Here is a 144,179-nt window from a genome sequence, read left to right as displayed (position 1 = left end):
GGAGGAACACCGAGCTGCCCTGGCCGCCGAGTTTAAAAATACTTTCAGTCAGCTCGACTCCAAACTCGACCAAACGCGGCTCGCGGTCGAGGACCATGGCCAACGTGTTTCGTCCCTTGAACTCGCCACAGAAGACCTCAGCCAGCGAGTTACGGACCTTGAAGGCATCTGCTCGACTTTACGGGATGATAATGCTCGGCTAAAAGCTAAGGTCTTAGATTTGGAAAGCCGAAGCAGAAGGCAGAACATCCGTATCCTGGGTTTACCGGAGTCGACCGAGAGCGGGTCTCCTGCGGCTTTCTTCTCCAAGCTGCTGTGTGAGGTGTTCGGGAACGATACGCTGCCGTCACCGCCAGAAATAGACAGAGCGCACCGTTCTCTCGCCGCCAAGCCGGCCCCGGGACAGAGACCGCGTCCGGTCATCATCCGCCTTCACCGGTACCAGACGAAGGATCTCCTCGTGAGGGAAGCGCGCCGGAGAGGAAAGCTGGAATATCGCGGCCACCCAATCCGGGTCTTGGAGGATTACAGCCCCGAAGTTGCCAGCCAACGAGCGGAATACAGCGGAGTTATGTCGGAGCTTTATCACCTGGGTCTGAAGCCGGCTCTGCTCTTCCCCGCCCGGCTCCGGCTCACGCTGTCCGGGGGGGCCAGGAAGTGGATTGGCTCCGTGAATGAGGCGCGCAAATTCATCACGAGTCGCAGCAAATCCTCAAACCCGCCGTAACGGGACTGTTGGAGGCTTTCACGGCTCCGCCCTGCAGCCCGGTGTGGTTCACTGGCGCTCACTGACTCTGACTTTTTTTTTTCTCTCTCTTTTTTTTTTACGTGAGTCCTGAGGGGAGGGTGAGTACCCCGCGACAAACATTTTTGTTTTTCAGTCTTTTTTTTTTTTGCCTGAAATCTTTTAGTTTTCATTTAAAACCTTATTTTACTCTGTTGTTAGTTTGACTGCCCCTTTGCAAATGTTATTAATTTGCAGTTCTTTTTGGCTATTTGAGGGAAGGGGGAAAAAAGGGAAAAATAAGTGATGGAGAGGGAGAGAAAAAAGCGAAAAAATAAAAGCTTTTCCAATTTACCTATAAGTTTTGTAATAATTGTAAGCTGTTAACCTTACTTTTACGCTGTTTAAGTCGGAAGTTTTATATTTTACATTTTTGTACAGATATTTCTGGGCTCTTATCGGGACTTCCAAGTCAAGATTTGAGAGGGTATTTCTTTTTTTTTTATTTATATCTACACGTTTTGAGGTGCTAATTTCATATATTCATGATGCGGGAGCAAAAGCTATTAGTGGGTAGGACAGGAAGATGCGTTATTGCACTTTGTTTGTTTTGAAGAGCTTGCTGCTTTTTTTTTCTTTTTCTATAGCAGCTGTCTTATTTGGGGTGGGTGGGTCGGGGGGATATGTCACTGCCAGAAACTTTGCATTAATTCTTTTCAACTCCTTACTTAATGTGGGTCACATTCAGCCTCCTTTCCGTTTTCTTTTTTTTTGCCTAGGTCATTGTGCTCACCTCCTAATTTTTCTTCTTAAATATTATGAATAGATTCTTGAAGCTGGTGAGCTGGAATGTTAAGGGTCTGAATCACCCTGTTAAAAGGAAAAGGGTCTTCTCACATCTAAAACATCTTAAAACAGAAATAGCCTTTCTACAAGAAACTCATATTCGCAGTTCTGATAATAGCCGCCTGTTCCCGAGGTGGTCAGGGCAGGGATTTCATTCCTCCTTTCAAGCTAAGGCCCGAGGAGTTTCAGTTCTGATCAGTCAGGATGTTTCATTTGAGCAGCACAACGTGATTTCTGACAAGTTTGGTCGCTACGTGATCGTTTCTGGGAAATTATTCAATACATTGGTCGTACTTGTGAACGTTTATGCCCCTAATTCAGATGATGCAGTCTTTTTTGAACGACTGTTTTCACTGCTCCCTGACCTTAATACATATTCTCTCATACTTGGTGGTGATTTTAATTGCTGGCTTGACCCAGTCCTAGACCGATCCTCTACCAACCCCGGCACAGCAAGTAAGTCAGCCCGTCTTATTCAGGCGTTCCTTTCTGACTACGGTGTTTGTGATGTGTGGCGTTCTTTACATCCATGTGACAGAGAATACTCCTTTTTCTCACAAGTGCACCACACATACTCGAGGATTGATTATTTTTTTATTGATAATCAACTGATTCCCCTGGTTCATTCCTGTGCTTATCAGAGCATTGTCATTTCCGACCACGCTCCTGTGGTCCTAACCATGTCCCTTCCTGACTTACCTCAAAGAGACAGACAGTGGCGATTCAATTCAACTTTGCTGTCGGACAGAAATTTTGTTAAATTAATGGAAACGGAAATAGCCTTTTTCCTATCCACGAATATGACTCCAGGAATGTCTAGTCTAACTGTCTGGGATTCCCTCAAGGCTTATCTCCGGGGACAGATTATATCCTACACTGCTAGGGTGAGGCAAAAATCTTATAGGGAGCGATCAGACCTTGCCCGCCAAATCAAAGAGGTCGATGAAGAATATTCTCGGACTAAATCCCCAGATCTTTACAAAAAGCGTCTAGAACTTAAAACTAAATTTGACCTGCTCACCACTCACCCAATTGAACAGTCACTTCTGAAAAGTAAAACCAGGTTTTTTGGTTTATGGAGACAAATCTGACAAATTATTAGCCAACCAACTTAAAGGCTCTAAGGCTAAACAAAATATTTCTAAGATTCGTTTACCAAATGGCCATGTAACTACAGATCACTTACTCATAAATGAAGCATTTAGGGACTTTTATACCCAGCTATACACCTCGGAATCTCAGACTGATCGAGATGAGATTGCAGACTTTTTAAATAGTCTTAGTATTCCCAGTCTTTCACCAGATCTAAGGAAGACATTAGAAGAACCGATATCCCTGATGGAGATAACTCGAGCCATTTCTTCACTGCAGTCGGGTAAATGTCCTGGCCCTGATGGCTTCCCGGCGGAATTTCTAAAGAAATTTTCTACTCTGCTTTCCCCACTGCTATCTACAGTTCTTTCAGAATCCTTCAGCCACGGTTCCCTCCCTCCTTCTTTTTCAGAGGCCTGTATCACCCTCATAGCTAAAAAAGGGAAGGATCCTACTGAATGCGCCTCCTACAGGCCCATCTCCCTCTTAAACACAGATGCTAAAATCCTAGCTAAAGTCCTAGCCCATAGGCTGGAGAATGCCCTCCCCACAATTATATCTGAAGACCAAACTGGCTTCATTAAAGGTAGGCAGTCTTACTTCAACACAAGGCGACTGTTCAATATTATCTACTCTGCCTCTGAGGCTATCCCTGAATGCGTTGTCTCTCTGGATGCGGAGAAAGCCTTCGACCGCGTCGAATGAGATTATCTCTTTGCTGTGCTGGACAGGTTTGGTTTTGGTCTAAACTTTGCTCTGTGGATTAAACTTCTCTATTTGTACCCGACAGCCTCAATTCGTACTAACTCTCAACGGTCAAAACCATTTAATCTGCATCGTGGTACCCGTCAGGGGTGCCCCCTTAGTCCCATGCTTTTTGACATGGCTATCGAACCGCTTGCCACAGCGCTCCGATCTTGTGAGGATGTGTCCGGTATCTGGAGAGGTGGCAGGGAACATAAGGTCTCGCTTTATGCCGATGACCTCTTGCTTTTCATCTCTCACCCTCTGGCCTCATTACCCCCTGCGCTGTCACTTCTCAGTCAGTTTGGGAAACTCTCAGGCTATAAACTGAATCTCAGCAAAAGTGAGCTTTTCCCTACCAATCTCGAATCGCATGCTTTAGACCTTTCCAATTTTCCCTTTAAAATCGTAAATGACAAATTCTCCTATTTAGGCATATCTGTGACAAGGAAACACAAAGACTTGCTCCGAGAATCTTATCTCATTGTTAAATGACACCAAACAAATCCTTACACAATGGTCACCCCTGTCAATGTCTCTTGTGGGTCGCATCAATTCAGTTAAAATGACCATCTTACCTAAATTTTTGTACCTTTTCCAGACCTTACCACTCTTTATTCCTGGCTCTTTTTTTCAGTCCCTTGACTCAGTTATATCTTCATACTTATGGCGGGGTAAACGGCCACGTTTGAACAAGACTCACCTTCAAAAAATAAAGTCTGCAGGTGGTCTGGCCCTCCCAAACTTTCGTTATTATTATTGGGCTGCTAACCTGCGCTGCCTTGCACTCTGGTCCTTCTACTGCGACGGCGCTGACCGCCCTGACTGGGTGGCGATGGAGTTACATCCAACTGATGACCTGTCAATTCCTGTCCTACTCGGCTCCTCACTTCCACTTCCTTCACTTAAATCAATCAAAAACCCAGTGGTTAAACATTCTCTTAGAATTTGGGCCCAATTTAGGAAGTTTTTTGGTTTTCAAAGCTTCTCTCTTCTTAGCTCCATTGCATCAAATCACTTTTTCAAACCATCCCTTGAGGACCCCACCTTCCAGGAATGGCACAGGAGGGGTATGATTCGTTTTAGAGATATGTTCATAGACGGCACCGTGGCATCTTTTGAGCAGTTAAGTAGTAAATTCAGCCTTCCAAAATCTAATTTCTTTAGGTATCTTCAGGCTAGACATTTTGTTCTTTCCCAGACACCCAGCCCTGGTGCATCGATAGGCTTGACCACAGTTGACAAAGTTCTTGCCACAGACCCATTCAAAAAGGGGCTCATTTCGTCTTTCTATGGCATGTTGCTGGATCTTAGGAGTGCCCCTACAGATAAACTCAAAGCAGCATGGGAGCAGGACTTAGGGCTTCCCTTATCAGAGGACACCTGGGAGTCCATACTCAAACTGGTTAATACAACCTCCCTGTGCGCACGTCACTGCTTAATTCAGTTTAAAGTGGTACACAGGGCTCATATTTCCAAGGCAAAGTTATCCTCCATGTACCCAGATATTAGTCCATACTGTGTAAGATGTAAAGTAGCAGAAGCCTCTCTCATCCACATGTACTGGTCCTGCCCATGTCTAAACAAATACTGGATGGAAGTCTTTCATACTCTCTCTCTGGTGCTTAAAATCAGATTAGAACCAAACCCACTGACTGCCCTGTTTGGGGTCATGGAGGGAGGAAGGAAGTTAACCACTGCACAGGGGCACACTTTGTCTTTTGCCTCCCTTTTGGCTCGTCGGGCAATTCTGTTCAGGTGGAAGGATCCCTTCCCTCCTACTCGTGCACAATGGCTGGAAGACATCATGTCCTGCTTAAAACTGGAGAAAATTAGATACTCGCTTCAGCAATCAAATAAGTTCCAGAAAGTGTGGGGACCTTTTCTAGAAGCATTCCAGACCCTGTGAACTATACTTCATATTTCTTTTGTATTCCTAGTGCAGGCTTTTGATGTTAGAATGACCTCATATTGTGATTAGTAATCTGGCAGTGACAGGGGAGGGATTAGTTTGGTCTGTAGTTTGTTTTTGTTACTATTTTATATTTTTTCATACTGTTTAATTGTTTTTTATATTTTGTACACTGGTGTATGCTATGATTAACATGCCCATGCCTACTCAAAATATTTGTAATTGACATTCAGCATTTCACCTTTTTTACTTTGTGAAAATTTTAATAAAAAGATCTTGAATTAAAAAAAAAAAAAAATCACAGTAGCAGTAGTGGCAGAAATCACAAGTCGAATTATTACGAAACGAGCGATAGGAAGGAACATGTTTAGAGTTGTAAATACCGTTAAAATATGCTATATATGTTAATAAAGTTAAAGTTAAAGTTAAATAAAGACTGGTTGTGCTTAAGGAACGAAGGTGTAGAGGAAGATACATAAATTAAAACTAATAAATAAACAATAAAAATAAATAAAATAATTAATCAAAAATTAATGGTAATAATAATAATAAAATATATTAAAAAAAAAAAAAAAAAAAAAAGAAATAGATTGAACTAAACCATTTGCAGAGTTTGAACGTAAAGAAAACGTATAGCAAAAAATAAATAGCAATAATCAAAGTAAATAGCAAGGAGTGCACGCGTAACCTCATATTCTGCTGCTGATTGGGTAAGTGCTGCTGATTGGGTAACGTATTGCGTCACGCATCGCGTCACTTCCTGGTGTTTGCGGTCTGTACTGCTGCTGCGTGCAGGCTCAGATCTCTCCCGACTTTTTATCTAAAACTTAGACTGTTTTCTGGTAAAATAGCACTATATCTGGTACATTACTGTCTTTATTTCAACACTCGCTCTTTTTTTTCTTCCGTAACTTTCACTGTCACCAATCATCGATAAGTAGAAAAGTGTAGAGATTAAACAGTAAAATATATAAGGAAAAAAAAAATAGGAATACGTACATAAATGAATAATACAAAACAAAAATAATGAATAAGCTCATAAGGAGAGAGAGAGAGAGAGGGGCGAGAGAGAGAGAGAGAGAGAGAGAGAGAGAGAGAGAGAGAGAGAGAGAGAGAGAGAGAGAGAGAGAGAGAGAGAGAAAAAAACACAACAATAATTATCTTATGCTTGATGATACATGGTTTGACTGATGAGGTACTTTTTGAGAGCCTTTTTAAATGATGTTAAGTTAATAATTTTTTTCAGATAGTCAGGTAGTTGATTCCAGAGACGTGGACCTTGATAACGAATTGAAAATTGCCCAAGAGCAGTTCTAAAGAAGGCAGTGTGGAGGTTGGAAGAGCTTCGTGTCTGGTAGCTATGGACTTGGTTATTGGACATAAATATGTGAGAGAAACTACAAGGTAAAATATTCATTCTATGCTGAAACACAAATAAACAAATCTGATACACATTGATATCATAGACATTCATGAAATTAAGTTCTTGAAACAGTGGACCTGAACTTGCATGTGGCTCAGAGTATGTAACCATTCTAACAAATCGTTTCTGTAAAGTAACAAGGTGTTTGAGGTTTGTTTTGTAAGTGCTTGCCCATACAAGATTGCAATAAGTGAGAAAAGGATATATTAAAGTATAATAAAGTGATATAAGGATTTTTCTGGGTAAAACATGTCTTATCCTGCTGATGACACCAATGTTCTTAGCAACTTTGTTACAGATGAATGATACATGTTTTTTCCAATTTAATTTTTCATCAATATAAATATAAATACCCAGAAACTTGGCATATTGCACTCTAATAAGAGAATGATTGAATATGTAGACATCTTTATCATAAGGAATCTTTTTCTTATTTTTTGGTACGACTAACATGTATGAAGTTTTTTTAATATTTAGAGATCATTTATTTTTTTGGAACCAAAGATTAACTTTTGTAAGTTCAACATTTGTTTGAGTAATTAGGTCTTCATAACTTCGATTCGACATAAACATATTCGTATCATCAGCAAAATTGACAAAAAACATGCTTTTTGAAACCAGATATAAATCATTTACATAAATAATAAAAAGCAAAGGACCAAGAATGGATCCTTGCGGCAAACCACATGTTAACTTCCTGTAGCTAGAATCAAAACCATTCCAAGAAACAAACTGTTTACGGTTGTTCAGATAGTCACAGAACCATTGAAGCTCTATTTCCCCAATACCATACATCTGCAATTTTTTAACCAGAAGACTATGATCAACGGTATCGAAGGCTTTGGACAGGTCTAGAGTTGTGCAGACCTTGGTGACAGCTAATTAGGACCTTTAATTAGAATCAGGTGTGTTGGTGCAGGAAAACATCTAAAACATGCAGGACAGGGAACACGAGGACCAGGATTGAGAAACACTCTAGTCTGCTTTTAAATCGAAAGTTACGCCTGTAACTACGGTTCTATGAGTCCCGGATGACCGCCAGGCGGTGCTGTAAGCACTGGATATCTCCCCTCGCGCATGCGCATGTCGAGTACAATACCAACAATGTCACGTCACCCGTGACCCCTGCATGACCCCCGGAAGGGTATATCTTCCGGCGTCAGCATGGGATCGATTCCTAGAATCTTCTCGCGAGAGCACGAGGATTCGGAGTGACCGGCAGGCCTGGCGGTCATCCGGGACTCATAGAACCGTAGTTACAGGCGTAACTTTCGTTCTATTTCGTCCCTACTGACCGCCAGGCGGTGCTGTAAGCACTGGATGACGAATACCAACAATGTCACATAGAATCCCGGTCACATACCTCACTGATCAGGGGCAGAAGGACCCGGGAGTAGAACCACGCCCAATGGTTGGGGAGTGGCGACATTGATCCGGTAAAACCTGGAGAACGTGTCCGGCGACGTCCACGAAGCTGCTGCGCAGATGTCCTCCAGAGGCACCCCCTTCAGGGCAGCCCAAGAAGCTGCGACGCTTCTGGTCGAGTGGCACCTCACCCCCACTGGTAAGGGGCGGCCACTGGCCCTGTAGGCGTGCTCGATGGTGTCCACCACCCAGTGGGACAGGCGCTGTCTAGAAATAGCGCGCCCCCTGTTAGGGCCACCATGACAGATAAAAAGCTGCTCCGACCGTCGCACAGGCGGGGTGGCAGCAACATAAGCAGTAAGGGCCCGTACGGGGCACAAAGGGCTTGGCCCACCCTCCGCAGGCTCGGGGTCGAACCGGGCAAGCTGGATAGGCCGATTAGCATGATCGCGTGGCAGGACCTTGGGCAGGAACGCCACGTTCGGCCACAACGTAACCCCTGAGCCATCCGGGTTCCACCTCAGGCAGTACCCGCTGACTGACAGGGCATGTAACTCACTGACTCGCTTTGCTGACGTCATAGCGAGGAGAAAAGCCGTCTTCATAGAGAGACACTTCAGGTCCACCTGGGCCAAGGGCTCAAAAGGTGGAGAAGAGAGGGCACCTAGTACCATAGACAGGTCCCACACCGGGGCCCTTGGGGTCCTCGGGGGGCGCAGCCTCAGAGCCCCCCTAAGAAAGAGAGAAACCAGCCGGTGGCACCCCACGGTGGCATTCTCGACCAGGGCATGTCGTGATGAAATGGCCGCCACGTACACCCGTAAGGTGGACTGAGCACGGCCATCATCGAGGAGGGACTGAAGGAACTCCAGGATCGTGGCCACAGGGCAAAGCATAGGGTCCTCTGCCCTGTCCGCACACCAGGCAGAGAATCTCCTCCACTTGCACTCATACTGGAGGCGGGTGGAGGGCGCACGAGCGTTCAAGATGGTAGCCCTGACGGGCTCAGTACAGCTTGACACTAACGGGTCGGGCCCTGCAGTGGCCAGACCCAGAGTTGAAGGCGACGGGGGTCGGGATGCCAAATCCGACCCCCCAGCTGGGACAGAAGGTCCCTCCGGTCGGGTAGGCGCCATGGCGTGCCGCAGCAGAGCCTCCGGAGTAGTGGGAACCACGGTCTCCCCGGCCAGAAGGGGGCCACCAAGAGGAGCCTGTGACCTCTCTGGAGGACCCTCTGCAACGTCGGCAGGATTAAAGGTAGTGGGGGGAACGCGTACAGGAGCCCGTCGGGCCACTCGTGCCCTAGGGCATCCTGACCCAGAGGACTGGTCTCCTCTGTCCAGGAGAACCAGAGGGGGCAGTGAGCCGAGACGCCCGAGGCGAAGAGGTCCACCACCGCTCTGCCGAAGAGGACCCAAATCATCCCCACTACCTCCGGATGAAGCCGCCACTCTCCTGGGGGAGGCTTGTGTCGGGACAGGAAGTCTGCCACCTGATTCCTGACCCCTGGCAGGTATATCGCCCGCAGGCTGAGGAGGCGAGGAGCGGCCCACGTCAGAAGGCCCCGGGACACCTGCAGCAGCTGTGCAGACCCGGTGCCCCCCTGGTGGTTGATCTGGGAGACAGTGGACACACTGTCCGACCGGACCAGTACGTGCCTCCCCCATAGGTGAGGTAAAAAGTGCTCGAGTGCTCGGTGTACAGCACGGAGCTCCAGCACATTGATGTGGCGTGTGCGGTCCCGCGCAGACCACTGCCCTTGGGCAGGCCTGCTGCGCCAAACAGCACCCCACCCCGAGAGGGAGGCATCTGCGGTGACAGTCTCCCGGAAGGAGGGGATAGTGCCCAAGGGCACACCCCCCAGCAGGAATGCCCCGTCTTTCCAGGGTGCCAGGGCATGGACACACACCCGCGACACCCTGACCAGCCTGTGCCTGTGCCTTTCGGCATCCAGGCGAAGGCTGTTCAGCCACATCTGCAGGGGGCGTAGCGTCAGCAGGCCCAAAGGCACAACAGCCGAGGCGGCTGTCAATATGCCCAAAAGCTGCAGGAACTGGAGGTAAGGCAGCCGTCTGCCCCTCCTGAATCGGGGGAGGAGCCGCAGGATGTCGCTCACACGCCACGGTGAGAGACAGGCCCTCATGGTCACCGAGTCGAGTACCAATCCTAAGTAGGCGACTCGCTGGGAGGGAGCCAGACAGCTCTTCCCTCTGTTCACTGTGAGCCCTAGTTTGGCCACATGCGACAAAAGGAGGGCCGTGTCTGCCACCACTTGTTCTCGGGACGGCGCGCATATCAGCCAGTCGTCCAGGTACGGCAGAACCTTCATACCCTGTGCCTGCAGGGGAGCGAGGGCTGCCGCCACGCACCTGGTGAAAACTCTTGGGGACAGGGAGAGCCCGAACGGGAGCACCCTGAACTGGTAATGGCGGTCCTGATAGGCGAACCTCAGGAACCGCTGGTGCTGTGCCGCAATCGGCACGTGAAAGTAAGCGTCCTGTAGATCTACCGTCGTAAACCACTCCCCCTGACCGACCGCACGCAGAACATCTGCTGTGGTCAGCATCCGGAAGGGCAGGGCCTTCATGTACCCGTTGAGGCCTCTCAGGTCCAAGATGGGACGAAGGCCGCCGTCTTTCTTGCTGACGAGAAAGTAGGTTGAGTAGAACCCCCGGGGCTGCAGCAGGGGGTCTACCGGCACAATGGCGCCCTTGGCCAGCAGGACGGACAACTCCTGAGTCAGAGCCAGAATGTTCGCCGGGTCTCTGATGACGGTCATCATGACCCGGCCGGAGGTAGGGGGCCGGTGTCGGAACTGCAGTACGTACCCGTGGGTTAAGGTGGAAATTACCCAGGGGTCCGACGAGCAGGCAGCCCAGTGACTGAGCTGCTGCCGGGAAAAGCAGCCGACGACCGGCCCCGTGGCCCTAGCGCCGTCTCCCCCGGCCTCTGGACGTGCCGGGGGGGCGATGGTCGAGGCCAACACCCCAACGCTGCTGGGGCGGTCCGCGCACAGGGGGGTGAAACCCCCCGGCAGGCTGTCCAACGGGCCGTTGGGAGCTGCGCTGGCTCCTGCGGGCAGGAGGCTGGGGGCGACGTCCAGGGGCGGACGAAGGGCCCCTCGGTGTACTGGAAGCGGGCGCCCTCCTGTGAAGGTGCACCAGTCGCTGCCTGGTCTCATCGGCCAGGGCGGTGCGGTCCAGAGCTTCCAGGGCAGTTGCCCCAAACAGCTCCCCCGGTTCTGCCGGTGCCTGACGAAGAACCCTACGAGCAGTTTCCGTCAGGGGTGACTGCGCCAGCCAGACATGACGGCGCGTGTGCACCAGGGTGGACATCAGCCGCCCCAGTTCCCTCGTCTGGGAGGCAAAAGCCTGTAGGGACACATCACACAAGTCCCGTGTGGAATCATCCACCCGTGCATCCTGCAGGGAGGTGGAGAGAGCCAGTAGCAGATGAGAAAGGGTGTTCCCCAGCCGGCCGATGCGCGCCGCTGTTTCATAAGCCTTACAAACATGCCCATCAGTAACCCTACACTGGGTAGAGGGGCACTTGGGATCTGGCTTCAGAGCCTCATCAGGAGCCACTATCAGTGCTGCAATGGAGGGCTCGATGGGGGGCATGTGGTGGAGACCAGCCACTGCAGCGTCCTCCATCGCCGTCAGAGCACGGTCATCAGCTGTTAGCCTGGAGAGGGCTGTGACATCTCTCCAGCATGAGTGCAGCTCCCTCAAAAAATCCGACGAAGGCGGAATGGTGAATTCCACCGGAGAAGGATTGCACCTGTGGAAGGCGCTAGAGGCCACCTCCGCACGCGGTGCATCCAGCTGCAAGTGTGCCAGGGCAGTGCGGATAATGCTCTGCACGGAGGAACAAACCGTCCCCTCCCGAGAGCTCTGGGCAGATGAGTGCGAGGAGAACCCCGAGCGCTGTGAGGCCGGGTCCCCTGAAGACACGTTGAAGTGGCTCGCCGAGGCTGCAATGGAGATGGCGTCCTCTGGCAGCGGCGGTGGCGACCCCAGAGCAAACTCTGGCATGGCAGGTTCCACCTGGCCAGTACCAGGTTGCAGATTGAGGAGGAGCGCCTTCATCTGCTCCATGTCGGCAGCCAAGCGATCTACCTTCGAGGAGAGCTGGCTCGTCATCCGCCGTCGTTTGGGGGCCCCCACCACTCTCTTTGCCGATCGCTTCAGAGACGACTGCAGCTGGGATGAGGGGAGGCTGGCCGACGGCCCCGGCTGCTCAGGGCCCAGGCATGACACGCAGAGGTCCTGGTCAACCGCAGGATCCAGGGCGGCCATGCACCCTGAGCATGAACGCTCCATCACAGCGACCGGTGGGAGAGGGAGCGGACACGCTGCCGTCGCCACGGATGTGCTGGCAGGAGAGAGGAGCAGACACGCTGCGTCACCACATAGGTGTCAGTGGGAGAGGGGAGCGAAAACGCTGCCGTCACCACAGCGAGCACGCTGCCGTCACCACCAATATGCAGGCGGGAGAGGGGAGGGCCACGCTACCGTCAGCACAGATGTGTCAGTGGGAGAGGGGAGCGGAAACGCTGCTGTCACCACAGCGAGCACGCTGCCGTCACCACCGATATGCAGGTGGGAGAGGGGAGGGCCACGCTGCCGTCAATACGGGTGTGTCAGTGGGAGAGGGGAGCGGAAACGCTGCCGTCACCACAGCGAGCACGCTGCCGTCACCACCGATATGCAGGTGGGAGAGGGGAGGGCCACGCTGCCGTCACCACGGCTATGAGAAAAGGCAAAAAAGGCGTCTTTACTCAAAAGGAAGAGAACAATCCTCTCCTCTTTCTTTTCCTTTTTTTTTTTTTTTTTTAAGAAAAAATAATTGCAAGGAAAAAAATAATGTTGTCACATTAATAAAGTGGGAGAGGGAGCAAAACGCTGCCGTCACCACAAATGTGCCGGTGGGAGAGGGCGTGGCCTTCACCACGGCTGTAAGAAGGACAAAAAAAGGTGTTTTTTTTTTTTTTTTCAAAGAAAAAAATAATCCCTTTCTGTCTTCTTTTTTTTTTTTTTTTTCAGCAGAAAAAATAACTGCACAGAATGTTCAGGTGTCGGGCGCAGCCAACAGCTTACCTTCTGTCAGCTGGGCCAGGGGGGCGGGGCGGGGAGACGCCGCCGCCGCCGCAACGAACACCAATAAATACCAATAAATACCGCGCGGCCACAGCCTCTTGGAGGACGACAAAGATCGTTACTCCTACCTTACGGCACGAAGCTGCACGGGGGCCGGCGGTTTTAGGGAGGAAAGGAAGAAGCTTTCAACCAGCCTTCTATTTCCGTCCTGTACTTCAGCGCGACGCGAGAAGAATAAGGAATCGATCCCATGCTGACGCCGGAAGATATACCCTTCCGGGGGTCATGCAGGGGTCACGGGTGACGTGACATTGTTGGTATTGTACTCGACATGCGCATGCGCGAGGGGAGATATCCAGTGCTTACAGCACCGCCTGGCGGTCAGTAGGGACAAAATAGAACTCATCTTTCACTGACGTTTTGGTGCGAGATGCATTCTGGGATACACTGTAGCACACTGCTGTGTGAACGGTCTGCTGGAGCAGCGTACTGAATCCTTCATTCAGTAGGCAGTATTCAGTGCATACTTTGCAGTATGTAGCATATAGTGCGGTAGTGTCTGAATTCGAAAACGGCCTTAGTTCACTTTTATTTACGTAGCAAGCACGCTAAGATAACTAACAAAAACCTAACATACTACTAAAAACCCACAATTTTTAATCGTTGTCCTTACACTAAATTTAATTAAAAAGGTTATATATTAAAGTTACTTACATTTATATTCCTCCTTCTCCCTCTCCACGGTGCAGTTAGTCCTTTCTGCCTTCACATCACATCACTGTCCGGTTGCAGCTGTTTTCTCAATAAAGCTTTGAGAAAACAGCGCTGCCCGGCCGAGGCCACATTGCATTCTGGGATATAGTAAACGAGGTACACTGGTTTGAAGCATGCTGAGGATTTTTTTCCAAATCAGTACAACATCCGGGTATTTTTCGCACACTGCAGATTTCCTTCTGTTCACATACAGCATACTACTGTGGTGGCAAAAATTGTTGTTCAAAAAGAATGTCAGGACACCTCAGCTGTCTTTCGAAGATTTAATGAAAAGAGGACAAACATTCAATTGAACGGAGCCACACAGTCCAACCGGTCACATGAACCGACAGTCCTGAGTGTGCTGAAGAAGATTAGGGACAGGTTATTTTATAGTTTGGAGCTGGAAAAGACAAAACATCACCCATCACCCAGGCAACCGTGCCATGCTCTGTGTCAAAGGAACATGACCTTGGCATAGGAATGAAAACAGGCAACAGACAGTGTTATACCAAAATTTTCCATTACATTCCACCCCTTTTAGCATTGTATGCTAAACCATAATAAAATAGGAAATTTTGCACTGACCTACCCCGCGACCAATATGCTCTGTCGCGCACCAGCCAAACGCTAGCACACCCATTCTCCAACGCGGGAGTCACAGAAACCCCGACAGAGGATCTTAGGTCACGGGTACAGAAGAGCCAAAACCTCTCCCTCCACTAGAAAAAGGGGGAGAGTCAAAAGACTCAATCTGTCTAGCTACCCTATCATAGATAAGGAAGGAAAAAACCCCCGTAGGGGAAAAACCCATCATGGAATATAAACTAATCTACTTCAAACAATACCAAAACAAATCACATTCAGCACAATAGTCCATGAAGGGAAAAGGAGAAGAGAAAAAAATCAAAGGCACTGTGTGACTATGCAGTTCAAGGATAAAATGAGATAACATGTAAAATAATAATAATAATAATAATAATAATAATAATAATAATAATAATAATCAAAAAATGACAAAATTCTCCACATGTCCTGGCAAAACCCTCCATGTTTTAACCCACCGTACCACGGGGCTAATGCTTGATTCCCTCACAACCTGTCAACAGGACATAACAGCTCATAATCAGTTCAAAACAGCATAAATGAAAAAAAACATCATCAACCTGAGGAAGGATTAATGCAGAATATAAATTAAAGTAGCTCTGGATCCTCCATGGAAGGAGGAACCCACTCATCATTGTGGTCCATCTCCTGGGCAAACCGTCCAGGTGCGGTGGGAAAGGCAGAAGCTACTAGTTTCTTCACCCATGGCACAATAAAACACAGAAAAACACACAAACCCAAAAGAATAGTCAGTTCAGGGGCAAAGAGGTTGAACAGTGCAGTTTCTCACCCTGAAATGGAAAACAAGGACCTCCTCTGCAAATGCAACAATTCATTCAGGTGTCCGACAACATGTGTCACATCGATCTCGTTGGTCAGCTGCCTCGTCACAGTGGTCATGGTACGGAACCATATGTTGTCCTGTAGCTGCAACGCCGTGTTGGTCATGTTGGTCGTGTTAACAGCAGCCCTTCTCACCAGCCAAAGAGGGGTAGGTGCCGCCTCAGAATCGTGGTCAGGGGGAGGTGAGATTGTCGTGCAGTTGGTCTGTGACGTGTGATCGTGCAGGCTCTCCAACAGCAGCAGAAGCAACCTCACCCCTATGGAGACGACCAGCAGGACGCTGGTCGCCACCCTTAGGCCGCATCCGAGCCGCCTAAGGGGATGGTACGGCCGTGGCCTCTCGATCAGGTGCATGGCGTGCGCGTGGATCAGGAACCCGTCGGCAGTGGCTGGCGTGGATCCACGTGGTACGTCTCTCTGCAACCTCGACTGCTGTCTCCGTCACCAGAAGCACTTGGAACGGTCTGTTCCACCTCCGAGCTTTCCAGTGTTTACGTCTGAAGTCTTTGACCACGATGTAGTCTCCACTCCGAGGTCATGGAGTTTCGTCTCTGCCGGTTTGGGGAGGGCCGCCTTAACCTGCTTGTTGATATCAGACAAAACAGACGACAAGGTTGCACAATATCTTAACATTTCGTCTTCACAAAGGCCCGTTTCTTGCTGCTGCCTCTTAAACAGGCCCAATCCCTGTTTAAAGGTCTCTTGAAACAGGATTTCAAAGGGGCTCAGGCCATTTTTGCTTCTCTGGCGCGCCACATTAGCACCACATTAGGCTGGGTGGTAGGCGCAATGTTGTCGTATATCTACGCCCATGTACTCACCGACCTGTTTCAGTGCCGCGCTCACAAACGGAGCGCCATTGTCTGAACTGATTTTTTCGCCAGAATCCCCCGGGAATCCCTGGGAATTATCAGGTTCATCAAAGCCTTGGCCACTGCGGCGGAGTCCTGTCTTGTTGTGGGAAAAGCTTCAATCCATTTAGAAAACATGCAAATGATAACCAAAAACAAACTTTTTGCCTTCACTGGGTGTAAGTTCAATGAAATCCATCTGCAAATGTTGAAACGTCTGTCTGGTGGGGGCGAGTTGTGTCTTCATATTCACTCCTATTGCGTATTTCACTCACCATCCCCCACCCCTTGACACATGAAACCGTGTGTCAATTAAGCAAAGTGAGGGAAAAGATTCTTGGGGAGACATGGCCGGCCGTCGGGCCCCATTCACACCCTGTTAATTACCCTGCAGTCCGCATCCTCCCAGGACCATATTTCAGTGTGCAAAGCCCTTAGTTACAATTCACCAATCTCAACCGAGGTCACAGCCGAGGACGGAAGTAGCAGGGAGACAGATCGTACTTTGAGAGACAAGGGTTGACAAGCTGCGTCAGCTTGAACATTTCATTGAGAGACAAAATCAGATTGTTAGTGTGATCATCACATTTACACACAGCAATTTGTGTAGGCAGGAACATTGTATCCACGTGATGCGCTATGGGTCTACCTGTGGAAAAATAAAAAAAACGTATCGGGGACAAAAGCCCCAAAAGCAAAACCTGCAATGTTAACTCACGTAGCAGGAGCCCTGGAAGCAGAACCAACAACAAAAAAGATCATAGTCAGCATTGTCAATTGCAACCTCACTCAAATTCAGGTCTTGGGGAACAAAGACAACATCATTACAACAGCATCATCACTCAAATTCAGGTCTTGGGGAACAAATGGATGTTAGCGTTGCGAGTGGTTCTCCATCATCCGCTGTTGGCAAAAGGGTAAGGGTTAAGAACTTGCTGTAGCACTTGAAGTCATGTAACCCCCCTTTCCGTCCACAGTCTGGACGAAAAGTCGTGAACAGTCAGGCAGTCCAGGTAGTGGAGGCGTCTGTAACGTCAGTTTCAGGTCAGTGAAGGCGTCGTCAGCCTCGTCAGTCCAGGTACCAGGGTCTGATGCTTGTAGGCCTTCTCCATGGGCAATTGCTGCCAATGGTGCCTCAATTTCCGCATAATGCGAGACCCACTGTCGACAATACCTGGTGGAGCCCAGAATTTACATCATTTGTTTCTTAATGATCAGTTCTGGCGTTTCTCCTTTTGAATGGCCGTAATTCTGCCAGGTGAGAGGGATCTGCCCTCCCCCGAAATGACATGACCCAGAAACGCAACCCTTGTGGCAACAAACTGCAGTTCGGACAGGCCGGCTTGATGCCCCTGTTCAGCCAAAATGGGTCAACAGGTCCAGAGAAGCTTTAACGCATTCGTCTCAGGACTCACTCGCAACCAAGATAACAACAACATACTGCAATAAGCACTTCCAAACTGCCTCTCAGAGCCAATGACAGTAGGCTCATGAACACTATATGGGTCAACGACATGGCATGCATATTTTGGTGTCCGGGTGCATTATTTCCCTTTAAAATAATGTTAATCAATTTATGACATATATCACTCTATTCTATAAAACCTATTTAGTTTGAATACCTTCCAGGTACATTCAGATAATATATGTTACTTTACATTTTGGCATCTCAAACCCCCAAAATGTCAAATGGTACAACCAATGTAAAACCAGGAAAATGTGATTTTATCATAAAACTCTCTATTCTATTTAAAAATGATATGTATGAACTTGACAGCCAAGGTAGCCAATACAGGTGTCCAAGTAGAAGCCCGTCTAATTTAAAATTAGCTGTAAAAGTCAGGTGGCACAACTGATGTCAGGTGGTGCGACCACATAAAACATTCATTTAAACCAATAAATAATAGGTTAAAGTGAACGAATGGTTGACAACTATGATGTGAATAGATATTGTATTAAATGCATTCATTTGTATATTTGTATAATTATTATTCCGTCTTTAAATGTAAAATTGGACGCTAAAGATACTAAATACCTGGCCACTGGAATGCAATAATCTTAAAATATTGTAGATACAACAGAGTTCTTTTAAAAATACCTTCTGCGGAAGCCTTATTTGTCATTGACCCATATCCAAAAAAAAACACAGGGCACTCATTTTACGGGACGAAACCCACTCCTGACGAAACCGTCAATCAACAGTATGTGACTTCACGACAGACAAAATAAAGGAAAATGATTGATATGTAACATGCTTTTCACAATCATACACAGCTCAACGGCAAGAATCCAATTTCCATACAACAAAAACCAGGGTCGTTGCCCTATAGATGTAGGTTTAAAAACACTAAAATACCTTTGTTTGAAGCTTTCACATACATGTACGTGTACACTACATTTCAAATGTTTGGAAAATGGCCAAAAATATCTTTATTTTAAGTATTTTAAAAATGGGCTACTCAAAGGCCTTATACGTCCTTGACCCACAATCCGGTTCAAATACAGTATCACAAAAGTAACCTGCAACCATTCGAACAGTAAATCAACCCAATTCTGACAATTCCACATCATCAATTCCCCACACAGGGAAAAGAATGAGTAAAAAACTATTTTACTTGTATCAATTTAACAAAAAAAAAAAAGTCAACAGAAAGGAAAACGAGACAACATCTCTCTCCCATTCACGCAGCCTCACGTGAACGCTCCCTGCGTGAACGCGCAGTCAGACAAGCGACACGGAGCTTACACACCCACACACACCCACGCGTTTACACACGCACACACAGAGCGCAGGCGCATCAGCAGGTAATGCTGAATTTCACATACATTTCACAACCTCAACATCTCTGTTTATGTTTTTCAGGCCCATGTCAACATAGTAAAGTATCAACATAGTATCTTCACGAAGCCACGCCATCAACATCCAAGTTTATCTGGCAATTTAAATCCCTAGCTAAAAAAGGGGGGGTCCCTGACCTTCAACTCAACCCCTCAGCGGGACTCAAACCCACTTTAATGCATTTACAGGAATCCCAATTCAATAAACAGTTCCAGTCATGAACACTAGACAAAAACATTGGACAGGAGAACCATTAGCCAAAACAGGCAAACAAAAATTCCCATTCCACTAGATCCATCGAGAGGAGTGTCTCTTACATCAGTTACCCCTCCTCCTTGCTGGTCACCGGGTCTCCCAGACTCCTGCTGGTCACCAGGTCTCTTGACCCCCGGTCGAGCCGACCCCACACGAGTGAACGTATAACATATTACCATCAAAACAAACGTGTAACAGTTTACCATCAAAACAACAGTGTAACATTTTACCATCAAAACAAACGTGTAACATTTTACCATCAAAACAACAGTGTAACATTTTACCATCAAAACAACAGTGTAACATTTTACCATCAAAACAACAGTGTAACATTTTACCATCAAACAACAGCAAACAAAATTTTACCATCAAAACAACAGCAAACAAAATTTTACCATCAAAACAACAGCAAACAAAATTTTACCATCAAAACAACAGCAAACAAAATTGACTGTTAGGATGGACTGGAATGCCGAGCAAAAAATAAATAAAACTAAAACGTTCTACCGGAACCTGACAGAAAATAGTGTGTGAATTCAGGTCGAATCCATTTCACTTCTAGTCCATTTATATCACCTCATCTTATTTGTACCTCATTTTTAATTAACCGGGAATGAGGCATACCAGTCTGGCATGTGATGCAAGAGTTTTCCTGCTGCAGAATAAACAAAAAGTCCCCTGCAAAAAAGTCAAACAAAAAGTCCCCTGCAACAATGTTCTAACAGCACAGCAAAGTATTATAATGAAGCCTTTAACTCACTAACAGTTCGGCATGAGTAAAATTACCGATACTTATTTAATTTTACAATTGTTTTCACGTAACTTGAAGTTCTTTATTCATTAATAACCACGTCTGAGAAGATACTAATCACGGGCAAGCAGCTACAACAGCATTGGGGTGCGTACCCACACGTCATGAATAACCTCACCTGACACAATACTCAATTCCAACGTCTATTAATAAATTACGTTGTAATCTTAAATCATAATCTAATCTTAAACAGACAAGTGCTGATTTCCCTTCCCTTCGGACATTAAACATAAAATCCAGACCTATTAAATGAAAAACAAGGTTCTTGTGTGTATGTGTATTTAGTATTCAGGTGCTCACGTGTTCTGCAGACTTCACAGCCGGCCTCTGCGTGTCCACCGGACACCTCACCGGCTCTCCTCGCCACCCCTAGACAGTCCGGCCCCCCTTTTCGCGCGGGCCCTCACTGTGTTCTGCCCCCCCGTTGCCTCTTTCAGCCTTTTGCAGCAATAGTCTCACAATTTTCCTGGCGAAACGCAGGCTTTCTGCCAGTCAAAAATGTCCTTGAGACAGCCAGTCTTCCCAGCACTTTTCCTCATCTCTCCGATGGGTGAAACGGGTGAAGATGGGGGAGGGGTGCTCCCACGGGTGGAGTTGGGGACAGTGGGGGGCAAACGGACGCAGCTGGTTGAAGTCCAGGCGCTGGTGAGCTCTGCCTGAGGTCCCGGCGCTAGTTGGGGGGGGGGTGGGGCGGGGGGCGCAGAGTCCAGACCGGGTCCAGCTTCACACACTGGGGCACAGTCTGTTTGGGTGTCTGCCTCACTCAGCAACATTCCAATCTATCTAAATTTGTTTTTCATTTTTCTTTTTAGCGAGTGATAACTGGTCTAACCTGCAAAGCCTCCAGCTGTTTAACGCTCAGGCTTCCTGTTTCTCGTGTTTTCTTTATTTTGGGAATTTAAGTTGTCTGACCCACAGCTCCGACAAAGGTTGTGGGTTCTATTCTTTTCCATAATTAACTATCATATATCTCACATTTAGTGCTGAAAAATCTGGTCCTTCGGAAAAATTACTCCCAGAAGGCTTATTGAAAAACTGGCCTCCACAACTGATTATTTGATCCTCTCAGACATGTTGCGAGTCTAAATTTTCAGAAGGAGAGAGGAAAAAAAAAAAAAAAAAAAAAACACAAAAAAAACAACACCATGGCTAACCAAGGTCTTCCGCTTATCAGGGTTTGTGACGTCACAACAGCCGGAAACACTCGCGCAGCTCTTTCACAGAGAAAGTTGGATTAAAAATATATTAGAAAAAGTCACGGTTCAGATTTGACTGGAGTCCTGCATCTTTTAAATCCTACAGAAGCAGGTAGTACTTCGGATTACCCGTTTGCTTCCAAATGCTGCATCTTTTAAATCCTACCAGGTATACTTCGGATTACCCACTTAACTCAAACCGGATTCTAGACGCAGAAGCCCACGACATAATCAACAGGAAAACATTCCAACTCCAATTATTTCTCAAAATTATTTGTTATCCTCCAGACAGTCAAGATTGTTAGCCAGACATTAACAGACAGCTCAGAGCACAAACACAAATCCTCCGACTCCTCCTAGGATTGGATGAGGCATCCCAGGCCGCCCCCAGACCCCGTCTGGCACACTCGGATTCCCCGAATCCAGAGCCCTCAAGTTCCCGACTTGAAGTAGTCTCCACTCTCAAACCACGGCTACAAAAGCACTCGTGATCCGTCACGTCTGGCGACCCACAGCTGATGTCGTACCGAAAGGCGAGTCTTTTTCTCTTAAACAAAATTCCCTCATCACCTAGAATTGAAAGGCATTCTACGACGCCCCCAGACAAATCTGGCCCCTCGATCACTAACTCCTAGGTTAGTAACAAACAAAATTCCTTCATCACCTAGAATTGAAAGGCATTCTACGACGCCCCCAGACAAATCTGGCCCCTCGATCACTAACTCCTAGGTTAGTAACAAACAAAATTCCTTCATCACCTAGAATTGAAAGGCATTCTACGACGCCCCCAGACAAATCTGGCCCCTCGATCACTAACTCCTAGGTTAGTAACAAACAAAATTCCTTCATCACCTAGAATTGAAAGGCATTCTACGACGCCCCCAGACCTAGTCTGGCCCCTCGATCACTAACTCCTAGGTCAGTAATAAAACAGCCCAAGGTCCTCAGACCCTGGCTGGACCAGCCCTCCCCGGTTCCAAATACTTGGACTACCGGCCACATCAGCTGAATAGGCAGAGAGGAGACGTTAGCGCGCAACTTATTTCGGCCGTTTTCTTTCCAAAACTCACCCAAAAGAACAGCGAGGCGTTTCTGAAGCCACCGGGTTCATTCGACCCCAGTCGGTGCGGGGACCTTCCCAACCCCCCTCCGGACGAGAGGCCCTCACTCGACCTTCACTTGATGGGGGAGTACGAGGTTGTTGCATGCTTAAAACACCTTCGATTCCGGAGGAGAGAAGGAAAAAATCCGGCACAGATGAGGTCCCTTCGTGGTCGCCAAATTGTGGTGGCAAAAATTGTTGTTCAAAAAGAATGTCAGGACACCTCAGCTGTCTTTCGAAGATTTAATGAAAAGAGGACAAACATTCAATTGAACGGAGCCACACAGTCCAACCGGTCACATGAACCGACAGTCCTGAGTGCGCTGAAGAAGATTAGGGACAGGTTATTTTATAGTTTGGAGCTGGAAAAGACAAAACATCACCCATCACCCAGGCAACCGTGCCATGCTCTGTGTCAAAGGAACATGACCTTGGCATAGGAATGAAAACAGGCAACAGACAGTGTTATACCAAAATTTTCCATTACACTACTTACTACACTTTGTAGTACAGTATGCGAATTCGGAAACGGCCTAAGGCCCAATCCCAATCTCCACCCTCGCAGACTCGTAGATTCACGTGCGCGCTCCCGCACCTTGCGTAAGGGCTTAAGGCTGTCCCATTCCTCAAGTGGTCAAGTGAGCGAGGGCTCCCGGCAGCCATTTTCAGCCCTTACTGCCCCCTTCCCGCAAGTCAGCATCCCAGCACACTCTGGGAAAGGGAATTACCCACAGTTCATTGCGTTGTGACATGAAAGGAGGTTACCAGGGAGAATGTAAACAAAACAGGGGGCGGAGGAAAAGGAACCATGTGCGACTGCGAGAAGAAAGTTCACCCGTAAATATAAATACATAGCCCACTGGTGATTTAAATTCAGAAACTGTTGTCCCGTGATGATTTTTCAACGGCCCTATTATTTCCTTTACAAACAGGGAGCGACCAACAAACATATTATTTAACTATTGTTCTTTGGTTTATATATATATATATATATATATATATATATATATATATATATATATATATATATATATATATATATATATATATATATATATATATATATATATATTTCTTTTTTCTTTTTTTGAGCATGTTCGAAATAAAGTTTTTCATTCACTCATTCATTCATTCAAACGGAGGGAAGAAAACCAAAAAAAAGGACAAATGACGTTTTGGACTTTCTTCAACACTAAAGACAGGAAAAGAGGCTGAGGGAGCTGGATGAAAAGGAGGAGGAGAGGGAAAGGAAGAGGGATGACCAGTTATCTAAGTTAATTGACATTTGTGGGAAGATGGAGGACAAAATGTTGTTTTCTTCATCATTTTTTCATTCATAATTTGAGGTTCAATTTCATTTGTTTTCATTTTATATTAGACCAGTGTTTTTCAATCCTGGTCCTCGTGGGCCCCAGTCCTGCATGTTTTAGATGCTACCCTGCTTCAGAACACCGTGATAAAAGTACCTGTGTCATCAACAGAGTTGTGCAGACCTTGGTGACAAGCTAATTAGGACCCTTAATTAGAATCAGCTGTGTTGGTGCAGGGAAACATCTAAAACATGCAGGACAGCCACGAGGACCAGGATTGAGAAGCACTGCCCTATGTTAACAGAAATGCATACATGTAAATACTAGCAAGATAGTTTTAGATCCAACACAAACAAGTCAGGCAGTAATTTGGTTATTCATTTATTTATGACCACAAGATTTAAACAATTTCAGCAAGTTGAACAAAAACGTTGCAGTAAATAGTAATGATATAACTGAAATATTTAGCTCAGGTTACCATCAATTTATACGCTCTCTTACAAAAATGAAATGACATCATGCTGAAAAATGGAAAGTAATATTAGATGGTCATAACACAGCTGGAATATTTAACTCAGTTTAAACGCGCTTACAAAAAAGAAATTACTGGGCGATTGAGCCTGGCATACTGGATGTGCTGGTCTGGGTAGATTGAAAGAAAGACACTACATTAACAAGGAAATACATATTGTACTGTGCGCATGTTTAAATTGTGTTCTTTGTTGAATTTTATGCTCCTTTATATAGGCTTCCACTTTGTTTTCAAACATCCGGATGATCATTCCCAAACTTATAATACCGGTACGTAACATTTTGATCTGACTAGGAATTTTGTAAATTGAAATTTTAAATAAAGTTTATTGAAAAAAAAAACAGACATTTTTATCTGACTTGTTTCCGGTTTCTGCTAAGTGTGTCCCATTCCTATTTATACCATTTGGAGCCCTCACACCCTCTCACACTTGATCACGTGACGCTGACGTCACTGAAAGCCTGTGAGGGCTCAGGGCTTGAGGGTTTAGGGTGGAGTTTGGGATTGGGCCAATGACATCAACTACCGGATTTAAGGGCCAGTTACAGCATAATGACAGGGTGGACACTGACTTCAGGGACATGTATTAAATACTTTATATTCATATTAAATATCTGTTGAAAACCACCAGAATTCCCAATTTATGAAAGCTCTTGTTTATAACAATAACACCATGTTAAAACATTTTTAATTTAGTTTTATTTAATGACTCCTTGTACTCATAGATGCTCCCGCAATTGTACGAGGGACATGGCAAAATCGTCTACATGCACTTTGACAAAGTGATACAAAATTAATAAAAAATAACTCAAGATATACTAATGGTGCATGCCTTAATGATTAAACACTTGTAATGTAAGCCCAAAATATAATTATTTTACATTACATCAAAAATAAATGTGGGAATCCAACTGGGACCTTCCAAGGCACTTTATAGTGATAATGACCCACCCCCTTCCTCAATACTCCAAGGAGGAGTACAGAACAGTCATCAATGACAAGAAACATATGAAATAAATCATTATTTCTTGCCTGCTTCACGCTCAAAAGGGGGTATCACGACTCATCATCATGGATAGCGAGAGCAAACACTTTAGAAACACATTTCTCAAGTCAGGAACTATAGAAATGATCCCTGAAAGTATAGTCTTGACTTCCTCAGCGCCGGCAACAGAAGGTCATTGACGGAAACATCCTTCTCAGTAAGGGTGCAATTCTGTTGACGAGTAGGCCCAAAACGGCAAGTTAATACACACTAAAAAAATGTAAAGCAAACTCTAACAATGTTCTTTCGTTCTGAACGGTACCGAAACATATAAATTAAATGTTGTTATTCTATTAGATATAACATTAGTTACAGCTACAGAGTTACACAGCTACAAAGCTACACAGCTACAGAGTTACACAGCTACAGAGGTACAGAGTTACACAACTACAGAGGTACAGAGTTACACAGTTACAGAGGTACACAGTTACAGAGGTACAGAGTTACAGAGTTACAGAGGTACAGAGTTACACAGCTACAGAGGTACAGAGTTACACAGTTACACAGCTACAGAGGTACAGAGTTACACAGCTACAGAGTTACACAGCTACAGAGCTACAGAGTTACACAGCTACAGAGTTACACAGCTACACAGCTACAGAGGTACACAGTTACAGAGGTACAGAGTTACACAGTTACAGAGGTACAGAGTTACACAGCTACAGAGGTACAGAGTTACACAGTTACACAGCTACAGAGGTACAGAGTTACACAGCTACAGAGTTACATAGCTACAGAGGTACAGAGTTACACAGTTACACAGCTACAGTGTCAGTACAGTAACAGTGGACAGGGCTTCAGAGTTATGGAGTAAAGTCTGATATATGCTTTTACATTGCAACCACGCACATAGTCTACATATACGGTGTACGTTGTTGGTGGTGATCAATGTTGTGATTCAATATATTAATTTCTTTGAACAGCAATGAGCTACCACTCTGATCATAACCCCTTCCTCGATACTCCAAGGACGAGTACAGAACAGTCATCAATGACAAGAAACGTATGAAATAAACATTGTTTCTTGCCCGCTTCACGCTCAAAAGGGGGTATCATGAGTCATCATCATGGATAGCGAGACCATACACTTTAGAAACACATTTCTCAAGTCAAGAACTATAGAAATGATCCCTGAAAGTATAGGCCCAATCCCAATCTCCACCCTCGCAGACTCGTAGACTTACGTGCGCGCTCCCGCACCTTGCGTAAGGGCTTAGGGCTGTCCCATTCCTCAAGTGGTTAAGTGAGCGAGGGCTCCCGGCAGCCATTTTCAGCCCTTACTGCCCCCTTCCCGCAAGTCAGCATCCCAGCACACTCTGGGAAAGGGAATTACCCACAGTTCATTGCGTTGTGACATGAAAGGAGGTTACCAGGGGCCTGTACTACGAAGCGGGATTTGGGGTTAGCGAGGTAACTTCAGGTTTAACCCTGGGTTTTCAGGACTACGACGGTGGTTCACTTCTTATCGGGGCACATCGCCATGGTAACTTATGCTGAACAGCTAACCTGCTCCGGAGCAGGTTATGTTCGAGATACAGATCGCCGGGTATAAAAGCACCGCCCACTGACCAATCAGCTCTCTTGGAAAATGGCATGCCCTTTCGAAGAGAATCCAGTGGAGCTTGGTGCGCGGATCGTGAGAGGATCCCTCCGAACAGAACGCGTATTCAGGGACCACCAAAACCCCTTTGCTTTCCCTGTATGAACGATCCAAAAAAATCAAAAAAAAAGGAAAAAAGGAAAAAAAGAAAAAAGAGGTGGAGGAGAAAATAAAAAATAAATCAATCAATGAATAAATAAAACAAATCATCACCCAAAATCCGATGTACAGTCAATCCAAAACTAATACCAATTAAATAAATAAATCAAGAAGAAATCAAAAAGAAGATGCATTTGTAAGGGGATAGCAAAAAAGGGATTTTCAATTTCGTCCCTCGAACATTCTGAGAAGTCACTTTAAAATACTAAACACCCCCCTCCTGAAAAAATAAAAAATAAAATAAAATAAATAAATAAACCCAATTCTTTGGTACAGCATCAGCACAAGTTATCGGTCAACAACAATAGTTATAGAACCAATATATACAGGACTGTCTCAGAAAATTAGAATATTGTGATTTTCTGTAATGCAAACACAAAAACAAAAAAATGTCATACATTCTGGATTCATTACAAATCAACTGAAATATTGCAAGCCTTTTATTATTTTAATATTGCTGATCATGGTTTACAGTTTAAGATTAAGATTCCCAGAATATTCAAATATATGTTTATATCCCTATGAATTTACACATTTATACAGTCAGCGATCTTTTGCCAGCTGTCTTTCCTGCATTTTGCAGCTGCAACTGTGTTGCTTTTTGCCTGTATTATATGCCTATACTCATCATATTTCCGTAAAATTATTGTTTGCTCTTCGCTACTGAAATAAGCGGCTCTGACAGCGGACTTCTCCATGCTTGCGATTGGTCATGCGCTGAAAACACTGCCCCTTTTATGTGCACGCGCTCATATCCAGATTGGAGAAACCTGGGTTGATATACCGAGTTGATAACCACCGTCGTGTGACCGCTTAGCTTGATTGCAATTGTCCGGGTTAGTGAATCTGGATAAGGAAAAGATATCCTGGGTATGTTGAACTTGCTTCGTAGTACAGGCCCCAGGGAGAATGTAAACAAAACAGGGGGCGGAGGAAAAGGAACCATGTGCGACTGCGAGAAGAAAGTTCACCTGTAAGTATAAATACATAGCCCACTGGTGATTTAAATTCAGAAACTGTTGTCCCGTGATGATTTTTCAACGGCCCTATTATTTCCTTTACAAACAGGGAGCGACCAACAAACATATTATTTAACTATTGTTCTTTGGTTTAAATATATATATATATATATATATATAAAAATAATAAAAAAAAAAAATATATATATATATATATTTTTTTTTTCTTTTCTTTTTTTTGAGCATGTTCGAAATAAAGTTTTTCATTCACTCATTCATTCATTCAAACGGAGGAAAGAAATCCAAAAAAAGGACAAATGACGTTTTGGACTTTCTTCAACACTAAAGACAGGAAAAGAGGCTGAGGGAGCTGAATGAAAAGGAGGAGGAGAGGGAAAGGAAGAGGGATGACCAGTTAATTGACATTTGTGGGAAGATGGAGGACAAAATGTTGTTTTCTTCATCATTTTTTCATTCATAATTTGAGGTTCAATTTCATTTGTTTTCATTTTATATTAGACCAGTGTTTTTCAATCCTGGTCCTCGTGGGCCCCAGTCCTGCATGTTTTAGATGCTACCCTGCTTCAGCACACCGTGATAAAAGTACCTGTGTCATCAACAGAGCTGTGCAGACCTTGGTGACAAGCTAATTAGGACCTTTAATTAGAATCAGGTGTGTTGGTGCCGAGAAACATCTAAAACATGCAGGACAGGGAACACGAGGACCAGGATTGAGAAACACTGACATAGGGAATCTTAATTCAAACACTGTACTCAGACAAAGAAAAGCAAGTCTTGTTTATTCAACACCAGCAGGTCAACTGAGGATTTGTCTAATTAGACATCTTCCATTCCATAAAGGTCCAAATTCACGTCCAACAACTCTTGCCAATCGGGAATTTTTCTTGCTATAGCTCTTCAGGTGTACGAGAATACATCTGGCAACAATTTCACTTACAGCTGATTCTGACACGGCTTGCATGACTTCCTCTTTTCTAACGTTAAGTGAGATGACAAGATATTGTAGAATCTTCATTGGTAGTTTTTTCCCTAAATCTTCGGGAATGTCAAAATATTCTCCGTTTATTTTATCCCAGACTTTCACAAACAACCGATCAAAAATGTCAAGGTTGCTGTCTGACAGATCTGACATTGAAAGGAGATGTGCGATCACCTTCTCAACCACTTGTTCGACTGATGTTTTGATTTTTTCCTGGACCTGTTGAGATTCTTCCACCCAAGCCTCTCTTCGGGTACAGGATGTGACCATTGAGGGACTTTTTTCTTTTCTTGGGGCTTGACGTGTCGACAAAGAGACCGTTTCCAAGAGGGAAGACTTCTTGAAGTGCTGCTCAGCACAGGCTGCAATAATTTTGATGAAAGTCGACCTTTGTAGAACCATGAAAAAAAGAATATCGCTTTTTGTGCAGGAAAGTTCAGTGCAAAGACTCTTGAAGATTTTCCTGTGTAGTTTTTTGAACGCTGTTTCAGGAATGTCAAAATGTTGGTCCTTTACTTGAGCCCAGACATTTTCAAAGAGCAGATCCGATACTGATGTGAATTCTTCTGCGCCACAAGATATAGATGAATTCATAGAGGCTAGCTCAGTCAGTTCCTTCATCACAAGTTGACATCTTGAATTTCTCTTCTTTTTCCATGTCTTTTTGTTCTTCCACAGAACGGAGGTCGTCGTTCGGTTGAGACACAACTGCTTCATGAATTATGTTCACCGGCTGAACCTTGTTGCTTTTCTTAAAAAACCTCCTCATCTTCCCGAAGGCTCCTCCTCTGTGAGATTTTTGTTGGCAATTCTCCATATCTTTATTGATGATTTCCTCTACAACCATTGTAAACAAAAAGTTGTAAATTAATCAGAAATTGGTATCTTTGTTTCGGTAAAATATCCAAAAACCCGTCCTGTATCAGCGTTGATGCAGAATGAGCGTCGAAACCCCGAGCAGCCTTTATATAGTGGTGACGTCATTGGTCGACGTGACGTCCGGCGTGACGTCAATGAACACCTGCTCTGGGCGGGACTTTCCCTACACGCTAATGTGTTGTGCTTTTTGTTTTGTTTCAAATGTTGCAAATGTTAAATAAAAACAAAAAAAACGTTCCCTACACGTGAAATTGTACACGTGACCTACACGTGACTGGTCACGTGGTTCGCTGTCAGCCTCGAAAGTTCCGAGCCGCGCTGTCGCGTTATGGCTGATTTATGGTTCCGCGTCACACCAACGCAGAGCTACGGCGTAGTGTACGCGGCGACGCGCAGCCCTACGCCGTAGGCTACGCCGACGATTTAACGCAGAACCATAAATCAGGCTTCAGTCTATGGGACAGACAGCAGTCGCTTTTGAACGTTAATATGAAACATAATCCGTACACAGGTACATTACAACTAATATTGAATCCCTGTGATACATCAAGATATTCATACTGCCCAGTGTCAGAAAACCTGCTCTCACACTGCAAAAACTCAAAATCCTAACAAGAATATTCATCTTATTTCTAGTTAAAATGTCTCATTTTTAGTCAAAAAATCTCATTGCACTTAAAACAAGAGTCATTACCAGAAAAATAACTTGTTATTTGACTATTTTCACCTGTTTCAAGTACATTTTGACTTGAAATAAGTAGAAAAATCCACCAGTGGGACAAGATTTATCTTCTCATTACAAGCAAAATAATCTTGTTCTACTGGCAGATTTTTCTACTTATTTTAAGTGAAAATCTACTTGAAACAGGAGAAAATTGTTGTTTTTTCCAGTGATGAGTCTTGGTTTAAGTGTAATGAGATTTTTTTGACAAAAAAATTAGACATTTTAACTAGAAATAAGACAAATATTCTTAAGCAGAGTTGAAGATGTTAGGATTCTTGTATTGTAATTGATGCTATATAAATAAAAACTGAATTTTAATTGAAATAGTAATTATTTCACTCCATCAGTCAATAGGGGGCAGGACTGACAAAAGAAAGAGTTCCATCCATCTGTATGTCATTTAGGTGGCCGGTTGGACTCCCAGGCCGGCAGGTCTTTCTGTGTGAGTTTGCATGTTCTCCCAGTGCTTATATACTTACAGTATCTGTATTCACACAGAAATTGCATGTCTCTTGTGTAGTATCTTGCATGTTTCCAGTCTAACTTGTAATACATGACTAATGGTGATGTGTAAATGGAAATGCATTGCTGTGATATTGTGAATGTAAAATTTTGCTCACACCATCCTTTTTCCCTTCCCTTCTTTATTGTTGCAGCCTCTCCATCTGAGCTGGGAAATCCGGTCCAATTTTGGCTGGGGTGGGAATTACCAGGAGGAAAAGTGAATGTGGTGGTGGAAGAAAGAAGACACCTGAGGTCCTCAACATGTTTTGAGACTTTGTATGTTCCAGGACACTTTCAAGATTTCAACGGATTTGCAGATCACATAAGGAGCTGCACTGAGACACATTTGACAGGATTGGGGCTCATTTAGAATAGTAGTGCTGCTGTGAGTTTGAACCATGTAAAACCAGGGCCACATCAGTCCCACCCTTACCCCCCCACACTACACTGGCTCTCTGTTAAACTGAATTAGTTTCCTTAGTTAAATAGTATGAACATGTGTTCCATCCCAGATCAGCAATATATTTTCTATTTTCTATCACACGAGTGGCTGTGGTTCAGGAGACAGAGCAGTCGTCCACTAATCTGAAGATCGGCAGTTGGATTCCTGGGGCCTCATTTATCAACAGTGCGTAGAAAAGGTCCTAAATTCTGTCGTAGGAGTGAAATTTAGAATGTGTGTAAGTACAAAAAAATCCGGATTTATCAAACGTGCGGACGCTGGTCGTACGCACATCCGTGATGATAAATCCCACCTGTTCTAAACTGCCGTGCTCGTGCATGGTTACCGTCATTTGCATTCAGAAACGCCTCCAATTGGCCATATATGGAGCAACAACAGCTCCCGCTTGGAGGTTTACAAACTTTATTGAACAAAATTCTGTAGAGTTTACAACAAAAGGCAAATGAAACAAAATAATCAATTATCTACAAATATTCAACATTTGGGGGGGTTGAGAGCAAAAAAAAAAAAATACATTTACTGACAAGCTATGGGAAGTGTATTAATAAAAATGAAGAAACAAAGACATCGTTTCATATAAGCTTTTGGCAATATCGTTTTTTTCACGGATTAGTTTTAGAGACGCTTCTGGCCTGGTCCTCGTGGGCCCCTGTCCTGCATGTTTTAGATGTTTCCCTGCACCAACACACCTGATTCTAATTAATGGTCCTAATTAGCTGTCACCAAGGTCTGCACAACTCTGTTGATGACACAGGTACTTTTATCACGGTGCGCTGAAGCAGGGTCGCATCTAAGACATGCAGGACAGGGGCCCATGAGGAACAGGATTGAGAAACACTGGCTGCTAAATACAGTTTACATTCATTTTTCAGATGTACAATGGAGGGGGTTTCTGTTATTCCATTTGCATTTATGTATGTGATATTTACCTAGTAAAATAATTATGTTGACCATGTTTGATATATTTCTTGGAAGATTATCCATAAATTAAGATTTGGTTGGAGTCAAAAGCTCCTGCTTGGAGGTGCAAACACCAACCGAGCTGTTCTGCAGAATAAATGAGTGTTGCGTTCCTGCAGGCCACTGGGCAACGACGGGCAACAGAGACATAGTTGCATCGCAGATTATTTGTGCATTGATTGAATGAAATCCTTTCATGTCCACGTAACTGAATTCATTATGTGATGGTGCTTTTATGGCAATGTGGGTGCAATCTAGCTCCAATTATGTTTGGGAATCCGGCGATCGCATGAAATCCTCGTTTAATTTCGATTTGGTGATGTGTGTATGGAAACTGGGTGTAAATTATGGCCAGAGAAATTATTGCATCCAACACTGCCGGCATGATTTTGCTTAGTGTCGGCTGCGAAATGCCGCATATGTCAAAATGTTCCGGTTGCAAAAAATCCCAGGGTGGACAGGAGCTGGATGTGACTGGGATGGCTTGCGTTTTGTCTCTCGCTCCATTATAGGTTGTAAATCACGGCATAAATCCATCAGAATGTTTTTGGGGAAGCGCTACCTGCTGAGCAGCCGCTCCGTGCTCTCACAGATCAACAGATCAGTGCGCTCTTTGAAAACGCGCTCCCCGGAGCGCAAATCCTCCAACACTGCAAGATAAGCCATGGTACTTGTATTTTCTTTTCAGGTCGTCCTGCCAAAGCTGTCTTTTATAGCTTGTCACACCAATTATTCAAAATGTCTGAATTACTTATGGAGAATTTTTATTAATTGGAGGAAACGGGAACATGTGCACATGTTCCCCGTTCAGTCACAGTTCAGCGATCTCAAACTTCACATGTAAAGTTTGAGACTCTTTTAATGGGTTCTATTTGTAGTTTTACTGTTCTACCACTAGGTTTTGTGCGTACGCATGGTCGGAGCTGTGCGTATATTTACACGTGTTTCTGCGCACAAATACATGTTGATAAATACCATACTTTGCGTGGGAATGCTCGTACGCACGCTTTACGCACAGATCTGTGCGTACGCACGGTTGATAAATGAGGGCCCTGGGCCCTGGGCCCTCATTTATCAACCGTGCGTACGCACAGATCTGTGCGTAAAGCGTGCGTACGAGCATTCTCAGGCAAAGTATGGTATTTATCAACATGTATTTGTGCGAAGAAACACGTGTAAATATACGCACAGCTCCGACCATGCGTACGCACAAAACCTAGTGGTAGAACAGTAAAACTACAAATAGAACCCATTAAAAGAGTCTCAAACTTTACATGTGAAGTTTGAGATCGCTGAACTGTGACTGAACGGGGAACATGTGCACATGTTCCCCGTTTCCTCCAATTAATAAAAATTCTCCATTAGTAATTTAGACATTTTGAATAATTGGTGTGACAAGCTATAAAAGACAGCTTTGGCAGGACGACCTGAAAAGAAAATACAAGTACCATGGCTTATCTTGCACTGTTGGAGGATTTAGAGACCGTGCGCTCCGCAAAAACACGCTCCGCAGAGAGCGCGTTTTCAAAGAGCGTGATCTGTTCAGTGAGAGCACGGAGCGGCTTCTCAGCAGGTACCGCTTCCCCAAAAACATTCGGATGGATCTATGCTGTGATTTAGCTCCATCCCAGTCACATCCAGCTCCTGTCCACCCTGGGATGTTTGTCCACCGGAACATTTCAGAGAGAGATTGGAGACAAATGCTGCATTTCGCAGCAAAATCATGCCGGCAGTGTTGTATGCAATAATTTCTCTGGCCCTAATTTACACCCAGTTTCCATACACACATCACCAACAAGCCCAAATTAAACGAGGATTTCACGCCATCGCCGGATTCCCAAACATAATTGGAGCTATATTGCACCCAAATCACAATAAAAGCACCATCACACAATGAATTCGGTTACGTGGACATGAAAGGATTTCATTCAATCAGTGCACAAATAATCTGCGATGCAACTATGTCTCTGTTGCCCGTCGTTGCCCGGTGGCCTGCAGGAACGCAACACTCATTTATTCTGCAGAACAGCTCTATTGGTGTTTGCACCTCCAAGCAGGAGCTTTTGACTCCAACCAAATCTTAATTTATGGATAACCTTCCAAGAAATATATCAAACATGGTCAACATAATTATTTTACAAGCCAAATATCACATACATAAATGCAAATGGAATAACAGCAAACCCTCCATTGTACAACTGAAAAATGAATGTAAACTGTAGCGTCTCTTAAACCAGTGGTTCTCAACTCCGGTCCTCGGGACCCCCTGCCCTGCATGTCTTAGATGTTTCCCTGCTTCAGCACACCGTGATAAAAGTACCTGTGTCATTAACAGAGCTGTGCAGACCTTGGTGACAAGCTAATTAGGACCATTAATTAGAATCAGGTGTGTTGGTGCAGGGAAACATCTAAAACATGCAGGACAGGGGCCCATGAGGACCAGGGTTGAGAAACACTGTGAAAAAAACGATATTGCCAAAAGCTTATATGAAACGATGTCTTTGTTTCTTCATTTTTATTAATACACTTCCCATAGCTTGTCAGTAAATGTATCTTTTTTTTTTTTTTTTTTGCTCTCAACCCCCCCAAATGTTGAATATTTGTAGATAATTGATTATTTTGTTTCATTTGCCTTTTGTTGTAAACTCTACAGAATTTGGTTCAATAAAGTTTGTAAACCTCCAAGCGGGAGCTGTTGTTGCTCCATATATGGTCAATTGGAGGCGTTTCTGTATGCAAATGACGGTAACCATGCACGAGCACGGCAGTTTAGAACAGGTGGGATTTATCATCACGGATGTGCGTACGACCAGCGTCCGCACGTTTGATAAATCCGGATTTTTTTGTACTTACACACATTCTAAATTTCACTCCTACGACAGAATTTAGGACCTTTTCTACGCACTGTTGATAAATGAGGGCCCTGGCTCCTCCAGTCCACTTGTCCATGTGTCCTCAGGCATGAAAATGTGTGTGAGACGTGGTGTTAAAGCCAGACATTAACAGCACATGTGGACTGGAGGAGTCGGGAATCACACCAGTAATCTTCTGATTAGTGGATGACCCACTCTACCTCCTGAACCACAGACGCCTCTTATAGGGCTTTATGCATATACCGCGTACCCTACGCCGTAGGCTCTGCGTTGGTGTAACGCGGAGCCATAAATCAGCCTTTACTGATCGCGTCAATGCGTAAGTTTAGGCCATTTTGTGAATTTTATATTAAATTAAATAGTTCGGGGAAACTGGCTTCACATCCATTTTCTTATTAATATGATGCTTTCCAATACAGACTACTTGTCACTGAATGAGAAGGACGGGCGCAGGGGTAACTGAGGCCTCACCCAGGCTGTCGAGGAGCTGGCAGTATCAGTGAATCGTGGCCGGCGATGATGGGGGGGATTCCTGGGGGGGATTCCTGGGGGGACGTCATCAGAGCTGATGATGGGGGGGATTCCTGGGGGGACGCCATCAGAGCTGATGATGGGGGGGATTCCTGGGGGGACATCATCAGAGCTGATGATGGAGGGGATTCCTGGGGGGACATCATCAGAGCTGATGATGGGGGGGATTCCTGGGGGGACGTCATCAGAGCTGATGATGGGGGGGATTCCTGGGGGGACGTCATCAGAGCCGGCCACCTCCCAGGAGGAGCACACCCCTCTTGTCCAATGTATTTTTCCTAATTACGCCTAATAGTCAGCCCTTCATGCATCCAGTATGACCTATTGCTGTTTCCTAGGTGTATTTAATATTAAATATTCAATTGGAATATTCAATTATTATAATAATTATCTTTTTAATTACCATATTGTATTAAAAAAAAACTCCTCGTGTGTTAAGTGTTGCTTTTACGCAAAAATTATCAATTTGTCAACCTCTTAGTTCAAGGTGGAGTATTGCTGGTGGAGCAGCCACCACCCATAGATGCTGATACTGCTGCTGTAAGTCCTTATTTCATAGTCAGTGTTTTAGGCTATTAATTAAGCCCACAGCCAGTAGCCTATTTTGTTTTCTATAGGAGGAGGATGATCAAACACTCTCGGCCATAGAGGAGTCACCAACACTCTCTACAGAGGTAAAGCCTTTGCCATGACCAATTTCAAATTATTCAACCTACAGTTCAGTCTTCACTTAAGTTAAATGAATATGTACTTCAGGCTGATAACGAGGCGGGTGCTGAGGATGCTGCTACAAGCTCCAATCAATACAACGTAAGAAATAATCATAGTTTATGCGTAAATGGGTCAAACTCCATCAATTCCTGAGCATGGTTGCTGTTAGATGTCGGCAAAGGAACTGTACAGGTCCATCTGCAGCGCCAGATAGCCAAGGCTGATCTGGAGATGGAATATTTAAAACCTAAAATTGAAGTAAAGAAATGATGTGCAGAACAACATGTCAGTGATTCCATTATTGTATCTTTAATACAACATTTCTCTTTTCAGGCAATGAAGCAAACAGTGGTCAAATGAATTGAAAAAATAACAAATAAAAAATAAAAAAAAAGTAAAAACTCTGTCAACTGTATTTTTTTAATTGAAATGATTGAGATTTTGATTTGATCATGCACTCTGTGACCATCTGCCATGTCAACCTGCTGCTGAAAGGGAGGAGCAATGTCCTCAATGACTGGAGTTAATTCATTGCGCAATGTGGCAAATTGTGAAGACTCTGAAAATTGTGTGTATTTCTCCCAAACTATAAGTTGTGGAATATTACTTTTTTAAGGATGATATTAAGATAATTTAAGGCAACTGTAAGTTTAATTTTTATTTTATCTAAACTTAAAACATTTAAAAATATCACAAAAATATTTTTGGGTAATCAGTTACAACTTATTAGGGTCTACAGTGTATGGATGGAGAAGGTTACTCAAATAAATCAGGGATTCTGCTGAAAAACTGTAGTGCTCTCGCAAATACTCATCGGGGAAAGCCAAAATGTCATACCGTGGTCTTATCACTCTCTCACGGTGAATTGAACGGACGATTTGGGCTTCTATGTGTAACAAGTTGCAGGAGCCCTCCTGAACTTGCGCTTAAATACCCAAACATAACTGGGTTATCTGAACAAAACCTGAACAAAACCGACATAAAACCTACCCCCTACCAGGTTAGGTTCAGAGCCTATGGTACCATGGTAACTTACTTAACCTGACCATTTTGGAACGGAAAACCCAGGTTTACCATTTACCCTGGGGTAACATACCCAGTTTAGCCAGTAGACCTTCTTCTTGGATTAATACCCCCCAGGATGACTGAGTGGAAGCAGGATCTGGTTTATTTATATTATTTATTTTTGCAGCTTTACTATTCAGAGAGGTCAGATTCTTGGCAAGTACGTTGTCTAGTTGTTCTCCAGGTCCACGTATCTGAAAGAGAAATACATTTAATATGGTTTATTATGGTTTTATCTGGAACGCGTTTCCCCTCCGTTTGTTGTTGCAGTGCAATTATTCGTCCAGCAGATGGCGACATTTTCCCGAATCAGCCGCCTCCCCGCCGACCCCTGTTCTTCTCTGTGGGGGGAGGCGGGGGCGGCGGGGGAGGCGGGGGGCGGTTCGGGGGAAATGTCGCCATCTGCTGGATGAAAAAATGCACCACAACACCAAACGGAGGGGAGGCTAATTAGGACCAAAGCTCTCAAATCTCACGCATTGACCGGGAGACTAGGGTTGCGACCTTTCAGAAATAGAAATAAGGGACACCCGATTTCAGCAGCGCAGGAGCCAAAAGTAAAAAAATCCCCAAAACTTCTAAACTGCATAAAAAAGTGTTTATTTTATATGAAAAAACAAAATGCTTTGATTTAAAGTTTAAAGTGCTTTAATAGCATTGAACTTGCATGACTGTACAGACAGCCAACCATACTAGTAACTGAAATATCCTCCTATTCTATGAATGTCCACATCAGCCCAGATGTAGAATATAGATACAGGTGAAGAATATGGTGTAAAAGTTGATTTATTTCAATAATTCAACTAGAATATGGTGTAAAAGTTAATTTATTTCAATAATTCCAACTAGAAAATATTGTAAAAGTTAATTTATTTCAATAATTCAACTAGAATATGGTGTAAAAGTTATTTTATTTCAATAATTCAACTAGAATATGGTGTGAAAGTTAATTTATTTCAATAATTCCAACTAGAAAATATTGTAAAAGTTAATTTATTTCAATAATTCAACTAGAATATGGTGTAAAAGTTATTTTATTTCAATAATTCAACTAGAATATGGTGTGAAAGTTAATTTATTTCAATAATTCCAACTAGAAAATATTGTAAAAGTTAATTTATTTCAATAATTAAACTAGAATATGGTGTAAAAGTTATTTTATTTCAATAATTCAACTAGAATATGGTGTGAAAGTTAACTTATTTCAATAATTCAACTAGAATATGGTGTGAAAGTTAACTTATTTCAATAATTCAACTATAATATACAGAGCGCAGCAGGTCCTGTTGTCCTGCCACAAAGATTTTGCTGGCCTTAATGTTTCCTGTGTTTTATTTTGTTCAGTATTGTTAAATTTAGTGTTGATGTGTGTGTGACAGATGTGTGTATGGGGCGTTAATGAAAATACAGGACAAATCGCGTCCCGTATTAGTTCAATACGGGACGCAACATTTTTTTCTCAAATAAAAGACAATTCCGTATTTTACGGGACGGGTGGCAACCCTACGTGAGACACACGCATTTCAACCAGTTCACACGCTCACACACCATACCTGACATTTCTCACTTGTCTTGTCTTCTTGTCCTTAGAGAGCCGTACTTGAAATAACTAATGGTGTGGAAAACAGATGAACTTGACTGGTCTAACTGCGACGCAGCAGGTCACCTGCAGGGGGCGGCAGAGTGGAGCTCCTCCAACCCTGCAGAGTCTGAACAGATGATGAGGAGAACCAGAAACAACCATGAAGAAATGCTGCATCTTACAAACTCATCTCATGTTACATCTCTGGATGTTTAAAAGCAAGTCTGGACAAAAAATGATAGTTTATTGTCTGGTGTCGGCTGGTTTAAACCTGCGTGCTCGTTGATGAGAGAGAGAAGATAGTTAGAAATAAATAAAGACAAACAACTTTTTCTTACTGGAGATTCAAAGTACGGTTCCCCTGACAACCTCCCAGAAAAGAACAGATCAAGAATGTGCTTCATAGTTTTCTTCCGACAAAAATGTAAATATTTAGATAAATATTTCAAAATAATTGGCTAAACCGTGGTTTAGACTTGGCCTCACTTCGTTGGAGCCTTGATTGGTCCGATCACTCTGGTCTCTTCGTCTTCTTTGGCTCCAAACATCGTGGATTCAGTCTTGAACTCCAGTAACCGCTCTGGGCTGCTGCTCTCCATCGCTGGTTTCCTGAGACGAGGGAACCACTTCCAGTGATGAGGAGTTAACCTACGAGAGCCTAGGATACCTGAATGTTAGCACGGTCACAAATTATGTTTAGCCCTTTTTAATCTGTGTTTTAGTTCTCCTAGTCCTGCAAAGGCTAAAATAAGTTCCCAACAATTCCCTCCTTTCACAGCTTTCAAGGTGTGAAGATCAATGAACTCAGATAATCAAAAGCAGATCAGTAAAAGTGATTAAACTCCTTTAAACAACACCAAATCATGACAAATAGAACATTTCATATTTCTCCCTCCTTTCACTCCCTAAAAGGTGTGAAACTATCATGAAGGTTCTGCTCTGGTCCCAGACCGTCCCGGTCCTCCTGGAAAGCGGGGCCGCCGGTTCCCTCCCATCAACCTTCAGTCTCGTTGGTGGGACTTCAATTCCATCAGCATGGAATTGGTGCAAATTAAAAACACACCTGAAATGCAACTTTATCATCCCAGCAGTCTGGGTGAGATGCAGCGGTCAGGACGTCCCTGGACAGGTCGCCCGTAGTTGCACCGGTGAATTACCTTGTGTTGAATTGTGCTCTACAAATAAACTTGCCTTGCCTTCTGATTCTGATTCTGAGTCTTCTGATTCTGATAATTTTTCTTAATTGGAAAAATGTCTCCTGACGCAGTAGATGGGTACCGGCAGGCCAAGCGAGCCGCGGCTCGGGCGGTCCTGGAGGCAAAAACCCGGGTCTGGGAGGAGTTCGGGGAGGCCATGGAGGAAGACTTTCGGTCGGCCTCGAGGAAATTCTGGAGGACCGTTCGGCGCCTCAGAAGGGGGAAGCAGTACTCTGCCGGCACCGTTTATGGTGCGGGTGGGGAGCTGTTGACTTCGACTGGGGACATCGTCGGACGGTGGAAGGAATACTTCGAGGATCTCCTTAACCCGACTGACATGCCTTCCACTGAGGAAGCAGAGAGTGTGGACTCTGGGGCGTGCTCATCCATCACCCAAGCCGAGGTCACTGAGGTAGTTCGTAAGCTCCTCAGTGGCAGGGCACTGGGGGTGGATGAGATTCGCCCTGAGTACCTCAAGTCTCTGGATGTCGTAGGGCTGTCTTGGCTGACACGCCTCTGCGACATCGCATGGAGGAAGGGGACAGTACTGCTGGAGTGGCAAACCGGGGTGGTGGTCCCTCTGTTTAAAAAGGGGGACCGGAGAGTGTGTTCCAACTACAGGGGGATCACACTTCTCAGCCTCCCCGGGAAAGTCTACTCCAGGGTACTGGAGGGGAGATTACGGCCGATAGTTGAACCTCGGATTCAGGATGAACAATGCGGTTTTCGTTCCGGTCGTGGAACACTGGACCAGCTCTATACCCTCCGCAGGGTACTCGAGGGTTCATGGGAATTTGCCCAACCAGTCTACATGGGCTTTGTGGATCTGGAGAAGGCATTTGACCGTGTCCCTCGTGCCATTCTGTGGTGGGTGCTCAGTGAGTATGGAGTCCGGGGCCCTCTATTAAGGGCTGTCCGGTCTCTGTATGATCGGAGCAGGAGTCTGGTTCGCATTGCCAGCAGTAAGTCAGACTTGTTCCCGGTGCATGTTGGACTCCGGCAGGGCTGCCCTTTGTCACCGGTCCTGTTCATAATTTTTATGGACAGGATTTCTAGGCGCAGCCAGGGGCCGGAGGGGTTCCGGTTTGGGAACCTCAGGATTTCATCTCTGCTTTTTGCAGATGATGTTGTCCTGTTGGCTTCATCGGACCGGGACCTTCAGCATGCGCTGGGGCGGTTTGCGGCCGAGTGCGACGCGGCAGGGATGAGAATCAGGACCTCGAAGACCGAGGCCATGGTTCTCCACCGGGAAAGGGTGGCGCGCCTTCTCCGGGTGGGTGGAGAAGTCCTGCCCCAGGTGGAGGAGTTCAAGTATCTCGGGATCTTGTTCACGAGTGAGGGAACGATGGAGCAGGAGATTGACAGACGGATCGGTGCAGCGTCCGCAGTTATGCGGTCGATGTACCGGACCGTCGTGGTGAAGAGGGAGCTGAGTCGAAAGGCGAAGCTCTCGATTTACCGGTCAATCTACGCACCTACCCTCACCTATGGTCATGAACTTTGGGTAGTGACCGAAAGGACAAGATCGCGGATACAAGCGGCCGAGATGAGTTTCCTCCGCAGGGTGGCTGGACGCTCCCTTAGAGATAGGGTGAGGAGTTCGGTTACCCGGGAGGAGCTCGGAGTCGAGCCGCTGCTCCTTCACATTGAGAGGAGTCACCTGAGGTGGCTTGGGCATCTGTACCGGATGCCTCCTGGACGCCTCCCTAGGGAGGTGTTCCAGGCATGTCCCACCGGGAGGAGACCCCGGGGCAGACCCAGGACACGCTGGAGAGACTATGGGCCCGATTTACTAAGATCCTAAATAAAGAGTACTAAATTGCGTGTGCACTGAAAAAGTTTGCGCGTGCTGTTGTTGTGTGTTTTGCGGGTGATCAACTAAGATTGCATGCGCAATTGATAACAGGTGCAAACAGCAGTATTTAAATGAGGTGTTGCGCGTCTTACGGTTTGCGGCGCAAACTTTGCGCCATGGAGAGTCTGGATGGAAAGCAGGATATAGTCGCAAGCGCAAAATGAAATTTGACGAGTTGGAGTTCGAGATATTAGTGGAAGAGGCAAATTGTTGTGCCGTATTCAGCACCCCTGCCGTGAAAAGCACCCCCTCGTATATTCAATGATAAGTAGACCAAGAAAAAAAACAACACACTGACACTTCAATATATTTATTAGGCCCTCCAGAAAAACGCGATTACGCGATCGCATAATTCATTGCATAATCAGCCAAATGGCGCAGATTACACGGGGATACATTTATTCCTAAAAGGGCGCATATTTCCCGCGATGATCGCATATGTCCGCGCTGAATATGCGAATTATGCGGGGCTCGCTTGATTTCACAATAGCCGCAAATTTTCGCATAAAGTTTGGAAAAAGGGGGGAGTGTTGTGAGTGACATGTCGGGACGCCCGGTCGCGACGTGCGGGACCCGCCCGGGGACATCCGCACCCCTCGCAGAAACCGCCACCCCCCAAACAGCAGCTCTCACCCACGAGGGTGAGAGGAAAAAGAGAGTGCCGTCTCCGTCGAGCCCCCCGCTTGCGCCCCCCCGCTTGCGCGGTGGGCGCGGCTGCCGGTGGACTCAGGATCCGCACTGACTGCGTACCACTGCGCCCGCGAAGGCCGGCGGAGGCGGACGCACACTCCCATCCACTTGGGGGATCTTGGCGGCGGAGGCGTGGGGTGACGGAGCTCTGGCTCGTCCCCTTGCCACGCCGGCGCGCCCGGCAATCACCCGAGCACTGAGCCGCGGGCTGGAGGGAGAAAGACGGAAGGTGTTGTGCCGGATTCAGCACCCCTGCCGTGAAAAGCACCCCCTCGTCATACACACAATGACAAAAATTATATTCTCATTCCACACACTCACATGAACACATACTTAGGAGTTTATATTATATATATTTACAAATATTATGGAAGACAACACAGTAAGCAGGCTATTAATTAATGACATCAATAACCATTTACCCGATTTTTGTTATCTGTGACTGTGATTGTGGGAAAGTATGACTATTGTGGAATCCATGAGCGCATTTAAACATGAATCATTAAAACAAAACTGGACGCTCAGCAGAACGTGACACGGAATGAGAATATCATTTTTGTCAGACGAGGGGGTGCTTTTCACAGTTCACAGTTGCTCATATGCTCAAAAACCAACCCATCACACCAAAACAGTTGCTCATATGCTCAAAAACCAACCCATCACACCAAAACAGATGCTCATATGCTCAAAAACCAACCCATCACACCAAAACAGATGCTCATATGCTCAAAAGCAAACTCTGACACCAAAATACCACTCAAGGCCTGCAAAAATGTAAACACTACTGAGCATCATTAACCACATTACCAAAAAAATTGAAAACACAATTTTCACAGTGTGAGACTGTTCTTTTTACAGTTTCACAACTGCCAGGATGCATTTGAGTAACCCTTATTTATTCTCAAATATGTTTTGGGCATTTACTATAGATTTGTGCATTTCATGGGAATAGTTACATAATGCAGAAAATGCAGTAATATCACAACTCAATGCAAAAATGAATACTGTAAACTCCATAGAGGATCCATTACACACAATAGATACAGTACAGTAACAATTGAGAACACAATGTTCAGGGTGCGATTTCTTTTATTACAGTATGTTTGAAAATTGACACAGTATGTTGTATGTTGACACCGAAATCATGGGGCGGCATCACGTCGGGCTGGGTCGGGCCACAGGATCTCATCAACGTCACAGGCAATATTGTCCATAGCCAAACAACGTAGGAAGAATGCCCTGGCATGTCGCACCCAGCCTTGGAACGCCTCCACAGCCACATCATCATAGGCCAGGTCCATAGCCCTGAGAAAGTTCTCTCTGGTGTAAGGTTGGCGGTCATATACCTTCCACCGCCATGATGAGAAGAACTCCTCTATTGGGTTTAGGAACGGAGAGTAGGGTGGCAGACACACATTAATGAATTGCTGATTGATGTTACAGTAATGTCCCAGATGTCCCAGAGGATGACGTATATGGGAAGATCAGCTGGCCCAGGAATCTGCTGGTCGTGGTGATCTGCTGGCCGAGCAATCAGGTGGTCATTGTCATGCAAAACATCTCTGAGCTCTCCTAGGAAGGTGAGGAGACGCTCAGTGTTGTAGGCACCGGCACCACCGGCACCAGCATCCCGGAGGAGAAGCCCTCTAGAACTCATTGCAGCGCAGAGAGTGATGTTTCCTCCACGTTGGCCGGGCACATCAACGATAGCTCTCCGTCCTATGATGTTACGGCCTCTCCTCCTCCTTTTTGTGAGGTTGAAGCCAGGCTCATCCACAAATATAAATTCATGGGGTCTGGCAATGGACTCCAACTGGAACATCCTCTGTGGAAACAAATAGCGTTTTCAGGTGTTCAGAAAGACCGTCAATACAGCACATTACATTACGACAGTATGGTATTGTATGTAAAGTACTGTAGGCCATGGATTGTACTGTACTTACTTGCACATACTGGTGACGGAGGTGTTTTATTCTGTCATAGTTGCGCTCAAAGGGTACCCTATAGGCCTGCTTCATTCTTACTCTCTGGCGCTTGAGGACTCTGTCTATGGTTGTCAGGCTGACATTGTCAATGGTCGGAAAGTTCAAATTGTCACCAATGATCCTCTCCCGTATCTCCCGTAGTCTGATCACATTGTTCTCCCGAACCATATCCACAATGAGGACCTCTTGGGCTGTGAATCTGGAAGACCTCCCACCTGCAAATGGCAATCTTTCAACTCTAGAGAAACAAACATAGTAATTTGGTCAGAAATGATCCTTGCAGTACACACTTTTACTGTAACCATGATTGCACTTGTCTGTATGTAGGTGCACTCCACTATACTACTGTATACTGTGTACATCTAGTGTAGTGACTGACAAACTACTACATAAAGTACCTGCTGTGTTCTCAAGGCCCGAATAATGGTGGCCGCTGAGAATCTGCTGAGGTTTGGTTGGACTCGTTGTCCCGCTTCGGTCATTGCCATAACGTGGACAATGACGTGGTCAATGACTGTTGCTCTCATTTCATCTGTAATGAAAATGCGTTGTCTTGCTTGCCCTCCTTCTCCTCTCCCTCCTTGGCCTGCTCCTCTTTGGACTGCTTTTTGTCCTCTTTGGCCCACTCGTTGACCTGCTCCTCTCCCTCCTTGACCTGCTCCTCTCCCTCCTCGACCTGCTCCTCTCCCTCCTCGGCCTGCTCTTCTCCCTCCTTGGCCTGCTCCTCTCCCTCCTCGGCCTGCTCTTCTCCCTCCTCGGCCTGCTCCTCTCCCTCCTCGACCTGCTCTTCTCCCTCCTCGGCCTGCTCCTCTCCCTCCTCGGCCTGCTCTTCTCCCTCCTCGGCCTGCTCTTCTCCCTCCTCGACCCGCTCCTCTCCCTCCTCAACCCGCTCCTCTCCCTCCCCGACCCGCTCCTCTCCCTCCCCGACCTGCTCCTCTCCCTCCTCGACCTGCTCCTCTCCCTCCTCGATCCGCTCCTCTGCCTCCTCTGACACGAACTCCTCTCCCTCCTCTGACACGAACTCCTCTTCTTCTGTCTTGATGATCCATTTTTTTTTTTTTTGAGCCTTCAGCAGACTGCACTGACTTATATAGGTGTGGTCACATCATTTGCAATACGTGTTTTCAATTATGAGTCGTTGTGTTTACTGATTGACACCAGGTATGTTCATTGTGTTCAAGTTTTGCTGATTGTGGGTAGCATTTTGCATCACATGAGCTTCACAATGCATATTGGAGCAGAGTTACATGCAAAATGTGTTTTAGGACGGCAAAATGTGTTTAGAGTTTTGAGAAAAAGGGGATGGGTTTTGTGAACAGTGTCTACAGGTGAATTGTGTTTGTGGTTCTCTCTTCTCCTCCCTTTTCTCTCTTTTGTCCATGTTGCAGCATCCTTTGCCGGACACCGGAACCTGCAGGTGGTCGTGGGTGGCTTGTAGCTTGCATTACGGAGCACAAGTCTTTCCCCGACCCTGCACCCCAACCTGGGACTTGCTGATTGGGCCGGAGCTTCGGGAGCTGCGTGCTGGCCTGCGGTCCCCACCCCTGGTCATCCCGTTGCTGGCCCCCCCTTCTCCTCCCTTTTCTCTCTTTTGTCCTGCAGGTGGTCGTGGGTGGCTGTAGCTTGCATTACGGAGCACAAGTCTCTTCCTGACCCTGCACCCCAACCTGGGACTTGCTGATTGGGCCGGAGCTTCGGGAGCTGCGTGCTGGCCTGCGGTCCCCACCCCCGGTCATCCCGTTGCTGCTTCCACCTGCCTGCTGTGCTGTTGCCGTCCCTGACCCACCAGTCTGGCCCTCGGCAGGAGGGTCCCCCCTGATGAGCCTGGTCCTGCTCAAGGTTTCTTCCCTCCTAAAGGGGAGTTTTTCCTTGCCACTGTTTGGCTTAAGGTTTTTCTCCCACCAGGGGAGTTTTTACCTGCCATTGTTTATGTAATAACTGCTCGGGGGTCATGTTCTGGGTATGGGTCTCTGTAAAGCGTCTAGAGACAACTCTGTTGTATTAGACGCTATATAAATAAAATTGAATTGAATTGAATTGAATTGGTTGTGGCAAAAGTGGGGTAGTTTTACTAAAGGTGTTTAGGCAACTGGTCATTTGGTTTAGAGTACTGGGTTTTGTGTTTTGGCAATAGAGAAAAACTGTAATACACACTAGAAAAAATTAAAACAAACTCTAACAATGTTCTTTCATTCTGAAAGGTACCGAAATATATAAATTAAATGTTGTTATTCTATTAGACGCTATATAAATAACATTAGTTACAGCTACAGAGTTACACAGCTACACAGGTACAGAGGTACACAGCTACAGAGCTACAGAGGTACAGAGGTACAGAGTTACACAGCTACACAGCTACAGAGGTACACAGCTACAGAAGTACACAGCTACAGAGTTACACAGCTACACAGCTACACAGCTACAGAGTTACACAGCTACACAGGTACAGAGTTACACAACTACACAGCTACAGAGGTACAGAGTTACACAGTTACACAGCTACAGAGGTACAGAGGTGCAGAGTTACAGAGGTACAGAGTTACATACAGAGTTACACAGCTACAGAGGTACAGAGGTACACAGCTAAAGAGGTACAGAGCTACACAGCTACAGAGTTACACAGCTACAGAGTTACGCAGGTACACAGCTAAAGAGGTACACAGCTACAGAGTTACACAGCTACACAGGTACACAGCTACACAGCTACAGAGGTACAGAGGTACAGAGTTACACAGCTACACAGCTACAGAGGTACACAGCTACAGAAGTACACAGCTACAGAGGTACAAAGCTATACAGCTAGAGAAGTACACAGCTACACAGGTACAGAGTTACACAACTACACAGCTACAGAGCTACAGAGGTACAGAGTTACACAGTTACACAGCTACAGAGGTACAGAGGTACAGAGTTACACAGGTACAGAGGTACACAGCTAAAGAGGTACAGAGCTACACAGCTACAGAGTTACGCAGGTACACAGCTAAAGAGGTACACAGCTACAGAGTTACACAGCTACAAAGGTACACAGCTACAAAGGTACAGAGTTACAGAGGTACAGAGTCACACAGCTAAAGAAGTACAGAGCTACACAGCTACAGAGTTACACAGCTACAGAGGTACATTGCAACCACGCACATAGTCTACATATATACGATGTACGTTGTTGGTGGTGTTTGTGAAGGTACACAGCTACAGAGGTACACAGCTATACAACTACAGAGGTACAGAGTTACGCTGGTACAGAGTTACACAGCTACACAGCTACAGAGTTACATAGCTACAGAGCTACACAGCTACACAGCTACAGAGCTACACAGCTACAGAGGTACAGAGTTACACAACTACAGAGGTACAGAGGTACAAAGCTACAGAGTTACAAAACTACAGAGTTACACGGCTACAGAGTTACACAGCTACACAGCTACAGAGTTACACAGCTACAGAGCTACAGAGGTAAAGAGGTACAGAGTTACACAGTTACACAGCTACAGAGGTACAGAGGTGCAGAGGTACAGAGGTACACACTAAAAAAATTTAAAACAAACTAACAATGTTCTTTCGTTCTGAACGGTACCAAAACATATAAATTAAATTTTGTTATTCTATTAGACACTATATAAATAACATTAGTTACAGCTACAGAGTTACACAGCTACAAAGCTACACAGCCACAGTGGACAGGGCTTCAAAGTTATGGAGTAAAGTCTGATATATGCTTTTACATTGCAACCACGCACATAGTCTACATATATACGATGTACGTTGTTGGTGGTGTTTGTGAAGGTACACAGCTACAGAGGTACACAGCTATACAACTACAGAGGTACAGAGTAACGCAGGTAGAAAGTTACACAGTTACAGAGCTACAGAGTTACACTGCTACAGAGTTACACAGCTACAGAGGTACACAGTTACAGAGGTACAGAGTTACACAGTTACAGAGGTGCAGAGTTACACAACTACAGAGGTACAGAGTAACACAGTTAAACAGCTACAGAGGTACACAGCTAAAGAGGTACATTTAGGTCGCCACAGATCCACCACCAGTCTTGCACCGGTCCGCTTTTCTGGAGTTCACCCACTCTGTTGGCAAAGAAGGTCTGGTACCCATAACTGTCTCTCTGGATCGCCCCGAGGACCGTTTGGCTGTCCAGCAGATGGAACCATCTCTCGATCTTCATTCGAGCATGTTACAGAGGTACAGAGTTACACAACTACAGAGGTACAGAGTAACACAGTTAAACAGCTAAAGAGGTACACAGTTACAGAGGTACAGAGGTACACAGCTAGAGAGGTACAGAGTTACACAGTTACAGAGCTACAGAGTTACACTGCTACAGAGGTACACAATTACAGTGGTACAGAGTTACACAGTTACAGAGGTACAGAGTTACACAGCTACAGAGGTACAGAGGTACACAGCTACAGAGGTACAGAGTTACAGAGGTACAGAGGTACACAGCTACAGAGTTACACAGCTACACAGCTACAGAGTTACACAGCTACAGAGGTAAAGAGTTACACAGCTACACAGCTACAGAGCTACACAGTTACACAGCTACAGAGGTACAGAGGTGCAGAGTTACAGAGGTACACACTAAAAAAATTAAAAACAAACTAACAATGTTCTTTCGCTCTGAACGGTACCGAAACATATAAATTAAATTTTGTTATTCTATTAGACACTATATAAATAACATTAGTTACAGCTACAGAGTTACACAGCTACAAAGCTACACAGCCACAGAGTTACACAGCTACAGAGGTGCAGAGTTACACAACTACTATTTTTCTATTTTAACGTCTATTTTTAACGCTGTTTTTATTTGACATCGTTTCCACAATCCTGCCACAACAACTTGCAGATTGTGCATCTCAGTCTTTTTATTGTGCTACTCACGCTCCGGAGATCGAGGACTCTCTCATCTTGACGGGTCTCGGATTGGATTTCCTCCCTCCCTGCCACTCTGATTGCGCCCTAGGGGGCTGCCTGCGCCCTTTCTCCGGTCATTGCACCGCTGGCTGGCGTTATCCGTGGCGGGGCTCTCTGCTCTCTGCTCCCGGCGCCCGGCTAGCTGGCTAGATCTCTCCATCAACATGGTGCTCAGATCTTACTCTTGTGTTCCGCGGGAGCTTTCAAGCTCCGCGGCTCTCATCTGTCTTGATGCCATCCGATCACTCGGTCTCCTAAAGCGCCCCCGCTACATACACAGAGCATCCCGGCACAAGTTTAGTCCCACTGCCATGAACGCCGTCCGGGTGTTGACATCCGCGGCGCACTTCCGTGTTGTGGGGCGACGTCATCACAACAACATGCGCGCGCAGCCGCGTGCCGGCTGTCTCAGGCCACTGGTCTGTGTTGACAGTGTCAGTTCTGTCACTCTGTCTTCTCCCTCTACTGCCTCATTCATGTTGCTTAACACTCGCTCTCTCAATAACAAAGCATTATTGATTAATGACATCATAACTGACCGAAAATTGGATTTTCTGTGCTTGACAGAGACTTGGCAAAATCAGCAGGATTTTTTGACTCTGAACCAAGCTACTCCCCCTGGTTACACTTATCTCCAGAAACCCCGCTCTGTTGGCCGGGGCGGGGGTCTGGCTGTCATCCACCGTGCTGATATCCGGGTTAAGGAAACTCCTACACCCAAGACCACTTCTTTTGAGTGTATTACATTTACACTCACTGGTTCTGCACAACAACAGTGTGTCCTCATTTACCGCCCCCCCAAGGCCTCCACCACCTTCATTGCTGAGCTTACAGAGCTACTCACCTCTGTTTGCTCCAAGGCTTCATCCACCCTGCTGCTGGGTGACTTCAACATTCATGTTGACTCCTCCAACTGCAGCTTTGCTGCAGAGTTCCTGTCAGTTCTGGACTGTCTTAACTTCACCCAGCATGTACGAGGCTCCACCCATGTCAAAGGTCACACACTGGACCTAGTGTGTTCCACTGGCACCCCTCCCTCCCATCTGCAGTGTCTGGATCTGGCAGTATCTGACCATCATGCTGTCCTGTTCGACATCCCGGTCTCCTCACCTGCACTGCATACCAGACGGACGATCTCCTTCAGGAGTGTCAAGTCGGTGAGTCCACCAGCTCTGTCTGACCTGCTTGAGGCCCACTTGGCCCGGGCCCCATCCGACACTTCGGTGGAGGACCTGGTCAACCACTACAATGTGGCTCTATCCAGCTGCCTGGACTCTCTGGCCCCCCTCAAACACCGGTCTGTCTCCTATGCCCGTCCAGCCCCCTGGTTCACCTCAGACCTCCGCATCTCTAAGACCACCTGTCGCCGGTTGGAGCAGCTCCACAAAAGAACTGGCCTGACCGTCCACCGGCTGGCTTTTGAAGAGCATGTGAGGTCATACAAGGACGAACTAGCCAGAACCAAGGTGAGGTACTACTCCACCCTCATTGGCTCTCAACCAAATCACCCCAGGACACTGTTCTCCACCATCAATCGCCTGCTCCGCCCCCCTGCCGCCCCCCCTACCACAGAGGACCAGGAGCGCTGCTCCAAGTTCCTGGAGTTTTTCGGTGCTAAGGTGGACACCATTCACCAGCAACTCCTCACACCTGACCCTCCCTCCCCCGGCGGTTCACTAAGTGGTGCGCCCCTGGAGCTTCCCTGCCCCCCCCACTGCTCTCTCTCTTCTTTCTCCCCTGTCACCACCGCACTGGTCACCAAACTGGTCTCCAAAGCCAAAGCTTCCTCCTGCTCTCTGGACCCCATGCCAACTGCTTTGGTGAAAGCCTGCCTTCCTACCCTCTGTCCCGTCATCACCGACATAATTAACTCCTCCATAGGCTCCGGTTCAGTGCCCCCCAGTCTCAAAATCGCCTCCATCACTCCCATCCTGAAAAAGCCTGGTTTGGACCCTGAGGACCTCAATAACTTCCGGCCGATCTCCAACCTTCCTTTCCTCAGTAAGATCCTGGAAAGAGCAGTGGCGGCCCAGCTCCACCAGCATATGTCCAACCATGAGCTCTATGAACCCTTCCAGTCAGCCTACAGAACCCACCACAGTACTGAGACCGCTCTCATCAAGATCACCAACGACCTCCTCACTGCTGCAGACAATGGTAAAATCAGCATCCTCATCCTTCTCGACCTCTCTGCTGCCTTTGACACCATCTCCCACACCATCCTCCTCGAACGCCTGTCTGCTCTCCTTGGTATCTCTGGCTCTGCTTTATCCTGGTTCCAGTCTTACCTCACCAACAGAACTCAGTTTGTCACCATCCTTGGCTCCTCCTCCCACCCTGCCCCAGTCAACCATGGTGTCCCCCAAGGCTCTGTGCTCGGTCCAACCCTCTTCACCACCTACCTGCTCCCCCTTGGCCAGATCATACGCCACTATGGTCTCAGTTTTCACTGCTACGCTGACGATACCCAGCTCCATCTCAGCACCTCACCATCCTCCCAGCTCCCCCCACAGTCTTTGGTTAACTGCCTCTCAGCCATAAAATCTTGGATGACAACTAACTTCCTCAAACTGAACAGCAATAAGACGGAGCTCATGGTTGTGGCCCCCAAGTCACTGCTCCGGAAGGTTGGAGATCTGCTCATCCGGGTGGACGGCTGCACCATTACACCATCCTCCGAGGTCCGTAATCTGGGCGTCATCTTGAACTCCACCCTCTCCTTCCACTCACATATCAAGTCGGTCACCAAATCTGCCTTCTATCACCTCAGGAACATCGCACGTCTCCGTCCCTCACTCTCTGACTCTGTGGCAGAAACACTCATCCATGTTTTCATCACCTCCCGACTGGATTATTGTAATGGAGTCCTGTCTGGGGTTCCAAGTAAAACCCTGGACAGGCTCCAGTATGTGCAGAATTCAGCTGCCAGGGTTCTCACCCACACCAAGCCCTGGCAGCACATCACCCCCACCCTCATCCACCTCCACTGGCTACCTGTTAAGTTCCGCATTCAGTACAAACTCCTCCTACTCACCTACAAATCCCTTCACACTCAGGCCCCCCAGTACCTGTCCGACCTCCTCCATCACCACACTCCCTCCCGGAACCTGCGGTCTTCAGACGCTGGTCTGCTCTCCATCCCCCGGACCAGACTGAAGACGTTTGGGGACAGAGCCTTCAGTGTTGCTGCCCCCACCCTTTGGAACTCTCTCCCCGCTGTAATCCGTGACTCCCCTTCTCTGGACAGTTTCAAAACCCAACTCAAAACCCACCTTTTCACCCTGGCTTTTCCCATTAGTGCCCACCCCCCTGTCGTTTTGTCCCGATGGTGTTTTGTTTTGTTTGTTCTTCCTTGGTTTTCCTTTTTCAAGGCATGCCTTGAAAAGGCCTATGATTTGTAAAGCGACCTTGGGTTCTTTGAAAGGCGCTATATAAATGCAAGTTATTATTATTATTATTAATGCCATGACTTGTCTCCCACCTTAAGTACATCACTGCTCCAAAGGTTTTGTCGCTTCCATCAGAGAATGTGATGCCCCAAGGGTTTCCTTTCCAGTCAGCAGGTGTGAGGCTTCTGTGGAACTTCACCTGGCCAAGCTGCACATACTCTTCAAATAGCTGTATGGCTTCTTCTCTGAGGCTTTGTGAGAGTGGAAGGTCCCAGGTTTCTTGGGTCAGCTTGCCGCCACCTCCCTCTTGGAACGCCTTTCTCACAAGAATTGCTCCCTTCTGTTTGACCGGTGCTGCTAGGCCAATCGGGTCGTACAGTCCAGCTACTTGGCTTAAGAGAGCTCTTCTGGTCAGTGGGTTAGGGGTTTCGGTTCTCACCTCCTCTGTGAGAAGATCTTTGCCAACTCTCATCTTCTTCTTCCTCTTGGAGCTTGTCTTCGTCAACTTGATAGCCGATGCCCAGGGCTTTGTTGTCTTCTTCCCTCATTTGGTTTGGGAGAATGAAGGTTTGACTTCGTCCAGACTTGGTGGCCTCTGTGTCTGTTCCTTTCCTCCCACTCTGCGCCGACCGGACCCATGGCTTGAGGAAGAAACCGCCGGCTTTCAAAATCTCTTCAACTTGCGCCGTGATTTGGTCAAGTTTGTCCAGGTCGTTGTGGGAGGTCAGAAGGTCATCCACATAGCTGTCTCCTTCAATTACTTTGCGTTCATCTTCTAGGTGAACAAAGTTGGGCAGGTTTGCCGTTTCCCTCATGGCCAACTGTGCAATGCAGCCTGCAGGTTTGTCTCCGATGTTGACTCTGGTGATTGCATATTCACTGATCTCCTCTTCTGGGCTGTCTCTCCAGAGGAGATGCAGGTGCATCTCACACTGCTCCAGCCACACAGAGTTGTACATCTTCTTTATGTCTCCTAGAGCTGCATGCACACCTTCGCGGAACCTCAGCAGAACAGCTCGAATAGGGTTGAGTACATCTGGTCCCTTCAGAAGGATGTCATTCATGCTCACACCTTTGTACTTCTGGCTGCTGTTCCACACAATTCGGACTGGTGTTGTCACAGAATGAGGGTTGGGCGCCACCAGGTGGCTCACATACCACACTGGGCCATTCCACTTGTCAAGGATTTCTTCAGTGAGTTTGATGGCTGCTCCTCGTTCAACCATCTCACGGATTTGGGTGGCATATGCAGCTTTCCATTCTGGCTCTTTGCACAGTTGCTTCTCCATCCTCAAGAAACAGGCCTGGACTGCACTTTTGTTGTTGGGGAGAGAGGCAGGGTCCACTGTCCAAGGATACCTTGCATCCCAGTGTGGCGATTTTGTGTGGTCGTCGTCCTCCTTGTAGGTGAGGCCTCCTTTAATGATCTCATACTCCCTCTCCTCTGCCAGGGTCATTTCCTTTCCTCCAGGTGGACAGTTCCCGCATCGACATCCTCCACATCTTGGCTCACATGCAGCTCCGATGCTGTCCCAGTGCCACCACTCGAGGAACTCCCGGTTGCTGGCAGCTGTGAGTGTGGCCTTGATGTCATCCACTGGACCTGGGATTTCTCTATATTTGACTGCTGCGGTTCTCATGGAGCGGGCAAAGTGAGTTCGAGATGCATATGCCACTATCTCCACTTCTTCGTGCAGGTCAGGATGCGCTCCGGCCACCGTCGTCCCCAGTGGACCTACCCACAGGACGAGGTCATCAATCATTCTCACACTTTGGGGAGCGAGCCTTCCTTCACGGTGACTGATGAGGAGCTCAACCTCTTCTGGCCTCTCCAGTTCCTCGAGCTTGACTTCCGGGAAGAATCTGTGCAGAGTTTCTGGCTGAACAGCTTGATGCACCTTGGCTATTTCATCCAATCCATAGCAGACCAGTTCATGAGCTCATACAGTTCCTTTTGGTGTCTTGACTCGGACTTTCAGGAGGTATCTTAGGGTGTCCACCTTCATGACCATACCACCGACTCCATGTACCACCAGGGTTATCTTCTCCCTCCTCAGCCGCAGTCTGTCAGCAGCCTTATGGGTGATGTAGTTGGTGTCGGATGCTAGGTCAATCAGGGTCCCGATCTTCTGACCAGCGTTCGCAGTGACGTTCATGAGCATCATGATGACAGGTAGCTCGGTGAGACCACTATGCCGCAGTAGTTCAGACTGGCCAGATGCTTTTAGTGTCATTGTGGTTTTGTTGGTGAATGCCTTTCTGCAACGTTCAGCCATCTCTGGGGGAAGATCAGCCAAGCACGCCTCTTGTTCCTCCGTAAGAGTGCCTTTGTTGCTGCCGCCTTTTCCACTTCTCCCATCTCCACTCCGTGGCCTGGACTCTCCCTTCGGACAGAGAAAATAGTGGTGGTCCGCAGCACTTCCTCCCCTCCTGCAGTCCGAATTTCGGCACAGGAAATTGTCTCTGCAATAACCGCCCTCCTCATGGCGTCCAAGGCATTTCCTGCATGCTCCAAGCTTCTTTAAGGCAGCCGTCTTCTCTGGGAGCTTTAGTCCCTTGAACATCTTGCAGAAGAATATTTTATTATTATGACTGCTGTCACCACAATCAAGCTCTTGTCTCTTGGTGGCTCTGGTGGAGGCAGACTTCCTTCCATTCTTCTTGTCTGCTCGCTCCGGTTTGTCACCCTTCTCCACAACTCGGAGTTGCTCAAGTCTCTCTAGTACGTCTTCCTGATTTTTTAGGAATGTCAAGAGCTGGTCGAAATGGTTCTGAGGTGTGACGTTGTTTGTGGGATCCACCATGAAAATCAGCCAGTTGGTCTTGATGAAATCGGGCAACTTGGTTTCGATGGATTTGATGACAAGAGGGTTGTTTATGGCCCCGGAGTTCCCCAGCTCAGTAAGGTCTGCTAGAGCCTTTTCCACGGACTGTATTAGGTCAATGACCTTTCTGGGCTGGTGCCCCTTCACATGTGGTATTTTGTCAAGTTCTTCTAGGACAGGGGTCCTCAACCCTGGTCCTCGAGGGCCGGTGTCCCTGCAGGTTTTAGATGTTTCCCTGCTTCATTGCACCGTGATACAAGTGACTGTGTCATCAACAGAACTATTGAGACTTTGATGACAAGCTGGTGACGATGATTAATTAGAATCAGGTGTGTTAAAGCAGGGAAACATCTAAAACATGCAGGACACCGGCCCTCGAGGACCAGGGTTGAGGACCCCTGTTCTAGGATTTCCACAGTGATGCTTGATTTGTTGCCGTACCTGTTCTCAAGGACTCTGAACATGTCTGTTGCCGTGGTGTATGTGGAAAGTCTGAGGTCTTTTGAGATTTTCTCATCGATGCTGTCTAGGAGCTGTATCTTCTTTACTTCAGGCGATCCAGATGGTTCTCCTTGCCGTTGAAGGCTCTCCCAGTCTTTTTTCCATCTGTGAAAGTCTCTCTTGGAACCAGTAAAGGTAGGTAGGGTGGTCGGCTTTATCCTCACGACTGGTGTTGTTGGTTGGGGTGTTGGTGTGACTCCTCTACCAGCGACCAGCAGGGTCCGTGCACCTGCAAACTCAGGCTCTCTCATTCTCAGTGTGAGAAGAGTTCCGTCTATGTCCCTGAGCCTTGCCTTCACTCCATCCCTGTGATCCTCCGGTATCCATTTCTCCCACGTCAACATTGCAGTGGTGGCCTCGTTCCTCATCTTCTCAGAGAGGGTTAGGTGCCTTTCGAATCGCTCCAAATTCTCACTCGTCACTGGCAGATTATCCGCAGCCCCATTTGCTCGCTCAGCCCCACGAATGGCAGTTTCGAGTTCATAGCCTCCATATCTTGTCCACAGGATTTGTCGGACTGTGTCCTCGATTGCGGTCATCTTTACTTTGGCCTCTTTCAGAGTGTTCTCAATGTCGGCTTCTTGCTGTTCACTGAGCTCTGCCTCTTCATCCTCCTCCTCCTTTTTGACTTCAGCCTCCAGGCTGGACCTGTAGTCATCGTTGGAGTCTTGCACAGCTCGGAAACAGTCTGTGAGCTCCTTGTACTGCTCAAGAAGCTCGGATTTGAGCATGCCATCTGCTTCTCTCACAATGAAGTTGGCTTGCCTTGTAAAACGGCTCTTTGCCGTGGTCCTTTCTTGCTTACAGTCTTTGGCCGTTTTCTCCGCCATTTTTCCTTCTTGTCCACGGCTTTCCTCCTAGCCGAAGCCCTTTATCCTCAGCAAGGGGGTGCCCGAACCATGGTTAACAACTGTCAAGTCAACTCCAATTTTCTCCAAATGGACAGAAGGACAACAACTCAGCTTCTTTCCAACCTCTTCCAACTTTATTTTTCCAACTTTTCAAATCAATTTGTTGGTCTTTGTTGGGGGTCTTCGAATAGTAGCGTAGTTAGGTTGTTAACCTTAAAACAAGGAAACATATGATTAACAACATTGTCAAAATAAACAATCATTTTTTAAACAAAAAAGTCCTGTTTCAGTAGTTATATTTTTAAACATTTCTAAACAAATAATGTCTCTTAAGTAAACAATTTGGTTTTAAACAAAGTATTTTTAAACAAACCCTTTAACAATTATTTTAGAGTATGAAGTATTTAAACAAATGTCATTTTGAACAAACTGTTTTAAACAATTACATTTTAAATGGTCAAATTAAATTACAATAAACCATCTTTTAATTAAAGTGCATTCAAACACATTAAACAAAGTGTCCTTAAAACAATCATTTTAAATAAGTTTTAACACTAAAGTTTTTTTAAACAAAGGCATTTCTTTAAATTATTTTTACTATGCAAAGGTAGACACTTTTAAATTAAAGTCATACTAATCATTTACCAAAGTCAGTTTTAAATTATTAACCATATTTTAAATTAAAGCCATTCTATCCAAAATCATCATTAATTAAATTCAGTTGAAATTAAAGTTAATTAAAGTATCAACTTCAACTATTTCCCCAATATATAAATTAAAGTCAGCATTTTAATCACATTATTTTATAAATTATAAAGTAATAATGTCAAGCAGCATTAAAGCCAACATGCTGAAATGTAACTTTGACTAAGTTCACCTCTAATAATAATAATAATAATTCAAATTAAAGTATACTGCTTTTAAATATACCATATTAACTTTTATCTAGATAAGTCAAGTATAATTATAATTAAAGCTGCAAGCAGCGATGAACGGGCCCTCGCACTCACGGCCACCGCCCCCCATAAGCATATCGAAAATGATACCACCCACAACTTCCTATGTCAAACCATTCAAAAGTTATAGCAGAAAAAAGGGACAACCAATCAGAAGAAGGGGCGGGGCTAATTCAGGCCAATGAAGGTCAAGGACTCCATACAGAATCTGATGACACCACCCACGACTCTCTATGTCAAACCATTCAAAAGTTATAGCAGAAAATTGGGACAACCAATCAGAAGAAGGGGCGGGGCTAATTTTCGCCAATTATGGTCAAGGACTCAATACCGAGTCCGATGACACCACCCACGACTCTTTATGTCAAACCTTTCAAAAGTTATGGGAGAGAAAGGTATTCTAGGGGGAGCTGTTGAGCCGTTAGGCAACGCCCATTAATGCAAACCATGAAATATCAAATGTATCGACAGGCCTGGCTTTTCTTTAAGTTGCGACATGATACAGGTGTGTACCAATTTTCGTTCATGTACGTCAAACCGTATTATGGGGCTTGAGGCGCAAAGTTTTTTCTGTCTGAACCAATCAGATGAAGGGTGGGCGCGCTTTTTGCCGTCTAGCGTCGCCACGGTAACGCTTTTGAAAGAGAAAAGTAATGCGTGGTGTCGGAGGATGGAGACGCACGTTTTGATGTATAACACACCTGGGTGCACGTTACGGTTCGGGCTGAATTAATGACCGAAGAAATGGCATAAATTGCGCCAAAATTACACGATTAATTCAAAATGTTCAAAATGGCTGACTTCCTGTTCGGTTTCGGCCATGGCGCCAAGAGACTTTCCTTTAAGTTGCGACATGATACAGGTGTGTACCGATTTTTGTGCATGTACGTCAAAGCGTATTGTGGGACTTGAGGCACGAAGTTTTATCTGTATGGACCAATCAGATAAATTGGGGGCGCGCTTTTTGGCGTCTATCATCGCCACGGTAACGCTTTTGACTGAGAAAAGTTATGCACGTTATTGCAGGATGGAGACGCACATTTTGATGTATAACACACCTGGGTGCACGTTACGGTTCTGGCGAAGAAGCGGCTGAAGGAATGGCATAAATTGCGCCAAAATTACATGATTAATTCAATCTGGCCGACTTCCTGTTGGGTTTCGGCCATGGCGCCAGGAGACTTTTCTTTAAGTTGTGCTATGATACAGGTGTGTACCGATAAAGGAAGCTCTGAAAACCTTAACAAACCATGGTTTACTATAGAACTTAGGAAATCCGCAAATTCAAAATTTAATGTCTATGAGTTTTGGTTCAAATATAAATCATTGGTATAGTATGCATAAATGGCTTTATGAAGGTGACACTTCCATTATAGATAAAATGTATTTCAAAATGGTTTTCAAAAATGAAAGGACACATGAGTCTATCTTTCTTGAAAAGTTAATTTAATTACTGATACTTATTAAAATATACATTTTGTTAAGGAAATCTATTAATTTTGAGATAAATAATGGTCGCCCCCAATTACTTTTTTAAGGTCGTTGCCCTATTAATGTAGGTTTAAAAACACTAAAATACCTTTGTTTTAAGTTTTCACATATATGCACACTACATTCCAAATGTTTGGAAAATGGCCAAATACATCTTTATTTTAAGTATTTTAAAAATAGGCCTCTCAAAGGCCTTATACATCATTGACCCACAATTGTGATTCAGGCTTAAAGCTCCCCTGCTACACGTCATTCAGGCAGCCAATCAGCACAGAGCCTCATTAACATAGCCCCCCCTCCCCTCAGAATCCCTCATAGACAAGGTTAGAAACGGTAAAAATAAAGATATGGCCCAGAAGCTGAATTTCTCATTTATGTAGAAAAAACCTTCAAAAGCTTGTTTTTAAGACATTCAATGCCTGTTTAAAATATACATTAAATGCCATAATAGGTCACCTTTAAATATTTTTTAAGCAAATGAAGCAACGGTAAATTCTCGCCAAATACAGTAAATTCCAGTTGTCCCTGAACGCACCAGGAGGATAATCGGCTTTTTAGAATTCCGACCGGTCCCTGAATGCACCTCCTCCGCGGCGCTGCGCGGTGCCGACCAGATCTCGGCTGAAAGCCGATAATAATATAATAAAATTGCAAAGCTGCTGTGCAATAAGGTGTAATACATGCACTGTAGTTATTTTCTGTATAAAAATTGAATTTAAAAAGACGGGTTTGACTCAAAATCAGTGTGGTTTTATTTAAGTGGTCTCTGTCTCGGTAGAAGACAGAGACATGAAAGACGTGATAAAAGCGAGCTGCATTACAGACATGCGCCGCCGAAATACATCGGTGAAAACTATTCCACAGGAATATTTCACCATAGATGTCTTAAGACGACTCTACAATTATGCACACAATAAAAAAATACTTACAGATTAGGTTGGGACTCGTGTGAAAACACTGGAGGATTCATGTCGTGTGAGGAACGTCAATACGGTGCGCACGCAACAACGTACCCCCGCTCCCCCCCTCCTCCTCCCTCCCCCTCGGCCTCCGCTCCGCTGCAGGACTGGCCGGCACACAGAGCCAGCTTGCTTTAAATCCAATGGATTTAAATAAATATTCATTACCAATCGTGCGTTTTACGCACCTTAATGCCAAAAATATATTTTCACATCACAGTAAACAATATTTTTACGAAGTTTACGAAGTTAATTGGACATGGCATGACAAAAATATGATTTAATTGTATATGAATACATTTTTGGAAAAAGAGAGTTACAAAGTTCTTCAAAAGCGATATGTACCAGCGTATGATTTTTTAGTCATGTCGAAATGTATCTAAATCTGACATTTTATTGTCTTAAGACCAAGCCTATGATTTTAAATTATTATTTTACCAAAAAATTCAGAGTGACGTAAAATGGCAGTTCCCTTCAAGTTATGACCACGATACTCAACACAGTTAATAAGGACGCTTATGACAATAATATGTGTCGATTTCATTGTGATTGGATGAATGAAACAGCAATGACAGCACATAATTTGATGAAAAATGTATACCTGACCAAAAGGTGGCGCTATGGATTTCAATCCAAGATTGTCATATCCACTTGTTCAGAATGGAAGCCTGATTACATGTATTGATTTTGGGTCAATTTGGACCAAGTATGTTTAAGTTACAACAACTTTTATGTTCATGGCGAGACACAGAAATTTGACCACCTCTAACGGCCACGCCCTTCGATAAGAACGTACAGTTTTCTCTGTCAGTCATCGTCAATGTCTTACCTATTATCTGACCAACTTTGAGATCATTAAACTGATCTCGCTTGGAGCACAGATGCATACTAGAAGACATGACAATTCCTGGTGCCAACAGGTGGCGCTACAACCGATCCTGAATATTCCACCATAGATGTCTTCAGGCTCAGTCTACAATCATGCACATACGTTTTCAACCACATCAAATAATGTATTGCTGAATTACAGCCAATTGATGTTTGATGGCGAAGCTTAAAAATGACCTCAAACTTCGTCGGATCACTACGGTCAAGCCCTCTGGCAGAAACTTAAAAGCTTCGCAATTTAGCGTCGGCCATGTGTCTAGATTGTACAAACCAAGTTGTGAGCCAATCTGATAAAATCTCTAGGAGGAGTTCGTTAAAGTACGAGGCCTAGAAATGATCAGAATTCATCAAAAATGACATTTTCTATTCAAAATGCCGGATTTCCTGTGTAACTTAGAGCATGGGTCCAAGAGACTTTTTTGTAGGGCTTTGTCTGATATAATAGACACATAAAGGTCATTGCTGTAAGTCAAACCATATTATGGGGCTCGTCGAAAAACATAAAATAGGTGGCGCTATAGAGCCCATTCTTGTGGACCCATGCCTGTCGCCCATAAAATACGTAATTTTACGCGACTCTGGAAGCGTGTGCAAAATTTGGTGAGTTTTTGAGCATTTTAAGGCCTCCAAAAAGGCAATTCATTTACGGCAAGAATAATAATAATAATAATAATAATAATAATAATAATAATAAACATCACAGATACAATAGGGTCCTCGCACTTTCAGTGCTCGGGCCCTAATGAATGGTATAATAAATCAATACTCAAGCAATCTTGTGACTATGACTATGGGCTATGTAGATGTGACCATGCCATGAGCTTGTAGCTTAGCTCTGACATTTTAGCAAATATTTAGGCATTTTTATAGTCTTCTAAGTAGCCTTTTAAATTCATATAAATATAATAATAAATATAGTAAATGCAATTAATGTTATAGTCAGCATCTTCAAGTTTTAAGTCATTAGCCACTGGACTATTCAACAACTCCAAACTCCAACCGAGCAATACTGCTGTTGTCAAAGCCAAATATAAACAGGTATGTATAATGTTATACTAACAATACATTCAGCCACAGAGGAAGATTTAAACAGACTAAACAAAGCAGCATTCACCGACCATTAGAGCCTTGGAGAAGAATTCCAGGAGTAGACTTGCTTGCTTGTCGTTTGGTGTGTGTCTGCATGCTCATGGCAGCAAATTTCTCAGGTGTTCCGGGTTGGCCAAACGAGCTCCCAGCAGCCACCTTGCTGCTGGTGCATTGTGGGAGTTGTAGTCTTCTGGGTGATTGTCCTGTTCAATATAGAGATCTTTGCTCTCCTGGGTCAGGACTCAACAGCTACAGAGCTACAGAGGTACAGAGGTACAAAGCTACAGAGTTACAAAACTACACAGTTACACAGCTACACAGCTACAGAGTTACACAGCTACAGAGGTAAAGACTTACACAGCTACAGAGGTACAGAGCTACAGAGTTACACAGCTAAACAGCTACAGTGTCAGTACAGTAACAGTGGACAGGGCTTCAAAGTTATGGAGTAAAGTCTGATATATGCTTTTACATTGCAACCACGCACATAGTCTACATATATACGATGTACGTTGTTGGTGGTGTTTGTGAAGGTACACAGCTACAGAGGTACACAGCTATACAACTACAGAGGTACAGAGTAACGCAGGTACAAAGTTACACAGTTACAGAGCTACAGAGTTACACTGCTACAGAGTTACACAGCTACAGAGGTACACAGTTACAGAGGTACAGAGGTACAGAGTTACACAGTTACAGAGGTACAGAGTTACACAGCTACAGAGGTACAGCGGTACACAGCTACAGAGTTACACAGCTACAGAGTTACGCAGGTACAGAGTTACAGAGGTACAGAGTTACACAGCTACAGAGGTACACAGCTACATAGGTACACAGCTAAAGAGGTACAGAGATACACAGCTACAGAGTTACAGAGGTACAGAGTTACACAGCTACAGAGGTAAAGAGTTACACAATAACAAAAAACTGACAATATCAATGATCACATGTGATTTAATATATTCATTTCTTTGAACAGTAATGAGCTACCACTCTGATCATACCCCCTCCCTCGATACTCCAAGTAGGAGTACAGAACAGTCATCAATGACAAGAAACATATGAAATAAATCATTATTTCTTGGCCGCTTCATGCTCAAAAGGGGGTATTATGACTCATCATCGTGGATAGCGAGACCAAACACTTTAGAAACACATTTCTCAAGTCAAGAACTATAGAAATGATCCCTGAAAGTATAGTCTTAATTTCCTCAGCGCCGGCAACAGAAGGTCATTGACGGAAACATCCTTGTCAGTAAGGGTGCAATTCTGTTGATGAGTAGGCCCAAAACGGCAAGTTAATAAACACTAAAAAAATGTAAAACAAACTCTAACAATGTTCTTTCGTTCTGAACGGTACCGAACCATATATTAAATGTTGTATTTCTATTAGACGCTATATAAATAACATTAGTTACAGCTACAGAGTTACACAGCTACAGAGGTACAGAGGTACACAGCTACAGAGGTACAGAGGTACATAGTTACACAGCTACACAGCTACAGAGTTACACAGCTACAGAAGTACACAGCTACAGAGGTACAGTGTTACACAGCACACAGCTACAGAGTTACACAGCTACAGAGGTAGAGAGTTACACAGCTACAGAGTTACACAGCTACAGAGTTACACACCTACAGAGGTACACAGTTACAGAGGTACAGAGTTACACAGTTACAGAGGTACAGAGTTACACAGCTACAGAGGTGCAGAGTTACAGAGCTACAGAGGTACACAGATAAAGAGATACAGAGCTACACAGCTACAGAGGTAAAGAGGTACAGAGCTACACAGCTACACAGCTACACAATAATAAAAAACTGACAATATCAATGATCACATGTGATTTAATATATTCATTTCTTTGAACAGTAATGAGCTACCACTCTGATCATACCCCCTTCCTCGATACTCCAAGTAGGAGTACAGAACAGTCATCAATGACAAGAAACATATGAAATAAATCATTATTTCTTGCCCGCTTCACGCTCAAAAGGGGGTATTACGACTCATCATCGTGGATAACGAGATCGAACACTTTAGAAACACATTTCTCAAGTCAAGAACTATAGAAATGATCCCTGAAAGTATAGTCTTAACTTCCTCAGCGCCGGCAACAGAAGGTCATTGACGGAAACATCCTTGTCAGTAAGGGTGCAATTCTGTTGATGAGTAGGCCCAAAACGGCAAGTTAATAAACACTAAAAAAATGTAAAACAAACTCTAACAATGTTCTTTCGTTCTGAACGGTACCGAACCATATATTAAATGTTGTATTTCTATTAGACGCTATATAAATAACATTAGTTACAGCTACAGAGTTACACAGCTACACAGCTACAGAGGTACACAGCTACAGAAGTACACAGCTACAGAGGTACAGTGTTACACAGCTACAGAGTTACACAGCACACAGCTACAGAGTTACACAGCTACAGAGGTACAGAGTTACACAGCTACAGAGTTACACAGCTACAGACCTACACAGCTACACAGTTACAGAGGTACAGAGTTACACAGCTACAAAGGTACAGAGTTACACATCTACATAGGTACAGAGTTACAGAGCTACAGAGGTACACAGATAAAGAGGTACAGAGCTACACAGCTACAGAGGTACACAGCTACACAATAACAAAAAACTGACAAAATCAATGATCACATGTGATTTAATATATTAATTTCTTTGAACAGTAATGAGCTACCACTCTGATCATACCCCCTTCCTCGATACTCCAAGTAGGAGTACAGAACAGTCATCAATGACCAGAAACATATGAAATAAATCATTATTTCTTGCCCGCTTCACACTCAAAAGGGGGTATTACGACTCATCATCGTGGATAGCGAGACCAAACACTTTAGAAACACATTTCCCAAGTCAAGAACTATAGAAATGATCCCTGAAAGTATAGTCTTAACTTCCTCAGCGCCGGCAACAGAAGGTCATTGACGGAAACATCCTTCTCAGTAAGGGTGCAATTCTGTTGACGAGTAGGCCCAAAACGGCAAGTTAATAAACACTAAAAAAATGTAAAACAAACTCTAACAATGTTCTTTCGTTCTGAATGGTACCGAACCATATATAAAATGTTATTATTCTATTAGACGCTATATAAATAACATTAGTTACAGCTACAGAGTTACACAGCTACACAGGTACAGAGGTACACAGCTACAGAGGTACAGAGGTACAGAGTTACACAGCTACACAGCTACAGAGGTACACAGCTACAGAAGTACACAGCTACAGAGGTACAGTGTTACATAGCTACAGAGGTACAGAGTTACACAGCTACAGAGTTACACAGCTACAGAGCTACACAGCTACACAGCTACAGAGTTACACAGCTACAGAGGTACAGAGTTACACAGCTACAGAGTTACACAGCTACACAGCTACACAGCTACAGAGTTACACAGCTACAGAGGTACAGAGTTACACAGCTACAGAGTTACACAGCTACAGAGGTACACAGTTACAGAGGTACAGAGGTACAGAGTTACACAGCTACAGAGGTACAGAGGTACACAGCTACAGAGTTACGCAGGTACAGAGTTACAGAGGTACAGAGTTACACAGCTACATAGGTACACAGCTAAAGAGGTACAGAGATACACAGCTACAGAGTTACACAGCTACAGAGGTAAAGAGTTACACAATAACAAAAAACTGACAATATCAATGATCACATGTGATTTAATATATTCATTTCTTTGAACAGTAATGAGCTACCACTCTGATCATACCCCCTTCCTCGATACTCCAAGTAGGAGTATAGAACAGTCATCAATGACAAGAAACATATGAAATAAATCATTATTTCTTGGCCGCTTCATGCTCAAAAGGGGGTATTACGACTCATCATCGTGGATAGCGAGACCAAACACTTTAGAAACACATTTCTCAAGTCAAGAACTATAGAAATGATCCCTGAAAGCATAGTCTTAACTTCCTCAGCGCCGGCAACAGAAGGTCATTGACGGAAACATCCTTGTCAGTAAGGGGGCAATTCTGTTGATGAGTAGGCCCAAAACGGCAAGTTAATAAACACTAAAAAAATGTAAAACAAACTCTAACAATGTTCTTTCGTTCTGAACGGTACCGAACCATATATTAAATGTTGTATTTCTATTAGACGCTATATAAATAACATTAGTTACAGCTACAGAGTTACACAGCTACAGAGGTACAGAGGTACACAGCTACACAGCTACAGAGGTACACACCTACAGAAGTACACAGCTACAGAGGTACAGTGTTACACAGCTACAGAGTTACACAGCACACAGCTACAGAGTTACACAGCTACAGAGTTACACAGCTATAGAGGTACACAGTTACAGAGGTACAGAGTTACACAGTTACAGAGGTACAGAGTTACACAGCTACAGAGGTACAGAGTTACACAGCTACATAGGTGCAGAGTTACAGAGCTACAGAGGTACACAGATAAAGAGATACAGAGCTACACAGCTACAGAGGTAAAGAGGTACAGAGCTACACAGCTACACAATAATAAAAAACTGACAATATCAATGATCACATGTGATTTAATATATTCATTTCTTTGAACAGTAAAGAGCTACCACTCTGATCATACCCCCTTTCTCGATACTCCAAATAGGAGTACAGAACAGTCATCAATGACCAGAAACATATTAAATAAATCATTATTTCTTGCCCGCTTCGCGCTCAAAAGCGGGGTATTACGACTCATCATCGTGGATAACGAAAACGAACACTTTAGAAACACATTTCTCAAGTCAAGAACTATAGAAATGATCCCTGAAAGTATAGTCTTAACTTCCTCAGCGCCGGCAACAGAAGGTCATTGACGGAAACATCCTTCTCAGTAAGGGTGCAATTCTGTTGACGAGTAGGCCCAAAACGGCAAGTTAATAAACACTAAAGAAATTTAAAACAAACTCTAACAATGTTCTTTTGTTCTGAACGGTACCAAAACATATATTAAATTTTGTTATTATATTAGACGCTATATAAATAACATTAGTTACAGCTACAGAGTTACACAGCTACATAGGTACACAGCTACAGAAGTACACAGCTACAGAGGTACACAGCTACAGAGCTACACAGCTACACAGCTACAGAGTTACACAGCTACAGAGGTACAGAGTTACACAGCTACAGAGTTACACAGCTACAGAGTTACACAGCTACAGAGGTACACAGTTACAGAGGTACAGAGGTACAGAGTTACACAGTTACAGAGGTACAGAGTTACACAGCTACAGAGGTACAGAGGTACACAGCTACAGAGTTACACAGCTACAGAGTTACGCAGGTACAGAGTTACAGAGGTACAGAGTTACACAGCTACATAGGTACACAGCTAAAGAGGTACAGAGATACACAGCTACAGAGTTACAGAGGTACAGAGTTACACAGCTACAGAGGTAAAGAGTTACACAATAACAAAAAACTGACAATATCAATGATCACATGTGATTTAATATATTCATTTCTTTGAACAGTAATGAGCTACCACTCTGATCATACCCCCTTCCTCGATACTCCAAGTAGGAGTACAGAACAGTCATCAATGACAAGAAACATATGAAATAAATCATTATTTCTTGGCCGCTTCATGCTCAAAAGGGGGTATTACGACTCATCATCGTGGATAGCGAGACCAAACACTTTAGAAACACATTTCTCAAGTCAAGAACTATAGAAATGATCCCTGAAAGCATAGTCTTAACTTCCTCAGCGCCGGCAACAGAAGGTCATTGACGGAAACATCCTTGTCAGTAAGGGTGCAATTCTGTTGATGAGTAGGCCCAAAACGGCAAGTTAATAAACACTAAAAAAATGTAAAACAAACTCTAACAATGTTCTTTCGTTCTGAACGGTACCGAACCATATATTAAATGTTATATTTCTATTAGACGCTATATAAATAACATTAGTTACAGCTACAGAGTTACACAGCTACAGAGGTACACAGCTACACAGCTACAGAGGTACACACCTACAGAAGTACACAGCTACAGAGGTACAGTATTACACAGCTACAGAGTTACACAGCACACAGCTACAGAGTTACACAGCTACAGAGGTAGAGAGTTACACAGCTACAGAGTTACACAGCTATAGAGGTACACAGTTACAGAGGTACAGAGTTACACAGTTACAGAGGTACAGAGTTACACAGCTACAGAGGTACAGAGTTACACAGCTACATAGGTGCAGAGTTACAGAGCTACAGAGGTACACAGATAAAGAGATACAGAGCTACACAGCTACAGAGGTAAAGAGGTACAGAGCTACACAGCTACACAATAATAAAAAACTGACAATATCAATGATCACATATGATTTAATATATTCATTTCTTTGAACAGTAAAGAGCTACCACTCTGATCATACCCCCTTCCTCGATACTCCAAGTAGGAGTACAGAACAGTCATCAATGACCAGAAACATATTAAATAAATCATTATTTCTTGCCCGCTTCACGCTCAAAAGGGGGTATTACGACTCATCATTGGCCGGGTTTCCCAGATCAGTTAAGTAGTTCTTAACAGCGAAAGACTTCTTTCAAACCTTCTTAAGGAGCCTGTGAAAGAAAATCGCGTTTCCCAGAGTCGCTCTTAGCTTAAGTATCTCTTTCATTAAGAAGGAAATGAAAGATGCTGCTGACCCAGTCTTTACAACCATCTTAGTGAACAAAGACTCACAGATCCAGCCGCGTCAGGCAAATCAATATCACACCAAGCAATGAGATATTAAAACAATGCACCCCGCACAAATTTTGATCTATTTTATACTTTAGATTTATATTGTTTTGCATTTATTGGTGACAGCAAAGGGGGAAAAAAAAGAAAAATAAGGAATAACAAGTGTGTTCCTGTATATGCTTTATGCTTTACGCACAAATAAAACGATCATCATGAATATCATTTATTTGATAATTTGGCTGCTATACAGCATGTTCTCGCTGCAAATCAACCGCATCGCCGTGCGCGAAGCAGAACTGTTTTTATGAACGCATTCGTGCGTCAGCACTTCAATCCCCTGGACGTGCTGTCGGACCGGGCTGTCAGGCAGCCGTGACACCTGCGCCGTGCCCGAGCCCGAGCGCACCTATGTGATGACAGGGAAGCAGCAGCTGAAGAACGAGATCCTTTGATGAATCGTTCATTACAGTCTCAAATATAATCAATGGTGTCGGTTTATATTAAAGAATCTTTTTGCCCAGAAGAAAAAAGAGCGAAGACAACGACCCATAACTATTTTCTTCTCTTGAAAAAACCCACCTGCCGACTCGCGCTGTATACAGCGCGAGTCGGGATGCCGCATCATTCAGAAGAGGAGGAATACGTGCGAGGCGGGGATGATCTCTGCAATCTGAAGCCCTCTATAATTGTAAAAAGAATTTCACTTATCACGGGTTCTTTTTGGAACATAACCCCTGCGAAAAACCAGGGATTGCTGTAATTCCACGTTGCGATTTGCGAAACTCGCCTTCTCTTGGCTCATGTTTTTGAATGCACACACACGCCCACCCCGTTTCCTCCCGGTTTCTGCGTGTGGGGAAAAAAAGCCTCACTGTAGCCAGAAATAACGGAGTAACGCACCGTTTGGATGAAAAAGGGTCATTGAATTATATTTATCATCTTAATTTTTTATTATAACGCACAGGCAGCAGTGAATTAGTGCGTTAGGCAGCAGTGCTGCGTGTGAAAATGCGCTGATAGTGATCGGTGATCGATTTGCCTGGCATCGATTCATTTGGTTTCAGAACCGGACAGCTGCTCCAAAGAGCGTCTGAAAGAGCGAAACTAAAGAACGGTGTTAAGAAGTCATCTGGGAAACACCCGTATCTTAGGGTTCTCTCTTAGTTCAAACCTTCTTTGAACCTCTCTTAAATCCTTAAGAGAGGTTGGATCTGGGAAACCCGGCCATTGTGGATAACGAGACCGAACACTTTAGAAACACATTTCTCAAGTCAAGAACTATAGAAATGATCCCTGAAAGTATAGTCTTAACTTCCTCAGCGCTGGCAACAGAAGGTCATTGACGGAAACATCCTTCTCAGTAAGGGTGCAATTCTGTTGACGAGTAGGCCCAAAACGGCAAGTTAATAAACACTAAAGAAATTTAAAACAAACTCTAACAATGTTCTTTCGTTCTGAACGGTACCAAAACATATATTAAATTTTGTTATTATATTAGACGCTATATAAATAACATTAGTTACAGCTACAGAGTTACACAGCTACATAGGTACACAGCTACAGAAGTACACAGCTACAGAGGTACAGTGTTACACAGCTACAGAGTTACACAGCACACAGCTACAGAGTTACACAGCTACAGAGGTACAGAGTTACACAGCTACAGAGTTACACAGCTACAGACCTACACAGCTACACAGCTACAGAGGTACAGAGGTACACAGTTACAGAGGTACAGAGTTACACAGTTACAGAGGTACAGAGTTACACAGCTACAAAGGTACAGAGTTACACATCTACATAGGTACAGAGTTACAGAGCTACAGAGGTACACAGATAAAGAGGTACAGAGCTACACAGCTACAGAGGTAAAGAGGTACAGAGCTACAGAGGTACACAGCTACACAATAACAAAAAACTGACAATATCAATGATCACATGTGATTTTAATATATTAATTTCTTTGAACAGTAATGAGCTACCACTCTGATCATACCCCCTTCCTCGATACTCCAAGTAGGAGTACAGAACAGTCATCAATGACCAGAAACATATGAAATAAATCATTATTTCTTGCCCGCTTCACACTCAAAAGGGGGTATTACGACTCATCATCGTGGATAGCGAGGCCAAACACTTTAGAAACACATTTCTCAAGTCAAGAACTATAGAAATGATCCCTGAAAGTATAGTCTTAACTTCCTCAGCGCCGGCAACAGAAGGTCATTGACGGAAACATCCTTCTCAGTAAGGGTGCAATTCTGTTGACGAGTAGGCCCAAAACGGCAAGTTAATAAACACTAAAAAAATGTAAAACAAACTCTAACAATGTTCTTTCGTTCTGAATGGTACCGAACCATATATTAAATGTTGTTATTTTATTAGACGCTATATAAATAACATTAGTTAAAGCTACAGAGTTACACAGCTACACAGGTACAGAGGTACACAGCTACAGAGGTACAGAGGTACAGAGTTACACAGCTACACAGCTACAGAGGTACACAGCTACAGAAGTACACAGCTACAGAGGTACAGTGTTACATAGCTACAGAGGTACAGAGATACACAGCTACAGAGTTACACAGCTACAGAGCTACACAGCTACACAGTTACAGAGTTACACAGCTACAGAGGTACAGAGTTACACAGCTACAGAGTTACACAGCTACAGAGCTACACAGCTACAGAGGTACAGAGTTACAGAGGTACAGAGTTACACAACTACAGAGGTACACAGCTACAGAGTTACAAAACTACAGAGTTACACAGCTACACAGCTACAGAGTTACACAGCTACACAGCTACAGAGTTACACAGCTACAGAGGTACAGAGTTACACAGCTACAGAGTTACACAGCTACAGAGGTACAGAGTTACACAGCTACAGAGGTACAGAGTTACACAGCTACAGAGTTACACAGCTACAGACCTACACAGCTACACAGCTACAGAGTTACACAGCTACAGAGGTACAGAGTTACACAGCTACACAGCTACAGAGGTACACAGCTACAGAAGTACACAGCTACAGAGGTACAGTGTTACAAAGCTACAGAGTTACACAGCTACACAGCTACAGAGTTACACAGCTACAGAGGTACAGAGTTACACAGCTACAGAGTTACACAGCTACAGAGTTACAGAGGTACAGAGGTACACAGTTACAGAGGTACAGAGTTACACAGTTACAGAGGTACAGAGTTACACAGCTACAAAGGTACAGAGTTACACAGCTGCAGAGGTAAAGAGTTACACATCTACATAGGTACAGAGTTACACAGCTACATAGGTACACACTGACAATATCAATGATCACATGTGATTTAATATATTCATTTCTTTGAACAGTAATGAGCTACCACTCTGATCATACCCCCTTCCTCGATACTCCAAGTAGGAGTACAGAACAGTCATCAATGACAAGAAACATATGAAATAAATCATTATTTCTTGGCCGCTTCATGCTCAAAAGGGGGTATTACGACTCATCATCGTGGATAGCGAGACCAAACACTTTAGAAACACATTTCTCAAGTCAAGAACTATAGAAATGATCCCTGAAAGCATAGTCTTAACTTCCTCAGCGCCGGCAACAGAAGGTCATTGACGGAAACATCCTTGTCAGTAAGGGTGCAATTCTGTTGATGAGTAGGCCCAAAACGGCAAGTTAATAAACACTAAAAAAATGTAAAACAAACTCTAACAATGTTCTTTCGTTCTGAACGGTACCGAACCATATATTAAATGTTGTATTTCTATTAGACGCTATATAAATAACATTAGTTACAGCTACAGAGTTACACAGCTACAGAGGTACAGAGGTACACAGCTACACAGCTACAGAGGTACACACCTACAGAAGTACACAGCTACAGAGGTACAGTGTTACACAGCTACAGAGTTACACAGCACACAGCTACAGAGTTACACAGCTACAGAGGTAGAGAGTTACACAGCTACAGAGTTACACAGCTATAGAGGTACACAGTTACAGAGGTACAGAGTTACACAGTTACAGAGGTACAGAGTTACACAGCTACAGAGGTACAGAGTTACACAGCTACATAGGTGCAGAGTTACAGAGCTACAGAGGTACACAGGTAAAGAGATACAGAGCTACACAGCTACAGAGGTAAAGAGGTACAGAGCTACACAGCTACACAATAATAAAAAACTGACAATATCAATGATCACATGTGATTTAATATATTCATTTCTTTGAACAGTAAAGAGCTACCACTCTGATCATACCCCCTTCCTCGATACTCCAAGTAGGAGTACAGAACAGTCATCAATGACCAGAAACATATTAAATAAATCATTATTTCTTGCCCGCTTCACGCTCAAAAGGGGGTATTACGACTCATCATTGTGGATAACGAGACCGAACACTTTAGAAACACATTTCTCAAGTCAAGAACTATAGAAATGATCCCTGAAAGTATAGTCTTAACTTCCTCAGCGCCGGCAACAGAAGGTCATTGACGGAAACATCCTTCTCAGTAAGGGTGCAATTCTGTTGACGAGTAGGCCCAAAACGGCAAGTTAATAAACACTAAAGAAATTTAAAACAAACTCTAACAATGTTCTTTCGTTCTGAACGGTACCAAAACATATATTAAATTTTGTTATTATATTAGACGCTTTATAAATAACATTAGTTAAAGCTACAGAGTTACACAGCTACATAGGTACACAGCTTCAGAAGTACACAGCTACAGAGGTACAGTGTTACACAGCTACAGAGTTACACAGCACACAGCTACAGAGTTACACAGCTACAGAGGTACAGAGTTACACAGCTACAGAGTTACACAGCTACAGACCTACACAGCTACACAGCTACAGAGGTACAGAGGTACACAGTTACAGAGGTACAGAGTTACACAGTTACAGAGGTACAGAGTTACAAAGCTACAAAGGTACAGAGTTACACATCTACATAGGTACAGAGTTACAGAGGTACACAGATAAAGAGGTACAGAGCTACACAGCTACAGAGGTAAAGAGGTACAGAGCTACAGAGGTACACAGCTACACAATAACAAAAAACTGACAATATCAATGATCACATGTGATTTTAATATATTAATTTCTTTGAACAGTAATGAGCTACCACTCTAATCATACCCCCTTCCTTGATACTCCAAGTAGGAGTACAGAACAGTCATCAATGACCAGAAACATATGAAATAAATCATTATTTCTTGCCAGCTTCACACTCAAAAGGGGGTATTACGACTAATCATCGTGGATAGCGAGGCCAAACACTTTAGAAACACATTTCTCAAGTCAAGAACTATAGAAATGATCCCTGAAAGTATAGTCTTAACTTCCTCAGCGCCGGCAACAGAAGGTCATTGACGGAAACATCCTTCTCAGTAAGGGTGCAATTCTGTTGACGAGTAGGCCCAAAACGGCAAGTTAATAAACACTAAAAAAATGTAAAACAAACTCTAACAATGTTCTTTCGTTCTGAATGGTACCGAACCATATATTAAATGTTGTTATTCTATTAGACGCTATATAAATAACATTAGTTAAAGCTACAGAGTTACACAGCTACACAGGTACAGAGGTACACAGCTACAGAGGTACAGAGGTACAGAGTTACACAGCTACACAGCTACAGAGGTACACAGCTACAGAAGTACACAGCTACAGAGGTACAGTGTTACATAGCTACAGAGGTACAGAGTTACACAGCTACAGAGTTACACAGCTACAGAGCTACACAGCTACACAGTTACAGAGTTACACAGCTACAGAGGTACAGAGTTACACAGCTACAGAGTTACACAGCTACAGAGCTACACAGCTACAGAGGTACAGAGTTACACAACTACAGAGGTACACAGCTACAGAGTTACAAAACTACAGAGTTACACAGCTACACAGCTACAGAGTTACACAGCTACACAGCTACAGAGTTACGCAGCTACAGAGGTACAGAGTTACACAGCTACAGAGTTACACAGCTACAGAGGTACAGAGTTACACAGCTACAGAGGTACAGAGTTACACAGCTACAGAGTTACACAGCTAGAGACCTACACAGCTACACAGCTACAGAGTTACACAGCTACAGAGGTACAGAGTTACACAGCTACACAGCTACAGAGGTACACAGCTACAGAAGTACACAGCTACAGAGGTACAGTGTTACACAGCTACAGAGTTACACAGCTACACAGCTACAGAGTTACACAGCTACAGAGGTACAGAGTTACACAGCTACAGAGTTACACAGCTACAGAGTTACAGAGGTACAGAGGTACACAGTTACAGAGGTACACAGTTACACAGTTACAGAGGTACAGAGTTACACAGCTACAAAGGTACAGAGTCACACAGCTGCAGAGGTAAAGAGTTACACATCTACATAGGTACAGAGTTACACAGCTACAGAGGTACACAGATAAAGAGGTACAGAGTTACACAGCTACAGAGGTAAAGAGTTACACATCTACATAGGTACAGAGTTACAGAGCTACAGAGGTACACAGATAAAGAGGTACAGAGCTACACAGCTACAGAGGTAAAGAGGTACAGAGCTACAGAGTTACACAGCTACACAGCTACAGAGTTACACAGCTACAGAGGTACAGAGTTACACAGCTACAGAGTTACACAGCTACAGAGGTACAGAGTTACACAGCTACAGAGGTACAGAGTTACACAGCTACAGAGTTACACAGCTACAGACCTACACAGCTACATAGCTACAGAATTACACAGCTACAGAGGTACAGAGTTACACAGCTACACAGCTACAGAGTTACACAGCTACAGAGGTACAGAGGTACACAGCTACACAGCTACAGAGGTACACAGCTACAGAAGTACACAGCTACAGAGTTACACAGCTACAGAGTTACACAGCTACAGAGGTACACCAGAGTTACACAGCTACAGAGGTACACAGTTACAGAGGGACAGAGTTACACAGTTACAGAGGTACAGAGTTACACAGCTACAGAGGTACAGAGTTACACATCTACATAGGTACAGAGTTACACAGCTACAGAGGTACACAGATAAAGAGGTACAGAGCTACACAGCTACAGAGATAAAGAGGTACAGAGCTACAGAGGTACACAGCTACACAATAACAAAAAACTGACAATATCAATGATCACATGTGATTTAATATATTCATTTCTTTGAACAGTAATGAGCTACCACTCTGATCATACCCCCTTCCTCGATACTCCAAGTAGGAGTACAGAACAGTCATCAATGACCAGAAACATATGAAATAAATCATTATTTCTTGCCCGCTTCACGCTCAAATGGGGGTATTACGACTCATCATCGTGGATAGCGAGACCAAACACTTCAGAAACACATTTCCCAAGTCAAGAACTATAGAAATGATCCCTGAAAGTATAGTCTTAACTTCCTCAGCGCCGGCAACAGAAGGTCATTGACGGAAACATCCTTCTCAGTAAGGGTGCAATTCTGTTGACGAGTAGGCCCAAAACGGCAAGTTAATAAACACTAAAAAAATGTAAAACAAACTCTAACAATGTTCTTTCGTTCTGAATGGTACCGAACCATATATTAAATGTTGTTATTCTATTAGACGCTATATAAATAACATTAGTTACAGCTACAGAGTTACACAGCTACACAGGTACAGAGGTACACAGCTACAGAGGTACAGAGGTACAGAGTTACACAGCTACACAGCTACAGAGGTTCACAGCTACAGAAGTACACAGCTACAGAGGTACAGTGTTACACAGCTACAGAGGTACAGAGTTACACAGCTACAGAGTTACACAGCTACAGAGCTACACAGCTACACAGCCACAGAGTTACACAGCTACAGAGGTACAGAGTTACACAGCTACAGAGTTACACAGCTACAGAGCTACACAGCTACAGAGGTACAGAGTTACACAGCTACAGAGGTACAGAGTTACACAGCTACATAGGTGCAGAGTTACAGAGGCACACAGATAAAGAGATACAGAGCTACACAGCTACAGAGGTTAAGAGGTACAGAGCTACAGAGGTACACAGGTAAACAGCTACACAATAACAAAAAAACTGACAATATCAATGATCACATGTGATTTAATATATTCATTTCTTTGAACAGTAATGAGCTACCACTCTGATCATACCCCCTTCCTCAATACTCCAAGTAGGAGTACAGAACAGTCATCAATGACAAGAAACATATGAAATAAATCATTATTTCTTGCCCGCTTCACGCTCAAAAGGGGGTATTACGACTCATCATCGTGGATAGCGAGACCAAACACTTTAGAAACACATTTCTCAAGTCAAGAACTATAGAAATGATCCCTGAAAGTATAGTCTTAACTTCCTCAGCACCGGCAACAGAAGGTCATTGACGGAAACATCCTTCTCAGTAAGGGTGCAATTCTGTTGACGAGTAGGCCCAAAACGGCAAGTTAATAAACACTAAAAAAAATGTAAAACAAACTCTAACAATGTTCTTTCGTTCTGAATGGTACCGAACCATATATTAAATGTTGTTATTCTATTAGACGCTATATAAATAACATTAGTTACAGCTACAGAGTTACACAGCTACACAGGTGCAGAGGTACACAGCTACAGAGGTACAGAGGTACAGAGTTACACAGCTACACAGCTACAGAGGTTCACAGCTACAGAAGTACACAGCTACAGAGGTACAGTGTTACATAGCTACAGAGGTACACAGTTACACAGTTACAGAGGTACAGAGTTACACAGCTACAAAGGTACAGAGTCACACAGCTGCAGAGGTAAAGAGTTACACATCTACATAGGTACAGAGTTACACAGCTACAGAGGTACACAGATAAAGAGGTACAGAGTTACACAGCTACAGAGGTAAAGAGTTACACATCTACATAGGTACAGAGTTACAGAGCTACAGAGGTACACAGATAAAGAGGTACAGAGCTACACAGCTACAGAGGTAAAGAGGTACAGAGCTACAGAGTTACACAGCTACACAGCTACAGAGTTACACAGCTACTGAGGTACAGAGTTACACAGCTACAGAGTTACACAGCTACAGAGGTACAGAGTTACACAGCTACAGAGGTACAGAGTTACACAGCTACAGAGTTACACAGCTACAGACCTACACAGCTACATAGCTACAGAATTACACAGCTACAGAGGTACAGAGTTACACAGCTACACAGCTACAGAGTTACACAGCTACAGAGGTACAGAGGTACACAGCTACACAGCTACAGAGGTACACAGCTACAGAAGTACACAGCTACAGAGTTACACAGCTACAGAGTTACACAGCTACAGAGGTACACCAGAGTTACACAGCTACAAAGGTACACAGTTACAGAGGTACAGAGTTACACAGTTACAGAGGTACAGAGTTACACAGCTACAGAGGTACAGAGTTACACATCTACATAGGTACAGAGTTACACAGCTACAGAGGTACACAGATAAAGAGGTACAGAGCTACACAGCTGCAGAGATAAAGAGGTACAGAGCTACAGAGGTACACAGCTACACAATAACAAAAAACTGACAATATCAATGATCACATGTGATTTAATATATTCATTTCTTTGAACAGTAATGAGCTACCACTCTGATCATACCCCCTTCCTCGATACTCCAAGTAGGAGTACAGAACAGTCATCAATGACCAGAAACATAGGAAATAAATCATTATTTCTTGCCCGCTTCACGCTCAAATGGGGGTATTACGACTCATCATCGTGGATAGCGAGACCAAACACTTTAGAAACACATTTCCCAAGTCAAGAACTATAGAAATGATCCCTGAAAGTATAGTCTTAACTTCCTCAGCGCCGGCAACAGAAGGTCATTGACGGAAACATCCTTCTCAGTAAGGGTGCAATTCTGTTGACGAGTAGGCCCAAAACGGCAAGTTAATAAACACTAAAAAAATGTAAAACAAACTCTAACAATGTTCTTTCGTTCTGAATGGTACCGAACCATATATTAAATGTTGTTATTCTATTAGACGCTATATAAATAACATTAGTTAAAGCTACAGAGTTACACAGCTACACAGGTACAGAGGTACACAGCTACAGAGGTACAGAGGTACAGAGTTACACAGCTACACAGCTACAGAGGTACACAGCTACAGAAGTACACAGCTACAGAGGTACAGTGTTACATAGCTACAGAGGTACAGAGATACACAGCTACAGAGTTACACAGCTACAGAGCTACACAGCTACACAGTTACAGAGTTACACAGCTACAGAGGTACAGAGTTACACAGCTACAGAGTTACACAGCTACAGAGTTACACAGCTACAGAGCTACACAGCTACAGAGGTACAGAGTTACAGAGGTACAGAGTTACACAACTACAGAGGTACACAGCTACAGAGTTACAAAACTACAGAGTTACACAGCTACACAGCTACAGAGTTACACAGCTACACAGCTACAGAGTTACACAGCTACAGAGGTACAGAGTTACACAGCTACAGAGTTACACAGCTACAGAGGTACAGAGTTACACAGCTACAGAGGTACAGAGTTACACAGCTACAGAGTTACACAGCTACAGACCTACACAGCTACACAGCTACAGAGTTACACAGCTACAGAGGTACAGAGTTACACAGCTACACAGCTACAGAGGTACACAGCTACAGAAGTACACAGCTACAGAGGTACAGTGTTACAAAGCTACAGAGTTACACAGCTACACAGCTACAGAGTTACACAGCTACAGAGCTACACAGCTACACAGCTACAGCGTTACACAGCTACAGAGGTACAGAGTTACACAGCTACAGAGTTACACAGCTACAGAGCTACACAGCTACAGAGGTACAGAGTTACACAGCTACAGAGGTACAGAGTTACACAGCTACATAGGTGCAGAGTTACAGAGGCACACAGATAAAGAGATACAGAGCTACACAGCTACAGAGGTTAAGAGGTACAGAGCTACAGAGGTACACAGGTAAACAGCTACACAATAACAAAAAAACTGACAATATCAATGATCACATGTGATTTAATATATTCATTTCTTTGAACAGTAATGAGCTACCACTCTGATCATACCCCCTTCCTCAATACTCCAAGTAGGAGTACAGAACAGTCATCAATGACAAGAAACATATGAAATAAATCATTATTTCTTGCCCGCTTCACGCTCAAAAGGGGGTATTACGACTCATCATCGTGGATAGCGAGACCAAACACTTTAGAAACACATTTCTCAAGTCAAGAACTATAGAAATGATCCCTGAAAGTATAGTCTTAACTTCCTCAGCACCGGCAACAGAAGGTCATTGACGGAAAAATCCTTCTCAGTAAGGGTGCAATTCTATTGACGAGTAGGCCCAAAACGGCAAGTTAATAAACACTAAAAAAATGTAAAACAAACTCTAACAATGTTCTTTCGTTCTGAATGGTACCGAACCATATATTAAATGTTGTTATTCTATTAGACGCTATATAAATAACATTAGTTACAGCTACAGAGTTACACAGCTACACAGGTACAGAGGTACAGAGGTACAGAGTTACACAGCTACACAGCTACAGAGGTTCACAGCTACAGAAGTACACAGCTACAGAGGTACAGTGTTACATAGCTACAGAGGTACAGAGTTACACAGCTACAGAGTTACACAGCTACAGAGCTACACAGCTACACAGCTACAGAGTTACACAGCTACAGAGGTACAGAGTTACACAGCTACAGAGTTACACAGCTACAGAGCTACACAGCTACAGAGGTACAGAGTTACACAACTACAGAGGTACACAGCTACAGAGTTACAAAACTACAGAGTTACACAGCTACACAGCTACAGAGTTACACAGCTACAGAGGTACAGAGTTACACAGCTACAGAGTTACACAGCTACAGAGTTACACAGCTACAGAGGTACAGAGTTACACAGCTACAGAGTTACACAGCTAGAGACCTACACAGCTACACAGCTACAGAGTTACACAGCTACAGAGGTACAGAGTTACACAGCTACACAGCTACAGAGGTACACAGCTACAGAAGTACACAGCTACAGAGGTACAGTGTTACACAGCTACAGAGTTACACAGCTACACAGCTACAGAGTTACACAGCTACAGAGGTACAGAGTTACACAGCTACAGAGTTACACAGCTACAGAGTTACAGAGGTACAGAGGTACACAGTTACAGAGGTACATAGTTACACAGTTACAGAGGTACAGAGTTACACAGCTACAAAGGTACAGAGTCACACAGCTGCAGAGGTAAAGAGTTACACATCTACATAGGTACAGAGTTACACAGCTACAGAGGTAAAGAGTTACACATCTACATAGGTACAGAGTTACAGAGCTACAGAGGTACACAGATAAAGAGGTACAGAGCTACACAGCTACAGAGGTAAAGAGGTACAGAGCTACAGAGTTACACAGCTACACAGCTACAGAGTTACACAGCTACAGAGGTACAGAGTTACACAGCTACAGAGTTACACAGCTACAGAGGTACAGAGTTACACAGCTACAGAGGTACAGAGTTACACAGCTACAGAGTTACACAGCTACAGACCTACACAGCTACACAGCTACAGAATTACACAGCTACAGAGGTACAGAGTTACACAGCTACACAGCTACAGAGTTACACAGCTACAGAGGTACAGAGGTACACAGCTACAGAGGTACACAGCTACAGAAGTACACAGCTACAGAGTTACACAGCTACAGAGTTACACAGCTACAGAGGTACACCAGAGTTACACAGCTACAGAGGTACACAGTTACAGAGGTACAGAGTTACACAGTTACAGAGGTACAGAGTTACACAGCTACAGAGGTACAGAGTTACACATCTACATAGGTACAGAGTTACACAGCTACAGAGGTACACAGATAAAGAGGTACAGAGCTACACAGCTACAGAGATAAAGAGGTACAGAGCTACAGAGGTACACAGCTACACAATAACAAAAAACTGACAATATCAATGATCACATGTGATTTAATATATTCATTTCTTTGAACAGTAATGAGCTACCACTCTGATCATACCCCCTTCCTCGATACTCCAAGTAGGAGTACAGAACAGTCATCAATGACCAGAAACATATGAAATAAATCATTATTTCTTGCCCGCTTCACACTCAAATGGGGGTATTACGACTCATCATCGTGGATAGCGAGACCAAACACTTTAGAAACACATTTCCCAAGTCAAGAACTATAGAAATGATCCCTGAAAGTATAGTCTTAACTTCCTCAGCGCCGGCAACAGAAGGTCATTGACGGAAACATCCTTCTCAGTAAGGGTGCAATTCTGTTGACGAGTAGGCCCAAAACGGCAAGTTAATAAACACTAAAAAAATGTAAAACAAACTCTAACAATGTTCTTTCGTTCTGAATGGTACCGAACCATATATTAAATGTTGTTATTCTATTAGACGCTATATAAATAACATTAGTTACAGCTACAGAGTTACACAGCTACACAGGTACAGAGGTACACAGCTACAGAGGTACAGAGGTACAGAGTTACACAGCTACACAGCTACAGAGGTTCACAGCTACAGAAGTACACAGCTACAGAGGTACAGTGTTACACAGCTACAGAGGTACAGAGTTACACAGCTACAGAGTTACACAGCTACAGAGCTACACAGCTACACAGCTACAGAGTTACACAGCTACAGAGGTACAGAGTTACACAGCTACAGAGTTACACAGCTACAGAGCTACACAGCTACAGAGGTACAGAGTTACACAGCTACATAGGTGCAGAGTTACAGAGGCACACAGATAAAGAGATACAGAGCTACACAGCTACAGAGGTTAAGAGGTACAGAGCTACAGAGGTACACAGGTAAACAGCTACACAATAACAAAAAAACTGACAATATCAATGATCACATGTGATTTAATATATTCATTTCTTTGAACAGTAATGAGCTACCACTCTGATCATACCCCCTTCCTCAATACTCCAAGTAGGAGTACAGAACAGTCATCAATGACAAGAAACATATGAAATAAATCATTATTTCTTGCCCGCTTCACGCTCAAAAGGGGGTATTACGACTCATCATCGTGGATAGCGAGACCAAACACTTTAGAAACACATTTCTCAAGTCAAGAACTATAGAAATGATCCCTGAAAGTATAGTCTTAACTTCCTCAGCACCGGCAACAGAAGGTCATTGACGGAAACATCCTTCTCAGTAAGGGTGCAATTCTGTTGACGAGTAGGCCCAAAACGGCAAGTTAATAAACACTAAAAAAATGTAAAACAAACTCTAACAATGTTCTTTCGTTCTGAATGGTACCGAACCATATATTAAATGTTGTTATTCTATTAGACGCTATATAAATAACATTAGTTACAGCTACAGAGTTACACAGCTACACAGGTACAGAGGTACACAGCTACAGAGGTACAGAGGTACAGAGTTACACAGCTACACAGCTACAGAGGTTCACAGCTACAGAAGTACACAGCTACAGAGGTACAGTGTTACATAGCTACAGAGGTACAGAGTTACACAGCTACAGAGTTACACAGCTACAGAGCTACACAGCTACACAGCTACAGAGTTACACAGCTACAGAGGTACAGAGTTACACAGTTACACAGTTACAGAGTTACACAGCTACAGAGCTACACAGCTACAGAGGTACAGAGTTACACAACTACAGAGGTACACAGCTACAGAGTTACAAAACTACAGAGTTACACAGCTACACAGCTACAGAGTTACACAGCTACAGAGGTACAGAGTTACACAGCTACAGAGTTACACAGCTACAGAGTTACAGAGGTACAGAGGTACACAGTTACAAAGGTACAGAGTTACACAGTTACAGAGGTACAGAGTTACACAGCTGCAGAGGTAAAGAGTTACACATCTACATAGGTACAGAGTTACACAGCTACAGAGGTACACAGATAAAGAGGTACAGAGTTACACAGCTACAGAGGTAAAGAGTTACACATCTACATAGGTACAGAGTTACAGAGCTACAGAGGTACACAGATAAAGAGGTACAGAGCTACACAGCTACAGAGGTAAAGAGGTACAGAGCTACAGAGTTACACAGCTACACAGCTACAGAGTTACACAGCTACAGAGGTACAGAGTTACACAGCTACAGAGTTACACAGCTACAGAGGTACAGAGTTACACAGCTACAGAGGTACAGAGTTACACAGCTACAGAGTTACACAGCTACAGACCTACACAGCTACACAGCTACAGAGTTACACAGCTACAGAGGTACAGAGTTACACAGCTACACAGCTACAGAGTTACACAGCTACAGAGGTACAGAGGTACACAGCTACACAGCTACAGAGGTACACAGCTACAGAAGTACACAGCTACAGAGTTACACAGCTACAGAGTTACACAGCTACAGAGGTACACCAGAGTTACACAGCTACAGAGGTACACAGTTACAGAGGTACAGAGTTACACAGTTACAGAGGTACAGAGTTACACAGCTACAGAGGTACAGAGTTACACATCTACATAGGTACAGAGTTACACAGCTACAGAGGTACACAGATAAAGAGGTACAGAGCTACACAGCTACAGAGATAAAGAGGTACAGAGCTACAGAGGTACACAGCTACACAATAACAAAAAACTGACAATATCAATGATCACATGTGATTTAATATATTCATTTCTTTGAACAGTAATGAGCTACCACTCTGATCATACCCCCTTCCTCGATACTCCAAGTAGGAGTACAGAACAGTCATCAATGACCAGAAACATATGAAATAAATCATTATTTCTTGCCCGCTTCACGCTCAAAAGGGGGTATTACGACTCATCATCGTGGATAGCGAGACCAAACACTTTAGAAACACATTTCCCAAGTCAAGAACTATAGAAATGATCCCTGAAAGTATAGTCTTAACTTCCTCAGCGCCGGCAACAGAAGGTCATTGACGGAAACATCCTTCTCAGTAAGGGTGCAATTCTGTTGACGAGTAGGCCCAAAACGGCAAGTTAATAAACACTAAAAAAATGTAAAACAAACTCTAACAATGTTCTTTCGTTCTGAATGGTACCGAACCATATATTAAATGTTGTTATTCTATTAGACGCTATATAAATAACATTAGTTACAGCTACAGAGTTACACAGCTACACAGGTACAGAGGTACACAGCTACAGAGGTACAGAGGTACAGAGTTACACAGCTACACAGCTACAGAGGTACACAGCTACAGAAGTACACAGCTACAGAGGTACAGTGTTACATAGCTACAGAGTTACACAGCTACAGAGCTACACAGCTACACAGCTACAGATTTACACAGCTACAGAGGTACAGAGTTACACAGCTACAGAGTTACACAGCTACAGAGCTACACAGCTACAGAGGTACAGAGTTACACAACTACAGAGGTACACAGCTACAGAGTTACAAAACTACAGAGTTACACAGCTACACAGCTACAGAGTTACACAGCTACACAGCTACAGAGTTACACAGCTACAGAGGTACAGAGTTACACAACTACAGAGGTACACAGCTACAGAGTTACAAAACTACAGAGTTACACAGCTACACAGCTACAGAGTTACACAGCTACACAGCTACAGAGATACACAGCTACAAAGGTACAGAGTTACACAGCTACAGAGATACACAGCTACAGAGGTACAGAGTTACACAGCTACAGAGGTACAGAGTTACACAGCTACAGAGTTACACAGCTACAGACCTACACAGCTACACAGCTACAGAGTTACACAGCTACAGAGGTACAGAGTTACACAGCTACAGAGGTATAGAGTTACACAGCTACACAGCTACAGAGGTACACAGCTACAGAAGTACACAGCTACAGAGGTAGTGTTACACAGCTACAGAGTTACACAGCACACAGCTACAGAGTTACACAGCTACAGAGTTACACAGCTACAGAGGTACACCAGAGTTACACAGCTACAGAGTTACACAGCTACAGAGTTACACAGCTACAGAGGTACACAGTTACAGAGGTACAGAGTTACACAGTTACAGAGGTACAGAGTTACACAGCTACAGAGGTACAGAGTTACACAGCTACATAGGTGCAGAGTTTCAGAGCTACAGAGGCACACAGATAAAGAGATACAGAGCTACACAGCTACAGAGGTAAAGAGTTACACATCTACATAGGTACAGAGTTACAGAGCTACAGAGGTACACAGATAAAGAGGTACAGAGCTACACAGCTACAGAGGTAAAGAGGTACAGAGCTACAGAGTTACACAGCTACACAGCTACAGAGTTACACAGCTACAGAGGTACAGAGTTACACAGCTACAGAGTTACACAGCTACAGAGGTACAGAGTTACACAGCTACAGAGGTACAGAGTTACACAGCTACAGAGTTACACAGCTACAGACCTACACAGCTACATAGCTACAGAATTACACAGCTACAGAGGTACAGAGTTACACAGCTACACAGCTACAGAGTTACACAGCTACAGAGGTACAGAGGTACACAGCTACACAGCTACAGAGGTACACAGCTACAGAAGTACACAGCTACAGAGTTACACAGCTACAGAGTTACACAGCTACAGAGGTACACCAGAGTTACACAGCTACAGAGGTACACAGTTACAGAGGTACAGAGTTACACAGTTACAGAGGTACAGAGTTACACAGCTACAGAGGTACAGAGTTACACATCTACATAGGTACAGAGTTACACAGCTACAGAGGTACACAGATAAAGAGGTACAGAGCTACACAGCTACAGAGATAAAGAGGTACAGAGCTACAGAGGTACACAGCTACACAATAACAAAAAACTGACAATATCAATGATCACATGTGATTTAATATATTCATTTCTTTGAACAGTAATGAGCTACCACTCTGATCATACCCCCTTCCTCGATACTCCAAGTAGGAGTACAGAACAGTCATCAATGACCAGAAACATATGAAATAAATCATTATTTCTTGCCCGCTTCACGCTCAAATGGGGGTATTACGACTCATCATCGTGGATAGCGAGACCAAACACTTTAGAAACACATTTCCCAAGTCAAGAACTATAGAAATGATCCCTGAAAGTATAGTCTTAACTTCCTCAGCGCCGGCAACAGAAGGTCATTGACGGAAACATCCTTCTCAGTAAGGGTGCAATTCTGTTGACGAGTAGGCCCAAAACGGCAAGTTAATAAACACTAAAAAAATGTAAAACAAACTCTAACAATGTTCTTTCGTTCTGAATGGTACCGAACCATATATTAAATGTTGTTATTCTATTAGACGCTATATAAATAACATTAGTTACAGCTACAGAGTTACACAGCTACACAGGTACAGAGGTACACAGCTACAGAGGTACAGAGGTACAGAGTTACACAGCTACACAGCTACAGAGGTTCACAGCTACAGAAGTACACAGCTACAGAGGTACAGTGTTACACAGCTACAGAGGTACAGAGTTACACAGCTACAGAGTTACACAGCTACAGAGCTACACAGCTACACAGCTACAGAGTTACACAGCTACAGAGGTACAGAGTTACACAGCTACAGAGTTACACAGCTACAGAGCTACACAGCTACAGAGGTACAGAGTTACACAGCTACAGAGGTACAGAGTTACACAGCTACATAGGTGCAGAGTTACAGAGGCACACAGATAAAGAGATACAGAGCTACACAGCTACAGAGGTTAAGAGGTACAGAGCTACAGAGGTACACAGGTAAACAGCTACACAATAACAAAAAAACTGACAATATCAATGATCACATGTGATTTAATATATTCATTTCTTTGAACAGTAATGAGCTACCACTCTGATCATACCCCCTTCCTCAATACTCCAAGTAGGAGTACAGAACAGTCATCAATGACAAGAAACATATGAAATAAATCATTATTTCTTGCCCGCTTCACGCTCAAAAGGGGGTATTACGACTCATCATCGTGGATAGCGAGACCAAACACTTTAGAAACACATTTCTCAAGTCAAGAACTATAGAAATGATCCCTGAAAGTATAGTCTTAACTTCCTCAGCACCGGCAACAGAAGGTCATTGACGGAAACATCCTTCTCAGTAAGGGTGCAATTCTGTTGACGAGTAGGCCCAAAACGGCAAGTTAATAAACACTAAAAAAATGTAAAACAAACTCTAACAATGTTCTTTCGTTCTGAATGGTACCGAACCATATATTAAATGTTGTTATTCTATTAGACGCTATATAAATAACATTAGTTACAGCTACAGAGTTACACAGCTACACAGGTACAGAGGTACACAGCTACAGAGGTACAGAGGTACAGAGTTACACAGCTACACAGCTACAGAGGTTCACAGCTACAGAAGTACACAGCTACAGAGGTACAGTGTTACATAGCTACAGAGGTACACAGTTACACAGTTACAGAGGTACAGAGTTACACAGCTACAAAGGTACAGAGTCACACAGCTGCAGAGGTAAAGAGTTACACATCTACATAGGTACAGAGTTACACAGCTACAGAGGTACACAGATAAAGAGGTACAGAGTTACACAGCTACAGAGGTAAAGAGTTACACATCTACATAGGTACAGAGTTACAGAGCTACAGAGGTACACAGATAAAGAGGTACAGAGCTACACAGCTACAGAGGTAAAGAGGTACAGAGCTACAGAGTTACACAGCTACACAGCTACAGAGTTACACAGCTACAGAGGTACAGAGTTACACAGCTACAGAGTTACACAGCTACAGAGGTACAGAGTTACACAGCTACAGAGGTACAGAGTTACACAGCTACAGAGTTACACAGCTACAGACCTACACAGCTACATAGCTACAGAATTACACAGCTACAGAGGTACAGAGTTACACAGCTACACAGCTACAGAGTTACACAGCTACAGAGGTACAGAGGTACACAGCTACACAGCTACAGAGGTACACAGCTACAGAAGTACACAGCTACAGAGTTACACAGCTACAGAGTTACACAGCTACAGAGGTACACCAGAGTTACACAGCTACAAAGGTACACAGTTACAGAGGTACAGAGTTACACAGTTACAGAGGTACAGAGTTACACAGCTACAGAGGTACAGAGTTACACATCTACATAGGTACAGAGTTACACAGCTACAGAGGTACACAGATAAAGAGGTACAGAGCTACACAGCTACAGAGATAAAGAGGTACAGAGCTACAGAGGTACACAGCTACACAATAACAAAAAACTGACAATATCAATGATCACATGTGATTTAATATATTCATTTCTTTGAACAGTAATGAGCTACCACTCTGATCATACCCCCTTCCTCGATACTCCAAGTAGGAGTACAGAACAGTCATCAATGACCAGAAACATATGAAATAAATCATTATTTCTTGCCCGCTTCACGCTCAAATGGGGGTATTACGACTCATCATCGTGGATAGCGAGACCAAACACTTTAGAAACACATTTCCCAAGTCAAGAACTATAGAAATGATCCCTGAAAGTATAGTCTTAACTTCCTCAGCGCCGGCAACAGAAGGTCATTGACGGAAACATCCTTCTCAGTAAGGGTGCAATTCTGTTGACGAGTAGGCCCAAAACGGCAAGTTAATAAACACTAAAAAAATGTAAAACAAACTCTAACAATGTTCTTTCGTTCTGAATGGTACCGAACCATATATTAAATGTTGTTATTCTATTAGACGCTATATAAATAACATTAGTTAAAGCTACAGAGTTACACAGCTACACAGGTACAGAGGTACACAGCTACAGAGGTACAGAGGTACAGAGTTACACAGCTACACAGCTACAGAGGTACACAGCTACAGAAGTACACAGCTACAGAGGTACAGTGTTACATAGCTACAGAGGTACAGAGATACACAGCTACAGAGTTACACAGCTACAGAGCTACACAGCTACACAGTTACAGAGTTACACAGCTACAGAGGTACAGAGTTACACAGCTACAGAGTTACACAGCTACAGAGCTACACAGCTACAGAGGTACAGAGTTACAGAGGTACAGAGTTACACAACTACAGAGGTACACAGCTACAGAGTTACAAAACTACAGAGTTACACAGCTACACAGCTACAGAGTTACACAGCTACACAGCTACAGAGTTACACAGCTACAGAGGTACAGAGTTACACAGCTACAGAGTTACACAGCTACAGAGGTACAGAGTTACACAGCTACAGAGGTACAGAGTTACACAGCTACAGAGTTACACAGCTACAGACCTACACAGCTACACAGCTACAGAGTTACACAGCTACAGAGGTACAGAGTTACACAGCTACACAGCTACAGAGGTACACAGCTACAGAAGTACACAGCTACAGAGGTACAGTGTTACAAAGCTACAGAGTTACACAGCTACACAGCTACAGAGTTACACAGCTACAGAGCTACACAGCTACACAGCTACAGCGTTACACAGCTACAGAGGTACAGAGTTACACAGCTACAGAGTTACACAGCTACAGAGCTACACAGCTACAGAGGTACAGAGTTACACAGCTACAGAGGTACAGAGTTACACAGCTACATAGGTGCAGAGTTACAGAGGCACACAGATAAAGAGATACAGAGCTACACAGCTACAGAGGTTAAGAGGTACAGAGCTACAGAGGTACACAGGTAAACAGCTACACAATAACAAAAAAACTGACAATATCAATGATCACATGTGATTTAATATATTCATTTCTTTGAACAGTAATGAGCTACCACTCTGATCATACCCCCTTCCTCAATACTCCAAGTAGGAGTACAGAACAGTCATCAATGACAAGAAACATATGAAATAAATCATTATTTCTTGCCCGCTTCACGCTCAAAAGGGGGTATTACGACTCATCATCGTGGATAGCGAGACCAAACACTTTAGAAACACATTTCTCAAGTCAAGAACTATAGAAATGATCCCTGAAAGTATAGTCTTAACTTCCTCAGCACCGGCAACAGAAGGTCATTGACGGAAACATCCTTCTCAGTAAGGGTGCAATTCTGTTGACGAGTAGGCCCAAAACGGCAAGTTAATAAACACTAAAAAAATGTAAAACAAACTCTAACAATGTTCTTTCGTTCTGAATGGTACCGAACCATATATTAAATGTTGTTATTCTATTAGACGCTATATAAATAACATTAGTTACAGCTACAGAGTTACACAGCTACACAGGTACAGAGGTACAGAGGTACAGAGTTACACAGCTACACAGCTACAGAGGTTCACAGCTACAGAAGTACACAGCTACAGAGGTACAGTGTTACATAGCTACAGAGGTACAGAGTTACACAGCTACAGAGTTACACAGCTACAGAGCTACACAGCTACACAGCTACAGAGTTACACAGCTACAGAGGTACAGAGTTACACAGCTACAGAGTTACACAGCTACAGAGCTACACAGCTACAGAGGTACAGAGTTACACAACTACAGAGGTACACAGCTACAGAGTTACAAAACTACAGAGTTACACAGCTACACAGCTACAGAGTTACACAGCTACAGAGGTACAGAGTTACACAGCTACAGAGTTACACAGCTACAGAGTTACACAGCTACAGAGGTACAGAGTTACACAGCTACAGAGTTACACAGCTAGAGACCTACACAGCTACACAGCTACAGAGTTACACAGCTACAGAGGTACAGAGTTACACAGCTACACAGCTACAGAGGTACACAGCTACAGAAGTACACAGCTACAGAGGTACAGTGTTACACAGCTACAGAGTTACACAGCTACACAGCTACAGAGTTACACAGCTACAGAGGTACAGAGTTACACAGCTACAGAGTTACACAGCTACAGAGTTACAGAGGTACAGAGGTACACAGTTACAGAGGTACATAGTTACACAGTTACAGAGGTACAGAGTTACACAGCTACAAAGGTACAGAGTTACACAGCTACAGAGTTACACAGCTACAGACCTACACAGCTACACAGCTACAGAATTACACAGCTACAGAGGTACAGAGTTACACAGCTACACAGCTACAGAGTTACACAGCTACAGAGGTACAGAGGTACACAGCTACAGAGGTACACAGCTACAGAAGTACACAGCTACAGAGTTACACAGCTACAGAGTTACACAGCTACAGAGGTACACCAGAGTTACACAGCTACAGAGGTACACAGTTACAGAGGTACAGAGTTACACAGTTACAGAGGTACAGAGTTACACAGCTACAGAGGTACAGAGTTACACATCTACATAGGTACAGAGTTACACAGCTACAGAGGTACACAGATAAAGAGGTACAGAGCTACACAGCTACAGAGATAAAGAGGTACAGAGCTACAGAGGTACACAGCTACACAATAACAAAAAACTGACAATATCAATGATCACATGTGATTTAATATATTCATTTCTTTGAACAGTAATGAGCTACCACTCTGATCATACCCCCTTCCTCGATACTCCAAGTAGGAGTACAGAACAGTCATCAATGACCAGAAACATATGAAATAAATCATTATTTCTTGCCCGCTTCACACTCAAATGGGGGTATTACGACTCATCATCGTGGATAGCGAGACCAAACACTTTAGAAACACATTTCCCAAGTCAAGAACTATAGAAATGATCCCTGAAAGTATAGTCTTAACTTCCTCAGCGCCGGCAACAGAAGGTCATTGACGGAAACATCCTTCTCAGTAAGGGTGCAATTCTGTTGACGAGTAGGCCCAAAACGGCAAGTTAATAAACACTAAAAAAATGTAAAACAAACTCTAACAATGTTCTTTCGTTCTGAATGGTACCGAACCATATATTAAATGTTGTTATTCTATTAGACGCTATATAAATAACATTAGTTACAGCTACAGAGTTACACAGCTACACAGGTACAGAGGTACAGAGGTACAGAGTTACACAGCTACACAGCTACAGAGGTTCACAGCTACAGAAGTACACAGCTACAGAGGTACAGTGTTACATAGCTACAGAGGTACAGAGTTACACAGCTACAGAGTTACACAGCTACAGAGCTACACAGCTACACAGCTACAGAGTTACACAGCTACAGAGGTACAGAGTTACACAGCTACAGAGTTACACAGCTACAGAGCTACACAGCTACAGAGGTACAGAGTTACACAACTACAGAGGTACACAGCTACAGAGTTACAAAACTACAGAGTTACACAGCTACACAGCTACAGAGTTACACAGCTACAGAGGTACAGAGTTACACAGCTACAGAGTTACACAGCTACAGAGTTACACAGCTACAGAGGTACAGAGTTACACAGCTACAGAGTTACACAGCTAGAGACCTACACAGCTACACAGCTACAGAGTTACACAGCTACAGAGGTACAGAGTTACACAGCTACACAGCTACAGAGGTACACAGCTACAGAAGTACACAGCTACAGAGGTACAGTGTTACACAGCTACAGAGTTACACAGCTACACAGCTACAGAGTTACACAGCTACAGAGGTACAGAGTTACACAGCTACAGAGTTACACAGCTACAGAGTTACAGAGGTACAGAGGTACACAGTTACAGAGGTACATAGTTACACAGTTACAGAGGTACAGAGTTACACAGCTACAAAGGTACAGAGTCACACAGCTGCAGAGGTAAAGAGTTACACATCTACATAGGTACAGAGTTACACAGCTACAGAGGTAAAGAGTTACACATCTACATAGGTACAGAGTTACAGAGCTACAGAGGTACACAGATAAAGAGGTACAGAGCTACACAGCTACAGAGGTAAAGAGGTACAGAGGTACAGAGTTACACAGCTACAGAGTTACACAGCTACAGAGGTACAGAGTTACACAGCTACAGAGGTACAGAGTTACACAGCTACAGAGTTACACAGCTACAGACCTACACAGCTACACAGCTACAGAATTACACAGCTACAGAGGTACAGAGTTACACAGCTACACAGCTACAGAGTTACACAGCTACAGAGGTACAGAGGTACACAGCTACAGAGGTACACAGCTACAGAAGTACACAGCTACAGAGTTACACAGCTACAGAGTTACACAGCTACAGAGGTACACCAGAGTTACACAGCTACAGAGGTACACAGTTACAGAGGTACAGAGTTACACAGTTACAGAGGTACAGAGTTACACAGCTACAGAGGTACAGAGTTACACATCTACATAGGTACAGAGTTACACAGCTACAGAGGTACACAGATAAAGAGGTACAGAGCTACACAGCTACAGAGATAAAGAGGTACAGAGCTACAGAGGTACACAGCTACACAATAACAAAAAACTGACAATATCAATGATCACATGTGATTTAATATATTCATTTCTTTGAACAGTAATGAGCTACCACTCTGATCATACCCCCTTCCTCGATACTCCAAGTAGGAGTACAGAACAGTCATCAATGACCAGAAACATATGAAATAAATCATTATTTCTTGCCCGCTTCACACTCAAATGGGGGTATTACGACTCATCATCGTGGATAGCGAGACCAAACACTTTAGAAACACATTTCCCAAGTCAAGAACTATAGAAATGATCCCTGAAAGTATAGTCTTAACTTCCTCAGCGCCGGCAACAGAAGGTCATTGACGGAAACATCCTTCTCAGTAAGGGTGCAATTCTGTTGACGAGTAGGCCCAAAACGGCAAGTTAATAAACACTAAAAAAATGTAAAACAAACTCTAACAATGTTCTTTCGTTCTGAATGGTACCGAACCATATATTAAATGTTGTTATTCTATTAGACGCTATATAAATAACATTAGTTACAGCTACAGAGTTACACAGCTACACAGGTACAGAGGTACACAGCTACAGAGGCACAGAGGTACAGAGTTACACAGCTACACAGCTACAGAGGTTCACAGCTACAGAAGTACACAGCTACAGAGGTACAGTGTTACATAGCTACAGAGGTACAGAGTTACACAGCTACAGAGTTACACAGCTACAGAGCTACACAGCTACACAGCTACAGAGTTACACAGCTACAGAGGTACAGAGTTACACAGTTACACAGTTACAGAGTTACACAGCTACAGAGCTACACAGCTACAGAGGTACAGAGTTACACAACTACAGAGGTACACAGCTACAGAGTTACAAAACTACAGAGTTACACAGCTACACAGCTACAGAGTTACACAGCTACAGAGGTACAGAGTTACACAGCTACAGAGTTACACAGCTACAGAGTTACAGAGGTACAGAGGTACACAGTTACAAAGGTACAGAGTTACACAGTTACAGAGGTACAGAGTTACACAGCTGCAGAGGTAAAGAGTTACACATCTACATAGGTACAGAGTTACACAGCTACAGAGGTACACAGATAAAGAGGTACAGAGTTACACAGCTACAGAGGTAAAGAGTTACACATCTACATAGGTACAGAGTTACAGAGCTACAGAGGTACACAGATAAAGAGGTACAGAGCTACACAGCTACAGAGGTAAAGAGGTACAGAGCTACAGAGTTACACAGCTACACAGCTACAGAGTTACACAGCTACAGAGGTACAGAGTTACACAGCTACAGAGTTACACAGCTACAGAGGTACAGAGTTACACAGCTACAGAGGTACAGAGTTACACAGCTACAGAGTTACACAGCTACAGACCTACACAGCTACACAGCTACAGAGTTACACAGCTACAGAGGTACAGAGTTACACAGCTACACAGCTACAGAGTTACACAGCTACAGAGGTACAGAGGTACACAGCTACACAGCTACAGAGGTACACAGCTACAGAAGTACACAGCTACAGAGTTACACAGCTACAGAGTTACACAGCTACAGAGGTACACCAGAGTTACACAGCTACAGAGGTACACAGTTACAGAGGTACAGAGTTACACAGTTACAGAGGTACAGAGTTACACAGCTACAGAGGTACAGAGTTACACATCTACATAGGTACAGAGTTACACAGCTACAGAGGTACACAGATAAAGAGGTACAGAGCTGCACAGCTACAGAGATAAAGAGGTACAGAGCTACAGAGGTACACAGCTACACAATAACAAAAAACTGACAATATCAATGATCACATGTGATTTAATATATTCATTTCTTTGAACAGTAATGAGCTACCACTCTGATCATACCCCCTTCCTCGATACTCCAAGTAGGAGTACAGAACAGTCATCAATGACCAGAAACATATGAAATAAATCATTATTTCTTGCCCGCTTCACGCTCAAAAGGGGGTATTACGACTCATCATCGTGGATAGCGAGACCAAACACTTTAGAAACACATTTCCCAAGTCAAGAACTATAGAAATGATCCCTGAAAGTATAGTCTTAACTTCCTCAGCGCCGGCAACAGAAGGTCATTGACGGAAACATCCTTCTCAGTAAGGGTGCAATTCTGTTGACGAGTAGGCCCAAAACGGCAAGTTAATAAACACTAAAAAAATGTAAAACAAACTCTAACAATGTTCTTTCGTTCTGAATGGTACCGAACCATATATTAAATGTTGTTATTCTATTAGACGCTATATAAATAACATTAGTTACAGCTACAGAGTTACACAGCTACACAGGTACAGAGGTACACAGCTACAGAGGTACAGAGGTACAGAGTTACACAGCTACACAGCTACAGAGGTACACAGCTACAGAAGTACACAGCTACAGAGGTACAGTGTTACATAGCTACAGAGTTACACAGCTACAGAGCTACACAGCTACACAGCTACAGAGTTACACAGCTACAGAGGTACAGAGTTACACAGCTACAGAGTTACACAGCTACAGAGCTACACAGCTCCAGAGGTACAGAGTTACACAACTACAGAGGTACACAGCTACAGAGTTACAAAACTACAGAGTTACACAGCTACACAGCTACAGAGTTACACAGCTACACAGCTACAGAGTTACACAGCTACAGAGGTACAGAGTTACACAACTACAGAGGTACACAGCTACAGAGTTACAAAACTACAGAGTTACACAGCTACACAGCTACAGAGTTACACAGCTACACAGCTACAGAGTTACACAGCTACAAAGGTACAGAGTTACACAGCTACAGAGATACACAGCTACAGAGGTACAGAGTTACACAGCTACAGAGGTACAGAGTTACACAGCTACAGAGTTACACAGCTACAGACCTACACAGCTACACAGCTACAGAGTTACACAGCTACAGAGGTACAGAGTTACACAGCTACAGAGGTATAGAGTTACACAGCTACACAGCTACAGAGGTACACAGCTACAGAAGTACACAGCTACAGAGGTAGTGTTACACAGCTACAGAGTTACACAGCACACAGCTACAGAGTTACACAGCTACAGAGTTACACAGCTACAGAGGTACACCAGAGTTACACAGCTACAGAGTTACACAGCTACAGAGTTACACAGCTACAGAGGTACACAGTTACAGAGGTACAGAGTTACACAGTTACAGAGGTACAGAGTTACACAGCTACAGAGGTACAGAGTTACACAGCTACATAGGTGCAGAGTTTCAGAGCTACAGAGGCACACAGATAAAGAGATACAGAGCTACACAGCTACAGAGGTAAAGAGGTACAGAGCTGCAGAGGTACACAGGTAAACAGCTATACAATAACAAAAAACTGACAATATCAATGATCACATGTGATTTAATATATTCATTTCTTTGAACAGTAATGAGCTACCACTCTGATCATACCCCCTTCCTCAATACTCCAAGTAGGAGTACAGAACAGTCATCAATGACAAGAAACATATGAAATAAATCATTATTTCTTGCCCGCTTCACGCTCAAAAGGGGGTATTACGACTCATCATCGCGGATAGCGAGACCAAACACTTTAGAAACACATTTCCCAAGTCAAGAACTATAGAAATGATCCCTGAAAGTATAGTCTTAACTTCCTCAGCGCCGGCAACAGAAGGTCATTGACGGAAACATCCTTCTCAGTAAGGGTGCAATTCTGTTGACGAGTAGGCCCAAAACGGCAAGTTAATAAACACTAAAAAAATGTAAAACAAACTCTAACAATGTTCTTTCGTTCTGAATGGTACCGAACCATATATTAAATGTTGTTATTCTATTAGACGCTATATAAATAACATTAGTTACAGCTACAGAGTTACACAGCTACACAGGTACAGAGGTACACAGCTACAGAGGTACAGAGGTACAGAGTTACACAGCTACACAGCTACAGAGGTACACAGCTACAGAAGTACACAGCTACAGAGGTACAGTGTTACATAGCTACAGAGTTACACAGCTACAGAGCTACACAGCTACACAGCTACAGAGTTACACAGCTACAGAGGTACAGAGTTACACAGCTATAGAGTTACACAGCTACAGAGCTACACAGCTACATAGGTACAGAGTTACACAACTACAGAGGTACACAGCTACAGAGTTACAAAACTACAGAGTTACACAGCTACACAGCTACAGAGTTACACAGCTACACAGCTACAGAGTTACACAGCTACAGAGGTACAGAGTTACACAACTACAGAGGTACACAGCTACAGAGTTACAAAACTACAGAGTTACACAGCTACACAGCTACAGAGTTACACAGCTACACAGCTACAGAGTTACACAGCTACAAAGGTACAGAGTTACACAGCTACAGAGATACACAGCTACAGAGGTACAGAGTTACACAGCTACAGAGGTAAAGAGCTACAGAGTTACACAGCTACACAGCTACAGAGTTACACAGCTACAGAGGTACAGAGTTACACAGCTACAGAGTTACACAGCTACAGAGTTACAGCGGTACAGAGGTACACAGTTACAGAGGTACAGAGTTACACAGTTACAGAGGTACAGACTTACACAGCTACAGAGGTACAGAGTTACACAGCTACAGAGGTACAGAGTTACACATCTACATAGGTACAGAGTTACAGAGCTACAGAGGTACACAGATAAAGAGGTACAGAGCTACACAGCTACAGAGGTAAAGAGGTACAGAGCTACAGAGTTACACAGCTACACAGCTACAGAGTTACACAGCTACAGAGGTACAGAGTTACACAGCTACAGAGTTACACAGCTGCAGAGGTACAGAGTTACACAGCTACAGAGGTACAGAGTTACACAGCTACAGAGTTACACAGCTACAGACCTACACAGCTACACAGCTACAGAGTTACACAGCTACAGAGGTACAGAGTTACACAGCTACACAGCTACAGAGTTACACAGCTACACAGCTACAGAGGTACACAGCTACAGAAGTACACAGCTACAGAGGTACAGTGTTACACAGCTACAGAGTTACACAGCACACAGCTACAGAGTTACACAGCTACAGAGGTACAGAGTTACACAGCTACAGAGTTACACAGCTACCGAGGTACACCAGAGTTACACAGCTACAGAGTTACACAGCTACAGAGTTACACAGCTACAGAGGTACACAGTTACAGAGGTACAGAGCTACACAGCTACAGAGGTACAGAATTACACAACTACAGAGGTACACAGCTACAGAGTTACAAAACTACAGAGTTACACAGCTACACAGCTACAGAGTTACACAGCTACACAGCTACAGAGTTACACAGCTACAGAGGTACAGAGTTACACAGCTACAGAGGTACAGAGTTACACAGCTACAGAGTTACACAGCTACAGACCTACACAGCTACACAGCTACAGAGTTACACAGCTACAGAGGTACAGAGTTACACAGCTACAGAGGTACAGAGTTACACAGCTACACAGCTACAGAGGTACACAGCTACAGAAGTACACAGCTACAGAGGTACAGTGTTACATAGCTACAGAGTTACACAGCTACAGAGCTACACAGCTACACAGCTACAGAGTTACACAGCTACAGAGGTACAGAGTTACACAGCTATAGAGTTACACAGCTACAGAGCTACACAGCTACATAGGTACAGAGTTACACAACTACAGAGGTACACAGCTACAGAGTTACAAAACTACAGAGTTACACAGCTACACAGCTACAGAGTTACACAGCTACACAGCTACAGAGTTACACAGCTACAGAGGTACAGAGTTACACAACTACAGAGGTACACAGCTACAGAGTTACAAAACTACAGAGTTACACAGCTACACAGCTACAGAGTTACACAGCTACACAGCTACAGAGTTACACAGCTACAAAGGTACAGAGTTACACAGCTACAGAGATACACAGCTACAGAGGTACAGAGTTACACAGCTACAGAGGTAAAGAGCTACAGAGTTACACAGCTACACAGCTACAGAGTTACACAGCTACAGAGGTACAGAGTTACACAGCTACAGAGTTACACAGCTACAGAGTTACAGCGGTACAGAGGTACACAGTTACAGAGGTACAGAGTTACACAGTTACAGAGGTACAGACTTACACAGCTACAGAGGTACAGAGTTACACAGCTACAGAGGTACAGAGTTACACATCTACATAGGTACAGAGTTACAGAGCTACAGAGGTACACAGATAAAGAGGTACAGAGCTACACAGCTACAGAGGTAAAGAGGTACAGAGCTACAGAGTTACACAGCTACACAGCTACAGAGTTACACAGCTACAGAGGTACAGAGTTACACAGCTACAGAGTTACACAGCTGCAGAGGTACAGAGTTACACAGCTACAGAGGTACAGAGTTACACAGCTACAGAGTTACACAGCTACAGACCTACACAGCTACACAGCTACAGAGTTACACAGCTACAGAGGTACAGAGTTACACAGCTACACAGCTACAGAGTTACACAGCTACACAGCTACAGAGGTACACAGCTACAGAAGTACACAGCTACAGAGGTACAGTGTTACACAGCTACAGAGTTACACAGCACACAGCTACAGAGTTACACAGCTACAGAGGTACAGAGTTACACAGCTACAGAGTTACACAGCTACCGAGGTACACCAGAGTTACACAGCTACAGAGTTACACAGCTACAGAGTTACACAGCTACAGAGGTACACAGTTACAGAGGTACAGAGCTACACAGCTACAGAGGTACAGAATTACACAACTACAGAGGTACACAGCTACAGAGTTACAAAACTACAGAGTTACACAGCTACACAGCTACAGAGTTACACAGCTACACAGCTACAGAGTTACACAGCTACAGAGGTACAGAGTTACACAGCTACAGAGGTACAGAGTTACACAGCTACAGAGTTACACAGCTACAGACCTACACAGCTACACAGCTACAGAGTTACACAGCTACAGAGGTACAGAGTTACACAGCTACAGAGGTACAGAGTTACACAGCTACACAGCTACAGAGGTACACAGCTACAGAAGTACACAGCTACAGAGGTACAGTGTTACACAGCTACAGAGTTACACAGCACACAGCTACAGAGTTACACAGCTACAGAGTTACACAGCTACAGAGGTACACCAGAGTTACACAGCTACAGAGTTACACAGCTACAGAGTTACACAGCTACAGAGGTACACAGTTACAGAGGTACAGAGTTACACAGTTACAGAGGTACAGAGTTACACAGCTACAGAGGTACAGAGTTACACAGCTACATAGGTGCAGAATTACAGAGGTACAGAGGCACACAGATAAAGAGATACAGAGCTACACAGCTACAGAGGTAAAGAGGTACAGAGGTACACAGGTAAACAGCTTCACAATAACAAAACACTGACAATATCAATGATCACATGTGATTTAATAAATTCATTTCTTTGAACAGTAATGAGCTACCACTCTGATCATACCCCCTTCCTCAATACTCCAAGTAGGAGTACAGAACAGTCATCAATGACAAGAAACATATGAAATAAATCATTATTTCTTGCCCGCTTCACACTCAAATGGGGGTATTACGACTCATCATCGTGGATAGCGAGACCAAACACTTTAGAAACACATTTCTCAAGTCAAGAACTATAGAAATGATCCCTGAAAGTATAGTCTTAACTTCCTCAGCACCGGCAACAGAAGGTCACTGACGGAAACATCCTTCTCAGTAAGGGTGCAATTCTGTTGACGAGTAGGCCCAAAACGGCAAGTTAATAAACACTAAAAAAATGTAAAACAAACTCTAACAATGTTCTTTCGTTCTGAACGGTACCGAACCATATATTAAATGTGGTTATTCTATTAGAAGCTATATAAATAACATTACTTACAGCTACAGAGTTACACAGCTACACAGGTACAGAGGTACACAGCTACAGAGGTACAGAGGTAGAGAGTTACACAGCTACACAGTTACATAGGTACACAGCTACAGAAGTACACAGCTACAGAGGTACAGTGTTACATAGCTACAGAGGTACAGAGTTACACAGCTACAGAGTTACACAGCTACAGAGCTACACAGCTACACAGCTACAGAGTTACACAGCTACAGAGGTACAGAGTTACACAGCTACAGAGTTACACAGCTACAGAGCTACACAGCTACAGAGGTACAGAGTTACACAACTACAGAGGTACACAGCTACAGAGTTACAAAACTACAGAGTTACACAGCTACACAGCTACAGAGTTACACAGCTACACAGCTAAGGAGTTACACAGCTACAGAGGTACAGAGTTACACAGCTACAGAGTTACACAGCTACAGAGTTACAGAGGTACAGAGGTACACAGTTACAGAGGTACAGAGTTACACAGTTACAGAGGTACAGACTTACACAGCTACAGAGGTACAGAGTTACACAGCTACAGAGGTACAGAGTTACACATCTACATAGGTACAGAGTTACAGAGCTACAGAGGTACACAGATAAAGAGGTACAGAGCTACACAGCTACAGAGGTAAAGAGGTACAGAGCTACAGAGTTACACAGCTACACAGCTACAGAGTTACACAGCTACAGAGGTACAGAGTTACACAGCTACAGAGTTACACAGCTGCAGAGGTACAGAGTTACACAGCTACAGAGGTACAGAGTTACACAGCTACAGAGTTACACAGCTACAGACCTACACAGCTACACAGCTACAGAGTTACACAGCTACAGAGGTACAGAGTTACACAGCTACACAGCTACAGAGTTACACAGCTACACAGCTACAGAGGTACACAGCTACAGAAGTACACAGCTACAGAGGTACAGTGTTACACAGCTACAGAGTTACACAGCACACAGCTACAGAGTTACACAGCTACAGAGGTACAGAGTTACACAGCTACAGAGTTACACAGCTACAGAGGTACACCAGAGTTACACAGCTACAGAGTTACACAGCTACAGAGTTACACAGCTACAGAGGTACACAGTTACAGAGGTACAGAGCTACACAGCTACAGAGGTACAGAATTACACAACTACAGAGGTACACAGCTACAGAGTTACAAAACTACAGAGTTACACAGCTACACAGCTACAGAGTTACACAGCTACACAGCTACAGAGTTACACAGCTACAGAGGTACAGAGTTACACAGCTACAGAGGTACAGAGTTACACAGCTACAGAGTTACACAGCTACAGACCTACACAGCTACACAGCTACAGAGTTACACAGCTACAGAGGTACAGAGTTACACAGCTACAGAGGTACAGAGTTACACAGCTACACAGCTACAGAGGTACACAGCTACAGAAGTACACAGCTACAGAGGTACAGTGTTACACAGCTACAGAGTTACACAGCACACAGCTACAGAGTTACACAGCTACAGAGTTACACAGCTACAGAGGTACACCAGAGTTACACAGCTACAGAGTTACACAGCTACAGAGTTACACAGCTACAGAGGTACACAGTTACAGAGGTACAGAGTTACACAGTTACAGAGGTACAGAGTTACACAGCTACAGAGGTACAGAGTTACACAGCTACATAGGTGCAGAATTACAGAGGTACAGAGGCACACAGATAAAGAGATACAGAGCTACACAGCTACAGAGGTAAAGAGGTACAGAGGTACACAGGTAAACAGCTTCACAATAACAAAACACTGACAATATCAATGATCACATGTGATTTAATAAATTCATTTCTTTGAACAGTAATGAGCTACCACTCTGATCATACCCCCTTCCTCAATACTCCAAGTAGGAGTACAGAACAGTCATCAATGACAAGAAACATATGAAATAAATCATTATTTCTTGCCCGCTTCACGCTCAAAAGGGGGTATTACGACTCATCATCGTGGATAGCGAGACCAAACACTTTAGAAACACATTTCTCAAGTCAAGAACTATAGAAATGATCCCTGAAAGTATAGTCTTAACTTCCTCAGCACCGGCAACAGAAGGTCACTGACGGAAACATCCTTCTCAGTAAGGGTGCAATTCTGTTGACGAGTAGGCCCAAAACGGCAAGTTAATAAACACTAAAAAAATGTAAAACAAACTCTAACAATGTTCTTTCGTTCTGAACGGTACCGAACCATATATTAAATGTGGTTATTCTATTAGACGCTATATAAATAACATTAGTTACAGCTACAGAGTTACACAGCTACACAGGTACAGAGGTACACAGCTACAGAGGTACAGAGGTAGAGAGTTACACAGCTACACAGTTACATAGGTACACAGCTACAGAAGTACACAGCTACAGAGGTACAGTGTTACATAGCTACAGAGGTACAGAGTTACACAGCTACAGAGTTACACAGCTACAGAGCTACACAGCTACACAGCTACAGAGTTACACAGCTACAGAGGTACAGAGTTACACAGCTACAGAGTTACACAGCTACAGAGCTACACAGCTACAGAGGTACAGAGTTACACAACTACAGAGGTACACAGCTACAGAGTTACAAAACTACAGAGTTACACAGCTACACAGCTACAGAGTTACACAGCTACACAGCTACAGAGTTACACAGCTACAGAGGTACAGAGTTACACAGCTACAGAGTTACACAGCTACAGAGTTACAGAGGTACAGAGGTACACAGTTACAGAGGTACAGAGTTACACAGTTACAGAGGTACAGACTTACACAGCTACAGAGGTACAGAGTTACACAGCTACAGAGGTACAGAGTTACACATCTACATAGGTACAGAGTTACAGAGCTACAGAGGTACACAGATAAAGAGGTACAGAGCTACACAGCTACAGAGGTAAAGAGGTACAGAGCTACAGAGTTACACAGCTACACAGCTACAGAGTTACACAGCTACATAGGTACAGAGTTACACAGCTACAGAGTTACACAGCTGCAGAGGTACAGAGTTACACAGCTACAGAGGTACAGAGTTACACAGCTACAGAGTTACACAGCTACAGACCTACACAGCTACACAGCTACAGAGTTACACAGCTACAGAGGTACAGAGTTACACATCTACATAGGTACAGAGTTACAGAGCTACAGAGGTACACAGATAAAGAGGTACAGAGCTACACAGCTACAGAGGTAAAGAGGTACAGAGCTACAGAGTTACACAGCTACACAGCTACAGAGTTACACATCTACATAGGTACAGAGTTACACAGCTACAGAGGTACACAGATAAAGAGGTACAGAGCTACACAGCTACAGAGATAAAGAGGTACAGAGCTACAGAGGTACACAGCTACACAATAACAAAAAACTGACAATATCAATGATCACATGTGATTTAATATATTCATTTCTTTGAACAGTAATGAGCTACCACTCTGATCATACCCCCTTCCTCGATACTCCAAGTAGGAGTACAGAACAGTCATCAATGACCAGAAACATATGAAATAAATCATTATTTCTTGCCCGCTTCACACTGAAAAGGGGGTATTACGACTCATCATCGTGGATAGCGAGACCAAACACTTTAGAAACACATTTTCTCAAGTCAAGAACTATAGAAATGATCCCTGAAAGTATAGTCTTAACTTCCTCAGCGCCGGCAACAGAAGGTCATTGAAGGAAACATCCTTCTCAGTAAGGGTGCAATTCTGTTGACGAGTAGGCCCAAAACGGCAAGTTAATAAACACTAAAAAAATGTAAAACAAACTCTAACAATGTTCTTTCGTTCTGAACGGTACCGAACCATATATTAAATGTTGTTATTCTATTAGACGCTATATAAATAACATTAGTTACAGCTACAGAGTTACACAGCTACACAGGTACAGAGGTACACAGCTACAGAGGTACAGAGTTACACAGCTACACAGCTACAGAGGTACACAGCTACAGAAGTACACAGCTACAGAGGTACAGTGTTACATAGCTACAGAGGTACAGAGTTACACAGCTACAGAGTTACACAGCTACAGAGCTACACAGCTACACAGCTACAGAGTTACACAGCTACAGAGGTACAGAGTTACACAGCTACAGAGTTACACAGCTACAGAGCTACACAGCTACAGAGGTACAGAGTTACACAACTACAGAGGTACACAGCTACAGAGTTACAAAACTACAGAGTTACACAGCTACACAGCTACAGAGTTACACAGCTACACAGCTACAGAGTTACACAGCTACAGAGGTACATAGTTACACAAATACAGAGGTACACAGCTACAGAGTTACAAAACTACAGAGTTACACAGCTACACAGCTACAGAGTTACACAGCTACAGAGGTACAGAGTTACACAGCTACAGAGTTACACAGCTACAGAGGTACAGAGTTACACAGCTACAGAGGTACAGAGTTACACAGCTACAGAGTTACACAGCTACAGACCTACACAGCTACACAGCTACAGAGTTACACAGCTACAGAGGTACAGAGTTACACAGCTACAGAGGTACAGAGTTACACAGCTACACAGCTACAGAGGTACACAGCTACAGAAGTACACAGCTACAGAGGTACAGTGTTACACAGCTACAGAGTTACACAGCACACAGCTACAGAGTTACACAGCTACAGAGTTACACAGCTACAGAGGTACACCAGAGTTACACAGCTACAGAGTTACACAGCTACGGAGGTACACAGTTACAGAGGTACAGAGTTACACAGTTACAGAGGTACAGAGTTACACAGCTACAGAGGTACAGAGTTACACAGCTACATAGGTGCAGAGTTACAGAGCTACAGAGGCACACAGATAAAGAGATACAGAGCTACACAGCTACAGAGGTAAAGAGGTACAGAGGTACACCAGAGTTACACAGCTACGGAGGTACACAGTTACAGAGGTACAGAGTTACACAGTTACAGAGGTACAGAGTTACACAGCTACACAGGTACAGAGGTACACAGCTACAGAGGTACAGAGTTACACAGCTACACAGCTACAGAGGTACACAGCTACAGAAGTACACAGCTACAGAGGTACAGTGTTACATAGCTACAGAGGTACAGAGTTACACAGCTACAGACTTACACAGCTACAGAGCTACACAGCTACACAGCTACAGAGTTACACAGCTACAGAGGTACAGAGTTACACAGCTACAGAGTTACACAGCTACAGAGCTACACAGCTACAGAGGTACAGAGTTACACAACTACAGAGGTACACAGCTACAGAGTTACAAAACTACAGAGTTACACAGCTACACAGCTACAGAGTTACACAGCTACACAGCTACAGAGTTACACAGCTACAGAGGTACAGAGTTACACAAATACAGAGGTACACAGCTACAGAGTTACAAAACTACAGAGTTACACAGCTACACAGCTACAGAGTTACACAGCTACAGAGGTACAGAGTTACACAGCTACAGAGTTACACAGCTACAGAGGTACAGAGTTACACAGCTACAGAGGTACAGAGTTACACAGCTACAGAGTTACACAGCTACAGACCTACACAGCTACACAGCTACAGAGTTACACAGCTACAGAGGTACAGAGTTACACAGCTACAGAGGTACAGAGTTACACAGCTACACAGCTACAGAGGTACACAGCTACAGAAGTACACAGCTACAGAGGTACAGTGTTACACAGCTACAGAGTTACACAGCACACAGCTACAGAGTTACACAGCTACAGAGTTACACAGCTACAGAGGTACACCAGAGTTACACAGCTACAGAGTTACACAGCTACAGAGTTACACAGCTACAGAGGTACACAGTTACAGAGGTACAGAGTTACACAGTTACAGAGGTACAGAGGTACACAGTTACAGAGGTACAGAGTTACACAGCTACGGAGGTACAGAGTTACACAGCTACAGAGGTACAGAGTTACACAGCTACAGAGGTACAGAGTTACACAGCTACAGAGGTACAGAGTTACAGAGGTACACAGATAAAGAGTTACAGAGCTACACAGCTACAGAGGTAAAGAGGTACAGAGCTACACAGCTACACAATAACAAAAAACTGACAATATCAATGATCACATGTGATTTAATATATTCATTTCTTTGAACAGTAATGAGCTACCACTCTGATCATACCCCCTTCCTCAATACTCCAAGTAGGAGTACGGAACAGTTATCAATGACAAGAAACATATGAAATAAATCATTATTTCTTGCCCGCTTCAAGCTCAAAAGGGGGTATTACGACTCATCATCGTGGATAGCGAGACCAAACACTTTAGAAACACATTTCTCAAGTCAAGAACTATAGAAATGATGCCTGAAAGTATAGTCTTAACTTCCTCAGCACCGGCAACATAAGGTCATTGACGGAAACATCCTTCTCAGTAAGGGTGCAATTCTGTTGACGAGTAGGCCCAAAACGGCAAGTTAATAAACACTAAAAAAATGTAAAACAAACTCTAACAATGTTCTTTCGTTCTGAACGGTACCGAACCATATATTAAATGTTGTTATTCTATTAGACGCTATATCAATAACATTAGTTACAGCTACAGAGTTACACAGCTACACAGGTACAGAGGTACACAGCTACAGAGGTACAGAGGTACAGAGTTACACAGCTACACAGTTACATAGGTACACAGCTACAGAAGTACACAGCTACAGAGGTACAGTGTTACATAGCTACAGAGGTACAGAATTACACAGCTACAGAGTTACACAGCTACAGAGCTACACAGCTACACAGCTACAGAGTTACACAGCTACAGAGGTACAGAGTTACACAGCTACAGAGTTACACAGCTACAGAGCTACACAGCTACAGAGGTACAGAGTTACACAACTACAGAGGTACACAGCTACAGAGTTACAAAACTACAGAGTTACACAGCTACACAGCTACAGAGTTACACAGCTACACAGCTACAGAGTTACACAGCTACAGAGGTACAGAGTTACACAGCTACAGAGTTACAGAGGTACAGAGGTACACAGTTACAGAGGTACAGAGTTACACAGTTACAGAGGTACAGAGTTACACAGCTACAAAGGTAACGAGTTACACAGCTACAGAGGTAAAGAGTTACACATCTACATAGGTACAGAGTTACAGAGCTACAGAGGTACACAGATAAAGAGGTACAGAGCTACAGAGTTACACAGCTACAGAGTTACACAGCTACAGAGGTACAGAGTTACACAGCTACAGAGTTACACAGCTACAGAGGTACAGAGTTACACAGCTACAGAGGTACAGAGTTACACAGCTACAGAGTTACACAGCTACAGACCTACACAGCTACAGAGTTACACAGCTACAGAGGTACAGAGTTACACAGCTACACAGCTACAGAAGTACACAGCTACAGAGGTACAGTGTTACACAGCTACAGAGTTACACAGCACACAGCTACAGAGTTACACAGCTACAGAGTTACACAGCTACACAGCTACAGAGGTACAGAGTTACACAGCTACAGAGTTACACAGCTACAGAGGTACAGAGTTACACAGCTACAGAGGTACAGAGGTACACAGATAAAGAGGTACAGAGCTACACAGCTAAAGAGGTACAGAGCTACAGAGGTACACAGCTACACAATAACAAAAAACTGACAATATCAATGATCACATGTGATTTGATATATTCATTTCTTTGAACAGTAATGAGCTACCACTCTGATCATACCCCCTTCCTCGATACTCCAAGGAGGAGTACAGAACAGTCATCAATGACAAGATACATATGAAATAAATCATTATTTCTTGCCCGCTTCACGCTCAAAAGGGGGTATTATGACTCATCATCGTGGATAGCGAGACCAAACACTTTAGAAACACATTTCTCAAGTCAAGAACTATAGAAATGATCCCTGAAAGTATAGTCTTAACTTCCTCAGCGCCGGCAACAGAAGGTCATTGACGGAAACATCCTTCTCAGTAAAGGTGCAATTCTGTTGACGAGTAGGCCCAAAACGGCAAGTTAATAAACACTAAAAAAATTTAAAACAAACTCTAACAATGTTCTTTCGTTCTGAACGTTACCGAACCGTATATAAAATTTTGTTATTCTATTAGACGCTATATAAATAACATTAGTTACAGCTACAGAGTTACACAGCTACACAGGTACATAGCTACAGAGTTACACAGCTACAGAGGTACAGAGTTACACAGCTACAGAGTTACACAGCTACAGAGCTACACAGCTACACAGCTACAGAGTTACACAGCTACAGAGGTACAGAGTTACACAGCTACAGAGTTACACAGCTACAGAGCTACACAGCTACACAGCTACAGAGTTACACAGCTACAGAGGTACAGAGTTACACAGCTACAGAGTTACACAGCTACACAGGTACAGAGGTACACAGCTACAGAGGTACCAGAGGTACAGAGTTACACAGCTACACAGCTACAGAGTTACACTGCTACAGAGTTACACAGCTACAGAGGTACACAGTTACAGAGGTACAGAGTTACACAGCTACAGAGTTACACAGCTACAGAGCTACACAGCTACAGAGGTACAGAGTTACACAACTACAGAGGTACACAGCTACAGAGCTACACAGCTACACAGCTACAGAGTTACACAGCTACACAGCTACAGAGTTACACAGCTACAGAGGTACAGAGTTACACAGCTACAGAGTTACACAGCTACAGAGGTACAGAGGTACAGAGTTACACAGCTACACAATAACAAAAAACTGACAATATCAATGATCACATGTGATTTAATATATTAATTTCTTTGAACAGTAATGAGCTACCACTCTGATCATACCCCCTTCCTCGATACTCCAAGTAGGAGTACAGAACAGTCATCAATGACAAGAAACATATGAAATAAATCATTATTTCTTGCCCGTTTCACACTCAAAAGGGGGTATTACGACTCATCATCGTGGATAGCGAGACCAAACACTTTAGAAACACATTTCTCAAGTCAAGAACTATAGAAATGATCCCTGAAAGTATAGTCTTAACTTCCTCAGCGCCGGCAACAGAAGGTCATTGACGGAAACATCCTTCTCAGTAAAGGTGCAATTCTGTTGACGAGTAGGCCCAAAACGGCAAGTTAATAAACACTAAAAAAATTTAAAACAAACTCTAACAATGTTCTTTCGTTCTGAACGTTACCGAACCGTATATAAAATTTTGTTATTCTATTAGACGCTATATAAATAACATTAGTTACAGCTACAGAGTTACACAGCTACACAGGTACATAGCTACAGAGTTACACAGCTACAGAGGTACAGAGTTACACAGCTACAGAGTTACACAGCTACAGAGCTACACAGCTACACAGCTACAGAGTTACACAGCTACAGAGGTACAGAGTTACACAGCTACAGAGTTACACAGCTACAGAGCTACACAGCTACAGAGGTACAGAGTTACACAACTACAGAGGTACAGAGGTACACAGCTACAGAGTTACACAGCTACACAGGTATACAGCTACACAACAACAAAAAGCTTCTGACAATATCAATGATCACATGTGATTCAATATATTAATTTCTTTGAACAGTAATGAGCTACCACTCTGATCATACCCCCTTCCTCGATACTCCAAGGACAAGTACAGAACGGTCATCAATAACAAGAAAAGTATGAAATAAATCATTTTTTCTTGCCCACTTCACGCTCAAAAGGGGGTATTACGACTCATCATCGTGGATAGCGAGAACAAACACTTTAGAAACACAATTCTCAAGTCAAGAACTATAGAAATGATCCCTGAAAGTATAGTCTTAACTTCCTCAGCACCGGCAACAGAAGGTCATTGACGGAAACATCCTTCTCAGTAAGGGTGCAATTCTGTTGACGAGTAGGCCCAAAACGGCAAGTTAATACACACTAAAAAATTTAACTAAACTTCAAACTAACAATGTTCTTTCGGTCTGAACGGTACCGAAACATATACATTAAATTTTGTTATTCTATTAGACACTATATAAATAACATTAGTTACAGCTACAGAGTTACACAGCTACAAAGCTACACAGCTACAGAGGTACACAGTTACAGAGGTACAGAGTTACACAGCTAGAGAGGTACAGAGTTACACAGTTACAGAGCTACAGAGTTACACTGCTAAAGAGTTACACAGCTACAGAGGTACATAGTTACAGAGGTACAGAGTTACACAGTTACAGAGGTACAGAGTTACACAGCTACGGAGGTACAGAGTTACACAGCTACAGAGGTACAGAGTTACACAGCTACAGAGGTATAGAGTTACAGAGCTACAGAGGTACACAGATAAAGAGGTACAGAGCTACACAGCTACAGAGGTACAGAGGTACACAGCTACAGAGGTACAGAGTTACAGAGCTACAGAGGTACACAGATAAAGAGGTACAGAGCTACACAGCTACAGAGGTAAAGAGGTACAGAGCTACAGAGGTACACAGCTACACAATAAGAAAAAACTGACAATATCAATGATCACATATGATTTAATATATTAATTTCTTTGAACAGTAATGAGCTACCACTCTGATCATACCCCCTTCCTCAATACTCCAAGTAGGAGTACAGAACGTACAGAACAGTCATCAATGACAAGAAACATATGAAAGAAATCATTATTTCTTGCCCGCTTCACGCTCAAAAGGGGGTATTACGACTCATCATCGTGGATAGCAAGACCAAACACTTTAGAAACACATTTCTCAAGTCAAGAACTATAGAAATGATCCCTGAAAGTATAGTCTTAACTTCCTCAGCACCGGCAACAGAAGGTCATTGACGGAAACATCCTTCTCAGTAAGGGTGCAATTCTGTTGACGAGTAGGCCCAAAACGGCAAGTTAATACACACTAAAAAATTTAACTAAACTTCAAACTAACAATGTTCTTTCGGTCTGAACGGTACCGAAACATATACATTAAATTTTGCTATTCTATTAGACACTATATAAAAAACATTAGTTACAGCTACAGAGTTACACAGCTACAAAGCTACACAGCTACAGAGGTACACAGTTACAGAGGTACAGAGTTACACAGCTAGAGAGGTACAGAGTTACACAGTTACAGAGCTACAGAGTTACACAGCTGCAGAGGTACACAGTTAAAGAGGTACAGAGTTACACAGTTACAGAGGTACAGAGTTACACAGCTACGGAGGTACAGAGTTACACAGCTACAGAGGTACAGAGTTACACAGCTACAGAGGTACAGAGTTACAGAGCTACAGAGGTACACAGATAAAGAGGTACAGAGCTACACAGCTAAAGAGGTACAGAGCTACAGAGCTATACAATAACAAAAAACTGACAATATCAATGATCACATGTGATTTGATATATTCATTTCTTTGAACAGTAATGAGCTACCACTCTGATCATACCCCCTTCCTCGATACTCCAAGGAGGAGTACAGAACAGTCATCAATGACAAGATACATATGAAATAAATCATTATTTCTTGCCCGCTTCACGCTCAAAAGGGGGTATTATGACTCATCATCGTGGATAGCGAGACCAAACACTTTAGAAACACATTTCTCAAGTCAAGAACTATAGAAATGATCCCTGAAAGTATAGTCTTAACTTCCTCAGCGCCGGCAACAGAAGGTCATTGACAGAAACATCCTTCTCAGTAAAGGTGCAATTCTGTTGACGAGTAGGCCCAAAACGGCAAGTTAATAAACACTAAAAAAATTTAAAACAAACTCTAACAATGTTCTTTCGTTCTGAACGTTACCGAACCGTATATTAAATTTTGTTATTCTATTAGACGCTATATAAATAACATTAGTTACAGCTACAGAGTTACACAGCTACAAAGCTACACAGCTACAGAGGTACACAGTTACAGAGGTACAGAGTTACACAGCTAGAGAGGTACAGAGTTACACAGTTACAGAGCTACAGAGTTACACTGCTAAAGAGTTACACAGCTACAGAGGTACACAGTTACAGAGGTACAGAGTTACACAGTTACAGAGGTACAGAGTTACACAGCTACGGAGGTACAGAGTTACACAGCTACAGAGGTACAGAGTTACACAGCTACAGAGGTACAGAGTTACAGAGCTACAGAGGTACACAGATAAAGAGGTACAGAGCTACACAGCTAAAGAGGTACAGAGCTACAGAGGTACACAGCTACACAATAACAAAAAACTGACAATATCAATGATCACATGTGATTTGATATATTCATTTCTTTGAACAGTAATGAGCTACCACTCTGATCATACCCCCTTCCTCGATACTCCAAGGAGGAGTACAGAACGGTCATCAATGACAAGAAAAGTATGAAATAAATCATTGTTTCTTGCCCGCTTCACGCTCAAACGGGGGTATCATGACTCATCATCGTGGATAGCGAGACCAAACACTTTAGAAACACATTTCTCAAGTCAAGAACTATAGAAATGATCCCTGAAAGTATAGGCCCAATCCCAATCTCCACCCTCGCAGACTCGTAGACTTACGTGCGCGCTCCCGCACCTTGCGTAAGGGCTTAAGGCTGTCCCATTCCTCAAGTGGTTAAGTGCGCGAGGACTCCCGGCAGCCATTTTCAGCCCTCACTGCCCCCTTCCCGCAAGTCAGCATCCCAGCACACTCTGGGAAAGGGAATTACCCACAGTTCATTGCGTTGTGACATGAAAGGAGGTTACCAGGGAGAATGTAAACAAAACAGGGGGCGGAGGAAAAGGAACATGTGCGACTGCGAGAAGAAAGTTCACCTGTAAGTATAAATACATAGCCCACTGGTGATTTAAATTCAGAAACTGTTGTCCCGTGATGATTTTTCAACGGCCCTATTATTTCCTTTACAAACAGGGAGCGACCAACAAACATATTATTTAACTATTGTTCTTTGGTTTAAATATATATATATATATATATATATATATATATATATATATATATATACAAATTAAAAATATATATATATATAGCCTATATATATATATATATATATTTTTTTTTTTTTTTTTTTTTTTTCTCTCTCTTTTCTTTTTTTTGAGCATGTTCGAAATAAAGTTTTTCATTCACTCATTTATTCATTCAAACGGAGGAAAGAAATCCAAAAAAAGGACAAATGACGTTTTGGACTTTCTTCAACACTAAAGACAGGAAAAGAGGCTGAGGGAGCTGGATGAAAAGGAGGAGGAGAGGGAAAGGAAGAGGAATGACCAGTTATCTAAGTTAATTGACATTTGTGGGAAGATGGAGGACAAAATGTTGTTTTCTTCATCATTTTTTCATTCATAATTTGAGGTTCAATTTCATTTGTTTTCATTTTATATTAGACCAGTGTTTTTCAATCCTGTTCCTCGTGGGCCCCTGTCCTGCATGTTTTAGATGCTACCCTGCTTCAGCACACCGTGATAAAAGTACCTGTGTCATCAACAGAGTTGTGCAGACCTTGGTGACAAGCTAATGAGGACCTTTAATTAGAATCAGGTGTGTTGGTGCAGGGAAACATCTAAAACATGCAGGACAGGGGCCCACGAGGACCAGGGTTGAGAAGCACTGTATTAGACAAATCCTCAGTTGACCTGCTGGTGTTGAATAAACAAGACTTGCTTTTCTTTAATCTGAGTACAGTGTTTGAATTAAGATTTCCTTTGTTAACAGAAATGCATACATGTAAATACTAGCAAGATAGTTTTAGATCCAACACAAACAAGTCAGGCAGTAATTTGGTTATTAATTTATTTATGACCACAAAATTTAAACAATTTCAGCAAGTTGAACAAAAACGTTGCAGTAAATAGTAATAAAATAACTGTAATATTTAGCTCAGGTTACCATCAATTTATACGCTCTCTTACAAAAATGAAATGACATCATGCTGAAAAATGGAAAGTAATATTAGATGGTCATAACACAGCTGGAATATATAACTCAGTTTACACGCGCTTACAAAAAAGAAATTACTCGGCGATTGATCCTGGCATACTGGATGCGCTGGTATGGGTAGATTGAAAGAAAGACAATGGCCGGGTTTCCCAGATCCGACCTCTCTTAAGGACTTAAGAGAGGTTCAAAGAAGGTTTCACTTAAGAGAGAATCCTAAGATACGGGTGTTTCCCAGATGACTTCTTAACACCGTCCTTTAGTTTCGCTCTTTCAGACGCTCTTTGGAGCAGCTGTCCGGTTCTGAAACCAAATCAATCGATGCCAGGCAAATCGATCACCGATCACTATCAGAGCATTTTCACACGCAGCGCTGCTACCTAACGCACTAATTCACTGCTGCCTGTCCGTTATAATGAAAAATTAAGATGATAAATATAATTCAATGACCCTTTTTCATCCAAACGGTGCGTTACTCCGTTATTTCTGGCTACAGTGAGGCTTTTTTTCCCCACACGCAGAGACCGGGAGGAAACGTGGTGGGCGTGTGTGTGCGTTCAAAAACATGAGCCAAGAGAAGGCGAGTTTCGCAAATCGCAACGTGGAATTACAGCAATCCCTGGTTTTTCGCAGGGGTTATGTTCCAAAAAGAACCCGTGATAAGTGAAATTCATTTTACAATTATAGAGAGCTTCTAATTGCGGAGATCAGCACCGCCTCGCACGTATTCCACTGCTCTTCTTCTGAGACGCTGCATCCCGACTCGCGCTGCAGCGTCTTTTTATCCTAAAGCCCGCGGTGCATGTGGGTTTTTTCAAGAGAAGAAAATAGTTATGGGTCGTTGTCTTCACTCTTTTTTCTTCTGGGCAAAAAGATTCTTTAATATAAACCGACACCATTGATTATATTTGAGACTGTAATGAACGATTCATCAAAGGATCCCGTTCAGCTGCTGCTTCCCTGTCATCACACATGTAGGTGCTCGGGCTCGGGCTCGGGCAGGATCGGTGTCCCGGCTGCCTGGACAGCCCGGTCCGACACACGTCCAGGGGATTGAAGTGCTGACGCACCAATGCGTTCATATAAACAGTTCTGCTTCGCGCACGGTGACGCGGTTGATTTGCAGCGAGAACATGCTGTATAGCAGCCAAATTATCAAATAAATGATATTCATGATGATCGTTTTATTTGTGCGTAATGCATAAAGCATATACAGGAACACACTTGTTATTCCTTATTTTTCTTTTTTTCCCCCCTTTGCTGTCACCAATAAATGCTAAACAATATAAATCTAAAGTATAAAATAGATCAAAATTTGTGCGGGGTGCATTGTTTTAATATCTCATTGCTTGGTGTGATATTGATTTGCCTGAAGCGGCTGGATCTGTGAGTCTTTGTTCACTAAGATGGTTGGAAAGACTGGGTCAGCAGCATCTTTCATTTCCTTCTTAATGAAAGAGATACTTAAGCTAAGAGCGACTCTGGGAAACGCGATTTTCTTTCACAGGCTCCTTAAGAAGGATTGAAAGAAGTCTTTCGCTGTTAAGAACTACTTAACTGATCTGGGAAACCCGGCCAATGTTAACAAGGAAATACATATTGTACTGTGCGCATGTTTAAATTGTGTTCTTTGTTGAATTTTATGCTCCTTTATATAGGCTACCACTTTGTTTTCAAACATCCGGATGATCATTCCCAAACTTATAATGGCCGGGTTTCCCAGATCAGTTAAGTAGTTCTTAACAGCGAAAGACTTCTTTCAAACCTTCTTAAGGAGCCTGTGAAAGAAAATCGCGTTTCCCAGAGTTGCTCTTAGCTTAAGTATCTCTTTCATTAAGAAGGAAATGAAAGATGCTGCTGACCCAGTCTTTCCAACCTTCTTAGTGAACAAAGACTCACAGATCCAGCCGCGTCAGGCAAATCAATATCACACCAAGCAATGAGATATTAAAACAATGCACCCCGCACAAATTTTGATTTATTTTATACTTTAGATTTATATTGTTTAGCATTTATTGGTGACAGCAAAGGGGGAAAAAAAGAAAAATAAGGAATAACAAGTGTGTTCCTGTATATGCTTTATGCGCACAAATAAAATGATCATCATGAATATCATTTATTTGATAATTTGGCTGCTATACAGCATGTTCTCGCTGCAAATCAACCGCGTCACCGTGCGCGAAGCAGAACTGTTTATATGAACGCATTCGTGCGTCAGCACTTCAGTCCCCTGGACGTGCTGTCGGACCGGGCTGTCAGGCAGCCGGGACACCTGCGCCGTGCCCGAGCCCGAGCCCCTATGTGATGACAGGGAAGCAGCAGCTGAAGAACGAGATCCTTTGATGAATCGTTCATACAGTCTCAAATATAATCAATGGTGTCGGTTTATATTAAAGAATCTTTTTGCCCAGAAGAAAAAAGAGCGAAGACAACGACCCATAACTATTTTCTTCTCTTGAAAAAACCCACCTGCCGACTCGCGCTGTATACAGCGCGAGTCGGGATGCAGCATCATTCAGAAGAGGAGGAATACGTGCGAGGCGGGGATGATCTCTGCAATCTGAAGCCCTCTATAATTGTAAAAAGAATTTCACTTATCACGGGTTCTTTTTGGAACATAACCCCTGCGAAAAACCAGGGTTTGCTGTATTTCCACGTTGCGATTTGCGAAACTCGCCTTCTCTTGGCTCATGTTTTTGAACGCACACACACGCCCACCCCGTTTACTCCCGGTCTCCGTGTGTGGGGAAAAAAAGCCTCACTGTAGCCAGAAATAACGGAGTAACACACCGTTTGGATGAAAAGGGGTCATTGAATTATATTTATCATCTTAATTTTTTATTATAACGCACAGGCAGCAGTGAATTAGTGCGTTAGGCAGCAGTGCTGCGTGTGAAAATGCGCTGATAGTGATCGGTGATCGATTTGCCTGGCATCGATTCATTTGGTTTCAGAACCGTACAGCTGCTCCAAAGAGCGTCTGAAAGAGCGAAACTAAAGGACGGTGTTAAGAAGTCATCTGGGAAACACCCGTATCTTAGGATTCTCTCTTAGTTCAAACCTTCTTTGAACCTCTCTTAAATCCTTAAGAGAGGTTGGATCTGGGAAACCCGGCCAATACCGGTAGGTAACATTTTGATCTGACTAGGAATTTTGTAAATTGAAATTTTAAATAAAGTTTATTGAAAAAAAAACCCAAAAAAACAGACGTTTTTATCTGACTTGTTTCCGGCTTCTGCTAAGTGTGTCCCATTCCTATTTATACCATTTGGAGCCCTCACACCCTCTCACACTTGATCACGTGACGCTGACGTCACTGAAAGCCTGTGAGGGCTCAGGGTTTGAGGGTTTAGGGTGGAGTTTGGGATTGGGCCATAGTCTTAACTTCCTCAGCACCGGCAACAGAAGGTCATTGACGGAAACATCCTTCTCAGTAAGGGTGCAATTCTGTTGACGAGTAGGCCCAAAACAGCAAGTTAATACACACAAAAAAATTAAACTAAACTTCAAACTAACAATGTTCTTTCGGTCTGAACGGTACTGAAACATATACATTAAATGTTGTTATTCTATTAGACACTATATAAATAACATTAGTTACAGCTACAGAGTTACACAGCTACAAAGCTACACAGCTACAAAGCTACACAGCTACAGAGTTACACAACTACAGAGGTAGAGAGTTAATCAGTTACACAGCTACAGAGGTACACAGTTACAGAGGTACAGAGTTACACAGCTAGAGAGGTACAGAGTTACAGAGTTACAGAGCTACAGAGTTACACTGCAACAGAGTTACACAGCTACAGAGGTACACAGTTACAGAGGTACAGAGTTACACAGCTACAGAGGTACAGAGTTACACAGCTACAGAGGTACAGAGTTACAGAGCTACAGAGGTACACAGATAAAGAGGTACAGAGCTACACAGCTGCAGAGGTAAAGAGGTACAGAGCTACAGAGGTACACAGCTACAAAATAAGAAAAAACTGACAATATCAATGATCACATGTGATATAATATATTCATTTCTTTGAACAGTAATGAGCTACCACTCTGATCATACCCCCTTCCTCAATACTCCAAGTAGGAGTACAGAACAGTCATCAATGACAAGAAACATATGAAAGAAATCATTATTTCTTACCCGCTTCACGCTCAAAAGGGGGTATTACGACTCATCATCGTGGATAGCGAGACCAAACACTTTAGAAACACATTTCTCAAGTCAAGAACTATAGAAATGATCCCTGAAAGTATAGTCTTAACTTCCTCAGCGCCGGCAACAGAAGGTCATTGACGGAAACATCCTTCTCAGTAAGGGTGCAATTCTGTTGACGAGTAGGCCCAAAACGGCAAGTTAATAAACACTAAAAAAATGTAAAACAAACTCTAACAATGTTCTTTCGTTCTGAACGTTACCGAACCATATATAAAATGTTGTTATTCTATTAGACGCTATATAAATAACATTAGTTACAGCTACAGAGTTACACAGCTACACAGGTACAGAGGTACACAGCTACAGAGGTACAGAGGTACAGAGTTACACAGCTACACAGCTACAGAGGTACACAGCTACAGAAGTACACAGCTACAGTGTTACATAGCTACAGAGTTACACAGCTACAGAGGCACAGAGTTACACAGCTACAGAGTTACACAGCTACAGAGCTACACAGCTACACAGCTACAGAGTTACACAGCTACAGAGGTACAGAGTTACACAGCTACAGAGCTACACAGCTACAGAGCTACACAGCTACAGAGGTACAGAGTTACACAACTACAGAGGTACACAGCTACAGAGCTACACAGCTACAGAGTTACACAGCTACAGAGGTACAGAGTTACACAGCTACAGAGTTACACAGCTACAGAGTTACACAGCTACACAGCTACAGAGTTACACAGCTACAAAGCTACAGAGTTACAAAGCTACACAGCTACAGAGTTACACAGCTACAGAGGTACAGAGTTACACAGCTACAGAGGTACAGAGTTACACAGCTAAAGAGGTACAGAGCTACACAGCTACAGAGGTAAAGAGGTACAGAGCTACAGAGTTACACAGCTACACAGCTACACAATATCAATGATCACATGTGATTTAATATATTAATTTCTTTGAACAGTAATGAGCTACCACTCTGATCATACCCCCTTCCTCGATACTCCAAGTAGGAGTACAGAACAGTCATCAATGACAAGAAACATATGAAATAAATCATTTTTTCTTGCCCGCTTCATGCTCAAAAGGGGGTATTACGACTCATCATCGTGGATAGCGAGACCAAACACTTTAGAAACACATTTCTCAAGTCAAGAACTATAGAAATGATCCCTGAAAGTATAGTCTTAACTTCCTCAGCACCGGCAACAGAAGGTAATTGACGGAAACATCCTTCTCAGTAAGGGTGCAATTCTGTTGACGAGTAGGCCCAAAACGGCAAGTTAATAAACATTAAAAAAATTTAAAACAAACTCTAACAATGTTCTTTCGTTCTGAACGGTACCGAAACATATATTACATTTTGTTATTCTATTAGACGCTATATAAATAACATTAGTTACAGCTACAGAGTTACACAGCTACACAGGTACAGAGGTACACAGCTACAGAGGTACAGAGGTACAGAGTTACACAGCTACACAGCTACAGAGGTACACAGCTACAGAAGTACACAGCTACAGTGTTACATAGCTACAGAGTTACACAGCTACAGAGGTACAGAGTTACACAGCTACAGAGTTACACAGCTACAGAGCTACACAGCTACACAGCTACAGAGTTACACAGCTACAGAGGTACAGACTACAGAGTTACACAGCTACAGAGGCACAGAGTTACACAGCTACAGAGTTACACAGCTACAGAGCTACACAGCTACAGAGTTACACAGCTACAGAGGTACAGAGTTACACAGCTACACAGCTACAGAGTTACACAGCTACAGAGCTACAGAGGTACAGAGCTACACAGCTACACAGCTACAGAGTTACACAACTACAGAGGTACACAGCTACAGAGCTACACAGCTACACAGCTACACAGCTACAGAGTTACACAGCTACAGAGGTACAGAGTTACACAGCTACAGAGGTACACAGCTACAGAGTTACACAGCTACACAGCTACAGAGTTACAAAGCTACACAGCTACAGAGTTACACAGCTACAGAGGTACAGAGTTACACAGCTACAGAGGTACAGAGTTACACAGCTACAGAGGTACAGAGTTACACAGCTAAAGAGGTACAGAGCTACACAGCTACAGAGGTAAAGAGGTACAGAGCTACAGAGTTACACAGCTACACAGCTACACAATAACAAAAAACTGACAATATCAATGATCACATGTGATTTAATATATTAATTTCTTTGAACAGTAATGAGCTACCACTCTGATCATACCCCCTTCTTCGATACTCCAAGTAGGAGTACAGAACAGTCATCAATGACAAGAAACATATGAAATAAATCATTATTTCTTACCCGCTTCACGCTCAAAAGGGGGTATTACGACTCATCATCGTGGATAGCGAGACCAAACACTTTAGAAACACATTTCTCAAGTCAAGAACTATAGAAATGATCCCTGAAAGTATAGTCTTAACTTCCTCAGCGCCGGCAACAGAAGGTCATTGACGGAAACATCCTTCTCAGTAAGGGTGCAATTCTGTTGACGAGTAGGCCCAAAACGGCAAGTTAATAAACACTAAAAAAATGTAAAACAAACTCTAACAATGTTCTTTCGTTCTGAACGTTACCGAACCATATATAAAATGTTGTTATTCTATTAGACGCTATATAAATAACATTAGTTACAGCTACAGAGTTACACAGCTACACAGGTACAGAGGTACACAGCTACAGAGGTACAGAGGTACAGAGTTACACAGCTACACAGCTACAGAGGTACACAGCTACAGAAGTACACAGCTACAGTGTTACATAGCTACAGAGTTACACAGCTACAGAGGCACAGAGTTACACAGCTACAGAGTTACACAGCTACAGAGCTACACAGCTACACAGCTACAGAGTTACACAGCTACAGAGGTACAGAGTTACACAGCTACAGAGCTACACAGCTACACAGCTACACAGCTACAGAGGTACAGAGTTACACAACTACAGAGGTACACAGCTACAGAGCTACACAGCTACAGAGTTACACAGCTACAGAGGTACAGAGTTACACAGCTACAGAGTTACACAGCTACAGAGTTACACAGCTACACAGCTACAGAGTTACACAGCTACACAGCTACAGAGTTACAAAGCTACACAGCTACAGAGTTACACAGCTACAGAGGTACAGAGTTACACAGCTACAGAGGTACAGAGTTACACAGCTAAAGAGATACAGAGCTACACAGCTACAGAGGTAAAGAGGTACAGAGCTACAGAGTTACACAGCTACACAGCTACACAATATCAATGATCACATGTGATTTAATATATTAATTTCTTTGAACAGTAATGAGCTACCACTCTGATCATACCCCCTTCCTCGATACTCCAAGTAGGAGTACAGAACAGTCATCAATGACAAGAAACATATGAAATAAATCATTTTTTCTTGCCCGCTTCATGCTCAAAAGGGGGTATTACGACTCATCATCGTGGATAGCGAGACCAAACACTTTAGAAACACATTTCTCAAGTCAAGAACTATAGAAATGATCCCTGAAAGTATAGTCTTAACTTCCTCAGCACCGGCAACAGAAGGTAATTGATGGAAACATCCTTCTCAGTAAGGGTGCAATTCTGTTGACGAGTAGGCCCAAAACGGCAAGTTAATAAACATTAAAAAAATTTAAAACAAACTCTAACAATGTTCTTTCGTTCTGAACGGTACCGAAACATATATTACATTTTGTTATTCTATTAGACGCTATATAAATAACATTAGTTACAGCTACAGAGTTACACAGCTACACAGGTACAGAGGTACACAGCTACAGAGGTACAGAGGTACAGAGTTACACAGCTACACAGCTACAGAGGTACACAGCTACAGAAGTACACAGCTACAGTGTTACATAGCTACAGAGTTACACAGCTACAGAGGTACAGAGTTACACAGCTACAGAGTTACACAGCTACAGAGCTACACAGCTACACAGCTACAGAGTTACACAGCTACAGAGGTACAGACTACAGAGTTACACAGCTACAGAGGCACAGAGTTACACAGCTACAGAGTTACACAGCTACAGAGCTACACAGCTACAGAGTTACACAGCTACAGAGGTACAGAGTTACACAGCTACAGAGTTACACAGCTACAGAGCTACACAGCTACACAGCTACAGAGTTACACAACTACAGAGGTACACAGCTACAGAGCTACACAGCTACACAGCTACACAGCTACAGAGTTACACAGCTACAGAGGTACAGAGTTACACAGCTACAGAGGTACACAGCTACAGAGTTACACAGCTACACAGCTACAGAGTTACAAAGCTACACAGCTACAGAGTTACACAGCTACAGAGGTACAGAGTTACACAGCTACAGAGGTACAGAGTTACACAGCTACAGAGGTACAGAGTTACACAGCTAAAGAGGTACAGAGCTACACAGCTACAGAGGTAAAGAGGTACAGAGCTACAGAGTTACACAGCTACACAGCTACACAATAACAAAAAACTGACAATATCAATGATCACATGTGATTTAATATATTAATTTCTTTGAACAGTAATGAGCTACCACTCTGATCATACCCCCTTCTTCGATACTCCAAGTAGGAGTACAGAACAGTCATCAATGACAAGAAACATATGAAATAAATCATTTTTTCTTGCCCGCTTCATGCTCAAAAGGGGGTATTACGACTCATCATCGTGGATAGCGAGACCAAACACTTTAGAAACACATTTCTCAAGTCAAGAACTATAGAAATGATCCCTGAAAGTATAGTCTTAACTTCCTCAGCACCGGCAACAGAAGGTAATTGACGGAAACATCCTTCTCAGTAAGGGTGCAATTCTGTTGACGAGTAGGCCCAAAACGGCAAGTTAATAAACACTAAAAAAATGTAAAACAAACTCTAACAATGTTCTTTCGTTCTGAACGGTACCGAAACATATATTACATTTTGTTATTCTATTAGACGCTATATAAATAACATTAGTTACAGCTACAAAGTTACACAGCTACACAGCTACAGAGGTACACAGCTACAGAGTTACACAGCTACACAGGTACAGAGGTACACAGCTACAGAGGTACAGAGGTACAGCGTTACACAGCTACACAGCTACAGAGTTACACAGCTACAGAGTTACACAGCTACAGAGCTACACAGCTACACAGCTACAGAGTTACACAGCTACAGAGGTACAGAGTTATACAGCTACAGAGCTACACAGCTACACAGCTACAGAGTTACACAGCTACAGAGGTACAGAGTTACACAGCTACAGAGTTACACAGCTACAGAGCTACACAGCTACAGAGGTACAGAGTTACACAACTACAGAGGTACACAGCTACAGAGTTACAAAACTACAGAGTTACACAGCTACACAGCTACAGAGTTACACAGCTACACAGCTACAGTTACACAGCTACAGAGGTACATATTTACACAACTACAGAGGTACACAGCTACAGAGCTACAGAGTTACACAGCTAAACATCTACAGTGTCAGTACAGTAACAGTGGACAGGGCTTCAGAGTTATGGAGTAAAGTCTGATATATGCTTTTACATTGCAACCACACGCATAGTCTACATATACGGTGTACGTTGTTGGTGGTGTTTGTGAAGGTACACAGTTCAATTCAATTTTATTTATATAGCGTCTAATACAACAGATGTTATCTTTAGACGCTTTCCAGAGATCCAGAACATGAACATAAACATAAACATAAACATAAACATAAACATAAACCCCCGAGCAATTATTATATAAACAATGGCAGGTAAAAACTCCCATAGTGGGAGAAAAGCCTTAAGCCAAACAGTGGCAAGGAAAAACTCCCCTTTAGGAGGGAAGAAACCTTGAGCAGGACCAGGCTCATAAGGGGGGACCCTCCTGCCGAAGGCCAGACCGGGGGAGTCAAGGACGTCAGCAGCACACAGCAGGCAGGTGGAAGCAAAAGCGGGATGACCAGAGGTGGGGGTGCCGTCAGTAGCGCACATCAGTCATGTGGAAGCAGCAGCGGGATGACCAGAGGGGGGGTGCAGGCAGGCGGAAGCAGCAACAGCAGACATCCACGTAGGCAGGTGGAAGCAGCAACGGGATGACCGGGGATGGGGGCGGGAACACACGCCAGAACGCAGCTCCCGAGGCTCCAGCCTGCAAACATGCACAAAAGAGAAAAAAGGGGGGCCGGCACAAGAAACTACAGGAACGATGGACAAAAATGATAGCTAGGAGATATTTATAATAAATAAAAATGGTAATGTAGAAGAGAGGCAGGGAAGAGGAGAGGAGAAGAATGGTGAGAGCACCGCCCAGCGGATCATGTCGGTGCCCCCCTGCAGCATAAGCCTATAGCAACATATCTACCGCGAAGCTATATTTGAGACTAACTATTATAGTCTTGTTCTATAGCTGCAACTATGACTACTGACTCTAACACACTAGAGTTTACACTACCTAGAGATTTACCAACACCAGCTAGAGGTTTACTAAACACTAACTATAGGCTTTACTAAACAGAAAGGTTTTAAGTTTAGTTTTAAAGGTGGAGGTGGTGTCAGCTTCCTAAACCCCGATTGGAAGTTGGTTCCATAGTTATGGTGCCTGATAGCAGAATGCCCGCCCTCCAAATCTACATTTAGATACTCTAGGAACTACGAGTAAACCTGCACCCTGGGAGCGGAGAGCTCTGCCAGGAACATAGGGCACTATAAAATCTTGTAAATACTGCGGAGCTAAGCCGTTTTGGGCTTTATATGCAAGTAATAAAATTTTAAATTGAATTCTGAATTTTACAGGTAGCCAATGGAGCGACGCTAACACTGGAGAGACGTGGTCTCTCCTGCTGATTCCTGTCAGCACTCGTGCTGCTGCATTCTGGGTCAGCTGGAGCCTATTCAGCAAATTACTTGGACATCCTGCTAACAACACATTACAGTAATCCAGTCTAGAAGATACAAACGCATGAACTAGTTTTTCTGCATCACTCTGCGAGAGGATTTTCCTAATTTTTGCAATATTACGGAGATGGAAAAACGCTATTTTACAAACCTGATTAACATATGGTTTAAACGACAAATCCTGATCGAAAACAACACCAAGGTTTCTCACAGTTGCACTAGAAGCCATCGCAACACCATCTAGTCCCTTCCTAAGATGCTCTGGACCAAGAATGATAACCTCTGTTTTATCTGAATTTAGAAGCAAGACATTTCTGGACATCCTTTCCTTGATGTCCCTAAGACATGCCTGAAGTTTAACCAACGTTTCTGTTTCATCCGGCTTCATAGACAAATAGAGCTGCGTATCATCAGCATAGCAATGAAAGTGTATGCCGTGATTCTGGATTACACTTCCCAACGGCTGCATGTATAAACTGAACAAGATTGGCCCTAGCACTGAACCCTGCGGAACACCATAACAGACCCTTGACTGTTCTGAAGAAACCTCATGTACATGAACAAACTGGAACCTGTCAGATAGATATGATTTAAACCAACATAGAGCTGTCCCTTTAATCCCAACAACATGCTCTAACCTGTGCAGTAAAATGCCATGATCTACAGTGTCAAAAGCAGCACTGAGGTCCAGTAGAACCAATATGGACACTAATCCCTTATCTGAGGCCATAAGGAGGTCATTCGTGACTCGAACCACAGCTGTCTCTGTGCTATGATGCATTCTGAACCCTGACTGAAAGACTTCAAAAGGATCATTTCTATACAAATAGTCACATAACTGGCTTGAAACTGCCTTTTCCAGAATTTTAGATACAAATGGAAGGTTGGAAATTGGCCTATAATTAGCTAAGGTGTCTGGGTCCAGAGAACACACAGCTACAGAGGTACACAGCTATACAACTACAGAGGTACAGAGTTACAGAGGTACACAGCTACACAGCTACAGAGGTACACAGCTACACAGGTACACAGCTACAGAGTTACACAGCTACACAGCTACACAGTTACAGAGTTACACAGCTACACAACTACACAGCTACACAGTTACACAGTTGAACAGTGATGAGCTACCACTCTGATCATACCCCTTCCTCGATACTCCAAGTAGGAGTACAGAACAGTCATCAATGACAAGAAACATATGAAATGAATCATTATTTCTTGCCCACTTCACGCTCAAAAGGGGGTATTACGACTCATCATCGTGGATAGCGTGACCAAACACTTTAGAAACACATTTCTCAAGTCAAGAACTATAGAAATGATCCCTGACAGTATAGTCTTAACTTCCTCAGCGCCGGCAACAGAAGGTAATTGACGGAAACATCCTTCTCAGTAAGGGTGCAATTCTGTTGACGAGTAGGCGCAAAACGGCAAGTTAATAAACATTAAAAAAATTTAAAACAAACTCTAACAATGTTCTTTCGTTCTGAACGGTACCGAAACATATATAAAATGTTGTTATTCTATTAGACGCTATATAAATAACATTAGTTACAGCTACAGAGTTACAGAGCTACACAGGTACAGAGGTACACAGCTACAGAGGTACAGAGGTACAGAGTTACACAGCTACAGAGGTACACAGCTACAGAAGTACACAGCTACAGAGGTACAGTGTTACACAGCTACAGAGTTACACAGCTACACAGCTACAGAGTTACACAGCTACAGAGGTACAGAGTTACACAGCTACAGAGTTAGACAGCTACAGAGCTACACAGCTACACAGCTACAGAGTTACACAGCTACAGAGGTACAGAGTTACACAGCTACAGAGCTACACAGCTACAGAGCTACACAGCTACAGAGGTACAGAGTTACACAACTACAGAGGTACACAGCTACAGAGTTACAAAACTACAGAGTTACACAGCTACACAGCTACAGAGTTACACAACTACAGAGGTACACAGCTACAGAGCTACAGAGTTACACAGCTAAACAGCCAGTTTAGTTAAACAGCTACACAACAACAAAAAGCTTCTGACAATATCAATGATCACATAGTAGAGTTACTGTCAGTACAGTAACAGTGGACAGGGCTTCAGAGTTATGGAGTAAAGTCTGATATATGCTTTTACATTGCAACCACGCACATAGTCTACATATATACGATGTACGTTGTTGGTGGTGTTTGTGAAGGTACACAGCTACAGACGTACACAGCTATACAACTACAGAGGTACAGAGTTACACAGCTACAGAGTTACACAGCTACACAGCTACACAGCTACACAGCTACAGAGTTACACAGCTACAGAGCTACAGAGTTACACAGCTACAGAGTTACACAGCTACACAGCTACAGAGTTACACAGCTACAGAGGTACACAGCTACAGAGTTACACAGCTACAGAGGTACACAGCTACAGAGGTACACAGCTACAGAGGTACACAGCTACACAGCTACACAGCTACACAGGTACAGAGCTACAGAGGTACACAGCTACACAGCTACACAGCTACAGAGGTACACAGCTACACAGCTACAGAGGTACACAGCTACAGAGTTACACAGCTACACAGCTACACAGCTACAGAGTTACAGAGTTACACAGCTACAGAGTTACAGAGTTACACAGCTACAGAGTTACAGAGTTACACAGCTACACAGCTACACAGCTACAGAGCTACAGAGTTACAGAGTTACACAGCTACAGAGCTACAGAGTTACACAGCTACACAGCTACACAGCTACAGAGTTACAGAGTTACACAGCTACACAGCTACAGAGTTACAGAGTTACACAGCTACAGAGCTACAGAGTTACACAGCTACACAACAACAAAAAGCTTCTGACAATATCAATGATCACGTGTGAGTCAATATATTAATTTCTTTGAACAGTAATGAGCTACCACTCTGATCATACCCCCTTCCTCGATACTCCAAGGACGAGTACAGAACGGTCATCAATGACAAGAAACATATGAAATAAATCATTGTTTCTTGCCTGCTTCACGCTCAAACGGGGGTATCATGACTCATCATCGTGGATAGCGAGACCAAACACTTTAGAAACACATTTCTCAAATCAAGAACTATAGAAATGATCCCTGAAAGTATAGTCTTAACTTCCTCAGCACCGGCAACATAAGGTCATTGACGGAAACATCCTTCTCAGTAAGGGTGCAATTCTGTTGACGAGTAGGCCGAAAACGGCAAGTCAATACACACTAAAAAAATTAAAAACAAACTAACAATGTTCTTTCGGTCTGAACGGTACCGAAACATATAAATTAAATTTTGTTATTCTAATAGACACTATATAAATAACATTAGTTACTGTTAGGTTAAAAAGTCATCAACATACATTAATTAACTTAGAAAAAGACACCGGAGACTTATGGAATGATTTTCAATGGCCTTCTGCAGAAGGGAAGCACAGTCGAAGCTTGCAGAGCAACAGCCCTCTCGCTCTCGACGAAATGCTTGCTGTTTCATCCTCTGCAGGGGCTTTTTATTTAAAATGGGACACAGGAAATTACCATATTTAGGTAGCCAATAGAAAATAGACATACAATGGACATATGGAAGAAAACGGGAAACATACAGAGGAACAGACATCGGGGTCAAAATGTCACACATGTGATATTTTCAGTTAAAGAGGTAAACAGAAGCTTAAAGTTTTTATAAACCATAGGTCGCTGAGGTTATATGCCCTCTGGGGCTGAAACAGGAACTCTGAACAGATGTGTGCAGGCTAACTTTACAAATACAATAGAACAGTTGTCCCAGGACAGTCCAAAAACCCCTGAGTATCTCTCAGGAATCTATGCATGTGATCGGTTTCAGGGCAAAGGTCAATTTGGGCCTCCTCCTGAACCCAGAAAATCTGTGACAGATGTGTCCATCTGACAATGGTTCATTGACAGACTGAGAAGTCAGCAGTTTTAACCTCCTGCGTGGCAGGCGAGAATTCTACCACTGAACTACCAATGCATGTCATGAGAATAACAGGCAGTTTTCTAATTCTGATTTTGGCAGTTTCACAGTGATAAAACTTGGATTAATCCCACATTTCCCTCCTTTTTTTATCATTTTGAAACTTCAACAGTAAACAAAATAAAACACTCCAGTGTCATCGTAAACATACAGGTAATGAAAACACAGAACAGTACAAAGACAGTAATAGTCGGAATCGGAATCGTAATCTCAGTCATTATGTCAGCATGACTCAGTAATGAAAAAGTCTCTTCCATTCCTCGGACTCCTCTCCTAGTTTGTTGTCGCAAGTCAGTTTGGCTAGTCATATTCTTCAGGCTGGGCTGGCGAGTAGGCATCAGTTGATTACTTCGGCGAGCAAAGGTTGTGGTACCGCTCGACTTCCCGCACTACTCGAGCCTGGCACTGGCACTTCTGCCGGTGCTGTCGGTGTCCTGATTTGGACAGCAAAAGGGCCCGTCCTGACGGGTGATGACGTTTCACCACTCGACTCAGGATCCGGTCACCCAGTTTCAGCAGTTCCTGCTTTAGGAGAGGGAAGAGGAAGAAAACAGCAGCGTACAAGAAGACGATTCTCATGTACAGTTCGACTAATGGCCGTCATTCAGGCCATGGCTTTCTTGAGCCTTAACTTAACAGGCCATTAGTTCACTCCAAGAATGAAATCCATATGAATAACTCCAAATGGATAGGTCCTCTCATGTTGTATCTGCAACATGTCGGAAAACTCCTACTAAAAATGTTTTTAAAGGGTATTTAGTATTTAATCCTCATGATGTATCATATATGTACCCCTACTCCCTCCTGTTGAGCCATAGAAACTCCCTATGGCTCAACTTAGCCACCAGGGGGAACAACTTCCTTGGAAGCACTGGTCTGCTTCACAGCATTTTTTGCATGCCAACAGGGGTGGGGGTTTTGTGTCATTAGGCCCCCTCCTTGTTGACTTCTCCCTGGAAGAGTCAGGCTGCCAGAGTCAGGCTCCCCAGATAAGTGGCCCTCCCACTTCTTGACCTCTGCATCCTGGCAGGTCGGCAAGTCTGACTTAATGATTCTCTAGGGTCGGATATCTATGTCCCTCAGAGATCCCCCCCTCCCATCACTAGATTAGATGGGGCAAAACCTTTAAAATTCTGTCTCCCACCGTAGATTAGACTACAGAATTTCTCATTGATTAACGTTCTTACTTCAACCCAAGTAGGTTATGGTCTTATTAAAGTATCACCACACAAAAACTGTCAGTGCAGCAACTCTCCTCCAACGTAAACAGTAGTCTTCAGTGAACTTATATATATATATATATTGTATGTATAAACAATAATTCACAGTCACAAAACGTCGGACTTAAAGGAGGCATTCTATCAAATAATGCCTTCTCAACTGTTGTTGAGCTCTATTTTCCCCAAATCAAAAAGAAATGCCAGAAAATTGTCATAAAATTGTCAGAAAATTATCTCCAGATTAATCATATAGTCTTCAGGAGATTCCTAATCTTCTGTTTGCATGCTGCAACGCAAATGCACGCTCTTCTATGAAAACTCATAGAAGTCTTAAGAAAATTGTGGGATAAATTCCCATGCGTAAACTACACATACACAAAAACCCACTAACATTAAACACTCACTTCAGATCATCTGCATGTGGGTTTGTGTATCACTGCAAATGTGTAAATTACTTCTCCTCAACCTACACTAACCAAACTCAATTGGTGCATTTCAGATGAACTCACAACCTAAATGGTAGCAACACTGATCACAAATGTACACATTTTCAGTGTGAATAGCTAATATGCACTCAGAGTTCTTCTTTTCTAAAAGGATTGTACAACGGGTTTGTTTCTCCTGCATACAATCCTTTCTGTGTAAAATATCACTGACATACAAATGACAGTAGGCTAATGAACACACCCCCTTCCACTGTATTCTAAAAATACAGCGGCGCTAATTTCATTGTACAAAACCCATCCTCTGAAGCTGTCAATCATCAGTAGTGATTTCACAACAGACAGAGTAAGGACAAATGATTGATTTGTTTTACATTCATGTCACAAACAACCCAATCATTTTATCTCACGCTCGCAAATTGCAGGAATCCCATTTCCATACAATCCAAGTCAAATACAGTGTTACAAAAGTAATCTGCAAATTAAATGGTAAATTAACCCAATTTAAAACTTCTATGATTCTATGCCTTCATTCAGGGCTTAGAATGATAGAACAAACTATATTTCTCCATTTGTACGTCTCCTCCAAAAGGAGAGCTCACTTCTCAGCCTGCAGCCGCTCGTAAAGCGGAGCATGCTTTCACACACACACAGACACAGACTTCCTCATGCTGCAGCCTGCAGCAGCCCCCACTTCTCCCAAAATCCATCCTCTCCTCACAAGTTCGCAATTTTCTTGTTTCTTCTTCTAGTCTTAAATTAGTCCATTTACTTCTTTTTAAGTTCCCTATATTTCGCAAGATTTGTCTCCATTTTCTTAAGTTTGAGGACGTCTCCCCATCAATTAAGCATCTTTTAGAGATTATTTAAGCATAAATTTCAGCTTAACCACGCCTCTGCTATTTTTCGTCAAGTTATTTTCTTTCCTAAGTTTCTCTCAGAACATAAGTTTCCTTTTTCAACAGTTTGGTTTTAGCCTGATCTTTAGTGAACAATTTAAATTTTTCCTCTCAATTTTGAAAACCCCAAACATTGAACAGACAGTTTTCCTGTCATAAACATCAGACAAACATTAGACAAACATTAGACAAACATAAAACACAACCATTAAAAATCATTTCCAAGAAACCTCCTCTTGTTATTCTGTCGGGTCCGAAACCCCCGTGTTGGCCTTACGCACTGCCCCAGGCATAGTATTTTTAGAGGCCCCTATGCCTTCTTATAAAAATCGTGTCCCCGACCTGCTGCCAATCACCTCTTTCACTAACCTTCTTGTTAGTATACACAGAAATTTCACTCAAAAGAGGTCTCTCACCTAGTCTCCTAGTGCCTTCCCCTGGCTGGGAAATCTCGTCGTCTGGACTCTGGAACAGCGCAGATCAATCTGGGCCCCGTTCCTGAAGTCAGAACGCTGTCGACAGATTTTTAGATGGCCTCCTTTGACCGTACGCCGTTCCATCGCCAGAACTTGAGATCCCGGGTTTCGGCACCAAATGTTAGGTTAAAAAGTCATCAACATACATTAATTAACTTAGAAAAAGACACCGGAGACTTATGGAATGATTTTCAATGGCCTTCTGCAGAAGGGAAGCACAGTCGAAGCTTGCAGAGCAACAGCCCTCTCGCTCTCGACGAAATGCTTGCTGTTTCATCCTCTGCAGGGGCTTTTTATTTAAAATGGGACACAGGAAATTACCATATTTAGGTAGCCAATAGAAAATAGACATACAATGGACATATGGAAGAAAACGGGAAACATACAGAGGAACAGACATCGGGGTCAAAATGTCACACATGTGATATTTTCAGTTAAAGAGGTAAACAGAAGCTTAAAGTTTTTATAAACCATAGGTCGCTGAGGTTATATGCCCTCTGGGGCTGAAACAGGAACTCTGAACAGATGTGTGCAGGCTAACTTTACAAATACAATAGAACAGTTGTCCCAGGACAGTCCAAAAACCCCTGAGTATCTCTCAGGAATCTATGCATGTGATCGGTTTCAGGGCAAAGGTCAATTTGGGCCTCCTCCTGAACCCAGAAAATCTGTGACAGATGTGTCCATCTGACAATGGTTCATTGACAGACTGAGAAGTCAGCAGTTTTAACCTCCTGCGTGGCAGGCGAGAATTCTACCACTGAACTACCAATGCATGTCATGAGAATAACAGGCAGTTTTCTAATTCTGATTTTGGCAGTTTCACAGTGATAAAACTTGGATTAATCCCACATTACAGCTACAGAGTTACACAGCTACAAAGCTACACAGCTACAGAGTTACACAGCTACAGAGGTACAGAGTTACACAGCTAGAGAGGTACAGAGTTACACAGTTACAGAGCTACAGAGTTACACTGCTACAGAGTTACACAGCTACAGAGGTACACAGTTACAGAGGTACAGAGTTACACAGTTACAGAGGTACAGAGTTACACAGCTACAAAGGTACAGAGTTACACAGTTACACAGCTACAGAGGTACAGAGTTACACAGCTACAGAGTTACACAGCTACAGAGGTACAGAGTTACACAGTTACAGAGCTACAGAGTTACACAGCTACAGAGCTACACAGGTACACAGCTACAGAGGTACAGAGTTACACAGTTACAGAGCTACAGAGGTACAGAGCTACAGAGCTACAGAGTTACATAGCTAAACAGCTACAGTGTCAGTACAGTAACAGTGGACAGGGCTTCAGAGTTATGGAGTAAAGTCTGATATATGCTTTTACATTGCAACCACGCACATAGTCTACATATATACGATGTACGTTGTTGGTGGTGTTTGTGAAGGTACACAGCTACAGAGGTACACAGCTATACAACTACAGAGGTACAGAGTTACGCAGGTACAGAGTTACACAGCTACACAGCTACAGAGTTACACAGCTACAGAGCTACAGAGTTACACAGCTACAGAGTTACACAGCTACACAGCTACAGAGTTACACAGGTACAGAGGTACACAGCTACAGAGGTGCACAGCTACAGAGTTACACAGCTACACAGCTACAGAACTACAGAGTTACACAGCTACAGAGGTACAGAGTTACACAACCACAGAGGTACAGAGTTACACAGCTACAGAGGTACACAGCTACAGAGGTACACAGTTAAAGAGGCACAGAGTTACACAGCTAGAGAGGTACAGAGTTACACGGTTACAGAGCTACAGAGTTACACAGCTACAGAGGTACACAGTTACAGAGGTACAGAGTTACACAGCTACAGAGGTACACAGCTACAGAGGTACAGAGTTACAGAGTTACACAGCTACAGAGCTACAGAGCTACACAACAACAAAAAACTTCTGACAATATCAATGATGATCAATGATTCAATATATTAATTTCTTTGAACAGTAATGAGCTACCACTCTGATCATACCCCCTTCCTCAATACCCCAAGGAGGAGTACATATCAACAGTCATCAATGACAAGAAACATATGAAATGATGAAGTTGAGAACCACTGGTCTATACGATGTACGTTGTTGGTGGTGTTTGTGCTTGCATGTGGTATTTTGCGTTGCTCTGTAATTACACCACTAAATGGTAGGTGGCAGTGTTGGTTCTTTTCTGAAGTTCTGAGTCTCCTTTTTTTCCTTAAAGTAAGAAGACCAGCTGTAGCAGCAGAACAAATCTTATATAAGTTGAAGCTGATAAGCTGTGATCATAAGTTATTTTAACTGACAACTTGCAGCAAGCTATTTCCCTACCTGACTTAAAAACAACAAAGGGCCGCTCGGTGGCGCAGTGGGTTAAGCGGCGGCTCATATACTGAGGCTACAGTCCTCCTCCTGCAGCGGTCGCGGGTTCGAATCCAGCCCGCGCACCTTTGCTGCATGTCTTCCCCGTTCTCTCTCTCTACCCCTTTCAAGTCTGCATCTCCAATAAAGGGCCACTAGAGCCCAAAAAAAAAAAACCTTTAAAAAAAAAAAAAAAAAAAAAAAAAAAAAAAAAAACAAACAACAAAGAAGAAGTAGATGGTACCCAGAGTAGCCCGCATGTAGTACTAGCGCTGCACATCAGGGTACAGTGCAGAGTTAAGCTGCTTTCACATAGAGGGCGCACAGCGGCAGCCGCCGCCGGCTTTTCCATTCATTGTGTGTGTGCTGCCTCTGCGCAAGGGCGCAGGGTCTGCCGCCGAGGTCAGCGGCGCGCAACAGGGTGCACGCCACCGAGTTTGCGCGGCGGCATAGGGCGCAAGTGGACGCACGCCGCGGGGTTACCGCCGGGTTGCCGCGGCAGCAAGGCGCAAAGCGGCTTTCAGCTAGAACGCGGTTTGCGCCGCGCACACCGCCGGGGTGGGTGCAGACTCGGCGCAGAGACGGCGCAGAGCAGGGAGCAGAGCAGGGAGCAGTGCAGGGCGTGCCTGCGCGCATCGTGTACATATTTGTTGCAAGTTTCTTGGCGACCGAAAAAAAAGTTTCATAACCATATATTGATAAATGATTCAATAGATCCTGATGAGGCATGGAAATGCTATGTTTTATTTTAAATGAACATTTTATTGTTAAAAGAGCAAAAGAATATCACATTTCTACCACTTTTAAACACACCAGGGGCCTCATGTACTAAGAGTGCGTGGATTTCAACTTGAATCCGTGCGTGGAATTAACAAGAACGCAAAAATTCATATGTACAAAACTGTGCGTTCGCCCAAATCCACGCAGGTTTCTCTGTACATCCCAATCAGCGTGGATTTGAGCGCGCATGCGCGGGAGCACAACACTCCGCCCCGTCTCCTCCCTCAAATATATGTTTGAATGTTATAATGAAGATAATTATCCATTAAAAACCGCTCATCCTAACAAGAAATGTGCAAAAACAGGTAAAACATATATAAAAAAAAAATCGGCTCTGAGCTGGAATAAATAATTCAGTTTGGAGCATTTCTTCCGATTTCAGCTGGTGTCGGACTCCAGTCCTCGAGGGCCGGTGTCCCTGCAGGTTTTAGATGTTTCCCTGCTTCATTGCACCATGATACAAGGAGCTGTGTCATCAACAGAACTATCCAGACTTTGATGACAAGCTGGTGACGATCATTAATTAGAATCAGGTGTGTTAAAGCAGTGAAACATCTAAAACATGCAGGACACCGGCCCTTCTGGGATTCAGTTTGACACCTGTGACATTTTTTTTATATTCTTTATTTCATTTGTTGGGCTCAGCCCATGTGAAAGTATGATGAATTCATGACATGTGCGATCGGAGGAACATTACATTGTCATCAAATTCCAGCAAAGCCAGACCCGGCCTCCCCCTGAAAGCAGAGTTTATGGCCCTGCTGCTATCTTCTCGCTCAGGCCAATTTATAACCCTTGCGGCCTGGCTCGAGATGGTCAGTGTGTGACCCCACTACACGGCCCAGATCAAAGAGGGCCCACGGAAACAGAACTCAGGTTTATGACACCTAGAGGGGGGTCAAAACAGTGAATCAGCAGAATTTCTGCCAGGGAACAGACTCCCCGGGGGTTTACTGCACCTGGGGGGTCGGACACACCGGAGCCCGAACGCCAGGCCTCAACCGGCCGGGGGAGTGGGAGGCACTGCCTGTTGATCAGTCCCACCCCCAAAGAGACTATAAAAAGGAGCAACCACCTGATGCTCAGCTGCTTTTTCTTTGTTTCTCAGCTTTTTCCGTTTTTCCGTTGCCACTCCTAATTTTTTTGGCATCAGGCCAAAACTTGGAGTTTAGCTCCAAGTTTTCTTCTCTTTTTATTTTTCCCTTTTCACTTTTTCATCTGCCCGGCCCTTTTTGCCTGCTGGCAGAGGTGCAATTTTTCCTAGCCCGACTCCCACATCCAACCAGCGCAGCATCTGCCCCGGGCACCCTGCCAGCCGACTCCGTGGGCGCCACCGCGGTAAAACGGTCTTTCTCGGAGCATCCCGACATCGGGGCCCGGCGCCGACCGCCACAAAGGACCACTGGAGACCGTCCAGCGCTGGTAATAAGGGTCGCCGGTCCTGCAATCCTGCCTGTGTTCCTTTCCCCAGAGTCGGACGGGGCGAGACGGAGTTCCCCCCCCCCGGGTGCGCGCAAGGAGCGTTATAACTGCACCAACGGGCTGGACGCAACCCCCCTCCTCCTCCTCCTCAAACAGAGCGGCTGCTCTCCCATCTACTGCAAAGTAAGAGGCAAATTAGTGTCTGGGCAGATTTAGTTTAAAGTTTATTTCGGTCATTTTGATCCTGTTTATTGAGTTTATGCACTGTGTGACGTATTGATTGTACTGTACGCCTGTTTACGTGAGCTTTCACCGCCGAGTGATCGGACCGCGGCTCCCGACTGTATCTCGGAGCGGGTGGGTTTCACTCCCGACCCGGCTCGAGTGGGACCTGCGGCCGATCTACCGAACCGGCCGTTAGAGCTCACAAACCCCCGGCTGCGGTGTGACCACCTGCAGCCGCGCATCTGTGTGAAGCGTCGGAGATCCCGCAGGCACGTCGGTGCGACGTCCGAGCGCGGTCCGCTGACCCGCTCCTCCGCCCCCCCCTCTCTTCACTAAACCCGGTTGCGCGGCAGATCCACGTGGTGTTTCACCGTTGTTTTATCCGTGATCTGCTGCGCTTTCCGTCACATTTCCCTCACGGCTGTACTGCCGTGGTTCGCCTTCCGGGAGGCGTGTTCACGTAGCGCGACGTAGCACGCCCCTTCTGGCAACGTGCTCACGTACCGCAGCGTGACCCGCCCCCAGACCGCGTGACGCGCAGCGTACGCTGCTCTGACACATACACGCGCACACACACACACACACACACACACACACACACACACACACACACACACACACACACACACACACACACACACACACACACACACACACACACACACACACCAGTCTCCGCCCGGAGGATCCGAAGAACCCTTCCTTTTTCCCTTATGATTTTGTGTCTCTATTTGTGTAATTGAACCATCAGAAATTATTCAGAGTGTTGTTTACCAACTGTTTGACACTAGTGTGAATAAATTTCTGATCGCAAAAAGTCGTCTCTGTTTATTCTGTGCATGTCTGCCGCCAAGGCTGGGTGACGAAGTGTGTGTTCGGATCTCACTCCTTCAACTAAATAACTGGTTATAGTAATTACTTTGAGACTGATATTCTGCTGTTAAGTTATCATTTCCCTGGATTAAGGCCTAGGGTGGTGCCCCGAGGATTTTATTTATCATATTGGTCATTCAATTTGATATGTTATTAATGCTCAGTAGGCACAGGAGGTTTGTTATGTATTGTTATAGGTTTGCATATGAGGCCTATTTCGTGTCTATTTTTGCACAGTTCACTAACGCTTTGAGCTAGGAGGCTGAAATTCCAGACTCTGTATCAGGAGGTGACTCTCATCCACTGTGCCGAGTTTCAGATCTGTGTGACCTTCGGAAGTGTCAAAGGTCACCGGGTGTGTTGCTTTTCGGGCCTGCGGGGCCTATTTCGTGTCTTTTTTTGCATAGTTCACTAACGCTTTGAGGTAGGAGGCTGAAATTCTAGACTCTGTATCAGGAGGTGACTCTCATCCACTGTGCCGAGGTCCAGGCTCGTGCGACCTTCGGAAGTGCCAAAGGTCACTGTGTGTGGTGCCTTTTTCTGGTCTTTTTTGTGTGTTTTTTGAATAATTCGCTAACGCTTTGAGCTGGGAGGCTGATTTTTGACTATGTTGCAATGCAGAAGGCCTTTTGCTAGGATTTGTTGGTCCCGTGGCTGTACGACTTCCACAGAGCTAGTTGGCGTTGCAGAGGGTTCACAGAGTTGAGACTTGGCAAGCCCAATCTAGGCCCAATATGGAGGCCACAGGTCAAGTTTTACTTGGTTTGGTCAAATGTTGTGGCAACGGCGTCCGTTCAAATGTTGGAAAAGGTGAAGTTTCAAAGCCCCGCCCATCAAAAAGTACAGGTCTGATCTGCACCAAACTAACGTCTGTCTGTTCAGGGGATGCCCCCAAACAACATATAAAAAAATATGGCTAAAAGCTTTAGTGAACTATGCAAAAAAAGACACAAAATAGGCCCCGTTCCATTAGTCAGGAGGCTCTCAGACCTATACGTGTCTACACCCTCTAAACCAGCCAGGACGTTTTGGAGGAAACACTGTTGCAGAAGTCATAGAAGTCTGAATTTTTTATATGTATGTCCTCTCCTCTTCCCTTCCCTATTTATTATAAGTATCTCATAGCTATCATTTTTGTCCATCGTTCCTGTAGTTTCTTGTGCTGGCCCCCTTTTTTCTCTTTTGTGCATGTTTGCAGGCCGGAGCTTCGGGAGCTGTGCGTGCTGGCCTGCACAAAACATCCACTTCATACATATCCTACCTGCTTTTTTTGCACTGTTTCTCTCTTTCCCATACTGCAGTACTTTTTTTTCATTCCAATGTGTATACTGTTTATATTTTGTAATTATATATTTTTTTTACCCTTTCCCTGCATGGGTGTGTTGAGTGTACTGCTGCTGCACAATGTGAATGTCCCCATTCAGGGAGAAATAAAGGACAATCTCTAGCTGGTGTTGGTAAATCTCTAGGTAGTGTAAACTCTAGTGTGTTAGAGTCAGTAGTCATAGTTGCAGCTATAGAACAAAACTATAATAGTTGGGCTGCGTCCCAATACTCCCCCTCGCCCTCGTTTTCTTCACTAACCCTAACTTTTGCGCGTTCCCGTGAAGGTAGTGGTGTCCCAATTCCTCTTTTCACCAAGGGGGAGGGGGCATAACGAGGGCTAGGGGCTGAGAATAGCCCCTTCAAATCGAGGGATTTCAGATGCTGACTTGGCGAGCGAGGGGGTATGAAAATTTCCTAGAATGCTTTTGCCGTAGGCTCTGCGTCGATTTGACTCGCCGAAGGCAAACAGGCAGACTCGTCTCAGAGAAATAGAGAGAAATAATCCTGTGACTCGTCAGATTTGTTTTGGATGTTTCTGATATAATAGTCTTCAGAAACCACAAAGTAATCCAGCTGTTATCTGGGTAATTTACACACTTTCAGATAAAGTTGCGGAAGATCACGCCAGAATAAAGGGATTTATGGTTCCGCGTTACACCAACGCAGAGCCTACGGCGTAGGTCCCTACGCCGTAAGGTCTGCGTCGATGTACGCGGCGACGCGCGCATTACGCCGTACCCTACGCCGTAGGCTCTGCGTCGATTTAACGCGGACCCAAACTCCGGAGCCGGCAGACAGAAATCTCTAAATTTCGGAGCAAATTTCTTAACAGGCGTCTATCTATTAAACCAACATCTTCCTAAATGATTTATTTCAGCCAGCATAATTCTCAACAGAGCTGCGTCCCAGAGAGAGTTTCTCTCCCGGGGCGACGGAGCAGCCTGACCCGGCGGATACGTCTCTTCTCGGGCTGTGAGCTGCTGCTGCTCCCCGGGGGCGGCGGCTCTTCTCATCTCCGAAAACATCGGGTCAAATTTCTTAACAGGCGTTATTTGGATAAACTGAGCCCAGGTTGCGGATCTTAAGGTTACCTTTATGCCTGAAAAAATATTAAAACTTAATAAAGTGCCATATTAACAGCGCTACAGCTGAAATTAAAACAGCTTTTGGCTCTCAGCTTCCTGATCAGGTTAGGGATGAAAACGAGGGGGAGTGGGGGTATTGGGACAGGCACCTGGGCCAAGTGCCCTAGATCTCAAGTGCCCTAAAATCTCCCCCTTCTTTTTTAGGGGTTAGGGAAGAAAAGAAGTGCGAGTGGAGAAAAGAAGGGCGAGTGAAGAAAAGTAGGGGGAGTATTGAGATTGGGCCTTAGTCTCAAATATAGCTTCGCGGTAGATATGCTGCTATAGGCAATGCTGCAGGGGGGCACCGACATGATCCGCTGGGCGGTGCCTCTCACCCTTCTTCTCCTCTCCTTTTCCCTGCCTCTCTTCTCCATTACCATTTTTATTTATTATAAATATCTCATAGCTATCATTTTTGTCCATCGTTCCTGTAGTTTCTTGTGCCGGCCCCCCTTTTTTCTCTTTTGTGCATGTTTGCAGGCCGGAGCCTCGGGAGCTGCGTTCTCCCCCCCCCCCCCATCCTGTTGCTGCTTCCACCTGCCCACGTGGATGTCTGCTGTTGCTGCTTCTGCCTGCCTGCACCCCCCCCCCTCTGGTCATCCCGCTGCTGCTTCCACATGACTGTTGTGTGCTGCTGACGCCCCCCCCCCACCACCTCTGGTCATCCCGCTGCTGCTTCCACCTGCCTGCTGTGTGCTGCTGACGTTCCTGACTCCCCCAGTCTGGCCTTCGGCAGGAGGGTCCCCCCTTATGAGCCTGGTCCTGCTCAAGGTTTCTTCCCTCCTAAAGGGGAGTTTTTCCTTGCCACTGTTTGGCTTAAGGCTTTTCTCCCACTAGGGGAGTTTTTACCTGCCATTGTTTATATAATAATTGCTCGGGGGTTTATGTTTATGTTTATGTTCATGTTCTGGATCTCTGGAAAGCGTCTAGAGACAACATCTGTTGTATTAGACGCTATATAAATAAAATTGAATTGAAATTGAATTGAATTGAATTGAACAATCTTAACTTATTACTGACTGATCAACTGCAGAGAGCGTTGTAAAGGGATCAACCGGGGCGACCTGCCAGCGGATCCATCAGCGTCTTTTTAAAACGCTGCTGAAGCAAAATCCCTCGTAGAAGATGTTAAATAATGTTGTTATCCAGTCAGATTTAATCATGTTTGCAAAGGCTTCGGTTACTCGGAGATACAGCAGCATCTCACATCTGGACCCTCCGTCTTCACAGAAGTGAGTGATTTGTTTTAAACCATTTCCAGTTCTGCGGTCCTGATTCCGGGTTTGAAACCGCTCCTGAACATTCACAGGTCGGAAAGGCAAACGGCTGAAAACGGT

The 144,179-nt window shown here is 43.8% G+C and overlaps 44 non-coding genes and 2 pseudogenes across 44 annotated transcripts; all 46 read right to left on the bottom strand.

Moving 5' to 3' along the window:
* Positions 1-25,249: 25,249 nt before the first annotated feature.
* On the bottom strand, positions 25,250-25,454 carry LOC133464203 (small nucleolar RNA U3; annotated as a pseudogene).
* Positions 25,455-26,280: 826 nt separating this feature from the next.
* LOC133464204 (small nucleolar RNA U3) lies at positions 26,281-26,495 on the bottom strand. The gene has a single exon (XR_009784423.1). It is a non-coding gene; the product is annotated as a small nucleolar RNA U3 (small nucleolar RNA).
* A 37,462-nt stretch (positions 26,496-63,957) lies between these two features.
* LOC133464230 (small nucleolar RNA U3) lies at positions 63,958-64,173 on the bottom strand. Its single transcript, XR_009784446.1, has one exon. It is a non-coding gene; the product is annotated as a small nucleolar RNA U3 (small nucleolar RNA).
* Positions 64,174-64,851: 678 nt separating this feature from the next.
* Positions 64,852-65,067, bottom strand: LOC133464214 (small nucleolar RNA U3). The gene has a single exon (XR_009784430.1). It is a non-coding gene; the product is annotated as a small nucleolar RNA U3 (small nucleolar RNA).
* Positions 65,068-65,673: 606 nt separating this feature from the next.
* On the bottom strand, positions 65,674-65,889 carry LOC133464249 (small nucleolar RNA U3). Its single transcript, XR_009784464.1, has one exon. It is a non-coding gene; the product is annotated as a small nucleolar RNA U3 (small nucleolar RNA).
* An 815-nt stretch (positions 65,890-66,704) lies between these two features.
* Positions 66,705-66,920, bottom strand: LOC133464239 (small nucleolar RNA U3). Its single transcript, XR_009784454.1, has one exon. It is a non-coding gene; the product is annotated as a small nucleolar RNA U3 (small nucleolar RNA).
* Positions 66,921-67,558: 638 nt separating this feature from the next.
* Positions 67,559-67,775, bottom strand: LOC133464199 (small nucleolar RNA U3). Its single transcript, XR_009784419.1, has one exon. It is a non-coding gene; the product is annotated as a small nucleolar RNA U3 (small nucleolar RNA).
* A 703-nt stretch (positions 67,776-68,478) lies between these two features.
* LOC133464243 (small nucleolar RNA U3) lies at positions 68,479-68,694 on the bottom strand. The gene has a single exon (XR_009784458.1). It is a non-coding gene; the product is annotated as a small nucleolar RNA U3 (small nucleolar RNA).
* A 654-nt stretch (positions 68,695-69,348) lies between these two features.
* Positions 69,349-69,571, bottom strand: LOC133464206 (small nucleolar RNA U3). The gene has a single exon (XR_009784425.1). It is a non-coding gene; the product is annotated as a small nucleolar RNA U3 (small nucleolar RNA).
* A 1,284-nt stretch (positions 69,572-70,855) lies between these two features.
* On the bottom strand, positions 70,856-70,984 carry LOC133464208 (small nucleolar RNA U3; annotated as a pseudogene).
* Positions 70,985-71,655: 671 nt separating this feature from the next.
* Positions 71,656-71,871, bottom strand: LOC133464240 (small nucleolar RNA U3). The gene has a single exon (XR_009784455.1). It is a non-coding gene; the product is annotated as a small nucleolar RNA U3 (small nucleolar RNA).
* A 1,164-nt stretch (positions 71,872-73,035) lies between these two features.
* On the bottom strand, positions 73,036-73,251 carry LOC133464242 (small nucleolar RNA U3). Its single transcript, XR_009784457.1, has one exon. It is a non-coding gene; the product is annotated as a small nucleolar RNA U3 (small nucleolar RNA).
* Positions 73,252-73,913: 662 nt separating this feature from the next.
* Positions 73,914-74,129, bottom strand: LOC133464251 (small nucleolar RNA U3). Its single transcript, XR_009784466.1, has one exon. It is a non-coding gene; the product is annotated as a small nucleolar RNA U3 (small nucleolar RNA).
* Positions 74,130-74,792: 663 nt separating this feature from the next.
* LOC133464261 (small nucleolar RNA U3) lies at positions 74,793-75,008 on the bottom strand. Its single transcript, XR_009784475.1, has one exon. It is a non-coding gene; the product is annotated as a small nucleolar RNA U3 (small nucleolar RNA).
* Positions 75,009-76,858: 1,850 nt separating this feature from the next.
* On the bottom strand, positions 76,859-77,074 carry LOC133464188 (small nucleolar RNA U3). The gene has a single exon (XR_009784409.1). It is a non-coding gene; the product is annotated as a small nucleolar RNA U3 (small nucleolar RNA).
* Positions 77,075-77,794: 720 nt separating this feature from the next.
* Positions 77,795-78,010, bottom strand: LOC133464205 (small nucleolar RNA U3). Its single transcript, XR_009784424.1, has one exon. It is a non-coding gene; the product is annotated as a small nucleolar RNA U3 (small nucleolar RNA).
* Positions 78,011-79,261: 1,251 nt separating this feature from the next.
* On the bottom strand, positions 79,262-79,477 carry LOC133464194 (small nucleolar RNA U3). Its single transcript, XR_009784415.1, has one exon. It is a non-coding gene; the product is annotated as a small nucleolar RNA U3 (small nucleolar RNA).
* Positions 79,478-80,717: 1,240 nt separating this feature from the next.
* On the bottom strand, positions 80,718-80,933 carry LOC133464193 (small nucleolar RNA U3). The gene has a single exon (XR_009784414.1). It is a non-coding gene; the product is annotated as a small nucleolar RNA U3 (small nucleolar RNA).
* A 1,754-nt stretch (positions 80,934-82,687) lies between these two features.
* Positions 82,688-82,903, bottom strand: LOC133464198 (small nucleolar RNA U3). Its single transcript, XR_009784418.1, has one exon. It is a non-coding gene; the product is annotated as a small nucleolar RNA U3 (small nucleolar RNA).
* A 696-nt stretch (positions 82,904-83,599) lies between these two features.
* LOC133464257 (small nucleolar RNA U3) lies at positions 83,600-83,815 on the bottom strand. Its single transcript, XR_009784471.1, has one exon. It is a non-coding gene; the product is annotated as a small nucleolar RNA U3 (small nucleolar RNA).
* Positions 83,816-85,353: 1,538 nt separating this feature from the next.
* On the bottom strand, positions 85,354-85,569 carry LOC133464232 (small nucleolar RNA U3). Its single transcript, XR_009784448.1, has one exon. It is a non-coding gene; the product is annotated as a small nucleolar RNA U3 (small nucleolar RNA).
* A 1,962-nt stretch (positions 85,570-87,531) lies between these two features.
* LOC133464253 (small nucleolar RNA U3) lies at positions 87,532-87,747 on the bottom strand. The gene has a single exon (XR_009784468.1). It is a non-coding gene; the product is annotated as a small nucleolar RNA U3 (small nucleolar RNA).
* A 720-nt stretch (positions 87,748-88,467) lies between these two features.
* LOC133464245 (small nucleolar RNA U3) lies at positions 88,468-88,683 on the bottom strand. The gene has a single exon (XR_009784460.1). It is a non-coding gene; the product is annotated as a small nucleolar RNA U3 (small nucleolar RNA).
* A 1,250-nt stretch (positions 88,684-89,933) lies between these two features.
* On the bottom strand, positions 89,934-90,149 carry LOC133464252 (small nucleolar RNA U3). Its single transcript, XR_009784467.1, has one exon. It is a non-coding gene; the product is annotated as a small nucleolar RNA U3 (small nucleolar RNA).
* A 1,224-nt stretch (positions 90,150-91,373) lies between these two features.
* LOC133464233 (small nucleolar RNA U3) lies at positions 91,374-91,589 on the bottom strand. The gene has a single exon (XR_009784449.1). It is a non-coding gene; the product is annotated as a small nucleolar RNA U3 (small nucleolar RNA).
* Positions 91,590-93,055: 1,466 nt separating this feature from the next.
* On the bottom strand, positions 93,056-93,271 carry LOC133464197 (small nucleolar RNA U3). The gene has a single exon (XR_009784417.1). It is a non-coding gene; the product is annotated as a small nucleolar RNA U3 (small nucleolar RNA).
* Positions 93,272-94,977: 1,706 nt separating this feature from the next.
* Positions 94,978-95,193, bottom strand: LOC133464195 (small nucleolar RNA U3). Its single transcript, XR_009784416.1, has one exon. It is a non-coding gene; the product is annotated as a small nucleolar RNA U3 (small nucleolar RNA).
* A 1,538-nt stretch (positions 95,194-96,731) lies between these two features.
* On the bottom strand, positions 96,732-96,947 carry LOC133464231 (small nucleolar RNA U3). Its single transcript, XR_009784447.1, has one exon. It is a non-coding gene; the product is annotated as a small nucleolar RNA U3 (small nucleolar RNA).
* Positions 96,948-98,298: 1,351 nt separating this feature from the next.
* On the bottom strand, positions 98,299-98,514 carry LOC133464226 (small nucleolar RNA U3). The gene has a single exon (XR_009784442.1). It is a non-coding gene; the product is annotated as a small nucleolar RNA U3 (small nucleolar RNA).
* Positions 98,515-102,327: 3,813 nt separating this feature from the next.
* On the bottom strand, positions 102,328-102,543 carry LOC133464248 (small nucleolar RNA U3). The gene has a single exon (XR_009784463.1). It is a non-coding gene; the product is annotated as a small nucleolar RNA U3 (small nucleolar RNA).
* Positions 102,544-104,602: 2,059 nt separating this feature from the next.
* LOC133464222 (small nucleolar RNA U3) lies at positions 104,603-104,818 on the bottom strand. Its single transcript, XR_009784438.1, has one exon. It is a non-coding gene; the product is annotated as a small nucleolar RNA U3 (small nucleolar RNA).
* A 1,383-nt stretch (positions 104,819-106,201) lies between these two features.
* On the bottom strand, positions 106,202-106,418 carry LOC133464260 (small nucleolar RNA U3). The gene has a single exon (XR_009784474.1). It is a non-coding gene; the product is annotated as a small nucleolar RNA U3 (small nucleolar RNA).
* A 2,470-nt stretch (positions 106,419-108,888) lies between these two features.
* On the bottom strand, positions 108,889-109,104 carry LOC133464189 (small nucleolar RNA U3). Its single transcript, XR_009784410.1, has one exon. It is a non-coding gene; the product is annotated as a small nucleolar RNA U3 (small nucleolar RNA).
* Positions 109,105-110,446: 1,342 nt separating this feature from the next.
* LOC133464229 (small nucleolar RNA U3) lies at positions 110,447-110,662 on the bottom strand. Its single transcript, XR_009784445.1, has one exon. It is a non-coding gene; the product is annotated as a small nucleolar RNA U3 (small nucleolar RNA).
* Positions 110,663-111,550: 888 nt separating this feature from the next.
* LOC133464235 (small nucleolar RNA U3) lies at positions 111,551-111,766 on the bottom strand. The gene has a single exon (XR_009784451.1). It is a non-coding gene; the product is annotated as a small nucleolar RNA U3 (small nucleolar RNA).
* A 562-nt stretch (positions 111,767-112,328) lies between these two features.
* Positions 112,329-112,544, bottom strand: LOC133464241 (small nucleolar RNA U3). The gene has a single exon (XR_009784456.1). It is a non-coding gene; the product is annotated as a small nucleolar RNA U3 (small nucleolar RNA).
* A 740-nt stretch (positions 112,545-113,284) lies between these two features.
* LOC133464247 (small nucleolar RNA U3) lies at positions 113,285-113,509 on the bottom strand. The gene has a single exon (XR_009784462.1). It is a non-coding gene; the product is annotated as a small nucleolar RNA U3 (small nucleolar RNA).
* A 620-nt stretch (positions 113,510-114,129) lies between these two features.
* LOC133464228 (small nucleolar RNA U3) lies at positions 114,130-114,345 on the bottom strand. Its single transcript, XR_009784444.1, has one exon. It is a non-coding gene; the product is annotated as a small nucleolar RNA U3 (small nucleolar RNA).
* Positions 114,346-114,984: 639 nt separating this feature from the next.
* Positions 114,985-115,200, bottom strand: LOC133464191 (small nucleolar RNA U3). The gene has a single exon (XR_009784412.1). It is a non-coding gene; the product is annotated as a small nucleolar RNA U3 (small nucleolar RNA).
* A 5,462-nt stretch (positions 115,201-120,662) lies between these two features.
* Positions 120,663-120,878, bottom strand: LOC133464217 (small nucleolar RNA U3). Its single transcript, XR_009784433.1, has one exon. It is a non-coding gene; the product is annotated as a small nucleolar RNA U3 (small nucleolar RNA).
* An 878-nt stretch (positions 120,879-121,756) lies between these two features.
* LOC133464216 (small nucleolar RNA U3) lies at positions 121,757-121,972 on the bottom strand. The gene has a single exon (XR_009784432.1). It is a non-coding gene; the product is annotated as a small nucleolar RNA U3 (small nucleolar RNA).
* Positions 121,973-123,010: 1,038 nt separating this feature from the next.
* Positions 123,011-123,226, bottom strand: LOC133464223 (small nucleolar RNA U3). Its single transcript, XR_009784439.1, has one exon. It is a non-coding gene; the product is annotated as a small nucleolar RNA U3 (small nucleolar RNA).
* Positions 123,227-124,104: 878 nt separating this feature from the next.
* On the bottom strand, positions 124,105-124,320 carry LOC133464215 (small nucleolar RNA U3). The gene has a single exon (XR_009784431.1). It is a non-coding gene; the product is annotated as a small nucleolar RNA U3 (small nucleolar RNA).
* A 1,014-nt stretch (positions 124,321-125,334) lies between these two features.
* Positions 125,335-125,550, bottom strand: LOC133464218 (small nucleolar RNA U3). The gene has a single exon (XR_009784434.1). It is a non-coding gene; the product is annotated as a small nucleolar RNA U3 (small nucleolar RNA).
* Positions 125,551-128,805: 3,255 nt separating this feature from the next.
* Positions 128,806-129,020, bottom strand: LOC133464259 (small nucleolar RNA U3). Its single transcript, XR_009784473.1, has one exon. It is a non-coding gene; the product is annotated as a small nucleolar RNA U3 (small nucleolar RNA).
* A 1,575-nt stretch (positions 129,021-130,595) lies between these two features.
* On the bottom strand, positions 130,596-130,811 carry LOC133464250 (small nucleolar RNA U3). Its single transcript, XR_009784465.1, has one exon. It is a non-coding gene; the product is annotated as a small nucleolar RNA U3 (small nucleolar RNA).
* Positions 130,812-144,179: the final 13,368 nt, after the last annotated feature.

Source organism: Cololabis saira, chromosome 17, assembly GCF_033807715.1.
Source record: "Cololabis saira isolate AMF1-May2022 chromosome 17, fColSai1.1, whole genome shotgun sequence".
Lineage (NCBI taxonomy): Eukaryota > Metazoa > Chordata > Actinopteri > Beloniformes > Belonidae > Cololabis > Cololabis saira.
Note: the sequence above shows the minus strand (reverse complement) of the source record. Positions and strands in the feature narration are given on the sequence as shown.